Raw genomic sequence first — 129,571 nt, 5'->3', positions numbered from 1 at the left:
GTCCACTGACCAGCAAGTGTGAGTCCCGGTGTCAGTCAGCACAGTCCAGTGTCCATCTGCATTTGCTCATGCAGAGGGGGTGAGTTGGGCACTCCCTGTTCTTGGTTTTCCTTTTGCAGCGCACTGGGCAGTCTCCCTATAAAACAAAAACCCCACCTTCTGTGCCTTCTGCTTTAGAGCAGAGCTCCCCCTCCCATTTCTTCAGTTTTCCCTGCAAAATCTGTCCACCGGGGAAGGCAGCAGGAACCCTGGGCAGCGGGTGTTCTGGGAAGGCTAGTGACAGCAGATGTCATCCAGGAACAGCCACACACGGTTCTCCAGGCCGCCGTCAGCAGCTTGAGGTGGGGTATGAGTGAGAAGCTGAGGATCTCGCAGCTTGTTGCTGAGCAAGGTGCAACCGGGCTCATGCTGTCATCAGTACAAGACGGGATGGCAAGGGCCTTCAGACGCATTTCCAAGAGTCCAGCAAGCCAGGGAGAAGATGATCCCTTTGCCGAAGTGTTCCCTCTAGCCAACTTTTGGGAGTGCTTCTGTTTGCAAAGCGCTGGGGATGTGCCTGTCTCTGTGTGACCCACGAACGGGAAGGGAGAGCACTGGGGTAATGACACTTCTGCTGCTGCTTTGGTTCTCAAGGCTGATCTTTAAAACCCTCGCCTTGCTGACAGGAGCTTTAAAGGCAGTCTGCATCTTTTCTTCCCTTGGTGTGGGAGAGGTGAACACTTTGATTTGCGGAAAGCTGTATGGAGTATATTTGAACAGCTAGTAGTTAGCTTTGAAAGTGGAAGTGTGAACAGACACTACCTGTGTCACTTTGGGTCCTTCACTTTACCCCCACAGAAGTCTAGAGGCGTCTGTTATAAAGCGTTACGGGGCGCCTGCATGCAGGAGGAAGGACCTGTATTAGCTGGAAATCATCAGGAACCCAGCTTGCCTCCATCTCTCTGAGATGTGCTGGGTACAGCCTGCCCCTCCTAGTTCTGTCCACCAGGAAGAGCCGGCTGGCAGCAGATCCCCAGGGGCAGAGCCCCTGCTGGATCCTGGGAGCTCATCTTTACCTGTGCCGGAGTAGGAACTGTGATTCCAGCCGGGCAGGTCAGAGTGGAGCAGTGCTAAGAGGCTGTTGCAGGAGAACTAGACGGGTGGGGCCTGCTGCATCTGGATCATGTTTCTGTGCTCTGCCCCGCGCTAGGGACTCAGGGTCTGGGCTTCTGCCAGGTGAGGAGCAGAGAGACTGTTCCCTTGGGTGGAGAGGTGTGGGCATGAGAGCCACCCACTGCCAAGCAGCAAGAATGTTCGTGCTTTTTTCCAGAGAGGGGAACGCCACTGGTTTTTGTGGAAACAGTGGAAACTTACAGATGCCTGCCTGGGATGATGAGGCACATTCAGAACAAATGCTTTTTTTTGAGACAGAGTCTCGCTCTGATGCCCAGGCTGGAGTGCAGTGGCGCGATCTCGGCTCACTGCAACCTTTGCCTCCCGGGTTCAAGTGATTCTCCTACCTCAGCCTCCTGAGTAGCTGGGATTACACCACCATGCCCAGCAAATGTTTGTGTTTTTAGTAGAGACGGAGTTTCACCATGTTGGCCAGGCTGCTCTCAAACTCCTGACCTCAGGTGATCCGTCCGCCTCGGCCTCCCAAAGTGCTGGGATTACAGGCGGGAGCCACCATGCCTGGCCAGAACAAATGCCTTTTTAAACCTTTTAAGAACATTTTTAAAATGTCTTTTTCTATGTCAAATGTAACGTTTATTTTTTTAAACAATAAAATTGATTTGCCAAAATCTGGGCTTTAATTCTTTATTTGGGGCATGAGGTATAGGGGTTTGTGGGCCCCAGCGTCATGCTGTGTGTGTTCTTGGAGGAGGGGAGGGCTGCCATGAGTGAGGGCCCTGAACCGAGGACAGCCGCGTGCCCGTTGCGAGCGTAAGTGTGTCTGACTGAGCAAGCCAGTGCATTCCGTTTGCAAGAGGGTCTGTGGGCCTCATGGGAGAGAGAGCGGTGGACTGGATGATCGCATTTCATAGACTCCCAAGCAGTCTAGGAAGAGTCCCCCAACCTTCCCTGCAGCCCACTGGAGGGGAAGGAGCTCACCCCTGAGTGGGAGATATCAGGAGGGGAGGGTCTTTGAGGACACCAGAGCCTGATGCCTTCATTTGTCTTCTCTCCTGTCCCCTGCCTGAGTCCTACCTCCAAGCTGTGTCACACTCCCAGGAATATAAGTGTTTTGGGGAAGTCAAATAGGATTTCAGGACCACTTGAGGTACAGGAGTTAGAGATTTGCAGGTTGTCACCAACAGCATGCAGGACCCACACAGGCTTGGTGACATCACAAGGTGGCAAAAGGAGCAGCGCACACATTCGAAATACGTGAGCTCTGGGCAGGGACCCCATGGCAGAGGGGACAGAGACGGGTGAGACATGCCCAGAGCCTGCAAGGGAAGATGTCACGAAGGCCAGAAACCAGAGCTGCAGTGACCGTCCCCGCCTGTCCCTCAGATGGGAGGCGCGCGGGGGATCTGCTGCTTCCCGGGGGGTAGCCCAGGGCGTCCCCTCCCTGCTTCTCTGTGGTGATGGCTGCTGGTTCCGCAGTCCTCACAGAAACATGGCGGGGCAGGACTGTGGGACCCAGCCAGCGTCTGTGAGGGCCGCACTGGAGGGTCACCTGGTGTCCAGCCCCCGTTTGGGGACCCTCCCATACATGTGTTCTGGGGAGTTCCAATGGCAGGCATGGGGCGTGTGACCCAGTGCTAGCCGATCAGGACATCCAATGCCCACAGCCGCAGCAATGGGATCTGGGAGGGCTCAGGGCCCAAACTGGTCAAATCAGAGTGACCCCAAGGACTCAGGCTGAAGCGGCACCATTTCTCTGGACTCAGGCCTTGGTGAGCTGCAGCAGCCATCTCAGCACCACGGAGGCCTAAGGACAAGGCTGGCATGGAGGAGAGGAGAGCCCCAGGATCCCATTTCGGGGGCTGTCTCTGGGACCTGATTCCAGTCTCCTGAAGTCAGCCTGCGGGCCTCATTTCTGGGTGCCTAAACTACCTTGTAGCAGCAGAACTTAATAGATACTGGAGCTAGGAGCTTTGTTACGTATTTCTGGAAGCCCAGCAGAAACCCCACACTGACCTAAGTAAGAAGGTGATTCTCATGAACCAAGAGGACAGATCCTTCTGTTTGGGGTCAGGGTTCCAGCAGTCCAGTGTGGCAACACCAGTTGGGTGGCCCCTGCTGTGCAGCATCAGTTTCTTCTTGCTTAATTGGAACTGTTTTCCTGATAGACCATAGTTTTGGAGATGCAGGGACAGATGGAAGGACAGGAGGGGAAGAGCTGCGCAAATCATAAAAGAAGCCGTGGTGAAGACAAGCTCAGGAGCTGCCAGCCTGAGTCCACCTTCTCCAGGGTCTCTTACAAGCTCTTTACAGACAGCCAGAGCCCGGGTGGGGTCAGCCAGCTGCCCCTCGCCACCCAGCTCTCAGCAGAAGGGGAGGGGATGCGGCTCCACCCATGCCCTCTGTTACCCCCATCTTCCCACTCACCTGTCGGGCTGAGGACCACGAAGGCAGAGACTCCACACGTTCTGCTCCTTTTCGTGTTTCTGGCACTTTACACGCCGCCCTGCAGTGAATGTGTGAGTGAATGAATGAGTGAATGGCAATAATGAAAGAGAGTGGTCAGCAGGGCTGCTGGAGGGGTGGAGGCCTGAGCGGGTGTGGGGCCAGCGGTGAGCCTGGCATGTGTCATCCTCTCTAGGGAGGGAGGGTCTAAGCACATGGGCCTCCTGTGCCCAGAGTGGGCCAGGGCCTAGGGGTGCAGTGGATGTGGTCCAGCCATGGCAGGCCACCACGCTTGTTGGCACCGTGGGATAGGAGGGCCACGCAGAAGCAGGGCAAGGTCTGACCCCGACTCCTGACAGCTCCCACTGGCTGCTGATGGAGAGCAAAGCCAGGGTCAGCGCCCGCTGCTGGACGCTGCAGCAGGGATGGCAGCCAGGGGGGCCCCCAACAGCTTAGGGCTGCTCTGCCCCCCGGGAGAGGTCTCACTACAGCCCTTTCCTTTCCCCCGTCCCCACTCACTGGCTGCGGAAACCCAGCCTCATGAGTTCTGTTTGTCTGAAGAAGCATCGTTGGGAGGAAAAATTATCAAACTAAGTTCATGCTATCAGTCAGGCCCTCCTCCTACTCCGTATGTCTTTATTTTTTTACTGAAAAAAATAAAATATAGTAAGCACTCGGATGAGAATATTAATCCATGGAGATTGCCCCCTTCAGCATTCACTGTATGAGGCCTTTTTATATTTGCTTTTTTTTTTTTTTTTTAATTGATCATTCTTGGGTGTTTCTCGCAGAGGGGGATTTGGCAGGGTTACAGGACAATAGTGGAGGGAAGGTCAGCAGATAAGCAAGTGAACAAAGTTCTCTGGTTTTCCTAGGCAGAGGACCCTGCGGCCTTCCGCAGTGTTTGTGTCCCTGGGTACTTGAGATTAGGGAGTGGTGATGGCTCTTAACGAGCATGCTGCCTTCAAGCATCTGTTTAACAAAGCACATCTTGCACCGCCCTTAATCCATTCAACCCTGAGTGGATACAGCACATGTTTCAGAGAGCACAGGGTTGGGGGTAAGGTCACAGATCAACAGGATCCCAAGGCAGAAGAATTTTTTCTTAGTACAGAACAAAATGAAAAGTCTCCCATGTCTACCTCTTTCTACACAGACACGGCAACCATCCGATTTCTCAATCTTTTCCCCACCTTTCCCCCCTTTCCATTCCACAAAACCGCCATTGTCATCATGGCCCGTTCTCAATGAGCTGTACACCTCCAAGACAGGGTGGTGGCCGGGCAGAGGGGCTCCTCACTTCCCAGTAGGGGCGGCCGGGCAGAGGTGCCCCTCACCTCCCGGACCGGGCGGCTGGCCGGGCAGGGGGCTGACCCCCCCCACCTCCCTCCTGGACGGGGCGGCTGGCCGGGCAGAGGGGCTCCTCACTTCCCAGTAGGGGCGGCCGGGCAGAGGCGCCCCTCACCTCCCGGATGGGGCGGCTGGCCAGGCGGGGGGCCAAACCCCCACCTCCCTCCCGGACAGGGCGGCAGGCTGGGCGGTGGGCTGACCCCCCCACCTCCCTCCCGGACGGGGCGGCTGGCCAGGCGGGGGGCTGACCCCCCACCTCCCTCCCGGACAGGGCGGCAGGCTGGGAGGTGGGCTGACCCCCCCACCTCCCTCCCGGACGGGGCGGCTGGCCGGGCTGAGGGGCTCCTCACTTCCCAGTAGGGGCGGCCTGGCAGAGGCGCCCCTCACCTCCCAGACGGGGCGGCTGGCCAGGCGGGGGGCTGACCCCCCCACCTCCCTCCCGGATGGGGCGGCTGGCCGGGCGGGGGGCTGGCCCCCCCACCTCCCTCCCGGACGAGGTGGCTGCCGGGCGGAGATGCTCCTCACTTCCCAGACGGGGTGGCTGCTGGGCGGAGGGGCTCCTCACTTCTCGGGCGGGGCGGCTGCCGGGCGGAGGGGCTCCTCACTTCTCAGACGGGGCGGTTGCCAGGCAGAGGGTCTCCTCATTTGTTAGACGGGGCGGCCGCCAGGCAGAGGGTCTCCTCACTTCTCAGACGGGGCGGCCAGGCAGAGACGCTCCTCACATCCCGGACGGGACGGCAGGGCAGAGGTGCTCCCCACATCTCAGACGATGGGCGGCCGGGCAGAGACGCTTCTCACTTCCCAGATGTGATGGCGGCCAGGAAGAGGCACTCCTTGTTTCCTAGATGGGATGGCGGCCGGGCAGAGACGCTCCTCACTTTCCAGACTGGGCAGCCAGGCAGAGGAGCTCCTCACATCCCGGACGATGGGCGGCCAGGCGGAGACGCTCCTCACTTCCCAGACGGCAGCCGGGCAGAGGCTGCAATCTCGGCACTTTGGGAGGCCAAGGCAGGCGGCTGGGAGGTGGTTGTAGCGAGCCGAGATCACGCCACTGCACTCCAGCCTGGGCGCCATTGAGCACCGAGTGAACGAGACTCCGTCTGCAATCCCGGCACCTCGGGAGGCCGAGGCTGGCCGATCACTCGCGGTTAGGAGCTGGGGACCAGCCCGGCCAACACAGCGAAACCCCGTCTCCACCAAAAAAATACGAAAACCAGTCAGGCGGGGCGGCGCGCGCCTGCAATCGCAGGCACTCGGCAGGCTGAGGCAGGAGAATCAGGCAGGGAGGTTGCAGTGAGCTGAGATGGCAGCAGTACCGTCCAGCTTCGGCTCGGCATCAGAGGGAGACCGTGGAAAGAGGTAGAGGTAGAGGTAGAAGTAGAGGTAGAGAGGTAGAGAGGTAGAGAGAGGTAGAGAGGTAGAGCTATATTTGCTTTTTTAAAAGAAAAAAAAGTATATATTTTTTGACGGCAAAAACCTGGACACACATATTTTTGTAAAAATCACACATGCTTGTTACAAATGCATTCAAACAGTGCAGAAAAGTACACAAATGTGTGTAAAGAAAATCACTGTCGTCCAGCCCTCCAGAAACGAACAACAGTAACAACAGGTGCACATCCTTCAAGACACGGATGCAAATAGAAGATTCAAAATATTTCGTAAAAATGGGATCCTCCTCTTGATGCTAATTTTAATCTTAATACTTAATAAATAATAGTGCATTAATAATTTTACTAGAAACTGAAGGAATTTCATTCCATTCAGAAATATATTTTGTCACACAATATCATTTCCCAAAAGGTCTCTTTAACATTAGAAGTGTATGAAAAGCCAGGTGCGGTGGCTCACACCTGTAATCCCAGCACTTTGGGAGACCGAGGCGGGCAGATTATCTGAGGTCAGGAGTTCGACATTAGCCTGACCAACATGGCGAAACCTCGTCTCTACTAAAAATACAAAAATTAGCTGGGCGTGGTGGCAGGTGCCTGTAATCCCAGCTGCTGGGGAGGCTGAGGCAGGAGAATCGCTTGAACCCAGGAGGTGGGGGTTGCAATGAGCTCTAATCATGCCACTGCACTCCAGCCTGGGGGGGACAGAGCGAGACTCTGTCTCAAAAAAAAAAAAAGTAGTTTATGGAAAAACATCAAGTCTGAAGTCCTTAATGAATTTTAATGTGATTTTTAACTCCCTGAATCAGTTTTGATTGGGGGTGTCTACTGACTTTGACAAATACAGACATTGATTCTCCGTCACTTCCCATTTCCTGGCTTCCAACTCTGGATTTTTTTTTTTTTTTTTTTTTTTTTTTTTTTTGAGATTACTCACTCTGTCACCTAGGCGGGAGAGCAGTGGCACGATCTCGGTTCACTGCAACCTCTGCCTCCTGGGTTCAAGTGATTCTCCTGCCTCAGCCTCCCAAGTAGCTGGGACTACAGATGTGCACCACCATACTTGGCTAAGTTTTGTTTTGTATTTTTAGTAGAGATGGGGTTTAGCCATATTGGCCAGGCTGGTCTCGCAGTCCTGACCTCAAGTGATCCACCCATCTTGGCCTCCCAAAGTGCTGGAATTAACAGGCGTGAGCCACTGCTCCCGGCCCCAACTCTGGATTTTTGTAGGCAAATTATTTTTTCTCGCTATTCTCCAGGGTCCTTCATTGTTCCTTCCTTGTCGGCTCTGTCCGATTTGCCTCCTGTGGGCTCCCACCTGGCTGCCTCCCACTTCTAATGCCCAAACTCCAGGCACCGTCTGCTGTCCGGGAGGATGGAGGTATGACCATGTCTCATTTGTCTTCCTGCCTGTGGAGCACCCTTCTTCTCTGTGTCCTTCTCTTGCTGGGGCCAGGGCTGCCCCATATTCTGGCTGTGTCCATCTGTCCCTCACGCATGTGGACAGGCAGGCTGACCACACAGCCTTGCACCGCCCAGCACGCGGGGCTCAGGTCCTAACAACTGCTGACTGCTGGCTCAGGGCTGGGCACTGTTCCAGGGGATACCAAGGAACCAAGACCCCGTCATCCTGGGCCGTATGCTTTTTGTTCTCTTGAGTCTTGCATTGCTCCCTTATTTGGGGTTCACCCATCCATCTTCAAAAGAGTCTTCCTTAACCTCTGCTGCCCCTGCCAGCTCTCACCATTTTAACCCAAAGACTTTAAGGACGATAAAGGCACTATCTCGAAGGCCACCACTGCCCTCCTGCAGGACAAATGCACAGCTTGGAGGTTGCCACCGCAAGAGGGTAAGAGGCCACCACCCCCACAACAGCTGACTCACAGCTCGGGTAAGAGGCTCCCAGTTTGCAGATGCAAAACCAAGGCTTGAAGTCACCTATCTTGCCCGAGATGACAGCTGCCAAGTGGCAACGCTGCTAGAGTCTGCCCGAGCCCTTAGTGCACTCCCGTAACCAGCAGGTCACACTAGGAGCAGCTGCTCCAGGGAGAGGAAGAGCTGACACTGGGCAAACCCGCAGCTCCAGCCACCAGCAGCCGACCCATTGCCAGACACTGTGTTACATCTCCAGTCTGTATCAGGCCCCCAGGGCCCCCAGGGCCCCCAGGTCAGGACTCCAACCAAGATTGGGATCCAGTTTGCTCAGCTCTGGCTTCTCCCTGGGGAAGTGTCTTCCTACTGAGCCACAGCAGAGAACATCATTCACTTGGGGCAGGAGTTGTCACCAAGGCCTGCTGGCTGCCACCAAATCTAGGAGGCTAGAACAATGTCTCCCAATCCTGAGAGCAGGTCCAGAGGGGTAACTTTTATCTTTATTGCCTGGGCTGCTCTATCGTCCTCTTCCTTTATTCTCTTTGTGAATTTAATTATGGGGGGCACATAGCCGAGGTTTGTCTACCTTCTCACTTCTACCCCAAAGGGAAGGCAGTTTGTTAAGGGTGAATTTTCTCTCCTTGGATTTCTATTTATGTATAAAAACTACCTTGGGCCGGGTGCAGTGGCTCACGCCTGTAATCCCAGCACTTTGGGAGGCCGAGGCAGGAGGATCACTTGAGGTCAGGAGTTTGAGACCAACCTGACTAACATGGTGAAACCCCATCTCTACTAAAAATACAAAACATTAGCTGGGCATGGTAGTGCATGCCTGTAATCCCAGCTACTTGGGAAGCTGAGGTGGGAGAATTGCTTGAATCCCGGAGGCGGGGGTTGCAGTGAGCCAAGATTGCGCCACTGCACTCCAACCTAGGTGACAGAGTGAGACTCTGTCTCAAACAAACAAAAAAATTCATCATGTAATGAAAAACCACTTGTTGGCTATTGAAATAAAATATATATGTATATATAACATTCTAGTGAAAAAATACAAAAATAAAATGACCCAGTAAGTACAAATTTCTTTGTAATGGAAGACAAATGCTGATATAATTTAAATCACAGTAACAGCCAATGGCCTAAAAAAGAAAGGAAGGGAGGGTTTAGAAGACTCTCGAGATAGCCCAGGCACAGGTGGAGGCCCAGAAAAGCTTTAGGTCAGGAGAAAGGCGTAAACCCCAGGTCACTTGCTATGCAGGCAGCTGCAGGGATGCAGGGCACCCACAGTGAGAGAGAGAGAAAAGGCTGCCCTGGGCTGGAGGCCACAACACCAGACCCCGAAATCCTCTTTTAAGAGATCTTGAGCCCCTGTGTATTAGTCTGTTTTCACGCTGCTGATAAAGACATACCCGAGATTGGGTATTTTATTTTGTTTTGTTTTATTTTATTTTATTTTATTTTATTGAGATGGAGTCTCGCTCTGTCACACAAGCTGGAGCGCAGGGTACGATCTTGGCTCACTGCAACCTGTGCCTCCAGGGTTCAAGCAATTCTCCTGTCTCAGCCTCCCCAGTAGAGTAGCTGGGACTACAGGTGTGCACCACCATGCCCAGCTAATTTTTTTTTTTTTTTTTTGAGATGGAATCTCGGTCTGCCACCCAGGCTGGAGTGCAGTGGCACAATCTCGGCTCACTGCAAGCTCCACCTCCTGGGTTCATGCCATTATCCTGCCTCAGCCTCCCCAGTAGCTGGGACCACAGGCGCCCACCACCACGCCCCGCTAATTTTTTTTTGTGTTTTTGTAGAGACAGGGTTTCACCGTGTTAGCCAGGATGGTCTCGATCTCACCTCGTGATCCGCCTGCCTCGGCCTCCCAAAGAGCTGGGATTACAGGCATGAGCCATCACGCCCAGCCTAATTTTTGTATTTTTAGTAAAGACAGGGTTTCACCATGTTGGTCAGCCTGGTCTCAAACTCCTGACCTCAAGTGATCGGCCCGCCTCGGCCTCCCAAAGTGCTGGGATTACAGGTGTGAGCCACCCCACCCGGCCCAGACTGAGTAATTTATAAAGCAAAAAAGGTTTAATGAACTCACAGTTCTACGTGGCCGGGGAGGCCTCACAATCATGGCAGAAGGTGAAAGGCACATCTTACATGGTGGCAGGCAAGCAGAGAATGAAAGCCAAGTGAAAGGGGAAACCCCTTATAAAATCGTCAGATCTCGTGAGACTTATTCACTACCGGGAGAACAGTACTGGGAAAACCGCGCCCATGATTCAATGACTTCCCACCGGGTCTGTCCCACAACACTTGGGAATTCTGGGAGCTACAATGCAAGATGAGATTTGGGTGGGGACAGAGCCAAACTGTATGAGCCTGGTTCTAAACTCTCTCTCTCCAAGCCACTAGATTTCCATGCCACACCTCACTTTGATCCTGAATTTGGGCCATCACTTGCTATATTTCCCAGGACTCCTTTGGTTGCAAGGGACAGCAACCCAACTCGAACTAAATTTAAAAATTAAAAAATAAAAATAAAAGGAAATGTCCTGGCCCTTCTGCTTGGAAGGCCCCAGGGGTGGAAACAGCTTCAGCAGAGCTGGGTCCAGGGACGTTAAGCAACGTCGCCAGGAAACTGTGAGTTCAGCTCCCTTTGCATTCGCGTTGCCAGATTGAGCAAGTCAATCTTCAAGATGCCTAGTTAAGTTTGAATTTCAGATAAAGAACAAATACAGTTTTAATATAAGTATGTCCCTTGCAACATTTGCGACATACTTATACTAAAAGTTATCTGCTGTTTATTTGAAATCCAAATGTGCCTAGGTGTCCTCTGTTTTATCTGGCAGCTCCACCGTATGTATCGGCCATTTTCTTGCCTCCTGCATTTGGCTTTTCTTGTAAGGGAAAACGGCTCCAAGTAGCTCTCAGCGTCTTGATGGCCCAAGATGCCAGAGGAAGAGAGGCCATCGAGCTGCATGGCTGCACCTTGTACATCCTAGGGAGACCCTGGCTGGGTCTGTCGTGGATGCCGTGGCTGCAACATTGGGAAGCCCCTGGGGTGCCTTCTCACTTCCCCCAACACCAGCAGCCTCCTCCCTCCTCCACCAATTCTTGGGTAGGACTGGTTGAGAGTTTCTCAGTCTTTGTCAAGGGCTGTGCCAAGGCAGTTTCAAGCCTGGCTGTGCTCTCTCTTCCAATCGGATTCTGCCCAGAGCCCCTCCCCATGGGGATTCTGGTAGGGTTCACGTCTGAATCGATCACTTGCTGGATTGGGATGGGGGCCGGTTGTCCATCTCTGGGGTGTTGCACAGCCCTGGGTGGGATGCTCCCAGAAGGAAATGCTGAGCACAGAACCACACAGATCTGTGCAGGGGCTGGAGGTGAAAGTTCCAAGGGATCCCGGAACTTGTCACTAAGTGTCTACCAGGCCATAGAAATCAGGACGGCCTAGTGAACAGAAAAAACAACTTTAGCAGTTGTGATTCCATGTTCCAGGGAAGGGAACATCCACCCAAAAGTTTTTCTAATCATAAAGTTATTTCAGAAGCAAGTCATGCCCCAAGAAAACCACACCGAGGGGTGTGTTTATAACCAGAGCTTTACAGGCAGTCGGCTCCAACGCCCACCTGCATTGGAGAGCAAAGTTCACAGGAGACTGAGGTGGGAGGGGAAGAAGCCTCTTCCTGCTCTCGAGAATCAGCATGGGTCGCAGTGCTTCCCTTCCTCAGCTCCCCCACCGCAGGCTGCTAAAATGACCCCGAGTGCCTCAGAAATCTCAGGGCCACCGCAGCCTCTCCCTTCTCAGCCATGGTTCGATTCCTCATAAATATTAAGACTTCATGTGCTCCTGGGTGGATTTTCACCAAGTCCTAAAATGCAGTGTAGACGCTCCAGGGAAGAGGAAGCAAGTGACATTCCTGACCCACTCGTACGCCACGAGCTCTGTCGAAAGGTTGCTCACAAGAGGTGGAAAGGGCCAGGGGTTGGGCCTGAGGTCATGCAGAGGCCAACTGTGGGCCGGGGTCCCAGCGGCAGCCTCCCCACCGAGGGCTGTGTTGAACCCTGGAGAGAGAGGGCGAGAGAGAGAGAGAGAGAGAGAGAGAGAGAGAGAGAGAGAGAGAGAGACAAAGCGAGAGAGAGAGAGAGCTAGCATGAAGGCTTGTCGGAGGCCTGACTCCCCAAGGCCAGACCCTAAGGCCTTGAAGGTCAGCCAAGAAGTTGACCAAGCCAAGAAGTCCTGCAACTTGGAGCCACAGGGCCAGTGGGGCACCATCTCCCCAAAACAAAAACTGTACCCCAAGAATTGAAGGGAAATATTATTTTTACTCTGAAACGTTCTGGAGCAGAATGCAAAATTCCATCCCTTTCAAATAGAAAACACAAGCTATTCCCACTTGAGGTGGGTGAGGGTGCTTTTGGGGAAAAGTTTGAGAGTCGCGTCCTGGGCACTGGGCAATCATCAGAGGGTGTCTCCCTCGGGAGGGGTCCAGTCAGGCCTGGCTTCACGGGGATGGTCATTGAGGTAGGGCTGGGCGATGGGCGCCGGCTCCTCCTGGAGTCAACCTTTCATTCATTCATTCAGCAAATGGCAGCCGTGGGGGAGGCAGCCATGCACATGGCAGTCAAGGCCCTCCCTTTCCATTCCGGACTGTGATTGATCCGTGCTCCCCGCCCCGCCCCGCCCCCACTCCCCGCCCCGCCCCGCCCCCACTCCCCGCCCCGCCGCTGGCAGCGGGCAAGGACCCACGACTCATCCCATGGCCTCCCTCTGGGTAAGTGCTTGTCGACTGAGTCAACGACTGAATCAGCCGCGGTTGTCAGGGCTCAGCTGGACTGAGCGCTGCTGCCTGTGGGCGTTTCCTCCTCATGTGTTTTTTATCAGCAGCAGCGGCTGCAGGGTCCCCGTGCCCAGGGGTTGCCTCTGCGTGCTCACTCTGCCCCGCGCTCTGCCCACAACCCTGCTCCATCCAACTCGCAGATGGAGCGGTTTCCTTTGAGCCCCAGTCCTGTCCAAACACACATGGGTGCTGGGCTTTCCCTGTGGCACATTTTGTACCCTCTGTAGGCGGGAAAGAGCAAGCACATGGAGGCAGCCCTGTTGTCCTTGGCCTTTCCAGGACACCTGGGAGGAGACAGCACCCTGTGAGGCTAAGAGCTGGACTCTGGAGTCAGAAAGGTCTGAGTTCAAATCCCACCCCTGCTGCTGAGAGAGTGGCACAGGGCAGTTTCACCACTGTGAGCTTGTTCCTCCTCTGTGAACTGGATAATAAACCCTGCTTTCCAGAAAAGAGGCACACAGAGAGGACTTTATCATAGGGCCCACGATGAGCTCCTGGGGTCCGAGCAAGAGACCTGCAGCACCACTTGGTGGGGGCAGGGCCGTGTGTCTGCATGTGCACCTGTTCATCTGCCCCCCCGCAGGCTCTCACATACCAGGGCTTTGTCTTCTGCAAGGATGACCAAGACATGGCCCTGCACTCAGGAAATGACAGGCAAGGAGCGTTCTCAGGGGTGGCAGATGTAGCGAGAGCACTTGGGTCGGAGCCACAGGGCTCTGGGCAGAGACTGCGGTTCTGTGTTGGGGGAAGGAGGTTAGGGAGTCAGGAAAGATCTCCATCATGTGGGGGCCTTGAATTAGAAGTTCAGCAAGTGCCACAGACTGATTTCACATCCCACCACAAGTATTTATTGAGCACCTATTGTGTAATAGGCACTGTGCCTGGTGCTGGGATACACGGGGTGGTAGCACAAAGGAAGACACTGCCCAGGGCTCCTGGCCTGGCAGGGACACAGACAAGGGCCCAAGGGATGGCAGCCCCAAGGGGCAGGGCCAAGCTGGGCCATGCGGAGGGTGCTGTGGGACTGCCTGGCAGGGGCATCTGTCCACCCTGGGGATCAGCGCAGAACGTGATTCCATCCTGATGGAAAAGACGTTTCGGCTGGGAGCAGAAAGATGAGGAAAGCGCTGCTGTGTGGCATGGGGCCAGCTGCTTCCCCTCTGTGAGCCTCGGTCTCCTCACCCACAAGCAGAGGGACTTGGAGCTCTGCTCTCTCAGGTTCTGGTGGCTCTGATGGGATGTGACACCCATGACATTCCCAGGAGCCGAGAGGATCTCCTGCTACTTGATAACCTGGAAGGCCCGTGAAAGCTTAGGGCTCTGTCAATGTAGGAATCAAGGCTGTGGAGGCAGATTAGCAGCAGTCCAGCCCCAGGCTGGGGCCTGCTCAGTACGCCTCCTCTGCACTGGCATTGCCTGCATGCCCGGGTCCTGCCACAACTGCACACTCCACCTCCCAGCTCGAGCCCCAGGGCCCTCTGAGAGGAGGCAGAGCTTCTCTCTTGGCCTTTGCTGCAGCTCCGCACCCTCCCCAGCCGGCCCAGGAGCCAGATGGGGCCCGGCCGAGCTGCAGATCACCGTGCACCTTCCTGCAGTCCCCAGCCTGGGACCCGAGGAGCACAGGCTGATGGCCTGATGCGGCTTCCAGACAGAGCTCAGCCCACTCTTGGGAGGTGCCAGCTGCCTGGGTGGTCTGGTATCGGAATGAAATCCAGAGGCCAGAAGGAGCCCAGGGTTCAAATTGCCACCAATTTCCTGAAAGTTCCTCTAGAGCTCCGGGCAAACTCACCAGTTGATTGCGGAAAATAACAGACCCCTCACTTAAAACCAGATGTCAGCATCTGTCTTGAACCAGCCCAGGGAGACAGAGGCCCCTGCTCCCTCCTTTTCCTCCTCCTCCTCCTCCCCCTCTTTTTCCTCCTCTTCCTCCTCTTCCTCCCCCTCCTCCCCCCCTCCTTGTCTCCTCCTCCCTCTCCCCCTTCCCCCTCCCCCCTCCCCATTCCCCCTCCCCCTTCCCCTTCCCCCTCCCCCTCCTTGTCCTCCTCCCCCTCCTCTTCCCCCTCCTCCCCTCCTCTTCCCCCTCCTCCCCTCCTCTTCCCCCTCCTCCCCCTCCTCCTCCCCCTTCCCCCTCCTCCTTCCCCCTCCCCCTCCTTGTCCTCCTCCTCTCCCCCTTCCAACTCTGCAACCAGGTCAACCACGACCTCTGACCACACAACAGACCCTCTGCAAAGGAAACAACTTAGCTGGCACCTAAAAATATTGACTTGTGTTTTTCTTTAAATAGAAAGGAAACTCAGCTCACTCCACCCCAGTGCTCCTCTTTCTGGATTCGAGTGGGCACCCTGGGACCTCACCCAGACTCAGCCGCCCCCTCACTGAGCCACCTCGGTTCGGAGGGATGGAGCCATTCAGGATGGAGGAGGGAGTGGGGCTTGCCTGCTCCTGAGAAAGGTCTCCTGGGGCAGGGTGGGAGTGGGGCTGACCAGATATCTCAAAGCCCCATTCATCCAGAGAGGGATGGCCTTTGATCAAGGAATGGGGTGTCTCTGTGGCACACATAAATCAGAGGATGAGGTGGTCACAGTTACCAGATGATCCATAAAGCAAGAAGAGTGACAGGGGCCAGGCACAGTGGCTCATGCCTGGAATCCCAACACCTTGGTAGGCCAAGGCTGAAGGATCACTTGAGGCCAGGAGTTTGAAACCAGCCTGGGCAACATAGAAAGACCCTGTCTCTACAGAAAAAAAAAAAAAAAAAAGCTAGCTGGGCATTGTGGCATGTTCCTGTAGTCTACAGGCACTAATTGGGAGGCTGAGATGGGACGATCACTTGAGGCTGCAGTGAGCTAGGATCATACCACTGCACTGTAGCCTGACTCTAAAAAAAAAAAAAAAGAAAAGAAAAGGAAGGGGGTGACAGGGAGGCTCTGATGCCTCAAGCAGCCAGGCCTCACCCAGATCTCCTGGGCTTACTGAGCTTACCCCGCCCCAGATCCCCACTTGGGCCTGTCTGAAAAGCAAGTTGGTGGACAGTGGCCAGGGCAGGAGCATCTCCTTCTGGGTTGGGTGCCAAGGCTGTGAGCTCTGCCTGAGAGTAGAGGCCCCTGGGCCCGGTGGCTCCACTCCTGCATCTGTGGCTGGCCTCATGAGGGCCCTTGAGCTCACACAGGCCCCTGCAGCTGGGAGCCCCTGCTTGATAATGAGGCACAGCCATGCGATGGGAACTAGGGAGAGACCCTGACGTGCTGATGGAAGCCATCTCCAAGTAAGGCTGTTGGGGGAAAGAGGAAAGAGGGAGCCCCGTGTGTGGTGTGCGGTACCCACCTTGGAGAGCACAGATGGGTCTGAAAGCTCTGGGCGACGCCCAGGAAGCTGACCAGTGGGTGACCACTGGAGAGGGGAATGGGGATTCCTTTTACTGTCGGAATCCCCTTTTCTCAATTTGGTTTGCGTTTTCATCCAATAATGCATGCTGCTCAGTTCTGAATGTTTGTGTTCCCCCCAACCCCCAAATTCCTCTGCTGAAATCCTAACCCCCAAGGTGGTGGTATTAGGAGGTAGGAGCTTTGGGAGGTGATGAGGTCATGACGGTGGAGCCCTTAGGATGAGATTTAGTGCTCTTGCGAACGTGGCCCCAGGGAGCTCCCTTACTCCTCTACCACGCGGGGTCACACAAAAAGAAGCCAGCCCTCAGGGAACACCAAATCTGCCAGCACCTTCATCTTGGACTTCCCAGCCTCCAGAACTGTGAGAAATAAAATTTCTGTTGTATATTTCTCTTTTGCTTATAAGCTACCCAGTTTACAGTACTTTGTTGCAGCAGCCTGGATGGACTAAGACACATGCAAATAGTTTTTAAAATGTCAGAGTGCTACAAGTAAAACAAACAAAAAAAAAACCCAACCACTTCCTACCCCACCCCTTCCCACGCCCAACTGCTACACCCAAGAGGTAACAACTTACTATTCTTTTTAGGTGTTCTGATATTTACTGCCATATTTCTCAATAGCCTGCTTATGCTTCTGTTTTATAATCTTTTCATTTTTGGCATTACCTGGGTTCAATTCCAGGTGCTGCCACTTACTAGCTGCGCAACCCTGAACAAGTCACTAATCTGTGCCTCAGTTTCCTTATCTATGACATGGGATCATAGTACCTACACCATAGGGCTCATGTGAGGATTAAAGGAGTTTACACATGTAAGTATTTATTCTGTGCTTGGAACATAATAAGTTCTCAATTAAGTGTTGGTGCTATTATTATTATTACTATTAACTTCCAGGTATGAGAGATGAGGAGTCACACTCTTCTTCCAACTTCATGGTATGGTTGTATTACAACTTTTGATTAATCAATATTCATCATATTATTATCGGTATATAAATATTGTTTACAGCTGAGCCATGTAGTGTACTATGATTAAATTTCCTTTATAGTTTATTTTTTGCTCTATTTTTCCTGTATGTAATTATCGCCTTGTCTTTTAGTTTCCTAACATGAGATTTTCCCTCCAAATCACTGACAGAATTGTGACTTTTCTGTCAATATAACCAATATGTAAGGTCACCCATTGATTCCACTTCTGGAGCCTGTTGGCCTCCTCCTCCTCACTGCAACCTCCGTCTCCAGGGTTCAAGTGATTCTCCTGCCTCGGCCTCCTGAGTAGCTGGGACTACAGGCATGTGCCACCTAATGTTTGTATTTTTAGTAGAGACAGGGTTTCACCATGTTGGTCAGGCTGGTCTTCAACTCCTGACCTCGTGATCCGCCTGCTTTGGCCTCCCAAAGTGCTGGGATTACAGGCGTGAGCCACCGCGCCCGGCCTAACATATTTTTGTAAATGAGATAGACATTAAACAAATCAGTAAAAGAAATAAGTATTAACAACTGTGGTAAGTGCAATATAGGAAAAGCAAGAGTGTTTGACAGGGAACCTATTCTTACTACGGCAAATGGCAGATCAGCAAAGGTTACTTGAAGAAGTGATATTTAAGCTGTGACCTCAGTGAGTAGAAATTATCCAGGTTAGAAGGTGGTACAGAGTCTAAATACAGAGGAAAAAGAAAGCAATATATGAAAGCAGTATGGTATGAAGGATCAACCGGGGATCAGAGGGTACAATGGTAGAAAGGTGTGTGACTCAGTGTGATCAGAGGGGGGCCCATGGGAGCCATGAGAAAACTAAGCAGCAGAGGGTCCTGTCCCAGAGTCCTCTTCTGTGGCCATGGCAGGGCCAGCATGTGTCACCCCATGGTGAAGGTGGGCAGGTATGCGTATGTCCTTCCACAGGAGCCTAATGCTAACCTTGGCAGGGTCCCCTGGAGAAGGTTTCCTGAAGGCCACCTCAAGAGGTGGGGGCTGTATCCCGTTAGACCTACAGACTCCCAAGGTCCTCTTTCGGTTCTTTTGCTGTCTCTTTGTTTCCACTTGACTCAGTTTTGCTCAAGCAAATGTCTCCATTTGTTCAACAAACATTGTTTGAAGACAGTAGAAGATTACAGTAGTGTTCAGATGTTTACTGTCCCCCCACCCAGTGAAGCAGCATCCTTTTCCGCCCCATGGCCTGGGGCTCGACCATAGGACTTGTTTTGCAAAGCCACTGGAAGTGAGTGGATGGGACTGAAGCCGAATTGAAATGCACTCATTCTGACAGGCTTTCCTTCTCCTCCTCTACCATCGCCAGGAGAACTTCCAGGCCTCCCACTGCCCTTCAGCCCAAACCCCAGGACGAACACGTGCAGAGCTGCTCTGTGGGCCAAGCCCAGGCAGCCTACATGCCAAAGCAGTCACCCAGTCAAGCCCAGGGGGACCCGCTGAGCCCCCTCCAGCCACCCTGCAGAAATGAGAATGAGAACAAATAGTTTGAAGCCACTGAGTTTGGGGGTGGTTTGTTCCACAGCAATGGATGACTGATACAAGGGACTACCACGGCTCAAGGTCCCACCCACATAAGCCTTGGGAGTTCAGTGGGAAGCAAAGGCAGACCCTCATGAAATGAACAGTCTGGCGAGATGTAGATTAGAATCAGACAAGTAAGTGTGAAAATCGCCCCCGTGACAAGTGCAATGAGGGGTTTCATGGGAGCGTGTGCCATAGGAGCAGTGAGCAAGTCAGACCACAGAGAGTCTGTGGCCACATAAGGTTTTTGGACTCTATTTTAAAAGCAGTGAGTGGGGGTCTGAAATGTGCACTTTGCAAAGATCATTTCTGCTGTTGAGTGGGAAACAGATTGGGAGGGGCTACGAATGCCAGGAGGTGGGTGAGGAGGCTCGGCAGTCAACCAGGTGAGAAGCGATGGTGGCATGTGGCTGTCAAGGTCACGATCAAGGTGTGGGCAAGGCTGTGCTCTCTCTGAAGGCTCTGGGTGAGGATCCTTCCTTGCCACTTTCAGCTTCTGATGGTTGTGGGCAATCATTGGCATTCTTTGGCTTGTAACGCATCACTCCAATCTCTGCTTCTCTTCTCTGTGTTTCTGTGTTCAAATCTGCCTCCTCTTATGAAAAGGACACCTGTCATTAGATTAAGGCCTGTCCTAATCCAGTATGGCCTCATCTTAACTTGGTTATGTCTGCAAATACCCTATTTCCAAATAAGGTCATATTCACAGGTTCCAGGTGGACATGAATTTTGGGGGCACACTCTTTAACCCAGTACAGAGTGTCATGGGGTGGGGGCAGAGGATGTGACAGAGTGGACAGTGTTGGGGGTTACTTGGGAGGGGGGGAATGAATGGAATGTGGGAGGGGGCCACCGGTGGGCCATCTGGTGCCCTATTGTTTTCTTGACCACCTTCTGACCCTTCTGTCTGGCCACGGAGCCACTCCTTAGAGCCGACGTCTGCTCATTTCTTTGTCATGTGGTCAGGCTTGTCCCTGACTTGCACAGATCCTTTATGTGGCTATTGTTCTGCTTACGATCCTTACTGGGGCTGCGAAGGCAGCACCTACCCTTTTCTTTGCCACTTGGTACTCCCAGTGCTCTGGGTTCAGAAGAGTCACTGTCAATCTGACCTGGGCCAACGTGCAGCTTGGCTTTTGAGTTCAGGGGTTCAAGTCCTGGCCCTACCACTTACTGGCTTGGCGACTCTGGGAGATCTATGTAACCACTTTGTATCTCAGCTTCCCCACCATAGAGCAGAGATAATCGTAGAACCCACCTCCTAGGAGGGTCACATGAGATGCTCCCTGTACCATACAGAGCACGGTGCCTGGCACATAGCACTCAATAAATTTTAGCTTTGAAAACATCTATTGTCATTCTATGCATTTGGGTCCCTTAATTATTTCTTCTTCCAACCTGATATCTCCTGAAGAGAAAGATCCAGGACATCCCAACTGAAACAGCCCTCCCAGAGCCGGCATCACTGAGTTTTTCAGCTGGAATGTGCCAAGCTCTGTGCAGAAGGGTGGCAGGACAGACTGGGCGTGGTGGCTCACACCCGTAATCCCAACACTTTGGGAGGCTGAGGCAGGCAGATCACTTGAGCTCAGGAGTTCGAGACCAGCCTGGCCAACATGGTGAAACCCCATCTCTACTAAAAAATACAAAAATTAGCCAGGCATGGTGACGGGTGCCTGTAGCTCCAGCTACTAGGGATGCTGAGGGAGGCAGGAGAATCCCTTGAACCTGGGAGGTGGAGGTTGCAGTGAGCCAAGATCATGCCACTACACTCTAGCCTGGGCAACAGAGTGAGACTCCCTCTGAGAAAAAAGAAGGGTGGCAGGACCGACGCTCCAAGCTCCTGGGCGTATTTTTCCAGGAATGAGGCAGAATGGGAGCTGATTCACTCTCATTCTCCAATCTGGTCCCTCATGGGATCAACACTAACTTTAAAACCTCCCAGCACAGAGCAAGGCATACAACTTATATCTAATAAATGCTTGCTGAATGAATGAGGCAGTTGATCCTCTGGCTGGGGACAGGGGCATCCTGAGATGAGGATGGAGCAGAGAAGCTGGACCTGTCGGTTTGGACTCTTTGTCAGGGTGTTGACCAAACACAGCAAGCCCTGTGGTGGGGAACAGGAGGGTGAGATGTGTCCCTGACTATTGGAAGTCTCTGATCTGTTATTTGAGAGAGAAAGGTGACCTTTTCTAGAATATTTATATAGAGTCTTAAAATTTGAACTGAAGCCACTGAATACAGGTCTTTCTCCCTCTCTAAGTTTAAAAAAAAAGATCACAGAGCAAACTTATATAAAATGATTATTTGTTAACACTGTTACCATCTGGAATGATCTCATTTATTGTTTACTATTGGTCTCTCCCACTGAAATGGAAATTCTCTAAGGCCCAGAGCCTGGTCCATGTTGTTTATCACTCTCCAGCATGCAGAACAGCACTGTTCCATATTTATTCATTAGGTTCCTAAATTTTTAATAAAAATAAATACTGAGGGGCCAAATAATAAATACTTGGAGGGGGTTTCACTTTGATTGTTTAATGGAGTTTTACTACATTAATACTACTAAAATTAATTAATTATATTATAATGTATATTCAAGATGTCCCATGGATAGAAATAAACTGAAATACTGTTAAAAGCAACTGGTGAAGATTTAAGATAGGCACCAATATCACAGTCTGCTGTTACTTCACTGTGTTTTTGAAGAACTTTGCAATAGTTATTGTCCCAAACCCAATATCATCTCTTTATTATTTTTTTTCTCAGAGTCATAGGAACTCTTTCCAAGCCTGTTTATCATCTAATGTCTCATTTAAATCTCCCCAAAACTTTGCTCTTAGTCTTTTCCTTTATTCGTGATTAACAAAGTCTGATAGAGCTATAGTGCAATATCATGCTTTGCCAGCAGGCGTCGCTGTCTGACAAGATGTGATCCAGTGTGAGCACTACAGTAATTTATGACCAAATGATCTACAAAATGAATCAATGTACTAAATTAGGGAATATTATGAGATCAAAATTCTGTAAGAAGTCAGCTGTGATGGCTCATGCCTATAATCCCAGTACTTCGGGAGGCCAAGGCAGGAAGATCACTTGAGCCCAGAAGTTCAAGACCAGCCTGGGCAACATGGTAAGACCCTGCCTCTATTTTTTTTTTTTTTTAATTAACATATAAACACTCTACTTCTGTTTTGCATCATGAGATAAGTACACATCTTATGCTAAGGATGCATAATAGATGTAGATTTTATTAATATGCTTCAGTGTTCTTCATGTTCTGGTGGATCTTGCTACAATTCTGTGTTGTGGATACCAAGCTTTTCTTTAAAAAAAACCTATTATCTTGAAAATTCTCAAAATCCTTGATTTCATTCTAGCACAATTAATTGTGCTCAGTTAATGTTGGTCGAATGATTGCACCACCTCCCCAATTTCTGGGGAAATGTGTAGAGCAGTTCTACAGATGAGAACAGGAAATCTCAGAAAGGTTAAGTAACTTGCTCAAGGTCACACAGCTGATGAATGGCAGAGCTGGGGGTTGCATTGGGTTTGTCTATTAGCAAATCCTTTGCACATTTGCTCCAATTAGCAAAAGGGACTCAGAGAAGATGGCAGCCCTTAACACTTGTGAGGGCAGCAGGATTCTGTGCTAAGAGCTCAAGGCTCAGAACCATCATCAGAAAGAGCAGCTGATGCTAATTCACCATCTAACAGTTTCTCTTCACCATTTCCCGGAGACAGATTAAAGACATGAGCAAATTGTGCTGATGCAAGTGATAAAATGTGTGTGGGGGTGGGGTGGAGTTGGGGAGGGGGTTGGGGATGACACCACTGGGAGCCCAGAGCCACCTCCCTCCCGACTCACCCCTGCAGTACACAGATCCTTGTATAAGTCCTGAGTCACCCTTCAAATTTTTGGATAGTATCTATCAGCTTATGTCACAATGTTGCAAGATTATGTATCTTTTTTTAACAAACAATAGTATCAGCATGCTAGGGTGATTCTGAGCCCTTCTGACACATAAACTGGCTTCCACGATTGCTCAACATTGCCCCACGCTGCAGCAGTCACTGCCGGCTGACCAGCTTTCCATCATCCGGCCAACCTGCCCAGCGTCCTGGAGGAGAGGAGGCCCACTCCCCAGGGGTTCTTCTGGGAAATTTAGGTCAGCAGGGTCTAATTATTCAACTGGATCAAGAGCTGAGATTTCCAGATTAACGCCGAAGGTGGGTGGGGTGGGGATGCTGAAGACTTTTCATCAGGAACTGTCTTTCAGGGCCTTAAACATCAAAGCTGGGTCTCTAGCTCCAAAGTGCCCCAGTCTGCCCTGGAAGCTTCCCAGATGTTAAGAGGTGAGGCTTGGTGGAGTTCCTCTTAGGAAAGCTGACAACACCATGGCCCCAGGCCACGTGGCCGTAGCACCAGCCCCATGAGATGACAGTGTCTGGTAGATGCCACACACACAGTGAATAACCCACCAAACAGGGCTACTCTCCCAAGGAGAAATGAACCCATCAGAGGCAGCTGTGATTTTCAGCAATGACTGACGTGGGCTGCACCCCATGGGCCTGTCCCAGAGGCTCTCACCAGTCTCCCAAGTAAACAACAGTTCTCAAACTGCAGAGTGGCTGGAGGGGGTCATATGCTCTTTTAAAATTATTATTACCTTTTTTTTTTTTTTTTGAGATGGAGTCTCGCTCTGTTGCCCAGGCTGGAGTGCAGTGGTGCGATGTCGGCTCACTGCAACCTCCGCCTCCTGGGTTCAAGAGATTCTCCTGCCTCAGCCTCCCGAGTAGCTGGGATCGCAGGCACGTACCACCACACCCAGCTAATTTTTGCATTTTCAGTAGAGATGGAATGTTGCCATGTTGGCCAGGCTGGTCCTGAACTTCTTTTTTTTTTTTTTTTGTGAGACGGAGTCTCGCTCTGTCACCTGGGCTGGAGTGCAGTGGCGCAATCTCGGCTCACTGCAATCTCTGCCTCCTGGGTTCACGCCATTCTCCTGCCTCAGCCTCCCAAGTAGCTGGGACTTACAGGTGCCCGCCACCACGCCTGGCTAATTTTTTATATTTGTATTAGTGACGGGGTTTCATCGTGTTAGCCAGGATGGTCTCCATCTCCTGACCTCGTGATCCGCCCGCCTCGACCTCCCAAAGTGCTGGGATTACAGGCATGAGTCACCAAGCCCGGCCTGGTCCTGAACTTCTGACCTCAGGTGATCCACCTGCCTCAGCCTCCCAAAACGCTGGGATTACAGGTGTGAGCCATCATGCCCGGCCAATTATTATTATTATTATTTAATTTTTGTGCAGAGTCTGTGTCTTGCTCTGTTGCCCGGGCTGGTCTTGAACTCCTGGGCTTAAGTGATCTGCCTGCCTCAGCCACCCAAAGTGTGGGGATTAAGGGCGTGAGAGCCACCACCTCCAGCCTCAAGTGATCTTTTAAATGGGAAGCACCCCTAAGCTGCTGGCCATGGCTGCCCACCTGACTAGTCTGGGTTCAACATTCCTAAACCGCTGGCACCTGGAAAGTCAGAATGCCCACTCAGGCCCGCCCAGCCCAGGGCAGTTGGTTGAGTCTCCGTAATCCTATTCTGAGTTCAAACAAAGCTAAACCAAACTGATTTTCAGCACCGTAAAATGAGAGACATCAAACTTTGTAATGTCACAGTTCAATTGGGTTCCAAGCTCTGGACAGCTGGCCTCGGGCCAGGCACTGTTTCCTCGCCTTTACAGTGAGTGTGTCATTAGTCCCACCCTCACTGTACTGGGTTATGGTAAAGACACAGTAACTACGGAAGCCCCGCTATTTGTTTCGGCTGCCCAGAAAGGCTAACTCTTCACCGTTTTCAATGGACACTACACAGCGAGGGGTGGGGAATGCCAGGAGATTTTGCTCTCAAAACAGCAAAGTCTTTAAAATCTTCCCAGTCCCAAGTGACTGCTCTGTTCGGGGAAGGGGGAGGAAAATTCCTTGAACGAGCTAAAGCCACAGGACAAGTCCCCAGAGGCTGGGACCTGTTCAGGGAGCGGCCCTGCGGATGCCAGGTGCCCGCGCCCTCAGGGTCTCGAGGTCCGAGGCCCCCGTCCCCGTGGGCACCGAAACGTGAGCGGCCGAAACAGCGCTGCAGGAGGCTCCCTGGACACCCGGCGGCTGCCCACTCGTCCCCGCTGGGCACTTCAGAGGAGGCCGGCGAGGCCTTGCTCGGGGTTCCTGGGACAACCCCACTCTCCGCGAAGATTTCTCCTTCTCGTAAGACCCCCGCCCCCACTCCAGCCTCCCACCGCTGCAACCCAGGCCCTGCGCCACGCGTTTCCCAAAGACGCCTCCGGAGGGACCGGAGCTTCGGGCCGGCAACACGAGGGCGGCGGCTCGGGAGAGGGCTGCGGACTAAGGGGACGGAGGGGGCGGCCGAACCAGTGCCGGGCTGACGCGCCCCGCGCCCCGCGCCCCCGGCCTTCCCTGCAGTGCTGAGTGGTCCGTGCGCCCGAGGTCGGGGGCGGGGCGGAGCGGGGCGGGGCAGGGACGGCCCCGCCCACCGGCGCTTTTCTCTTTTTTTTTCACTTTAAAGCCGTCGGTTGCTTTTTCTCCCCCGCACAGAAGTCGCGCTCGGGCAGCCTGCGCGCTCGCAGCAGGAACCAGGCTCCAGGCGCCGGCGCCGGGGCCGCGGGGAGGAGGCGACTTCGCTCCCTGCGGCGGGCGCGGCCCGGGCGCCCGAGCCTCCTCGGCCTTGGAGAGCAGCGGCGGCGGCGGCACCCCGGGCGCGGTAGGCGGCGCGGGGCACCTGGGACCCGATGGGTGGGCGTCCGGCCCGGGAGGGGGAGGCGCGGGGGGCCGGGCGGGGGCGGACGCGGGGATCGCGCCGCTGGGGGACCGAGTGGGTGGCGCGGGGCCGGGCGCGGGGGAGCGGGTGGAGTACGGGATGGGGACTCGGGGCGCGGCCCCTCCCGCGGTGGCTCCGGGGGCGCCTCCCTCGCCGCGGCTCCTGGGAGAGGGGCCCAGGCCCGCCCCGCGCTGCCGCCGCTGCAGGGCAGGGGGTCCCGGGGCGAGGCGCGGCGGGGGTCTCGGGGCGCGGGGACCGTCGCAACGAGTTGCGGTCCCGAGGAGGGGCTGGGGCGCTCCGGGGCCGCCGACCCGTCCCCCCTTAGCCCGGGGAAAGCGGGACCCCTCTCGGCTGAGTTAGTTTCGCTTTTCCCGCCAGTCCGAGTCGGGATTGGCGGCGCGGCCCGGTCCCCCGTCGGGGCGCCCCCACCCTCCCGCAGCGCCTCCCCCAGGGAGCCTGCCGGGGACACCCGAGCGCCGCCCTCCCTGCCGCCCCGGGGCCGCCGCGGCTTCTCCCAGCAGCGGAGGGAGAGCCGGAGGGTTGTCAGGAAATCGATTAAATCAGAAAAACAAGGGCGGCCTGGGCCCGCGGGAGGAACCGCGGATGGGTCACCGTCCCCGGGCGTGTACTGGGCTCGGTGGCGTCCAGGTTCCGGTGAGGACGGGACGGGACGGCCCCGAGGGGAGGGTGCGGGTCTGCAGGAAGAGCGGGTGTCTCTGAGAGTGCATCTGCGTGTGTGTGCGTGTCCTTGTGAATATGTACCTGCGTATGAGTGTGTCTGTGTGTTCATGTGGGTGTGTGTGTGTGTCTCTAAGTGCATCTGTGTATTTATGTGCCTCTGAGTGTGTGTGTGAGTGAGTCTGTGTGTCTGTCAATGTGTGCCTGAGACTCTAAGTGACTGTGTGTGTGTGTGTCTCTGAGTGCGTCTTTGTGTATTTGTGTGTGCCTCTCTGTGTATGTCTGTGTGTGTCTTTGTGAGTGTGTGTCTGTGTGTGAGTGTGTATATGTCTTTGGGTGTGTGTCTCTGCAAGTTTGTGTCTCTGAGTGTCTGTCTCTGCAAATGTGTGTCTCTGTGTCTTTGTGTCTGTGTGTGTCTTTGTGTGCGTGTGTGTGTCTTTGTGTCTCTGTCTTTGTGTGTCCACACGTGTGTCTCTGTGAGTGTCTGTCTGTGTGTCTGTCTCTGAGTGCATCTGTGTATGTGTGGGTGTTTGTGTGTCTCCAAGTGTGTGTCTGTGTGTCTTTGTGTGTGTTTCTCTCTGAGTGTGTGTGGGGACCATCCAGGGGGCCCTCTGGTTCCTAGGTACTGCTCCTCATGGTGATTTCTTTGTTTGGTTCTGGATAGCCGGGCATGCTGGGCCACAGACACCCCACTAGGCAAGCCCTGCTGGTGCCCCCGAGGAGAGCACAGGCTCTTCCTCTCTCCATTTCTCTGAAAATGAACTACACAGTTTGGGGGTGAGTTGGCAGGGGCTGCTTCCTGAGTGAGTAATATTTAATTAAACACTCCAGTCTGTAGCATCAGAAACTGGTCATGAGTTGAGTTTTAACAGGTGTTCATGGTAAAAGCGCCATCCCTGGTGACTAAGGTTTGGTGTCCTTGGAAGAATTTTCTCGTTGGGGGGGGCTGGGCCCACGATTTCATTTCTCATCATGGGGTGTGAGGAGAACAGCAAGCAAGGAAGGGGATGGGGGCCTCTCCCTTCTGCCCTGTCCACCTCCTCAGACCCCCCTCCCAGTGGTGGAAAGCCCTGGGCTAAGCATGAGCAGCACAGGTGGTCTCTCCCCACTGAGGAATTTTGGAGTCAGGGAAGTCCTGTCTTACTGTCTAGGCCAGCCTGTCCTAGAGAGGCCCAGAGAGGGTGGTTCACTTACCCAGACTGCACAGCCAGGGCTGTGGACCAAGACTCCCCAGTCATGAAACTGTTGCTGTTGGTTACTGTCCCCAGCACTGAGGTCATGGGCCAGGCACTTTGTGTCTCCCCAGCTGTGAAGTGATGGGCTGGATTAGATCATTTAAAGCACTCCTGCTCTCTTACAGCTGCTTTTCTTCTGCAGGGAGCACTTTACCCAGTAGATGGAGTGTGTGTGTGTGTGTGTGTGTGTGTGAGAGAGAGAGTGTGTGTGTGTGTGTGTGTGCGGTTGGGGAGGTGTGGAGTGGACTAAGGCAATCACTTTACAAGTCTTCCTTTTCCAGTCTGGCTACCACCCTAGCAGCAGAGAAAACAAAAGCAGTAGCACGTTGGCCCCAGTGGCTCAGACAGCCCCGAGCAGGGAGCAAGGCGGGTGCCATGCCGGCTTCAGAGAGGCCTGGCCCTGGGAAGAATCAGTGGGTTTCAGGGCTCTTAGGAAGGAGTGGTCCTGCCTGGGGCCCTGGTGATGTCACTTTGGAGCTGGGTGAGGCCGTTTCTTGGGCTGCTGTAGTAAGGCTGGATCCGCCCTTCAGTGGGTTCCTCTGGGCTGCTGCAAAATCTCACCCCCTTGGAATCATCACAGATGTTTAATTTCTTCACCAGAGCTGGGGAATGGGGTGGGGGCCTAGCCGGTGGAAGCCAGCGCTGCCCTCCCACCCCCATGGTATGTGCCGTGCTCCCTTCCTGCACCTGCCCCTCCTCCTGGGTGGATGGAAACTTGCCTGCAGACGCATTTTCAAATTTAGCGAAACCTCTGATTCTTATGGTGTTCATGAGTTCGTCTGGGCATTTTGTATCAATTCTTCTTGAGAAATAGGTTGTAGCTGGTGTGCATGACTCAGTATATCTTTTTGTTCTGAAAAATTTTATCAGACGAAAGCACAAGGTCAGGTACAGGTGTGCCTCAGTCTGCCCAGGGGTGTGTTATCCTCTCCCCAGCCCTCAACACTAGATCAGTGAAATCCAGACTCTAAGGGACTTTGATTTTGGACTTTTCAGTGAGTGCTCTCCCCTCCCCCAGTTACCTGATAACATCTCCCCCAGTCTAAAGTTCCACTGGCAGCCAGGTGCCCGGCTCTGTGCTACAGAGTGCTTTATGGACGTGACTTTGTTTGAATCCTAAGCATAATAATAGCGGGAAATGGTTTCATGGTTTCACGGTGTGTGCGAGTACTGGCTCTGATCCGAGTCCTTGACGCATTGACTCGTGGGCTTCCTGAGGACCCTGAGAAGTGGGTTTTGCCTCCATGTCCATTCTGCTGAGGATTGCAGGTAACTTGGCTAAGGTCTCGCGGCAAGGGAATGGTGGAGCCAAAACTCGAATCCAGATTTGGCACCCAAGCCCTTCACCAGTAAGTTTGTCACCTCCACCACCTGAGCCTTTTCTTCAAGAAGCATGGGCTCATTTTTTTAGTGAAATTTTTTGTTATTATGGAAAATGTCAAACACACCAAAGCTAGAAGCAGAGTATAATGAGCGATCAGGTTTCCTCACCTCGCACGCACACACATACATATACTCACATGTGCACATGCGTACTTATGCTCACAGAAGACGTGCACATGTGTACACGCACATATAGAAACGTGTGCATGCACACATACATATGCACACACATATATGCACACATACACACACACGCTGGATTATTTTGAAGCAAATACAAGATGTCAGGTCATCTGTAGCTTCTTCCTAAGAAGCATTTAAAGGAAGCATCACGTCTCAAAGAGGTTGACTGTTACTCTATGCGGGGCAAGAGTCGGGAGATGTACGTCCTTTCTGACTTGGGCTTGAGGCTCCTTCCTTGCTTGGACAAAGGGAGGATGGCAAAACCCAACAGCACATTGGGGGATCTGTCCTGCTGCCAACCCCCTGAAACCTTTGGGAAGCTGCCTGTTTGCTTTGTGTTTTAAAAGTTCTGTTCATTGCCCAACGTTAAAAATAAATGAGTCCAGTGGTCATGAGACAGACCACATCAACAACAGGCTTAGGCTCTCGGGGCCTTTCTTGGAGATGGGGAAGAGAATCCGCCAAGGCACAGCCCAGCCTTGCCTGCCATTGAGGTCCAGACCTTGTGCAATGCAGGCATGGGATTTGTGGCAGGGCTGGGTGTCAGGAGATGTGACTGTGAGAATGGTTTGTCAACAAGCTCTGAATCTGACCTGAAGCTTAGCCTGACCCTCTTGAGTTTACTGCGTAGGCGATGGGTGGAGGAATCCAAGAACCTCTGCCACCCTTGGGTGTCTCTTGGAAAACTAGGGAGGCATTGGGTGATTTGAGCACAAGACGAAGAAAGTATCAGGATGCAAACTCCACACTTGAGAAGTGACTGCTGAGTAGGAATATAGGATTCCAGGGTTGGAAAAACCTACCTGTGACAAGGGCTTGACAGGTGCCCCAGTTGTGAACACACCTTGCCAGATAGTCAGAGTGTGGCCGATCTGGTCACACCCTTTCCAAGGTCAGAGTGAGGAGCTGCACTCCACGCCAAGAGAACCACTTGAGTTTTCTAATTTATACAAGCAGACACCAAGGGAGCATGTGTGGGAGTGGATATTAGGATGTGGAATGAACATGAAGTTGGATCCGGCCGAATTTATGGATATGGGCCCACTAAGCGGAGATTCTGCACTTGATGTTGTAGCTCAGGGGGTTAAGAAGAGATCTGTTTGATTGGCTGACTGGAACATGGATCAAAGGATGACCCACTGTGAGTGAGTTGGAGTTTCTGGGTCTCCTTTGGTTTAATGTAGAGTTAGGGATTCATAGGCTTAGGTTTCATGTAGAGTTAGGGATTCAAAGGCTTAGGGACATGGGAATGCTGGAGTGGATTTGTCTCTTAAAAGCTACTCACCCACACTGAGAAGATTCAGAAGACAGATCTTTCACCGATACGTTGAGAAATAGATTTGTGAGGGGGCCCCAGCATCCCTGAAGAGCTCCGTGATCCAGCCCTTACAGTGGGAGCCGCAGTCACTCAAATGGAAAACTTAAATGCAACGGGAGTAATTGCATTTGGAGTGCAGGGGCCAAGTGGCAGTACTCAGCCATCCAAGGCAAGGTGAGTGTGGTTACCTAATGGACAGCAGAGGCAAAGCTGCCGTCAGAATAGTCTGACTTGTGTGGATCTGTGGCATTGGATAGTTAATCATGGTGTTCCTAGAAGTGAAATAGACAGGAAACCTGTGAAATTCTTACTTGATCTTATAAGTTACTTGATTCTTTTAAGTTTTCTGTATAAGCAGAAACTTACAGGTCAAATGAAAAAAAGTCTAACTTGAATAATTAAAACAGAAAATCACAGCCCTCAATCAACTTCCCAGACTTAAGCCAGTTTACACAACTAAGCCCCCATGAATGAATGAATGAATGAATGAGTGAATGAATGAATGAATAAGTGAATGAATGAGTGAATGAATGAATGAATGAATTGGAGGCTGGATCCCTTTGAAGAAGGACCTCTGTACACTAGAGAAAGTTTATGCTATTAATTTTTCTCCTAGCCTTCCCCAAAGGGAACTATGACCTTTTACCAGAGTGAATATGTATTGAGGAAAGGGAAATAATTAGACTGTTCAGGGATAACTGGACACTGAACTGATACTGATTCCAGGAAACCAAAAATATCACTCACTGTGGCCCACTAGTCAGAGAAGGGGCATATGGAGGTCAGGTGATCAATGGAGTTTTAGCTTAGGTTTGACTCCTGGTGGCTCCCGTGGATCCCTGAACCCATCCTGGGGTTATTTCCTGGTTCCAGATTCGAAGTTGACATACTTAGCACCTAGCAGAATCCACACACTGGTTCCCTACCTTGTGCGGTGGGGCTGTTATGGTGGGAAAGGCCAAGTGGAAACCATTAGCGTTGCCTCTGCCTAGGAAAATAGTACATCAAAAGCAACATTGCATCCCTGGGGTGGGGCTGCCGAGATTAGCACCACCATCAAGGACTTGGAGGAGGCGGGGGTGGTGACCCCCACCACATCCCCATTCAACTCTCCGATTTGGCCTGTGCAGAAGACAGATGGACTTTGGAAACTGATAGTGGATTGTTGTAAACTTAACCAAGGACCCCAAAATTCACACATCTCTGGTCCCTGCCATGCAGCTGTTGATCTGACAAATGCCCTTCTCTTTATACCTGTCCATAAGGCCCAGCAGAAGCAGTTTGCATCCAGCTGGTAAGGCCGGCAATGCCCCTTGGCGGTCTGGGCTGATGGGTATATCAGCTCTCCAGCCCTATGTCACAGTTTAGTTCACAGTCATCTTGATCACCTTTCCCTTCCACAGATATCATGCTGGGGCTGGGCGCGGTGGCTCACTCCTGTAATCCTAGCACTTCAGGAGGCCGAGGCAGGAGGATCGCTTGAGCTCAGGAGTTTGAGACCAGCCTGGGCAACATAGTGAGACATCATCTCTACAATTTTTTAATTAAAAAAAAATTTTTTTTAGGCAGAGTCTCACTTGATCTTGGTTCACTGCATCTTCTGCCTCCTGGACTTAAGTGATTCTCGTGCTTCAGCCTCCCGAGTAGCTGGGCTACAAGTGCGCACCACCACGCCCAGCCAATTTTTTTTTTTTTTTTTTTTTAGTAGAGATGGGGTTTCACCATTATCGTCTCTACAAAAACCTTTTTAAAAAATTAGCCAGATATGATGGTGCGTTCCTGTGGTCCCAGCTACTTGGGTGGCTGAGGTGGGAGGATCGCTTGAGCCTAGGAGGTCAAGACTTGCAGTGAGCAGTGATTGTGTTACTTTACTCCAACCTGGGCAACAGAGCAAGACCCTGTCTCAAAAAAAAAAAAAAAAAAGGGTCTCATGCCGGCCCATTCCATTGATGTCATTATGCTTCATTGGACCTAGTGAGCAAGAAGTCGCAACCACTGTAGCCTTATTGGTAGGACATTTACATGTCAAGCGATGGGAAACAAATTCTACTGAAATTCGGGGACCTTCTCCCTTAGTGAAATTTCTCGGGGTCCAGTAGTGTCAGGTCTGTGAAGGTATCCCCTCTAAGGTGAAGAATAAGTTGTTACAGCTTTCCTCCTGCAACCAAGAAAGAGGCACAATGCCTCGTGGGCCTGTTTGGACTTTGGAGGCAACACATTCCTCATTTGGGTGTGTTACTCCAGCCCATTTGCTAAGTCACCCTAACGCTTCTAGTTTTGAGTGGGGCCCGTAGCAGAAGACTGCAACAGGTCCAGGCTGCTGTGCAACCTGCTTTGCCACTTGGGCCACCAGCAGATCCAGTGGTGGTTGAGGTCAGCGGCAGACAAGGAGGCTGCTTAAAGCCTTTGGCAGGCCCCTGTAGATGAATCGCAGTACAGGCCTTGGGATTTTGGAGCAAGGCCCTGCCATCATCCACAAATAACTTCATTCGTTTTGAGAGACAGCTCTTGGCCTAATACTGGGCCCTAGTAGAAACTTAACGTTTGACCATCAGCCACGAAGTTGCCGTGTGACCTGAGCTGCCCATCATGAAGTGGGTGTTATCTATGATCTGACCGACCAAACCAGACATTGGGCATGTGTGGCAGAACGCTGCCGTCGAGAGGAAGTGGTATATATGGGATCAGGTCTGAGCAGGTCCTGAAGGCACAAGTAAGTGACATGAGGAAGTGGTCCAAAGGCCCATGGTTCTTACTTTGCCCACTGCCTTCTCTCTCCAGCCTGTACCTATGGTCTCCTGGGGAGTTCTCTCTGATCGGTTGACAGTGGAAGAGAGGACTCAGCCTGGTTTGCAGATGGCTACAGATGGCTGTGCACTATATGCAGGCACAACCCAAAAGTGGACAGCTGCAGCACTATAGCCCCTTGCTGGGACATCTCTGAAGGATGGGGGTGAAGGGAAATCCTCCCTGGCAGAGCTTTGGGCAGTGCACCTGGTTGTGCACCTTGCTTCGAAGGAGAGATGGCCAGATGAGTGATTATATACTGATTCATGGGCTGTGCCTGATGATTTGGCTGGATGGTCAGGGACTTGGGGACTTGGAAAGAATATGATTGGAATATTGGTGACAAAGAAATCTGGGGGCCTGGCATAGTGGCTCACACCTGTAATCCCAGCACTTTGAGAGGCCAAGGTGGGAGGATTGCTTGAGCCCAAGGAGTTCGAGACCAGCCCGAGCAACATAGTGAGACTCCCCGCCCCCGCCATCTCTACAAAAATAAAAAATTAGCTGGGCGTGGTAGCTCATGCCTGCAGTCCCAGCTGCTTGGGAGGCTGAGGTGGGAGGATCACTTGAGCCTAGGAGGTTGAGGCTGCAGTGAGCTGTGATTGCTCCAGCCTGGACAACAGAATGAGACCCTGTATCAAAAAACCCAACCAAACAAAAAAGCAGTTGGGGGAAGATGTATGTGGATAGACCTCCTGAGTGCGCACAGGACATGGATAGACCTCCCGAGTGCGCACAGGACATGAGGTATGTGGGTAGGATGACCTAGGTGGATTCTCTTCAGCCTCTTTCCCTGGCCACCCCTGTCATCGCCTGGTGGGCTCAGGAACAAAGTGGTCATGGTGGCAGAGATGGAGGTGATGCGTGGGCTCAGCAACATGGACTGCCACTCACCAAAGCCGACCTGGCTATGGCTACCACTGGGTGCTAGTCTGCCAGAAGCGGAGACTAACGCTGAGCTCCAGTATGGCCCCATTCCCCAGGATGATCACTGCACCTGCTGGAAGGCACATTGGACCACTTCTGTTTTGGAAGGGGCAGCATTTTGTCCTTACTGGAGCAGGCACTTATTCTGGATACAGATTCGTCTTCCCTGCACGCAGTGCTTCTGCCAAAGTCACCATCCATTGATTGACAGAACACCTTTCCCACTGTCATGCTGTCCGTGTAGCACTGCTTCCAGGGAGCTCACTTCACAACCAAGGAAGTGTGGCGCTGGGATCATGTGCAGGGAATTGGCCGGTGAGCACGAGCCCACTGGTTTCGCCTATCATGCTAAGTGGAAATACGGTCTTGTTATTGCCTTTATTTGGAAATTAAGTATGGTTTAAGAAGATGCCAGTGGTGGGTGCCTATGGGTGCCAGTTGGTAAGGGGTGGACCTGTGATGATTGATTTTGGATGTCAACTTGACTAGATTAAGGAATACCCAGGTAGATGGTAAAGCACTGATTATTCTCTATGCTTCAGTACACACTGAGCCTGTCCCTTTTCTGCTGACAGGGAAGCCCAGTGGTTTGACATTGTGTAGAATGATCGGGCTGCCCTAGATGTGTCTGTGAGGGTGTTCTTGGAGGACACTGGCAATTGAGTCACTCAACTGGGTGGGGAGGATCTGCCCTCCATGTGGGCAGGCACCATCCAGTCAGCCGGGGGCCTGGATGAAACAAAAAGCTGGAAGAAGGGTGAATCCTGGCTCTCTGTCCCGGAGCTGGGATGCTTTTCTCCTGCGCTTGGATGTCAGAACTCCAGGTTCTCTGGCCTTTAGACTCTGGGACTCGTACGAGTGGTCTCTGGGGTCTTTGACCTCGTTCCCCACCACGTTCCCCACCATCCTGAAGCAGCTGACTTGAAAGAAGGGCAGTAGAGTCTTTTGAAGTTGCAATTACAACGCCAGCTAGGTGACAATACTTTGTAGGGCTGGGACAGGGGTCTTCAAAAGGCTCTATGTACTCTGTATCAGCATCCAATATATGGTGCTGGTTTCTCCCGTAGCCAGGATTCACGGGTCCAGGAATCAAGGGGAGGAAATGGGAGTGGCACTGCGCATCATATCCCCTAGGGACCCACTAGCGAAATTGTTGCTTCCTGTTCCTGTGACTTTATGCTCTGCTGGCCTGGAGGTCTTGGTTCCAGAGAGAGGAATGCTCCTACCAGGAGACACAACAGTGATTCCATTGAACGGGGGGTAAGGCTGCCACCTGGCCACTTTGGGCTCCCTGTGCCTCTGGGTCAGCAGGCTGAGAGGGGAGTGATGGTGTTGGCTGTGGAGATTGATCTGGACTACCAAGGGGAAATTGATCTGGACTGCTCCACAATGAGGCAAGGAAGAGTGTGTCTGGAGTACAGGATGCTCCTTAGGGCATCTGTTAGTATTACCATGCCCTGTGATTAAGTCAATGGGAAATTACAAGAATACAATCCAGGCAGGACTGTGAATGACTCAGACCCTTCAGGAATGAATGTTTGGGTCACTCTGCCACTTAAAGAACCACAGCCAGCTGAGGTGCTTGTTGCAGACGAAAGGAACACAGAACAGGACAGAGGGAGGTAGTTATAATAAATACCAGCTCCAACCATGTGACCAGTTACAGAAACAAGGGCCAGAATTACTGGGAGTATTTCCTCCCTATTTTGTTCAGAATACGGTTGTATGCATTTACATGTATATTAGGCAAATATCTGTTTTCTTTCCTCTCTTACTCCTTATTCTTAGAACATGTGTTGAGTCTATAGCAGTATTTAAGTATTAATTTTACATCATAGTATTTAAGTTATTGAGTATCAGAGGAGAGAGGAGTGAATAGCACTCAAGGACTGTACCTCCTCTCTGGAGAAGGGATTAATGTGTCTTTGGTATGCAGGATAGTAGTGTCATGATAGGTGGAACTATGACCTTGATACTGTCCTTGGAGATTAAGTATGGTTTAAGGAGATGCCAGTGGGTGCCTCTGGGTGCCAGTTGATAAGGGGCGAACCTGTGATGATTGATTTCAGATGTCAACTTGACTAGACTAAGGAATACCCGGATAGATGGTAAAGCACTGATTATTCTCAATGCTTCAGCACACACTGAGCCCATCCCTTTTCTGCTGACAGGGAAACCCAGTGGTCTGGCATTTGTGTAGAATGATTGGGCTGCCCCAGGTGTGTCTGTGAGGGTGTTTTTGGCATTGGAGTCACTCGACTGGGCAGGGAGGATCTGCCCTCCATGGGGGCAGCCACCGTCCAATCAGCTGGTGGCCTGGATAGAACGAAAAGCTGGAAGAAGGGCGAATCCTGGCTCTCTGTCCCGGAGCTGGGACATCCTCCTTCTCCTGTGCTCGGATGTCACAACTCCAGATTCTCTGGCATTTAGACTCTGGGACTCATACCATTGGTCCCCGGGGTCTTTGTCCCGGGGCTGAGAATGACCCCATTGGTCTCCCTGGTTCTGAGGCCTTCAGACTTGGCTGAGCCACACTCCTGGCTCCCCTGGGTCTCCAGCTTGCAGATGGCCTGTAGTGGGACTCAGCCTCCATAACCGATGAGCCAGTTCCCCTAACCCATCCTTTCTCATCTGTCTCTCCCTCTCGATCCTATGGGTTTTGCGTCTCTGGAGAATCCTGGCTAATGCAGTTATGGTCGCCTTGAGAATCTGGTGGAGAGGAAGCTGGAGCTGGAAGGCCAGGGAGATGGCGGTTCATATCCCTGACCTGCCAGTTGGGATGGAAGCTTGTGGCATCTCCAAGGTGGCATGGGTAGGCTTCGGTAACTAGTTGAATGTGGGGTGTAGAGAAGGGTGAAGAATTGCAGGTGCCTCGGGTTCCCAGCTAGTTTGGGGGTCATCGTGAATAATGACCTACAGGCTGGGGGACTAGGTCCATGGAGGTGCTTTGAACCTGTCCCAAGTGGAAATGGTCCAAGTGGACGTGTCCAGATGGCAACTGGGCTCAACGCTCAAGCAATCCTCCCACCTCAGCCCCCCAGTAGCTGGGACTATCGGCGCACACAACCACCCCCAGCTAATTTTTAAATTTCTCACAAAGACGGTGTCTCCCTATGTTGCCCAGGCTGGTCTCGAACTCCTGGGTTCAAGCAATCCTCCCAAAGTGCTAGGATTATGGGCATGAGCCACAGCGCTCACCCTCTGCTGCTTGGGTGCCGTTGCCCCATCCTGGCTTAGAAAGCTCTGGCCATTCCCTGGGCTTCACCTGCCTCCTGCTCCCAGACCCATCTGGCATTGCCTTCCCTACAGGGGACTCTCCCACTTCTCCTTCTCGCCCTTGTGGCCCATCTGCCCCCTCAGGAGAGTCCCTCTCCTCCCTTATAGCCTCAGCCACTGTCACCTATATTCTGCTGACCCCGTCTCACACTCTTCATGCTGCCTGGTCCCGCCTCGGCTGGCCCGTTCCCACCGGCTGGCCCATACCCTCTCGCTTCACTTTCCAAAACCGGATCCCCTCACTCCTCCCCTCTTCCCAGGGATGTCCCCTTCAGCAGGTAGCCCTGCCATCCACGGTCCACCCTGTCACCCAGACACATGCACCCTCAGCCATGCCAGGGACAGCTGCTGTTGTGGGCAGCCCAGTGACCTGTGGGCTCCAGGAGGGCAGGACCCGGCCGGCCACATGGCTGTTGTTCACGGCTGAGTCCCCAGTAGTTAGGTCCACAGTAGGTTCTTGGACACCTGTCGGATGAAGGAGTAACGGTAAGACCGGTGCGTAGTGGATCCTAGCAGGGTCTGGGAGAGCTTGATGTGGGTCCAGGGTGTGAGTGCTGGGGGTGGCGACTCCCCGTCACGGAACTAAACTGCCAGGTGTTCCGTTCTCAGACCAGACTTCCTTCCATGCCCCCTGGGAGGTCAGGAACTCCGAACAAGCCTCCGTTCTCAGGAGCTGTTAGTGGACCACTTGTCATTCATGCTTTTATTCAAACACTTGCTGAGCACCTACTGTATGCAGCCAGTCTGCTGGGGCCGAGGATACAAAGAATGAGGAAGCTTTCTCTGTCTAGTGGGTGAGACAGGCCCGTCTCTGCTGATGATAGCGCTCAGGGTATCAGAGGACACTGGTGGCAGGGGTGGCCAGGTTGGAAAGGTGGGAAGGGTGCCCATGTGTGGCCGAAATGAGCGCAGAGAGGCAGGAGGGCCCACAGACCTGGGGACATTTGTGCAATTGCGAGTAACGTGGGAGAGGGGTTCGTGCTTTAGGGAACGAAGGCGTGTTGGGGACAGAGCAGTGGTTTTTGAGAATCAGCCAGCAGGCTGAGTCCCAGCCATGCTCCTGCAGCGGGAGGAACCGAGACATGGGGGTTGCTAGAGGGCGAGCCTCACCCTTGACCCCACAGGGCAGGGACTGAGGGCACCTCAGGCGATCGCCTGTTGCCATCAACCGCCTACATCCTTTCGGGTGTGCCGAGGGATGGCCGAGCGCTGGGCCTTCCTAGCCGCGTCCGGCAGCGGTCGGCTTTTCTGCTCTGTGGTTTCCACCACGGAGAGCATTTGGAGCACAGCAGAGCTGGGGTGGGAGGGATAACCAGTTTTCCTTTGTGATGCCCAGCCTGGAGGAGGTGGAAGATGGATGGAGTGGAGGGGGCTGTGGGAGGTGCATGGACTGGGGTCTGTCTATAGTGGGGTCAGTGACAATAGCCATCAATGATGTGGCATATGTGAGCATACTTCCAGGTGCCATGCATGCATCAAGTCATTCAGTCGTCATAATGTCAGTGATACCTATAGGGTAGGTACTACCCATTTTACAGATGAGAAAAACTAGGACAACTCTGGGCCTCCCTGCCACCCAGGGGAAGAGCTGGGAGCTGAGCCCCAGCAGCCAGGCTCTCAGTCTTACTCTTCAGCACCATTTGCCACAAAAGAGGAGCGAGGAAGAAATGAGCGATCCGAGAGATAGGTCAGCAGAGTGAATGTCACTGTGGCTGGGTAAATAGGCTGCAGGGGGCTGATGAGAGTCAGAAGTGGTCCCAGGTACATGGGGTTTGGTGTCTGAGCTAAGGAGAGAAAGTAAAGTCAGCTCCAAGATGTCCTGGATATGCACTGTGACATTGGCTAATTAGGGTGTCTTTTTTCTTTTACTTTTCTTCTTCTTTTTTTTTTTTTTTTTTTTTGAGGTGGAATCTCCCTCTGTCATTCAGGCTAGGGTGCAGTGGCACAGTCTCAGCTCACTGCAGCCTCCGCCTCCCAGGTTCCAGTGATTTTCCCACCCTAGCCTCCTGGGTAGCTGGGATTACAGGCACGTGCCACCACGCCTGGCTAATTTTTGTATTTTTAGTAGAGACGGGGTTTCACCATGTTGGCCAGGCCGGTCTCGAACTCCTGACCTCAGGTGATCTGCCTGCTTTGGCCTCCCAAAGTGCTGGGATTACAGGCATGAGCTACTGTGCTTGGCCGTCTTTTCTCAGTTGAGGTGAAATTCACATAATGTAAAATGAGCCATTTTAAAGTGAACAGGTCAGTGGCATTTAGTACATTCACAGTGTTGTACAACTATCCCCTCTGTCTAGTTCCAAAACATCTTCATCCCCCCGGAAGGAAACCCCATCCACATTAGGCATCACCTCCCATCCTCCCTCCCCAGCCCCTGGGAACCAATCTGTATTCTGATTTGACGGATTTGCCTGTGCTGGACAGTTCATATAAATGGAACCATACGTTGCATGGCCTTCTGCATCTGACTTCTGGCTAATTAAATTTTGCATGGAAGATTGAAGCATTTCCTAAGTGGAAGCTGGATTTCCCGTCCTGGCTCAGTTGTAGAGGCCACGTGAAGATGGGATGGAAGAGTCCGATCCAAACAGCTTGTCTAAGAGGTTGGCTGGGAAATAGGAACACCTGTCTTTCTTTCCATATCCCTCATCACCAGAGACTCAGCCACCATCCTCTTGCAGCCAGCGATCTTGTTACTTATTTATATCTTTTCCCGTTGATCTATTAAAAATGACACCTGTTGTCAGCTCCCTTCTCGAGCCCATCAACAGTTCCCATTGCTATTACGGTGAATTTGCAAATCCGTGATGTGGTCTTTGGGGTGCGCGTGGTCCCTCCCAGGCTTACCCTGTGCCACTCCCTCCTCGCCATGGTCCCCCTCAACTGTGATGCCAGAGGTGCCCCATGGGGACCGACCCTGAGGCTGGGGGTCTGTAACTCATGGTGCTCCTCCTCCTGGGGGGCAGGAGCTGTTTACAGGATTGGTTGCTGACAGTATTGCAATTTGGTGCCCCTTCCAAATCCTGTTAACCCGTCTGGGACCAGAACTTCAGCTTTAGCAAGTTGCTTTCTTAATTCCGTTCCTTCCAGTGTTTTCCAAGACATATCAGGCCCGAAGGGGGTAGACTGCCTCTCATTTGACAGAGAGGATGACAGAAGTGTGCTTAGGAGCTTCTTGCCGGTGCTATTGGGGCAGTGCTGCAGTTGCCCTGACTGGTGGCACCTAGGAAGGGGGCCGTTTGCCCTGGGCCCATCCTTGGTGGGGTCATCGATACCCAGGTCCTGCATACCCAGCAGTAGGTCCTGCATACCCAGGGCCCCCCGGAGCCGCGGTGTCCTAACTGTGGGTCGGGGGACAGTTCCTAGAAAGCAGATGGGTGGGGTTGCCTCAGGCACGAGAGAAAACCTAAGCTGTCATCAACTGGGGGACCACTGGCCCCTTCCTTGTTGGAGCTCCTGACAACTTGTTCCTGCCTTTTCCCTCCCATGCTGGGGCCGGCATTTAGTTTAGGGTGTCTCAGATCCCATCTGCTGTGAGTGTGATTCTGCCTGAAATAGTCTTCACATGTATTGATTGAATGTGTGCCATGAGCCAGGCGCTGTGCTTGCCACTGTAGATGGGTTTTTAACCCCTTAAACAGTCCTGTGAGTTAGATGTTACCTCCGGTTTACAGATGAGAAAGGAGGACTTTTTTTTTAGAGAGGTTTTCTGCGTTGCAGGAAGTGGCATGACTCCCTGGATGCTGGAAGGTGGGCCTGACCCCACAGCCTGTGTTTTTTTCTGCTGCGACAGTGGAGCGTGCCAGTCCTGTTGATTGGGCACCTGCTATTGCCAAGCACAGCTTGGGAGGCGTGTGATGCACCTCCAGGCCCCTGAGAGCCTGTGGCCCAGCAGGTGTATGCAGGAAACATGAGCTCCCTGCCAGGGGCTGGGCGGGCACCAGGCCTGCGTGGGTACAGAGGGCCTCCTGAGACTGTCAGGAGGGTTTGTTCTAGGCTGGGGGGTTTCATGGTAGGGGGCCAGGAGATTGACTGCCATGAGGAGGACCGGGAGAAGGCTGCAGAGCTGTGTAGCAGGGAGGGCATCAAATGCCAGGCCCAGGGGTCATCGGTGGGCATGGGGTGTCCTTGCACTTCCACGCCATTCACCTCCAAAGTTGTTCCTGAGATGTGCAGATAAGCTAGACTCCCCCCTCAATTCCTGTGTGCTCCCCTGCAGAGAGAGAGAGAGAGTGTGAGTGTGTGTGTGTGTGTGTGTGTGTGTGTGTGAGTGTGACAGATTCTCTGTCACCCAGGCTGGAGTGCAGTGGTGCGGTCACAGCTCACTGCAGCCTCGAACTCCTGGGCTCAAGTGATCTTCCCACCTCAGCGTCCTGAGTAGCGGGGATTATAGGTATGTGTCACCATACCTGGCTAATTTTTAAAAGTTTTTGTAGAGATGGGGTCTCGCCATGTTGCCCAGGCTCTCCCTTGCATTTAAGATGTGGTAATCAGGCCAGGCACAGTGGCTCACGCCTGTAATCCCAGCACTTTGGGAGGTCGAGACGGGTGGATCACCCGAGGTCAGGAGTTCGAGACCAGCCTGACCAACATAGTGAAACCCCATCTCTACTAAAAATACAAAAATTAGCCGGGGATGGTGGTGCATGCCCGTAATCCCACTACTTGGGAGGCTGAGGCAGGAGAATCACTTGAACCCAGGAGGCAGAGGTTGCAGTGAGCCAAGACTGCACCATTGCACTCCAGCCTGGGCAATAGTGTGTGTCTCTGTCTCAAATAAATACAGTACAGTAGAGCAGAGTAGAGTAGAATAAAATAGTGGTAACTGGGGGCCCTGACCAGTCTCCCTTGGGAGACCCAATTCAACTTCCTGGTCCTTTTGTTTGGCTGTGCCTGGAGCTCTTATCTGTCTCCTTGGGGGTTTGGCTGTGGGTCTGCCCGAGGTCCTGGGCTTCTGGCTGGGGTAGTGTTGCCTGTTGCCCTGAAGCTATCCTCAGGTGGGGGATGGTGAGGGGCCTGTGATGATGCCTCTGCACCTGCCGTGGGAAGGCCACAGAGTCTAGGGGCCATCTGTGATGATGCTCCTGCACCTGCCGTGGGAAGGCCGCAGAGTCTAGACGCCATATGTGATGATGCTCCTGCACCTGCCGTGGGAAGGCCACAGAGTCTAGGGCCCGTGCTGGTGGGACTTGCCTCTTGGGTTGATCCCAGGAAGCTTCAAGCAAACTCAAGATTCACAGGATTCAGACAACGATAATTTCTGTGAGGGGAAAGGCATCTCATGTGAGGTTCTTGGGGCGCCTTCCTGGATTTCTAAGGGATGAGCTCCTGGATAGATCAAGAAGACCTAAAGGGCCGGGCACAGTAGCTCATGCCTGTAATCCCAGCACTTTGGGAGGCCGAGGCAGGCAGATCAGTTGAGGCCTGGAGTTCATGACCAGCCTGGACAACATGGTGAAACCCCGTCTCTACTAAAAATACAGAAAAATTAGCTGGATATGATGGTGCATGCCTGTGATCCCAGCTACTCTGGAGGCTGAGGCGGGAGGATCACTTGAGTTTGGGAGGTCGAGGCTGCAGTGAGTTGTGATTGCATCACTGCACTACAGCCTGAGCAATGGGAGTTAGACCTTGTCTTAAAAAAAAAAAAGAGAGACCTGGGCAGCAGGACCTTGTCACCTCATTCCTCTGCAGATGGGGGTTGGGGGAGATTCTCAAGTTTCTCCTGTCTGAGGGTCTTCTCATTTGGAGATTTGAAGAAAGTGCTAATGAGAAAGGTTGCCTTGCATTTGTGAAGCTTGGGGAAGTCATCCTAAGGGGGCCACAGCGTGCTTAATTTATTCCAGTTCCGTAATATATAAATTATACGTACATGTCAGGGTTCTTCTAAAAACACTTCGCCATCTTTGGAAAAATGGAATGTTCAAAAAGATAAATATTTTCCCCCCTTCTTCTAGTTGCATCCTATCGGGCCAATTTTGAGCTGGTCAGTGTGACCAGATCCTTTCTTCTCCCGCCTCTAGCCTCCCAGGCTCCCTGAAAGCCAAGTCCTCACCCCCACGCCACTCTCAGGGGTGTCTAGACAGCACGGGATAAAGGGTTTTTTTTTTTTTTTTAATGCCTTCATCATGCAGCCAGTATTCCCTGAATGCCCGCTCTGTCCTGGCTGTCACAGTGCCTATGCTGAGAGAGCCATGCCCAGACAGGGCCGACCCAGGAGGCTGCGTCTGAGCCGAGTCCTGACCCATGACTGGGGTTTCTTTCTTCCCCCTGATGGGTCTCGGCGTGGCTGAGGTTTTGCTTTGCTGTCTGCATTTATGGAGATTTTTATAATGGAAAATTTCAAACACAGGGCAGAGTAGAGAGACTGGTGTCCTGAACCCCATACCCACACCACCCAGCACCAACAAATATTCACTGGTCTCTTCACCATGCATGGGACATGTTCTTTTCTGGAACGACCGATCGGGCTTAGAAATAGCATCAAAGTCCTGGAAAAGGATCAGGCTTGAACCAACGCTTGAGCCAGAGCAGTCTCACTCTTATCTCTAGGCTTTTTTTTTGCGGGGCAGGGGAGCATTCTGTAGAAGATTTAACTCCGCTGCTTCTGGCAAACAGCAGGAATAGATAAGGGTCAGCACCCAGGATGTTTCTACCGGGGTTGCCGAGTGGTAGACGTGAAACGTGGCTTTATCCACCATGTTTTGTGTGTTTGAGATGGGACCTCTGTTTTCTTCCTGAAAAGGTGGGTTTGGTGCATCCCTGGGGGGTATGAATTTTCTTGGTGGCACTGAGTCCTGTTTCATCCTCTGCCAGATGAAATAGCTATGCTCAGACAAAGCAGGAAAATGGGACTGGTTTTCTCTCCTTAAGCCGGTGGCTAAGTATTGAGATACAGGAGACCTCATGCAGATGACGTTTTTGTCTTGGTGTAGCCGTTGGCCCTGCCTGTCTCTGTCACCCAGGCTGGAGTGCAGTGGCGTGATCATAGCTCACTGCACCTCACACTCCTCAAGTGATCCTCCCTCCTCAGCCTCCTGAGTAGCTGGGACCACAGACACATGCCACCACGCTTGGCTAATTTTTATTTTATTTTAATTTTTTAATTTTTAAATTTTTTTCGAGGAAGAATCTCGCTCTGTCACCCAGGCTGCAGTGCTGTGTTGCTCAGGTTGGTCTCGAACCCGTCCTGGGCTCAAGCAGTCTTCCCAACTTGCCCTCCCAAAGCTCTGGGATTACAGGCACGAGCCACTGTGCCCAATCTGTCTGGTTTTTTATGAGACAAAGCAGGGAGTCCCTGACCTTCCTGAATATTGTAGGCAGTGAGCGCTAACACAGGGTTCTTTTGTAACAGCCCTGTGGAGGTATTATGCACACGCCACGCAGTTCGCCTATTGTAAATGTACACATTGATGATTATTAGTGCACACATGTGGTCAGGCAGCCGTGGACACCGTCCTAGAATTCATTTTTTCTCCCTACCTCAGCATGCTGTGCGGTGGGGACTGGGGGAGGGCCGCGTTCTCCCAGGTTTCCTGAGTGCCGATGGTAACACAGTCAGGTGCCAGCACGGAGTTTTGTTGGACGAGCAGCTCATGAGCTGAATTTTGCAATGATTGGATGATTGTGCATGGACTCATCTCATTAAATTGGCGTGGTTTTGGTTTTCTTTGGGTTTTATTATTATTATTATTTGATTTTTTCGACCTGGTCAGTCTTATTGCAAGTGGCGCAGTTTTGGAAGGCGCCCAGGGAAGGCTACTTGGTTGGCATTTGGAACTGTGTGGAAGGAGTGGAGGTGAGGTGGCCAGAGGCAGTGCGTGCCGATTGTCCAAAGCCAGGCCCAAGAACATGTGTCCCCTGCAGACACACCTTTTCCCTCTGGCTTTAGAACAAGACCAGTTTGCTTGATGTTTACTGAGTGCTTGCTCTGTGCCTGGCACTGTTCTGGGCACTTTCCACACATTAACTTACTGACTGCTGCACAGAACCCTGTGGAATGGGGATTACCCATTTTACAGATAGGAAAACTAAAGTTTAAAAAAAGTCAAGGCCGGGCACGGTGGCTCACGCCTGTAATCCCAGCACTTTGGGAGGCTGAGGCGGGTGGATCACCCAAGGTTTGAAGTTTGAGACCAGCCTGACCAACATGATGAAACCCTGTCTCTACTAAAAAAATACAAAAAATTAGCCAGACGTGGTGCCGGGCACCTATAATCCCAGCTACTTGGGAGGCTGAGGCAGGAAAATCGCTTGGACCTGGGAGGCAGAGGCTGCAGTGAGCCAAGATTGCACCACTGCACTCCAGCCTGGGCAACAAGAGTGAAACACCGTCTCTAAAATAAAATGAAATAAAATAAAATAAAATAACTTGCCCAGGGCTGCACAGCCAAGAACTCAAGCTGGACGCAGACCCAGGCAGTCTGTGCTCCGAACTGCTGCCCACATGACCTCTGAGTGGGAACAGGCTCCTGATCTGGGGTGGGAGGATTCTGGGATGTGAATTCTGGGAGGGGTGGGCCCGGGCTGCTGGGGGAGAAATTTCTGATGGAGAGAAGCCTTAGCCAGGCAAAGGAGAGGGCATGGGAGGGTGCTCCCGGGGAGGGGTCGAGTGAGCACAGGCAGGAAGGTAAGATTGAACATTCCCAGGAAGCTGCAGCAGGGGCCAAGGCCTGGCCAGTCCAGCCTGCCCGCTGTGCTTCAGTAGCTGGCCCTTAGCAGGTGCTCAGTGAAGGCTGAGTGAATGGAGGAGTGTTATTGGAGAGGCGAGATGGCTGGGGATCTCGAATCTCCTGCTTTTCCCTGTAGGAGTGAACAAGACAACTGGCCAGGCGCTGTGGCTCACGCCTGTAATCCCAACATTTTGGAAGGCCTAGGCGGGCGGATCACTTGAGGTCAGGAGCTTGAGACCAGCCTGGCCAACATGGTGAAATCCCTTTTCCACTAAAAATACAAAAATTAGCCAGGTGTGGTGGCAGGCACTTGTTATTCCAGCTACCTGGGAGGCTGAGGCAGGAGAATTGCTTGAACCCAGGAGGCAGAGGTTGCAGTGAGCTGAGATCGCACTACTGCACTCCAGCCTGGGCAACAGATTGAGACTCCATCTCAAAAAAAAAAAAAAAAAAAAAAAACAGTGAACGGGACAACTGGAAAATACCCCCAAATATCCACCTGACATTTTCAGTGTCTCTGCTGGGCCGGGAGCAGATCTGGCCATGCCCCACTGAATCCTTCCTCCCTCCCACTCCTAAATATACAAGGCAGCTGTCTGGCTTGGAAAGCTAGAGGGCTCCCTGTTCTGCGAGCAGCTATTCTGGTACCTTCCTGATGGGAAGACGGGCACCGGGCTGCCCGCTTGTGAGCATCTAGACCCTGACTGCCAACCCACCTTCTGCGGACCCAGAGGGCTGAGATCTACACAGCGAGGCCGTTCATCACCAAATGGAGAGAGAGGCAGGTTAGCGAAAGGGAGAGCAAGACCCCAGATATTTGCCTCTGCTCTTCATCTAGTAAATCACACAAAGAGTTGCAGAAAGTGGCAGCCTCATCCCTGAGTTTCCCTCAGCCGGACTGGGGCATAGGTCTTCCTACATCGTCTTGTTTTTCTCCGGGAAGAATCAGCCTTGAGTGTCAGACTTGAATTACCTTATTCCCAGGGGACACTTCCTGTGGCCATTTCTAGTGGCAAGTGGCTGAGGTTGTACCCCTAAATAAAAGTAGGGTTTTAAACTGGGTCACAAACTCACATGCCCCCAGGGGTCAGGAAGGAGGCACAAATGAGGGAGGCAGCCAGTGGGAGGCTCCAGGGCAGGGAGAGGACTGCGGCAAAGGAGAACAGCATGTCCTGCCCACGGGAGTGGCCTCTCTTACCTGAGGGAGTGGAGTCCTTGGCAGTGTAGTATTCCTTTTGAAGTCAAGAATCCAGACTTTTTAAAATGTTGGCAAATAATTCAGTGGGATTTTTGTTTGTTTGTTTTTAAAGACACAGCATTGCACTGGTTTAAAATACTACATCTTGGGGGATGAATCTCCCCTCTCTGTAGAGGTGAGGAGGGCAAGGCTGAGAAGCTCAGCGGGGCTGGGACGAGAGCTGCACCTGCCGGCACCCAGCCTGGCCCTCTGCCTGCCTCCCCATGCCGCATCACGGACAAAGCAGTAGGGCTGGGAACCAGCTCAGCAGATTCCACTGCGACAAAAGACCCCGTACTGGCTCCAAGGGACACAGCCCCGTGCCAGTGTTGCCCACCCACGTTAGCTCTCCCGCAGGAAGGCATCGCAGCAGCACTCAGGACTTTGTGGCTGCCTTTTGGGTACCAGGCACAAAGCATCTTGTGTCGTTGTCTCATGCAAGTCTTTACAATACAACACACACACCTTGTGGTTTCTGCTCTCCCCGTTTTACAGATGAGGAAACCGAGACCTGGAGAGGCTCGAGTCACATGACGGGGTGGGAGTTGAATGTGAATGTGACTCCTGAGCTGCAGCTTCTAACCATCGAGTGATGCACACTCTGAGGCCCACAGTGACATGTGCATGGCACCCTTGGCCTGACGCCAGTGACCTTGCCCTCCACCTGTGGGATGCAGCCTGGTTTCGACCCTCTACCAGGGCATCACGTGCAGCAAAGAACACTGAGTGGGGAGTTGGTGGGGGGCCTCAGGAGCACAGGCAGCCCCACCTACGGAGGGACCGCACTGCTCACAAGGTTGCTGACTAATTCTCTTTGCAAACGGTTCAGTTTCACATGCTTGAGTTTCCAGTAACTATGTGGGTGGATTTGTTTCATTTAAGGGGAAAACAAAACAAAACAAAACAAAACATGGAGTTTTCTTTCCCAAGAAGAGGGCTCGCCAATTACGGGTTTCACGCGTGCGGCTCCGGGCATCCTGGTGCAGTTCTGCAGCCAGCGGGGCCTCTTGGCAGATGGGTTCAGAGGTGGAAATTGCTTAGTCATTTGCAAGCTGGGACCAGGTGCCCAAGGTCAGGGAGGTGGTGGGGCCGCAGCGGCACAGTGGTCTCCAGGTCCTGCTGAGGGAACCACGGTGGTCCTGTGTTCTTCCTGACTCAGCCTTGCCCTGGCCTGGCAGGGGGTGGGGACCTGGGTGAAGAGGAAGGTGCCAGGTCAGACAGCCGGCCTCCCTGACCCTGGGGCTCCAGCACCCCCAGGAGACCTGGCCTGGGAAGGAGACCCTCCCTGTGGGTGAGTCACCTGCTTCGGGTGAGTTGGAGATGGGGGTGTCCCTTGGCATGCTAGACTGTGCTAGGGCAGAGGTGAGAGACAGCCCCTGGGGGACAAGGGAGGGGCATGCGTGCACGTGTATTTATGTGTGTGCATATGTGCTGGTGTGTGTGTCTGTGTGTGTGTCCCCACACGGGCTCAACCAGGTGATACTGGTACTCAGCAAGCAGAGCAGACTTTGATGGGCACGTAGGGCAGGGTCCTAGGGGGCTGCTGCTGGGCCAGGCATCACGCCTTGAGGTGCTGGATGGCGAGGAGGTGGGGGCTGATCGAAGCGGGTTCAGGGGCTGCCATTTACGAAAGGCTGGGAGCGTTTTGCTACCTTAGAGCCCACCTGTTCCCGCCATCTTGGGGCACAGGCGCAGGTGGTCAGCCGTGACTCCCGGATTCCTGTGGCGCGGTGCGGGCCTTCGTCAGGACCATGGCCGCTTCTCCAGAGGAGACCGCCCTGGAAGCGGCATTGGGTCTGGGTCTGGGGGCGGCAGCAGCTTCGAGCCCAGCTTGGGAGGTGGCTGGCTTTCCACCTCGGTTCTCCCTGCTCCTATTACCTGGCCGGACCTTGTGACCTCTCTGAGCTTCAGTTTCCATCTGTGAAATGGGGGTATAAGAGTGCCCCCGGGTGGAGGGAGCTGCCTCGTGCTCTCCTTCTGATCGCAGAGATCCCAGGCCCGTAGCAGGGCCAGGCCTCACCTCGGATGCACCTTCCTGCTTCCAAGTGGAAACACACTGTGGAATTTAGAATCCTTAACCTGGCCTGTGAGGGTTTGCTTCCGGTGCTCTCGCGAAGGAAAGAGAGAACTCACAAATAATATATTATACTAGGCAGAGGGTGAGAAAGGTGCTTAGAGGCCAGCAAGGTTCTGGCCTTGGGGATCAGGGTTTACTCTCAGCAGGTGAATCTGGGAAGGCTTCCTGGAGGAGGTGATGCTGAAACTGGGCCTTGGGATGTGTAAGCATTGGAGAGGGAGGAGGGAGGGAAGAAGGGAATAAATGTCACTGGCGGAAGGTGGCATGTGTGTGCAAAACCACTGGGAGCTTTGATGATACCCGGTATATAGTAAGTGCTTGATAAAAGTCATCACCAAAATCAATCTGACTCCAGGATTTGGTTTAGGTATCTGGGAGAAGGGGTGTGGGGGCATGTGGTAGAGACTTTCAGACCACCAGGTGAGAACAGACAGGTTTTTTGTCGTTTGTTTTTGAGACAGAGTCTTGCTTTGTCACCCAGGCTGGGGACAAAGCTCACTGTGCTGTGGCTTCTGCCTCCCAGGCTCGGGGATCCTCACACCTCAGCCTCTTGAGTAGCTGGGACCACAGGTATGCACTACCACGCCCAGATATATATATATTTTTGTATTTTGTATTTTTTGTAGAGTTGGGGTTTCACCCTATTGCCAGGCTGGTCTCAAACTCCTGAGCTGAAGCAGTCCACACTCCTTGGCCTCCCAGAGTGTTGGGATTACAGGCGTGAGTCACCGTGCCTGGCCAGAAAAGACAGTTTCAGAGCCTTATATAGGTGACTTCCGGTGGCGAGGGAACCAATTTTTTTTTTTTTTTTTTTTTGAGCCCCTGCAGATTGGCGGGTCGCTTTGGTGGGAGTTTCTCGCTTCCTTGGCCCACCATTTGCTCCGCGAGTTTGTCAAGGGCCCCTGTGTGCCAGGCTCGGCCCGAGCATCTGTGGAACCAGAGGAAGCTGGGTGGACAGTCGCAGGTTTGGTGACGTGCCAGGTGGGGAGAGGAAGCAGCTGCACTCATTCCCCTTTCCGGGCAGGTTGGGGAAACGCAGCGATTGTTCTGGGAAGCTGCAGCTTGGGGAGAGATGACGTTCCCTGTGGCCCAGTGAGGGTGGGGCCCTGGGGTCTGGGCTGACAGCAGGCAGTGAGGGAAGGTGGGTGTGGGCACCCGGAGGCCCATGATGCCCCCAGATCCTCCACCACGAATGCAGCCGGCAGCAGAACAGTGACGGGTCCTCCGCCCGCTTGGGTCTCTGCCCACCCACGCCTCCCTTGCTGGTTGTCCTCTCCGGCCTCTGCCTCCTTGCTTTCTTGGCTGACAGTGTAGGACCCTGCCTGAGGCACAGCATTTCCAGGCTGCCTTGGGGACAGACAGGGAATGGGGACAGCATCCTGTCCTATCGCCCACGAAGCCCTCCTGCCATGTTCCTCTTTGTCCCCAAGACCACCCTCCTTCCTCCACTCCCAGGTTTCCAACATCCAAGGAAGACCCTGAGTTTGGAATCTGGCTTCCAACCTGGATCCTGGACAAGTTACTCAGCCTCTTTGAGCCTTGGTTTCCACATCTGTAAGAATGGGTGTGAGACTTACCTTGCGGAATCGTGCAGGATTGACCAAAGCCAGACCGTGTGGCTGGTGCCTCGGAGGCAGCTGTTTCCACCATTCAGAGGGTTGTTCTTCTGTCCATCCAGCAATTCGGGCAGCTCACTCAGATCAGGGCCTCTGTCAGGCTCTGGATGTACAGCAGGACAGGGTCCCTGTCTCCAAGGACTCACTGCATATAGTGGGGGACAGTCACATGAGCTGGTGATTGTAACACAGGGTGACAAAAGAGGAGTCCAGCCTGCGGTGTCCTGCAGTGAGTCCTAAAGACGTGGTAGGGCTGGGCGCAGTGGCTCACACCTGTAATCCCAGTACTTTGGGAGGCTGAGGCGGGCACATCACCTGAGGTCATGAGTTCAAGACCAGCCTGGGCAACATGGCGAAACCTGTCTCTACTAAAAATACAAAAAAATTAGCCGGGCATGGTGGCGTACCCCTGTAATCCCAGCTGCTCCAGAGGCTGAGGTGGGAGAATTGCTTGAACCTGGGAGGAGGCAGAGGTTGCAGTGAGCCGAGATCACACCACTGCACTCTAGCCTGGGCAACAGAGTGAGACTCCATCTCAAAAAGACAAAACAACAGTAACAACAACAAAAGAGGAGGTAGGACCTGGGAAGTGGGGGGACTGGGGGTGGCACAGGGAGGGCACCAAGGCAGGCAGCACTGTGGGCTGCGGGTCAGCGTGTAGACATGTGTGCGCTGCCCTGGCCGTGGCATGTTGCTCACCAAGGCGGGGAACACACCCAGCCCCCACAGGTCAGGTGCTTTGTTTCTCCTCCCTCCTCCCTCCTCCTTCCTCCCTCCTCTTCCTCCTCCTCCTCCCTCTAGGATCTCAAAGTACAGGGGTGGGAGGAGAGGCTCCGAGGCCCTGCTGTCCCCATGCCTTCCTTGTGGGACTCCTGGGCCACTGTGCTCCCCGCTGAAGTCGAGTGGAGGAGGTGCGGAGCGCTTGGGTCAGGCCCTCTGGCCTGCGCATGCCGTGTCTCACGGTGGCTGATGTTCCGTACCGGGCTGGTATTCCGTTCCGGCTGGTGCAGAGGATGCTGCGGGAGGCCAAGCCTGCTCATCTGGCCCGGCCAGATCTGCAGTGCAGAGCAGCCCCCAAAGGTCCGCTGTAGTGAAGGGAGGGTACTACAGGGAAGTTGGGCTGGGGTGGTGGGGTGACTGGTTCCATGAGCCTTTGAGTGAGCCCTCACATCCACACCCGCTGTTTCTGTGGCCACTGGAGCTGCTGGCCCAGCCAGTCTCCACCTGGCTTCAGGTGGGAAGCAGCCTCCCCGCCTATCTAGCCCCAGACCTCCTGGGAGGACCATAGCTGGCCCCTGAGCTGGCCACCTGCAGGCCTGGTCCCTGGGGTCAGAGGCAGGACCCTCGACTTCTCAGAGGGGTGGAGGGGAGTCTGTGCTTCGAACCCCCTGGGCCAGGTGACTCTTGCTGTGTGTGCAGCTAGACTCACCTGCTCAGGGCAGGCCGCCAGGGACCCCAGGTGTCCAGGCGTCTGCTTCTCACCGGCCCCACCCTCCACTATAGTTTCTCTTTGCCTTCCTCCTAAATTTGCATGGCAGAAACTTCCTTCTACAGATATTTGCGGAGCACCCACTGTGTGCCAAGCATTGTTCTAGGCAGGGGGTTGCAGCTCGACCAAGACAGACTGCAGGGCAGTCATCAACCATTATTGCCTCTTGGGCCAGGACTGTCCTTTGTGTCTGTGTCGCCTCCTCCATCCCAGCCAGATGGCTGAAAGCTCCCGGGGACTTTGCCTCCTTTCACCTTTCCTCCCCCTGCCCTGCCCCACGTGTGTGCAGATATGGGGTGGCACCATCTCCGCCATTTGATTGGGAGGCCTCTCGAGGGCTGGGAGAAGCCGTTTCCCTTGGCGTTCCATAGCACGCTGCTGCTGAGATGTTTTGTGTATAGTGGCCTCGCTCCGTGCATCTAAGTTGTTCCTTGATACACAGAGGAAGCATGCAGCCCTCTCTTCCATTTTGCAAGTATTTGGAGCAATGGAGCAGGAGAAACTGACTTGCCCCAAATCTCTGATCATTTTCTAGACATTGCCCTACCCTGGTGACTTAGGGTCGTGACTGCACCCCGGGCTCGCCTCTCTCGGCTCTGGCTGGCCACGACCTTCCTTTTGAAGGTGTCTGGAGGGTGACTCCGTGTTTCTTGTTTCCTCGTGGGGGATTTTAAATTTATGTCACTGGTGGTTTGGAAGCCACAACGTCCTGCGCCGGGTTTAGCAGGATGGAGTTAGAGTGAGCTCTGGCCACGAAAGGCTGGCCTGATGGGGAGGGGCCAAACCCCCCCCACCCCCCAGGCTCCAGTGGAAGATCCCCCTCCCCTGCTTAAAATGCTCCTGAGTCCGTGGCTGCCACTCTCCAGGCCAAGGCAGTGGGAGTTGCTGTGCGGGGGATTCTGGCTGGAAAAGGCAGCCGTGTAATTACAGGTACTGGAAATAGTCCTGTTTCCCTTTCAGCCTTTTCCTTCTACCCCTCCCCCGAAAAGAAAACAACAACCAAAAAATCCCCCAAAAACACAAAGCTGGAAAAAGCTCTTAAACATTCTTAGTGTAGTCTGCAGAGGCGTCTCAGGCGGTGGGCCTTAAACATTTACATTCTTGGGGCTTAGCTGACTCCTTCGAGCGTCGAGTTTCTGGGTTGATGGCACATCCAGGGTGAAGGAAGAACTCCTTACAGAGAAAGCCCGTGTGTGTGGTGGAGCTCTGGACAGCCCGATGGCAGGGGGTGGGCTCCGAGCTCCAGGGCCCATTCTTGGGAGAGAGCGGATCCTGTGTGGTTTTACGAAACTTGTCCTGACGCGTTATTCGTCACCTTGGTGCCCGATAGAGAAGTGTCTCAGCAGTTCTGTTCTCCAGACCTTTACCGAACACTTACTGTGTACCAAGGATTCAGCTCGGAACGGGGAAGAGGGTGTTTGAGAGACTGATGAGTCAGTGAGGGAGACGGATGCATAGGCAGCTCGCTAATGCTGTATTTCATCACATCTGAGCCCTGTCGACCGTGAGCTTCACCTTTAAAAAAAAAAAAATGCTGCTGATTGTCACTGTAATGTGCCCTTGACTCCAGGACCAGCCTGATGGCAGAGATCTTAAGATGTGAATCACATGACTCTGAGTCGGTGGAGGAGGAGGACTCTGAGAGGCTGGGAGACTGGCCAGGGGCACCGCAGAGACCACGGGAGAGGCTCTTCAGTGGCAGAAGTATCTTGGGTGGTGTTTTATGGGCAGAGTGGGGTGGGGAATATGACAGCAGCAAGATTAATACCCGTAGGTGCCATTGATGAGTGATCCTGCTCTGGGCTCTCCAGTCACCTCTAACCCTGTGGGGGACAACCACAATGTCTGTTTTATAGATGGGCCACAACCATCCCCAGGTGATGTGTACCTGGGAATCACACTGGGCAGGTGATGTAAATATGTGCACTCCCCGAGCACCCATCCCGCAAGGGGCTTGAATGGCTCTTTATTAACGACCCACCTTCCCGGGACTTAGCTCCTGGTGGTCGAGGCTGGCTCTGTCTTTGTCTTGGACTCATCTCTGTGGCTTCTCTTTAATCAGCACTTAAAAATGCAGCAGTCTGAGTAGGGTACCAGCATCGTCTCCTCTAGTCCCCACATCATCCCAGTGAGACAGGGCTATTAGCCTCGGTTTGCAGGTGGGGAAACTGAGGTTCGGAAAGTCTCTCAGGTTATAGCCGGTAAGGGCAGAGCTGGGATTAGAACGCAGGGTTGTCAGCTCCAAAGTCCGTGCCTCGCTCTCATTTTTGCACGTTTTCAGCAGATTCTCTTTTGTTATTCCTGTCCCAAAAGGCGCCTGCTCACCTGCACGATCTGTCACCTACTGGGCCCTTGGCCGGAGGCATTTAAAGCCCTAATCTGATGGTTAATTGAGGAGGGATGGCAATCATGATGAGGGCTCAGGGTTCGTAGCTGATGAGTTTTCTTTCAAGCCCCTGAGAAGTGGCATCGTTGCGGACAGAGGTGGGAGGTGGGGTGGGGAGAATCTTGGGCCAGATTCTGGGGAGGCCAGGACCACCTGCAGGTTCCACTGTGGCTGGAATATTCTGGAGGCTGAGGAGAGCCAGCACACAAGGTGGCAGGTGTCAGAGAGGGATGGTGACTTGGAGCTTGGGTCTTGTTCTGGCCAGTCTGGTGGTCAGCGGGGGCAGGCAGCCCTGACGTGTAGGGAAGCGCTGCGTTAGGTCACCAGGCACCTCCAGCCCGCACCCACCCCACCCGCCCGGACGCTCTTCTCAGCCCCTTTTTTTGTTGTCTGGCTGCGTCAGACGTCTGGGCTCGCGAGGAGGTTCCTGAATGGGCCTTGGAAATAGATCACTCCCTTCCCGTGCCGCCAGCACTGACCCAGATGTGACCTTCCCCACGGTGACAGTGTCTGGCTGTCACTCTTTGATGCTGGTGGTGGACGGGCCAGGCGGCCGCCCCTCCCCAGCTCCGGCCTTCGAGGACTTTGCGGCCTCTGCAGCCACCTGCCGGACATTCCTTCCTGCTGCCATGTTGGAGGGGGGTATCCACGGGGCCTCTGTCCCAGCACTCAGCCTTTTCGCTCTCACGAAGTGCCCTGGCTGGGCTGGCGGCTTTGAGCGTCTGGATGAAACGTTCTAGTTCCCGCCGAGCCGAGGGGGGCTGTGGCTCCACGGGGCCCCTCTCTGGCCCCAGCCCCTTGGCGGGGCGCTCAGCAGTGGATGTGCCCTCTGTGGAGTCACTGGGGACTTTCCACGTCTCCCCCTGGCTGGCTGTGGAGCCTCCCTCGCGGCCCGTTGGCAGAGATCTCAGGGGATGTCAGAGGGTGCTCAGCCTGGCGCTGGGTACCAAGGCTGACCTTGAAGGTCAGAAGTCAGTGGTGGACTGTGCTGCCCTCATGGGGGTCTGGAGCCCTGTCCACAAGCAGGGGCTTCATTGGAGCTCAATGTTTAGTCTTCGTGGAATCCAGATGTAAACAAAGCGGAGAAGGGAGAATGGCAGACGCGCCTCCCTGCATGGAGATGGTCTCGCACACATGGCTGCCCGCGCGTCTTCAGGCACCGAGAGCCCATGTTGGGCAGATTCTGGGGATTCAGCCTTTGGAGGTCCTCAAGGTGGCTGGTCCTACAGGCCTCAGTGAGACAGTGCTATGTCATTTTGCTGCTAGTTTCCAGGGTGATGAGGAATACATTTCTTCTGCTGTTGCCCACGGACGGCAGGGGCTGTGCCATGTGGGACCTTGGAACCAGAGCCTTCTCCCATCCCCTCCTCTTATATCTGCCCTCTCTGTGGCCCATGGGAAATTCAGGGGGTCTTTTCCTGCAGGAAGGAGAGCCAGGGTGCAGACCCGGAGGAGGTGGGCCACTTGCAGGTGACTACCCACAGCTGTCCTTGATGGCCCAAACTCGGGCTGCAGAACCCCTCCTCAGGCCAGCCTGGTTGCTCTGAGCCTGGTTGCTCCGTCATGGCCCCACCTTTTTTCCTAGGTTTTTCAGTCCGTATCTTTTTTTGTGTGCCAGAGTGGGGAACCATATTTCTGGTAGATAATCACTGGTTTTCCTCATCCGGCAAGTGGACACCTCTGACGCAGCTGGAATGGGCCTAGGTGGGAGGGACTTCGTCTTTACTACCACGTGGAGCCGGCACATAGTAGGACTCACAGCTCTTCGTGGCATCGATGAATCGTGTCCCGATTAGCTGTTGGTGGTGTGCCATCTGCGGCTCTGCTCCGGTGAGTTCTGCTGCGATCCTGTGGCTCAGCACGTGGTAGGTCCTCAGTGAGGCTGTGATGAGCGTGGGGGCGTCTGGTGCCTGGGTGCACGTCCCTGGCTGTCCTCCATGGTGTCTCTCTGTGCCCAGCCTCTGGAGGGTCGGCTCGGAGGGCTGTGGGCCCGGGACTCGGTGTGTCCGATGAGGAAACCAGCTTGGGTGGGGAGGGGGAGTCAAGACAAAAGCCTGGTTGTGCCCTGGGAGAAAACCCAAACCTGGGTTTCCCTGAGGCTGAAACTGCCAGTGGCCAGCCTGTCTTGTTCCTATAAAGGGCACTTTGTGTGTGGCTCCTGGCAGGAGGCAGCGGCCAGCCAGCATCTCCCGGAGCCCAGACTCTCTCTGGGAATGAGCGCAGCCACCTCCGAGCCACAGCTCGCTCTGACAAAAACGCTTGTGGCCCTGGACTTCTTAGAGCCGACACTGGGCGAGACAGTCGTGTTTGGGACAAGTCTGTTCGCCTGGCCGTGGAGCCAGCACGGTCTTGTCGGATCCAGACCAGACAAATGCTTTCTTGGAAAAGCGAGTGGGGTGGGGGAGCAGGGACACCCGGCCTGGCGGGCTGGTGGATCGGAGGCGCCTGCGAGCGGATCTGTACTGGGTAGGCAGCCCCATTGGGAGGCACAGCCACTCGCTGGCTGCTGCCTCCTGAATGGGCAGCCGGTGTGGATGCAGTGGCTGCACTCGCTGGAAGCTGGGACTCCAGAGCTCAGCACGTGGAGTTGGATGAAGCTTCCTGTGCTCTCACTGTAGACTGGGCTTCCCCCAGCCGGGGCGCTGGGCATCCAAGAAGACCTGTACTCCGCCCTCCGGCCTGAGCCAATGCCTCCCACCACCCCCCGCCTCCACCGGTGCAGATGGAGAGCTGTCCCCGCTTCTTGGGTCCTCACCAGCCCTGCACACTAGGGACAGTCTGGGCTGTGTGGGATTGAGCTCTTGTCACCTTTGGGGAGTGAGTTCTCAATGAATGAAGGGCCTGGAGGGCAGACCTGGGGCAGGAGAGCTTTGGATCCAGTGGGGAAGGTTCCATAGCAGGTCTGGGACAGAGAGATGGATGCCTGCCCACCTCTTCAGGAAGGTGGTGTGGGAGACCCTAGGCCCTGCTTCTGTGGGAGCGGCATTTCTGCAGAGCATGGTGGTGTGAGCAGGTGGCACCGTGGAACAGACAGTCACTCAGCAGGCATGTATTGAGCACTTACTGTGTGCCAGGCACTGTGCCAGCCCCTGAGGCACAGTGTGAACAAGACTGAGTTCCAGCCCCTGTGTTCTCACAGGGAACGGGTCTTAAGCAGATAACCAAGTGAACGTCACTGTGAAGTTCCATGGGGAAGCTCAGAGCATGGCACAGGGGCAAAGGACGTTTGCCATTTGGGCAGGATGGCTGAGAAAGGCCTCAGTGACGTGGTGACCTCAGAGCAGAGCACTGAGGGAAGTGGGGGAACAGCCACCTGGGGCCTCAGGCCCGGTGTGCCCAGAGCCAGGCAGAGGACTTGGGAAGTACAGAGATCCTGAGGCAGGAGCTTGGCAGGTACCAGGAACAGCCAGAAGACCAGTGGGGCAGTCAGGAGAGAATGGGGGAAGGAGGTGACAGAGTGTCCTGGGTCCTGGCCAGGAGGTGTGTGGGCTCCATGAGGTCAGAGTGACCTGTCCCACTCCACCCCTGCATGTCCCTTAGTTCATCTGTCCCCAGGAGGGTGGCTGGGCTGCCGACACGTGGGGAGGTCAGGTGGAATGCTCTTGGTGGGGCTGAATTTAGTCTTCCCTCCCTTTCATTGGTTGAGGTTTTGGTGCTCATGAGAAGACTTCTTCAATAACAAAGAACCATCCCCTGGGACCCTTTCCGATCTGCATTTATTCCCAGCACCACCCCAAGGGCTGGGCAGGTTGCTTTTCTGATCCTCAGTCTCCCTGCGCACTGGAGGTAGAGACACCCAGGGGCCACTCAGACTGGGCCCCGTGGAAGCTCTTGGAGTCTCTGAAGGGGCCACAGAAAAGTCAGTGGGTGGTGTCGGAGGAGTCACCTCACACTGCCTGGGCACAGTGGCCAAAGGCATGACCAGAGGGAACAGGGAGGCAGGAGGTTCACCTCAAGACCACCAGAGTCACTGTCTGCATGTGGCTGAATGTTCTCCCTGGTGGACTGGTGGGGGAGGGCTGGGTGGGCTCTGAGTGGGACGTGGGGTGTGAGTCTGAGAGCCCCAAGAAGTTAGGGGACCAGAGGCCTTGCTGAGGCTCCTGTGCCCCCTCCCAGAAGGAAGCCACTGAGGCTAAGCCACCCTTGGTCAGCTGCTTCCAGAGAAAAACAGCAGCCTGATCATCAGCCGTCTTCCCTCCCACTGGCGGAGCAGAAATGGTAAGCCCGCTGCTTCTGAGGGGCCTTCCTCATTCCTGCAGTTTAGTCTGTGTTGGTTTAATCAGAAAGGCTTATTGCCTCTGAGTCAAAACACAAAAATCCCCGTGGATGCAGCAGGGTGTTTGCTGCCAAGGGAGCAGCTGGCGCCTTTTTTAGGTGGAGGCGGGGACCCTAACCCCTTCTTTCCTGCTTGCTGCCCTTTTCCAGACTTCCAGATTGGAGAGGCACCTGGATCCCGAGAACCCCAGCCTCCTTGCACCTGGGGGTCTTGGCTTAGGGGCAGGTGCTCAGGGCAGGGCACTGGGATGGTTCCTCATTCTTAGATGCATCTGCCGTCGTTTCCTGGGGAAGAGACTAGCACAACCCCCGGTGCCCACTTGCAGCGCTTCCGGGGGTCCCAGGATGGTCCTCGAAGCCCACGGCCTCCAGAGTGGCCACTCATACGATGATCCCCCTGAGTATGGGCAGACATTGGTAGCTATTTTTATCTCATCCAGTTTCATTTCTATTTTTGGGATGTGTGTTTCATAACGTATATAATCTCTTGATACAGAAGCATGTGAGTAGCACGTATGCATGGATATGTATGTCTTTGGCAGGTACATGCTTAAAAGTCGATCGCCAGGCAAGTGCATAACTAAAACAGGATAGTAGCTGCTGGAAATGAGGTTCTGGGGTGTAAAGGGAAGGGGGTGTCATCGGGGGTCCAGGAAAGGCTGTGCCATGGGGAATGCACCTTACGAGGCAGAGCAGGCAGACTGGGAGTGTAGGGTTGGGCACGAGCTGGGCAGACAGCAGGATCTGAGCACTTGTCTGTGCTTGGGGAGCAGCTAGCCACTCCAGTGCATCAGGATGCAAGCACCTGAGGCAGTAGGACAGAGTCTTGGGGGAGTGTGGGGGAGAAATTTGACCCCTGTTTCTTCACCATTTCCTAAGGTCTCAACCAAGGGTCAGCAAACTTTAAGGGCCTGATGGTAATGATTTAGGCTTTGTAGACCATGTGGTGTCTGCCGCAACTACTCGACTCTGTAGCGTGAAAGCAGCCACAGACAACATGTAAACTGGTGAGCCTCGCTGTGTGCCAATCAAGCTTCACTTCCAGAAGTAGATAGTGGGCCACATTTGGCCCCTGGGCATAATTTGCCCAACTCTCATCTAGATTTAAGAGGACGGACCCTAACGGGGCCCAGGACCAGCCTCAGTTTCTCACCAAAGTGCAAGCCGCTGACCTTGGATGGTGAAAGGAGTGCTGCAATCACACTTACGCTTTAGGAGGATTTCGAGGGCCATGGTGTGGACTTTTCAGAGAGTTTGCTTAGCTGGAGCAGGTGATGAACAGCCCCTTACCTCACACAGTAAACAGCTCTGCCGCACACCTTTACACCCCTCCTATAGAGCCAGACGAACGTGGCTGTGTGGAGGATTCAGTACAGGGGCTGAGGGAGGAGGCAGGGCCTGGCCCATCAATGGAATCTTGAAACAGCTGAGCCCAAAGACATTCGGAGGTCCTCCAAACTGTCATCCCTCATGATGCTGTGCAAAGATGCACTCCAGGAAGAATGTCCCTTTTCTTCAAGTTTGGGAACTGCTAGAGTTCAGCAGAACCTTGCGTTTCTGTCCTGCGGGACTTCTCAGAGCCTTTAAGATGCTGATGCGTTTGTGACTCTCTAGGAGGGGATATGATGTTTCCTAGCCCAGCTCAGACACGATTTCAAATGCCTTAAGAATCCGTCGAGGCCACTTTGGGGGAAGAGCTGATTTCTTTCAATGCTTCGTTTTATAAACAGGGACTCTAAGGCCCAGAGAGGTAAACATCTCGTTCGGGGTAACCCAGAGGCTGATGAGTGTGTTGGGGTGAGCACCAAGCCCCCACCCACTACCTCCCTCTGGCCTGGGAGAGCCATGGAGTTGACACAGGGTCACAGGTGTTGGGTCCTAGGTGGTGCTTCTGGGCACGTGAAGATGGTTTTGTCCCAGGAATACCCTGCATCTTTTCACCTGAAGCTCACTCTGCGCTGGGGCTTCCCAACATGGCACTGGTGACATAGGGCAGGGGAATTGTCGATGTGAGGCTTGTGTCGGTCATGGCTGGGCGTTTAGCAACATCCCTGGCCCCCACCCACCAGACACCACCCCAACTTGTGAGCCCCACATGTGTCTCCAGACATTGCCAAATCTCCCAGGGTACACTGGGGTGAAGGAGGGAGGGTAGTAAAATCACCTGGGTTGAAAACCGCTGCTCTGTCCTACTAGGGGCGGGCCCTGCATTTGCTGGAATTTGCCAGTAAAGGGCAGAAAGACTTGCTGGAGCTCTGGCAGATGTGTAGGAGTTCGCTTGGGGGACAGGGTGGCAGGGACGGCCTCCCAAGGGGGAGAATTGAAGACACCTAAGGGCAGTTGTATGAAGCAGTGTGAGGGGCACTGCAGTGGTTCAGTCTGCATGGGGCCCGAGCACAGCCGGTTGAGGGTTTGTGGGTGGGGGGAAATGCAGCTGGAGATGGAGGAAAGGTGAGATCCCGGACGGGTGGATGGGTGGATAGGTGGACGGGTGGATGGGTGGACGTGTGTGAGTGTCTCAGTTCAGGAACTTCATGCAAGGGCTGGAGGGCAGTGATAGAGAGGTCAGGGGAGGTGACACCCGGTGGTGGGTAGGTCAGGTGAGAGGATCCGAGGAAGGGAGTAGGGAAGAGAGCCTTTGGGAAGATGGGCGTGGCCACCCATCAGAAGGTAGTGCTGGACAGCCTGGCCAACACAGTGAAACCCCGTCTCTACAAAAAATGTAAAAATTAGGCACAGTGGCATGTGCTTGTAGTCCCAGCTACTCAGGAGGCTGAAGCAGGAGAATCCCTTGAACCAGGATGGGGAGGTTGCAGTGAGCCGAGATCGCACCACTGCACTCCAGCCTGGGTGACAGAGTGAGACCTCGTTTCAAAAACAACAACAACAACCAAAAAAAAGGAGAAAAGAAAGAAAGAAGTTAGTGCTGGAGTCCAGGAGACTTCCCAGATCTCGGCATCGGACAAATGGCGGTGGGGCCGTGGGGATGGTAGGCTTGGGTGTGGAGGTAGAAGAGAGCGTTCTGTGGGTAACGTGACTCTGCAGACATTTCTTCTCAAAACTTGGATACTATGGGGCCTTTGGAATCTTTTCTGGGACAGATTCCTAGAGTCCAGGGAGAAAAAATTGCTGTGGATGACAGGACAGCGGGTTCAGAGTGGCCCGGGAGCAGGTGACTGCACATTTTTGCAAAGAGGAAAAGGGAAACCTGACCATCTGCATGGGTCTCTTACCTCCATTCTGAGGACACAAGGCGTCTCTTCTCACTGTAGTTTGTCAGAGATCAGTGGCGTAAATAATTGCTAGGTGCTTGCTCATCGAGAAGAATCTGAATGACACCTGATATGTACACATAAAGATGTACCAGGCTGGGCACAGTGGCTCACGCCTGTAATCCCAGCACTTTGGGAGACTGAGGCGGGCGGATCACCTGACGTCAGGAGTTTGAGACCAGCCTGGGCAACACGGTGAAACCCCGTCTCTACTAAAAATACAAAATACAGAATTAGTCGGGCGTGGTGGTGCATCTCTACTACTCAGGAGGCTGAGGCAGGAGAATCGCTTGAACCCGGGAGGCGGAGGTTGCAGTGAGCCAAGATTGTGTCATTGTGCTCCAGCCTGGGCAACAAGAGCTAAATTCCGTCTCAAAATAATAATAATAATAGTAATAGTAATGATAGTAATAATAAATATTTGCCAGTCTCCTCACTCCTACTACCCCAAGGGAACCACAGTAACATCCTGCCAGCTGACCTTGTGGTGTGGACACATGTATCCCTAACTTCACCCGACACGTTTGGGGGAGTATTTTGGGTTTGCCTGTCCTCTTCCTTTCCTCCCCTCGTTTTTCTCTCCCTTCCCAAACTGATGTTGGACTGGAGCATGTTCTTCTGAACTTTTTTTTTTAATCGTGGTAAAACATACAAAAACCTAAAATTTACCATCTTAACCATTTAAGACGTGCAGTTCAGTAGCGTTGAGTACATCACTGGATCGTACGATCATTTTGAGTTTGAGGAACCACCCTACTGTGTCCAGTGGCTGCGCCATTTTGCATTTCCATCAGTGATACCCAAGGGTTCCAGTTTCTCCACATCCTTGCCAACACTTGTAATTTTCTGCGTCTTTTTTTTTTTTACATACTTAAAAAAAATCCTAAATCTTTTATTGAAGGATGATATACCCAGAGTAGTTCCATACCTCCCTGCCTGCACTGACCTGTATGTCTGCATCTTTGGGGATGCCATTATTTTACTAGAATGGGCTCTCCTTTCATATTCTGTCATGCTCTCCCCACTGAATGCTTGTGGAAGTGTCTCCAGGCTCACTGATGTGGTTCTGCCTCGTCTTTTTAATTGCTGTGTAACAACGGTTCATGGTGCAAACATATCAGAGCGGTCTGCCTAAGTGACCTTTGTCAGTGACTGTGCACTTGATTTGGAGTGGCAGGAAGTGGCCGCACCTCTGTCATAAATACCCGTTTATGGATCTTCTTCTGCTACTGGTGCTCTTGTTTTTTTTTTGTTTTTTTTTTTTTTTTTTTTGAGGTGGAGTTTCACTCTTGTTGCCCAGGCTGGAGTACAGTGGTATGATCTTGGCTCACTGTAACCTCTGCCTCCTGGGTTCAAGCGATTCTCCTGCTTCTGCCTCCCGAGTAGCTGGGATTACAGGCATGCGCCACCATGCCCGACACATTTTTTGTATTTTTAGTAGAAATAGAAACGGGGTTTCATCATGTTGGCCAGGCTGGTCTTGAACTCCTGACCTCAGTTGATCCAATCCTCCCACCTTGGCCTCCCAAACTGCTGGGATTACAGGCGTGAGTCACCGTGCCCAGCCGGCACTCATTCTTATGGGCTCACGCACCAGGGGGGGAATTGTTGGATCAGTTGCCATTCATTTCCCCGAAGCTGCCGGATTCAGATCCCACCAGCCACGTTGGTACTTGCTCTCCGCTTCCTGTATGTAGACAAGAGGCACCATCTCTGTATTGACTCTGTAGCAATCTGGAGGGTGCAACGTGCGATCTCATTACTGCTTTTCTTTTATGTCCTTTTGTCTCCTTGGGAGGTTGAGCTTCTTTTCCTACAAGTTTACTTACTGTTTGCATTTACTTTTTCTTTGCATTGTCTGTTCCAATCCTCTGGCTGTTTGACTGTTGTGTAATAAAAGGACCAAAAACAAATGTGCCAAACTGTTGACAGTTTGAGTGTTGAAAATATGTGACTCTTTTGTACATGTTTGAATTACAGATTTTCAAAATTTAAAAAAGCCTTGGCCAGACGAGGTGGCTGATGCCTATAAATCCCAGCACTTTGGGAGGCCAAGGTGGGAGGATTGCTTGAGGCCAGAAGTTTGAGAATAGCCTGGGCAACGTAGTGAGACCCCATCTCTACCAAAAAAAAAAAAAATCTCAATGAGAGCGTTTTAGGAAGATTTCTTTGAGTGGGCTGAGATCTAAGGGACTTGGAGACTCTTGCAGTGGCCTTGCAAGTGATGACTTAAACAGTGAGAGTGAAGGTGGGATTCGGCAACTATGGGGGCAGCAATTTACAATGTGTGGCGCTAATGTGGGAAGCCCAGAAGAGGAGGAATTGAGGGAGATGAGGGGTTTGAATCTGGGTGAACTAGAGGTTGATGATAGAAATTGGCAGCGTTGTAGAGGCCAGGAGGGGGCCATTTGAGTCTACAAGGGATGTGTGAGTGGGGGCAGGGTCACCGCTGAGGAGATGCTATTTGGTGGACACGTCAGGTTCACAGGCAGACACTCCCTGGAGCCATGAGAGCAAAGGATCCCACGGAGGGAGGTCCTGTGGAGGGAGAGACCCTCAAAAACATCTGTGTGTAAGGAGCAGGAAGAACAGGCGGAGGAGCTGGGACAGAACCTTAGAGAGAGAGTCAGATACTGTCACAAAACTAGGAGCGTTTCAGGTCAAGGGCATGGTGGTATTTTCAGATACAGTTGAGAGGTAGAGGGAGGATGCTTGTTTTTTGGGCCCGTTCAATTTATCGATTAGGAGGTCATGATCTTGGAAGAGCATTTTCCCTGCAGGGTCTAGGCCTGAGGTCAGCTTGCTGCTTCTGTAGCCTGAGTGCGTGGAGGGTGACGGAGACCACAGGAAGTGTGGTGGCAGCAGGAGAGGGCATCGGCCGCGGGTGGTTCTGGCCTGGGCCCCATCCTGGGCTCCGTGGCTGAGACTTGGTTTCAGTGCTCTCCACCAGCAAGTGCTGACTGAGCTCCTGCCCTCATGGGCTGCATCAGGCACCCAGCAAACCCCCAGGGTCCAAGAATCAGCCTCCCAGGTGCACACTCCACGGGAAAATGGCCAGAAACATGGAACCCACCTTCGGTGAGAACCTTGGTCTGCCCCGTTCAGTGTCTGCTCCCAGAGGGACCAGCACAGCCATATGTCACTTCCTGGACAGCAGCCTGTCCCTAATTCTTAGCCATTTAGGGCCTGGTCTTATATGCATTTATCTCCTTTTTCAAGTCCACTTCTACTTCCTGTCAGTTCTGTCTTCTTGTCAGCTTCTTTTTTCTTTCTTTTTTTTTTTTTTTTTAAGGCAGAGTCTCACTCTGTTGCCCAGGCTGGAGTACAATGGTGTGATCTCGGCTCATTGCAACCTCCGCCTCCCAGGTTCAGGCGATTCTTCTCCCTCAGCTTCCCGAGTAGGTGGGACTACAGGCGCGTGCCACTATGCCCGGCTAATTTTTGTATTTTTAGTAGAGACGGGGTTTCACCATGTTGGGCAGGCTGGTCTTGAACTCTTGACCTCAGGTGATCCGCCCACCTCGGCCTCCCAAAGTGCTGGGATTACAAGCGTGAGCCACCATGCCCAGCCCTCCTTGTCAGCTTCCTGAAGCGCCTGCGGTGTGAGCCTGCTGTGAACAGCCTCATCCAGTGTAGGCTGACCCCAGAGCGGCCGGGGGAAGAGCACAGTCATTTTTTTATTCCAACGGAAAGGAAAGGAGGTTGCCAAAGAGGCCCAAGGAGCCCACGGGCCAAATAAATAGCAACATTCTCCCTCTGCCCAGCTGGCTTTCCTCTCCAGTGCGGCTCCGGGGAAAACAGCTCAAGGTAGAGAGGACCTGGCTGTTGGCTGGCTTAGAGGCAGGTGGGGCCTGGCCAGGGATGCTCTGCCACATTCCTTCTCATTTTTTCGCTTTTGTCCCAGTAGCATCAGGACAGAGGGACTCCATTCATCACCTAATCTCCATGCCTCAGGTTTCTGTTTATTTTTATATAAACCAAAGCATTTTTCAATTGTAGCAAATACATATAACATAAAATTAAGATTTTATTTTATTTATTCTTTGAGGCAGAGTCTTGCTCTGTTGCCCAGGCTGGAGTGCGGTGGTGCGATCTCGGCTCGTTGCAACTTCCGCCTCCCGGGCTCAAGCAATTCTCCTGCCTCAGCCTCCTGAGTAGCTGGGATTACAGGCGCCCACCACCACACCTGGCTAATTTTTGTATTTTTAGTAGAGACGGGATTTCACCATGTTGGCCAGGCTGCTCTCGAACTCTTGACCTCAGGTGATCCGCCCACCTCAACCTGTCAAAGTGCTGGGATTACAGGCATGAGCCACTGTGCCTGGTCAATTTTTGTATTTTTAGTAGAGACAGGGTTTCGCCATGTTGACCAGGCTGGTTTCGAACTTCTGGCCTCAAGTGATGCACCTGCCTTCGCCTCCCAAAGTGCTGGAATTACAGGCATGAGCCACCGTGCCTGGCCAAATTAACCATTTTAAAACCATTTTTAAGAGTTCAGTGGCATTAGGTACCTTCATATTGTTGTACAACCATCACCGTTGTCCATCTCCAGAACTTTCTTATCTTCCCCAACGGAAACTCTGTGCCCATTAGTCACTGACCCCCCATTCCTGCTCCCCGGAGCTCCTGGCACTGACCCCCCATTCCTGCTCCCCGGAGCTCCTGGCACTGACCCCCCTTTCCTGCTCCCCGGAGCTCCTGGCAACCACCATTCAACTTTCTGTCTCTATGGATCCGATTGTCTTAGGTACCTCATGTAAGTGCAATCATATAGTATTTGTCTTTTTGTTACTGGCTTATTTCACTTCATATAACGTGTTCAAGATTCACTCATATAGCATGTATCAAAATGTCCTTCTGTGTTAAGGCTGAGTAATATTTCATCGTGGGGATGGGCCCCATTTTGCTTCTTTGTTCATCTGTCCGTGGACATGGGTTGCTTGCACCTTTTGGCCATTGTGAACAATGCTGCTATGAACATGGGTGTACAAATATCTGTTCAAGGCCCTGCTTTGCATTTATTTGAGTGAACACCCAGAAGTGGATTTTCTAGGTCATATGGTAATTCTATTTTGAGTTTTTTGAGGAATTGCCATATTGTTTTCTACAGGGCCTGTAAAATGCACCATTTTGTAAAATGGTGCATTTTCACTGGGTGATCTTTAAGGTATCTTTGTGCTTTAAAAGAATGTTTTGGGGTTAGGCACAGTGGCTCACGCCTGTAATTCTTGCACTTTGGGAGGCTGAGGTAGGCAGATCACCTGAGGTCAGGAGTTCGAGACCAGCCTGGCCAACATGGCGAAACCCCATCTCTACTAAAAATACAAAAATTAACCAGGTGTGGTGGTGAGCACCTGTAATCCCAGTTACTCAGGAGGCTTAGACAGGAGAATCACTTGAACCCAGGAGGTGAAGCTTGCAGTGAGCTGAGATCACACCACTGCACTCCAGCGTGGGTGACAGAGCGAGTCTCTGTCTCAAAAAAAAAAAAAAGATCGTTGTGGGGTCGGGTGCAGTGGCTCACGCCTGTAATCCCAGCACTTCGGGATTCCAAGGTGGGAGGGTTACTTTAGCCCAGGAGTTCAACACCAGCCTGGGGGAGATCCCATCTCCACAAAAACTAAAAAACTAGCTGAGCATGGTGGTGCATGCCTGTAGTCCCAGGTACTTGGGAGGCTGAGGCAGGAAGATCACTTGAGCACTTGAGCCCAGAAGGTTGAGGCTGCAGTGAGCCATGATCGTGCCACTGCACTCCAGCCTGGGCGACAGGGCAGGACCCTGTCTGTGAAAAAAAGAAAGAAAGAATGTTGTGGTTCTCTGGTCCCTTGGTCAGTGGCTGGATGATGATCTTTGGAGTTTTTACCCTCCGAATGTCATGTGCACAGTAATAATGATAGCTGCCACCTAATGCATTCATACATATCAAGTACAAGGTACTCAGAGATGCCCCATGCAGAGCTGTGTAAGCATCCAGCACTGTTTGAGGACCTAGTGTGTGCTGGGAACCGTAAGACTCTTCATGTCTGTCCATTTTCTTCTCTGAGGCTCTCTGCAGGCTTCCAGGGTAGGCATTTATTGTTCTCGTCTCTGTAGGTGGAAAGCGAGCAGTGCTCTCTCATGTTGTTGGTTTGAAATGTTATTTCTCGGGTTGGTAACTCACTTTGAATTTTCTGTTTACTTAAAACAAATTTTCTAATTTTTCCTCCTGGTTCTTTTTTTTTTTTGAGATGGAGTTTCGCTCTTGTTCCCCAGGCTGGAGTGCAATGGTGTGATCTCGGCTCACTGCAACCTCCGCCTCCCGAGTTCAAGTGATTCTCCTCCCTCAGCCTCCTGAGTAGCTCGGAGTACAGGCACGCACCACCACGCCCGGCTAATTTTGTATTTTTAGTAGAGACGGGGTTTCTCCACGTTGGTCAAGCTGGTCTCGAACTCCTGACCTCAGGTGATCCACCTGCCTCGGCCTCCCAAAGTGCTGGGATTACAGGCGTGAGCCACCACGTCTGGCTCCTCCTCCTGGTTCTTTACTGCTTCCCCCAAAGCAAAAGGAAGAAAGAGGAGTGGGGGATCCTCTGCCCGCGTGCATTCAAGGAAGAGTCTGGGGCAGAGGTAGGGGCAGGAGGCCGCTGCCTGAGTTCACCCGTGGTGCTGGGCTAGTGAGGATACAACTCCTGGCCGGCTCGGGCAGGTCCCTCACTCTGAGACAATAAAAGGGCATAGTTGCTGTGTTCAGGGAGCCACTGCCCTTTGCTGCCTTTTCATTCGGTGATGAAACTGCACTGCTCCCTGGAAAGAGGGGGACACTAGCCCTCCATCTCCATTTATAGTTCTTTCTATAGTCCCTGTCCAGAGACCCAGGCGGGTACAGGTGAGTTTGGGGAAGGAGCCTTCTGACCTGCCACCTCCCCTTCTGGTGCCTGCTGGTCCCCACTGAGGGGCCGCTTCACAGCGCTGGGGCCTGACTCCCTATCGTGGCATTCAAGGCCCTTGGCGTCTGGCTGCAGACCATGTTTCTAGCTCTCTCTGGCATCATTGCCCCAAATGCTCCTGGCATTCTGAGAGACTCCTCCATCAGTTCTGCTTGTCCCAATGGGAAGAGATGACGAGGGGCCTACATGAGAGGGGAAGGGGTGCTTTCTGGTCGTTTCCATCTGGTTGTCCTAGAAACGGTCCATTTATGTTACCAGCACATCAGAGTCAGGATCTGAGCCTCTAACCCCCGGGATTAACTCCAGCTCAATGGCCTTCCCCCTCTGAGGCAGAGTGGAGGACAAGAGTTGGCCCTGAAGTCCCTCTAAGAGGCCAAGGACGGGGGCTCAGTGGGGGAAAGAGGAGAGGGCTCCTGACACTCAGGGGAGGAGTGTGGCCAGGGCAGGCACCTCACACCTGGCCAGCCACCTGCCCACCTAGCCAGTGAGATTGTTCACTCGTTTTAACTTTAAGGCCTCCATGGTTTGGGGACAGGAAGCCGTCTTTGGGGGGATGGGAGAACAGGGCGAGGCTGGGGGTAGGGGAGGGGTGCACCCTAACCTCACACCCCAGCCCTCTGCGGGCTTTTCTCCCCTTCAACTGTGAGTGCAGGGCCTCCAGCCTTGCTGAGGTGGGGTCCCCAGTTAGGTGCCTCTCTGGGGGTGGCGCCCGCTCACAGCCTCAGGCCACCCTCCTGATGGGGACTCCCTGGCCACCGGGGCCCTGAGCCAATATCCGTGGAGGCTGCAGAGCCACTGGTAAGGATGAACCTCCCTCCTCCCTGCCTCCGTTCATTCTCCTCTTGCTCCCTCACTCTGTCTCTGTCTCTCTCCTGGGAGGCCCCATGAAGCCAGGGCAGCTGCTCTAGCCGAAGACCAGCATGGGGAAAAACAGACCCAAGAGCACCTTTAGGGGCGGGAGGGGTAACTTAAGAGAGTGACCCGGTGGCTCTTCCGGTGAGGAAGGGATGTGGGCCTGCTGCCAACACTCTGGCCAAGGTCAGCGACCTGTCTCTGGAAAAAGGCAGAGATGGAGATGTCCCCACCTCCGCAGCTGGGCTGCAGGGAAGAGACAGCAGGCTTGAATTGGTTCCTGGAAGACATTGAGTGCTCAGATGGGGGAGGGGCCAACATCTCTCCCTGCAGGTCCCCTGTCCCCTCCCTCGTCCCCCCAGACCTGGAGACATGGAGGTTGGTGGTTGGGGGGTGCCACTCAGCTCTCCCCTACCCCATTTCTTCAGGCTTCTGCTCATGGAGACTTGGGACACAGCCAAGGCCCTGGCTGTGGGCTCCCCAGGACCCCTTTGTGGGGTGCCCCTGCCCAGGGGAGACCCTGTCCCCAGGGAGGAGGTTCGTGACTGTCTGGGGGCTCCGGGTGTGCTGTGACAGGAGGCAGTTGGGGATCCATGCCTAGGCTATCCTGGCTGCGCTTAAGGCCCCTCCAGGACAGCACTTGTGGGGGTCAGTGTACCTAAGGCCACCCAGGACAGCACTTACTGGGGAGGGCAGGGGGCACAGCCAGATGCTGCCCTGGCCACTCTCTTCCCAGCTCCGGCCTCGCCCAGGAGGAAGTATACTTTCTCCTTTGCTGGTGAGTTTCTGTTCATTTCAGGACAAGTTGCCTGGGAACCAGAGAGTTGGTCACGGCTGGAAAAGGATCTGGGAAGGGAATCGTGCTGGCTTCACCTTTGAGTCTGGCCTTGCAGGCAGGGCTGGGGTCTTCAGTGCCGCCTTTTGAGGTCTGAGGGGGCGTCACCTGCCCCATGTGACTTCGTGGCTGTGAAACATGGGTGGCGTGGGCCACGATTCTGCCTTCGCCCCAGCTTCCTGGGGGCGCTCCCGCCTTGCTCTGCTGTGCTTTCCTGAATGGGATGAGGGGATCTGTGGGTCTTGGGGAGGGTGCAGCAGCCGCAGAACAGGAGCGTGGACACCCTGGCCCCATTCTGGAGGACTCTGGAAAACCCGGCCGATTACCTTGTAATTGTTCCCAGCAGTGAGGAGCGAGTCTGGGACCGGGAGCGGCCTCCAGTGTTTGTTTTGCCTTCTGGTTCTCCAGGCCAGTGGTAACCAAGGGCCGCTTCCCCTTGGAGACGGTGGAGCTTGCTCCGGCCAGGGCTGATCCAGCCCAGGCAAGGCAGGCCTGGGGACCCGGCAGGGAGGCCCCTCCTACTGCAGGGGCTCCGGAGGTGCTGCCCTCACCCCTCTTCTGTCATTCTCCCCCCAGCGGTGAGGACCTGTGGGGCTTTTCTCCTGGGTCTTTTCCCAGGCACTTGCCTAGAATATTCGAGAACTCCAGATCCCCCGGTAGGTATCTGGGACACCCTGAGAATGCTTACTGGCCAGCCACATGTGGGTGGTCTCGGGTGGGGCGTGGACTTCAGCTGGGACTCAGGGCTGTGACTCGCCGCCAGGCCAGGTTCTGGCAGGCTCCAGGGTCCTAAGGTAATTCCGGGGCGAGTTTGGAGGCGAAGGAGAGGTGCTCTGAGACGGCTGCAGCAGAGGCCAACCAGGGAAGGCTCCGTGGAGGAGGGGCCCCTGGAAGATCCCACACAGATGGGATTCCTGTCAGATGGGGTTGTTTGAAGTGAAAAGAACATCGTTATAACTCATGTGGTTCTTAAGGACTAGCAGGGCTGGTGTGGCCACTGGTGTCTAAGGGACCTTTGGAGAAGCTGAGAGGGCCTGTCTGGGGCTTGGAGGGTGGGGAGCAGGGACCCTGTGAGGAGGGGAGGGGCCTCCAGCAGGGTCGCCCTGACCTCTGTCTTCCCAGACCCCGAGTGACTGATGGCTTCTACAGGGTCTGGGCAAGGGGATCGGCAGCCTGTTTATGTGCCCTGCCCCCCATTCTTGTGGACCTGGTGGCAGGACAGGGGAAGCTGCCTGCTCCTTCCGTGGCACAGGTCGGCCTCTAGATGTGGCTGGTTCAGGTCAGTTGTATTTTAGGATTGGCTTGGAGAGGGATGGGAGCCCCTCCACCTTTTCCTTCTGATGTGTGTTTCCTCCAGCCCCCCACCTCGGGAGGACCCCCACCGACAGCCCTGAACCACCTGGGCGTGCAGGTCACCCGGAGGTCTGGGGCTAGTGCCATTCAGGGGCAGTAGCCCAAGACTCTGCATTTCCAGCAAGCTCCCGGGTGATGGTCTGTGGGCCGCCCTAGGGTCACCGGGTGCAGGGCACGCAGGGTGACCAGTTCCCTCGCCCCTGTAAGAACTGTTCTCAAGAAAGGAGACAGACTCTCCTTGGGCAGGCTTTCTCTCCTGTCTGGTTTTCCATTTGGGGGCCTAGAGAAGGGGTGCTGTCAATCAGCAGAGGAGGGGCCTGGGGGGGAAGGCAGGGACCCTGGTGTTTGGGGACTGGCCGGAGCCCCGTGGTCTGACTTTCACACGGATTCCTGCCACCAGCCCAGCTGCCGATACAATTAAACCTCAGTGATTCACTGTAGTGCATGTCAAGGCAAGGCGTTGTGTTATGAAAACGTGGGTCCCAGAGGTTTGTTTTGTTGGCAGGTCTTGCTGCCTCAGCAGAAAAGAGGCGCTTTTGATATGGGAACGGAAACTTGGGACCGTGTTAGAAATAGTGTGTTCGGCAGAGAGGACCTTGGTCCTCCTCCAGCTGTGGAAACTCCACGCCTGGCGGGAAGACGGCAGCCTGTGGGGCTGGGGAGGGTCCCCGCAGCACCTGGGTCTGTGGTCTGAGCCGCCTGTGCTGTGATGTGGCCGGCCTTCCCTGCCACCGAGGGGCGTGGGATGCACCCGTCCCCTGCTCGCCCCTCTGCCTGCAAAGGTAACATGCTGCTGTTTTTTATTTTATGGAAAGTCCAGCTTGCAGAGGAAATACCTTTCTCAACGCAGCCTGTCTGATGTCGCAGAGCAGCTCTGCCCAGCAAGGCGAGCACATGAAACGCACATTTGTAGTCCTCCTGTGTACCTGGCTGCGGTGCGGCCAGGCAGAGTGGGAAGGGGAGAAGACTGGTCTAGCTCAAAAGGCCAGTCCTGGGCTTCAATTTCCAACACTGGGCTGACTCTGCTGGGACAAGCAACTGCCTCTGTTCTTGTCTCTTCCTCCTCGGGCCCTGATTGCTGTCCTGGACTAGCCCATTCAATGGATATTGGGCCAATTTCCCTTTTCTCCACTTCCCCTTTTTTCCCCTTGTGTTCTCAAAATGTGGTAAATGGAATAGGCACACCCCAGATCCAAGTTGCTTTTCTGAGAAACTTCCCACAGTACTTAGGTCCTGGCCCCCCAGCCTCAGAACAGAGAAGCACGGTACACACACCTCTCCCCACCAGGGCACTGCAGACCTATGCCCAAGCTGCCACCCCTTCTGAAGGGCATGGGGGAGGCAGTGGGGGAGAGTTCGGAGATGCAGGCAGAACCTCCACCAGCAGCCCCTTCCCCTGAAGCTTGCGCTCATTGTTCAAATGATTGGGTGTTGCCTGCCTCCCCCCACTAGACTGTGAGCTCCCTGAGGGCAGCAAGTTCTGCCTGTTCTGTGTATCCAGTAGGTGCTTAATACTTTTGGAATGAATTCCAGCCCTGAGGCACATTATTTGGACTTGGGTGTTTTCCCACTGTTCACCAGCTGAACATTGCCAGACCATCTCTCTGGTTGGGTCACTTCTGCCGGTGACATCTTGTCCATGTTGTTTGTTCTTTCCAGTTTCCTCTTGGGAAAGATGTTTTCTAGCAGTTCAGGGGAAGGCCTGTTCTCCCTTCCTGAACGGTGACCACGCTGGCCTGTGTTTTTGTTTGTTTTTTTGAAACGGGGTTTCGCTCTTGTTGCCCAGGCTGGAGTGCAATAGCGCGATCTCGTCTCACCGCAATCTCCACCTCCCGGGTTCAAGCGATTCTCCTGCCTCAGCCTCCTGAGTAGCTGGAATTACAGGCATGCACCACCATGCCCAGCTAATTTTGTATTTTTAGTAGAGATGGGGTTTCTCCATGTTGGTCAGGCTGGTCTCGAACTCCCGACCTCAGGTGATCCACCCGCCTCAGGGTCCCAAAGTGCTGGGATTACAGGTGTGAGCCACCACGCCCAGCCTAGTTGGCCTGTGTTTTGAATTGGCCACCTTGTTGAGGCACTCAGGGACTGAGAAACAAAGCAAGGTCTTGAGAAGCTCATTCTAACCTGTCTTAGGGGCTTAGCAGATACTTGTGGGGTCGGTGAGCCAGCAACTCAGAGCACAGGCCTCAAATGGTCGAGTTCTCGGCCAACTTCCCATGTTCCGTGTGAGTGAGGCTGGCCAGGAGAGGATCCGTGGGCAGTGGCAGCACCCGGCATGAGACACCTGGGCTGTGCCAGGCCTGTGAGTGACGATCCCTCCACGAGAATGAAGAAATGCAACCCATGAGAAGAGGTTTGCATAGTGACAAGTCCAGAAACCGTGTGCATCAGCCTGGGGCACCCCTAGCTGTGGGCAGAAGCTCCATGGTGCAGCTCATAGTGGCAGTCAGGCCCCAGCGTCAACCGTGGGAGAGCATGGAGGATCCCAGTGGCTGGGCAATTTGCTGATAGCAGAAGGTAGGGCCTTTGCCAGTTTGGAGCTGCCTCAGGGTGTTGACCTGCTCAGTGAGAAAGTAGGCGCCTAGGAATCCAAACGTCCCTCTCCCTCCCGCCTCATCCTGCCTCGTTCCCAGTGTAGGGATCGCTCTGACATCGGTTCTCCCATGTCCTCATCCCCCGTCAGCCCACGGGGTCATCCCCTCCCCAGACCACAGTTTGGGCCCAGGGGTGGAGATGCAGGCACACATCCCGGACTCCTCCAGAGAAACTCCATCTACAGGTGCTGTCTCGGGGCAGCAAGGGCTGCCAAACCACAGCCCTGCACTTTTTCCTTTGGAGAACAGAAAGGGGAGGGGGCAGAGGCCTGGACTGCAGCAATTCTGCTCTCGAAGGCTCTTCACTCCCCACATCTGAGCATCAGTGGTGTCCATTTGTGTAACCCTGGCTAGTAAGCCCAGTTGAAACAGCCAGGTCTCTGTAAGCTCTGTGCCTCTCTCTGCCCTGCACCCCCATCCACACCCACCCCCTGTCCATGTGGATCTTGGAGAGATAGAGATAGATCTTGGAGAGGTAGACATCTTTCATCCATTTATGTGTTTTGTTTTTATTGAGGTGAAATTCACATAACATTCACCTTTTTAAGAGTACAATTCGATGGCATTGAGTACATTCACAATATAGTATACTACCACCTCTGTCTTGTTCCAAAACAGTTTCATCACCCCTAAAAGAGGCTCGAGTCCCAAAACAGTTTCATCACCCCTAAAAGAGACCTCTGTCACTTCCCATCCCCCTGCTTCCTGGCCCCAGGCAAGTGCCAGTCTGCTTTCTGTTTCTATGGATTTGCCTATCCTGGTCATTTCATCAAAAGGGAATCGTACAGTGTGTGACCTTTTATATCTGGCTTCCTTCACATTAATATAAAGTTTTGGGGGTTCATTCACATTGTATCATGCACTAGTACTTTATGCCTTTTTATGGCTGAATAATATTCCACTGAATGTGCATACCACAATTTGTTTATCCATGCATCCATTGATGGACATTTGGGCTCATCCATTTATGTTTTTGCAACAATAACAAGACAACAGTAAAGAAGTTTAAAAGGGATGGAATTCATAAGCTCATCACTCTAAACACAGCGACATTTTCATTTCTCCGGGCTCCTTTCTACCTCTTTCCTGAGTAGGCCGATACAGTTTTTTCTAGGTTTTAGTCTCAGGGCAGATGCAGTTGTGACCTTTTTTTCACTTGACATGGGAAACCTTTTCCCTTGTGCTCTTGTACAGAGATCCTTCCCATTAGCAGGTTTTTTGTTTTTTATTTTTTTGAGACAGAGTCTCACTCTGTTGCCTAGGCTGGAGTGCAGTGGCGCAATCTTGGCTCACTGCAGCCTCAACCTTCTGGACTCAAGCAATCCTCCCACCTCAGCCTCCCAAGTAGCTGAGACTATAGGCATGTACCACTACACCTAGCTAATTTTTGTATTTTTTGTAGAGACGAGGTTTCCCTGTGTTATCCAGGCTGGTCTTGAACTCCTGGTCTCAAGAGATCTGCTCACCCCAGCCTCCCAAAGTGCCCAGCGCCCAGCCCCCATTAGCATTTTTGGTGGGTAATACTCCACTGATATGCTAGCTTGGGAGTCATTTCCACACTCTTTGCCTTATCCTATATGTGCCGAGCTGGTGCCGTGCCATTCTGGCCCCCAGGCCCTTCTGCTTACCTGGGAAGTTTAGGATGAATTTATTCACTGCCTTTGAACTTGCTGGGACCCTCCCTCCCCTCTTGAGCGTTGACCCGTGTGTTCCAGGTTGATGGAATTGGAGGAAGGAGGCCACTGGCATATAAGAGGAAGTGCCCGAAGGTTACTGTGACCTGAAAAGTATGTTGAAGTCCTTTTTTATTCACCACCTGCCTGGGAGGCCCCGGGATTTACCCCTGCCTTGGCATCCTGCTCAGTTCCGTGAAATCTCACACGGGGAATGGCGATTGGGTTGCACAAGGAGGTACACAGCCTAATTCCTTTTAGAATCCTCTCAGGTTCATTGGCCGAGATCCAGTCGAGGTCCAGTTGAGAAACCTCCAGTCCGGCTATCTCTGCAGACACTCCCCACCACCCTGGGCTTGCCTCAGTCAGTTGCAAAGATCAGGAACCTGGAGGTGGGTGACTTGGACACTTGATTTTCTTCTACTAAAAGTGGATAGTGGGGTGGATGGTCCTGAGATTTTGAGAGTGGTAAGTAGAGAGGTGGCCGTGAACTGAATTAAAAGAAGCTGCTCTAAGGCCATCCTGTTATGGAGAAATAATTAACTCCCCACACATGACCGTGATTACATCAAACAGCCTAGATGTCCATCTAGGAGGGAATGTCACCAAAATTATGATAATAGCACACAATGGGATATTACGCAGCCACTAACATAAAATTGATGGAGGAGCTAATATATTGTGATGGAAAAAGCAAGCTGTGGATTCGTATCTGCGGTGTGATCTTTTGATGTAAATAGACTATTCTCATATGCACCAGAATGTTCTAGAAGGACACACCTCTGTGCTTCCCTGGGCAGTGGGTGAGAGGAAACACTTTATACTTTTTACATTTCTGTAATCGAGATTATGAGAATGCCTAACATTTGAAATATCTCATATCAAGATAAGTTTTCCTTTGTTTGTTTGTTTGTTTGTTTTTTGAGACAGTGCCTCGCTCTGTCGCCCAGGCTGGAGTGCAGTGGCACGATCTCGGCTCACTGAAAGCTCAGCCTCCCGGGTTCACGCCATTCTCCTGCCTCAGCCTCCCGAGTAGCTGGGACTACAGGCGCCCGCCACCACGCCTGGCTAATTTTTTGTATTTTTAGTAGAGATGGGGTTTCACCGTGTTAGTTAGGATGGTCTCGATCTCCTGACCTTGTGATCCGCCCACCTCGGCCCCCCAAAGTGCTGGGATTACAGGCGTGAGCCACCACACCTGGCCAAGATAAGTTTTTTAAAATTATGGTACAAGTGTAATCCTGATGGTTTTCACTTACTAGGGATCTGAGATTCTAAACTGTTGAGCCGTAATTCCCTGAAACCAGTGGTTCTCAATCTCTGGCCTCATCCTAGTTCCCTGGAGGGCTCGTTAGAATGCAGGCTGCCCCGTGGAGTTTCTGATTCAGAAAGTCTAACGGGATCAGGAATTTGCATCTCTGAGTTCCCAGGTGACGCTGACTGATGTTGCTGGTTGGGACCCCACTTTGAGAACCACTCCTGTAAAACAGGGCCTTTCCATCTGCCTCTCCTCACCGCCAGATAGAGGGAGGCCTGTGGGTCTCGTGACGGGACCGAGCAACTTGGGTCACCCCTGTGAGCTGTAGGGCCAGCACCTGCCATGGCATTCCCCGGCTGAGCGCTCTCCTGCACTTGGCATTCACGATTCCAAGCTATCAGGTGTCCCCTGATAGCCTCAGGTGTTGAGAGGCGGCAGGAGGAGGGCAGGGAGCAGCATGTATGAAGCTCCTACTTTATGCCTGGAGCTTTAGTTAGGCAATTCTATGGTGAAATCATGAACGCTGCCCTTCTTATTCCCCCAGGTGGTTTGAGGGCAGCCACCTGGGCCTCAGGGGGCGGATGAGTGGATGCCCGGCCCCCTGACTGTCACGGAGGCTGGGTGATGGCCCCTGAAATCTCTCTGGGTTGATGCTTCCTGAGTCCTCAGATCCCTTCCCCGGTCCTTTCCTGGTCAGCCTGCTGCTCATTATCCCTGGAGGGACATGAGGGTGACCCAAGGACCACTCCCAGAGGTGACCTTTGCCAGCTGGCACATCCCATGGAGAGAGGTCAGAGTGTCACTGGCTCCCGTTCAGGCCTTGGCACCCTGAAAGCCTGGGTTTGGTCGGATCCCCTGTGTCCAAGAGACTGCCTTGTTGGGGGAAAGTGGCAGACTTTGGATGCACTCCAGCCTTTTCCTCTCAGGCCAGGCAGCCCTGAACTCTGGAGTCCCACAGGAGGCTAGGCTGGAGTGAGGCCCTTCCAGAGAACCAGCTTGTCTGCAGAGCCTCCTCCTGGGAGTCACTGGGCCCACCTGATCCACCCTGCCTCAAGCCCCCGTCTCCTGCCTTCTGGGGAGCTGCTGGGGGTCGGAGGGCAAAGAGCACCAGCGTCTCTGAGCCTGTCCCCGTGGGTACCCTGTTGGTGGCTCTTTTCTTGGAGATGGCCGTGGGGCTGCTTTTGGGCCTGCCTTTCTGCTTCCACTCTTTGGAGGCGCCTCACCTCCTGTGTGAACCAGATGGGCCCAGTGTCTTACCCCCCGAGGCTAGGCAGTGTCGGTGGTCCATAGTCCATGTTTTATTCCTCTTGCCGTGGGAGGGCATGTCTGCTGCTGTCTGGGTCACCTTTTGGGAAGGTTGCTGTGTGTCCCTGGGGTCCCTCAAGAACTGGCTTCTCGTCTGCATCAGGCACAGTCCGTTGTCCTCGCCACCCTGACTAAGCTACAGCTGCGATTTATTGTAATTTTCAGTCTGTTTGAATATCATGCTGGTTTCTCAGGCCGTGGCTCCACTGATTCGAGCCCTCTGAAAGTGCTGTGAGTCATCTGGGCCCTTCCATAGGTGTTTACAGCAGGTGCATTTTGGGTCTTTTGAGGTCAGGGACTAGAGCTCTGGACCGTGTGGAATTTTCTCTCCCAAATCACTTGTCAGAACTTTCCAGAATGATCCTGTTCTTTTTTGTTGATTCTACGGGCACAGACTTATTTTTATATCCCTGCTTGAGGGGTCCCTCCTCAAGTTGGCAGTTGGTAGGGTGAGGGGTGGAGGGTGGTAACCATGTGTCACAAGCCCTGCTGGTGGTGGCCCCTTTGCCAGGGGCTCCATGGCCCAGCCAGCACAGAGCATGCCCTGAGCCCTTCCACCACCAAGAGTGTCCCTGCCACTCATGCTCAGGATGCTGGAGGGAGCACAGAACCCCAGTGAGCGGGCAGAGCCCAGGCAGCGGCTGAGCCAGGCTGCAGAGGTTGATTCTGATGAAATAGCAGATTGCTCGGGGCATGTTTCTCTTGCAAAATCCTGGGCTGCCACCACTGATGTGTGAGATGGGGCGGCAGAGGGAGGGAACTTGCGTGATCTTCAGGTGAAAGAAGGCTTTATAAATAGGTCACCTTGTTCCACATCCTGAATTTCATTCTTTCCCCATCTTGGGGCAAAACAATGGTTTTACTGTTCTGGGGTCAGTCGGACACACTGTGGAGGAACTGGGTGTAAGGAGGTGGGTGAGTGTCTGCCACTCACTGGTGACAGACCCACCTCTGTGCATCCCTTACCTGCCCTTTCTGTCTGTCCCCAGTCGCCTTGGCTACATCCCCAAAAGAGGGTGTAGCCGCTCCTTCAACAGACCTCTTCCTAAACACCACCACAAACAGGTAATGTTTCGTGGAAGCAAGGCTCGGGAACAACTGATCTGAAAGCATTCTGGGGGAAGGTGGGGTCTGCAGGGTTGTGGCTTTAATTGAAACACCATCAGGGGGTTGCAGGCAGGTGCTGTGCAGTCTGGCCTGTCTCAGCCTCCCCCGGGGTCTGCTCTCAGTGCCTCATTCCTCCTCACCTCCTCCTCTTCCCTGGAGTTGGGCTGTCAGGGGTGGAACAGCCACCGGTGTTTCTGATGGGGCCACCTCACCTGGCCTTTGCCACATGCAGAGCTGCTGTGCAGCTGCCGCCTGGCTGGGTATGGGGACGGACCAGCTGTTCTCTTCTTGTGTTCTGGGTCAGTAGAGAGAGACAGCCGCCCCATTTTTACGGGGCTAATTAAAATCTGTAATTTTGAAACAGTATAATCGGAAGTCTTGGGATGGATCACTGTAGAAATAATGTCCCTCTTCGGGATGGCCCCAAAGCTTCCCCAGGATTCTCATCCTTTATTTAAATACCCTTCTACCAGGCTGGGCATGGTGGCTCACACCTGTTATCCGAGCGCTTTGGGTGGCCAAGACAGGAGAATTGCTTGAGCCTCGTAGTTAAGAGAGCAGCCTGGGCAACATAGTGAGACCCTGTCTCTTTAAAAGAAAAAAAAGCGTTTTAAACGCCCTTCTGCCAGTTATGGATCCTTAACACGTACCTTCATGGATAAAGCATTCAGGACAATAGTGCTTACGCATTACACTGTGCTTGCTTTATAAAAGCAACACAGGTGCAGAACCTGTAGGAATTGCTTTGGGAATAACTTGTTCTTGCAAACATAGTGTGTGAAATCATTGTTTCTCAGCCTTCGATTCTCTTTTGTGTGCTTAAAAATCATTTTAGTTTGAAAAGGAATACATGCATTTTAAAAAATTCAATTCAAAAAGCGCTTTTTCCCTCCCACCCACAATCATTAACCGTTGTGAAAGGTTTGATGTTTATCCTTCTAGACCTTTCTCTGTACCTACAAACATAAATAGGCACAGAGAGAATCTTTTTAAATTCTGTTCTTTCAGAAACGGCATCATGATCTGCATATTGTTCTGCGATTTGCTTTACAAATGCGACAGCATCGCGTTACATTTTCTGTTGCGTCACCACTTTGGAGGGGCTGCATGGAGCTCCATGGTGTAGATGAGGTGGGACTCATGCTGTCCCCAGCATCTTCATCCTCATGTCCCTGTGCAGGCCTATAGGGTTTGGTAGACAAGAGTCCTGGAAGGGCTGTTGCTGGGTGATTGTTGGGCGTTTTGCACATGGACAGGGACTGCCTCGTTGTACCTGCACACCTAGGAGGCTGCCCCAGTTCAGGGTCTGTCCCCCTTCAACACACACCCACAGTGTGTAGGAGTGTCCTTTCCCCACATTCTTTGCAGTTTCCCTGCAACTTTTTTTTTTTTTTTTTAAACAGAATCTTGCTCTGTTGCCCAGGTTCGAGTGCAGTGGTGCGATCTCGGCTCACTGCAACCTCTGCCTCCTGGGTTCAAGTGATTATCCTGCCTCAGCCTCCCGAGTAGCTGGGATTACAGGTGCTCACCACCATGCCCAGCTTATTTTTGTATTTTTAGTAGAGATGGGGTTTCACTATGTTGGCCAGACTGGTCTCAAACTCCTGACCTCAGGTGATCTGCCCACCTCGGCCTCTCAAAGTGCTGGGATTACAGGCGTGAGCCACCGCGGCAACTTTTTTTAACCCTGGGCATCCCACAGCACTGTCTCGCTCCTGTCTTGGCGGTAGTGCTGTGTCTAGCATCACATTCCTCTGTGCCTTGCATAATGAAAGCAAACCGTGGCTGTATCCAGAAGGCGCTCTCTGACCACAGGGACCTGCCTTGCCTCTCCTGCCCCTCCAGGCTCCCTCAGCCTTCAGAGAGAATGGCTGCCCTAGATCATTAAAGGCTGAAGACAGGTGCCCTTCACCTGTCCTGGGTCTAGGACTCCGAAACAGTGCACTTTGGGGATGCTTTTGATTCCTCCCCATCCCCTGGGATCAGCATTCATTTCCAGGCTTCCTTCCCTCTGTATCTGCAGACCTGGCTGCCCCCACCTGGAGGAGCCCACGAAACTGGAGGGATTTGCGAGGTTCTTTTCTTCCTTCCTACTAAGATCTGGGGCCCCCAGCAAATCCAAAGATGGCCTTTTCCCTGGACCCAGACAACCTTAAATGGCTGTTCGAAGCTGGCTGGCCGAGGGAGTACGGGGCTTTCAGAAGCTCATCTGCTTAGAGCCCAGGCTGCCACCGAGAAATCCAGTAGGGACACGCGGCTCTGATGGGTGTTTGGAACCCCAACCCACCCCCGTCCCATGGCTGCTCTGGAAACACTGGGTTGAGGGCTTTTGCCATCAAAGGATGTAAGGGACATCCCCTTTCACTCGTGCAAGAATGTGTGTGTGTGTGTGTATATGTGCATGTGTGTGTGTAGTGGTGGGATATTCCTCCCGCTGGGGGAAGAAGTTCACTGAAGCCAAACCCCAGGGCTTCGTGTCATCTGGTGTCCTCGCAGGTAGCCCCTCCCCCTCCTCCAGAGCTTTTAATGGCCTTCACTGTGTTGTAGTAAAGGCAGAATCTCCTCCAGGGTGTGTATCCCTCTGCAGGGGAAGCCAAGGTGACTCCAGGGCCCGTGGCTGCTCTCCGGCTCTGAGGGTCCGGGCGGTGGTTCCTGCCTGCATCCCGTTTTTCGCTCCTCTCTGCTTCCCCGAGCCCAGCCCTCCCATGCGTGAGACAGACGCTCCCGCCACGTGCTCGACTTTGATATTGGTGACGTGTCCTCTCCCTTTATCCCCTACCTGCTTGTGGCACGATGGGGCCAGAGCTGTGCCGGGCCAGGACTGGGGGTAGGTGAGTGTGGGGTCAGGGGGCTGTCCCAGCTGAGCTCAACCAGAGAGGCCAAGGGACGTGGAGCATGAGAGGCTGAGGCCTTGGCGCCAGCGCCGTAGATGCGTGTCAAATTTGACAGCTGATCTCTGACACAAGGCGTGCAGGAGCGTGGGTGGGTGGACGGCTTGCCTGCCTTCCTCAGGAGGAAGCTCTCCACGGGACATGTCCTGAGCGAGTGTCAGGGAACTCGTGCCACACACAATCCGCCACCAGCATCGACTCTTCGATCCAGATAAGATGCAGCTGTCTTCCGTGACTCACGGCCTCTGGGCCAGTTGTGTGAGGAAGGTCCTTTCGGGAGTTCCCAACCCACCGTTTTATGGCTGTTTTTCTCTCTTGACCCTTCTTGATCTTTACTTTAATCTGATCTTACTTGTGGGAAAATGTTGCTAGGAGTTCCCAACCCAGAGTGACTGGTGAGCTCCCTGTCACCCACGAGGAGGAGGGTCCTGCAGTTAGAGCTCCTGTACATACATATGCATACACACACACAGACACACGCCACACACGCAGACACAGGCAGACACATGACACACGTGTACCTACATGCACAAACATATACATACGTGCTTGCACACACAGCACATATATACACACATGAAGACACACCACACATATACACACATCCAGACACACCACACACACAGATACATACACGCCTCACATATCTACACACACACACACACCCCTACCACCCGCACAGGTACACACACACATTCTTTCTCCTGGTTGAAATACCCTCACGGCATTTATGCCTGTGATGAGATTACAACCTGGTCTTCAGGAAGCACCAGACACTGGACCCCTGCATGTGACAGCTGAGCCTTGCAGCCTGAGGGCTGCGGACAGGAGAACTGTCATTATTTAGAGTGAGTAGAGTTTGGTGGGGCAGGAGAGGGGTACAGGCCAGGCATTGGTTTGTTGTGGGGCTTGGCTGAGACAGCTGTGCAGAGGAGGAGGCAGGCGCGGTCCTGGGGACGTGGTGACTAATGCAAGAGTGTGCTTTTGGGGATGAAAACTTTCACTAAGGGAATGGAGAGCAGGCGCCGCCAGCCAGGGCACTGCCTGGACTATGACGCCTCTGTCCTGCTTGTTAGTCTCAGCTGCTGCCCTTGCTCTCACTGTGTAGGCACACAGTGTACACGTGTGTGTATGGGTGTGTGCATGTGTGTGCATGTAGGCATGCGTGCATGCGTGTGTGTGGTGGGTGGCGGTGGCAGCAGCAGGGCCACATCTGTCCTCTGCTCTCCCGTTCCAGCCCTGCAGGGCAGTACGAGCCACGCCCTTTGTGTCTGCTCCTCCTGGGTGGGGGTGAAGGCTGAGTCCTCCCACCTCCTGGAAACTCACCAACTGCTTAGCAGTCCCAGGCCCTGATGCTTCTGTGGCACTGCTGGGCCCCACAAGGCCTAGGCATCTGCATTTGCTTCTCAGAGCAGCAGTAAGTGGGGGTGGTCCCAGAGCTGTACTGTTCTCCCAGCTCCTGCCTGAAGTGTAGTGCCCGGTGCTGGATGCCCTCCTGGCCCAGGGATGTCTGTCTTGGTCCAGTGTTAAAAGGAGCCATCCAGGCACCTGTGAATGTTACTCGGTACCTGTGGGTAGTACACACCCCCTGTCCTGAGCTCCATGTCCAGGAATTGTGATGATGGTATTAGCAGTTTTGCATGGGGTCGGCAAACTACAGCTCCTGGGCCAAATCTGGCCCACTGTCTATTTTTGTAAATAAAGTTTTATTGAAACACATCCATGCCCATTGATTTACATATTGTCCGGAGAGCCTTAAGTAGTTACTATCTGGCCCCGATGGAAGAAGTTTGCTGACCCCTGGTTTAGAAGGGACCTTAAACTTGATCTGCCCTAGCCCAGACTTCCAAGTCCTTGGGTCTTGGCCCAAAGGCAGCGTCCCTCTGTAGGGCCAGATGTGGTGACCAGGAAGACGGGAGAACAGTGATCTTTGATCAGTGAATGGAGCACAGGCTAGGAAATAAATGAAAGTGGAAATGCAATAACGCCAGCCCTCTCTGGAACACTGTCTCCACTGAGTTTTAGGTAAGTGTGTTACAGACAAACGAGCAGAAGCTTGGAGAAGCTCAGGGTGGATCTTGGTGGCCGGAGCTACTGTCTCGGCGCATGAGCTTGGAAGCTTCAGGAAGCAGGGCTGGGGAAGCACCCTCCAGACTGCAGTTCCAGGGGAGGTGGCGAGTCCAGCTCCTGGGGACCCGCAGAAAGTGTGGATCTGTGCGGCCACATTTTAAAATAGAAGGAAGAGGACAGATGGATGGCTTCAGTGTTCCTGCACAGCAAGGAGGTGGCTAGGTGTGAACAAAAGGAAGTTGGGAAGGCACTGTCATCTTTAACCATAGCCTGGACACAGGGTGGGTGACAGATGAGTCAAGAGTAGCCCTAGGGCCACCACAGTGATTGACCACCTGGGAGGTGACTCAGATGGCAGAAGTGGCCGGGTGTGTGGGCCACATTCCCTGGCTAGGCCCCGGGGTGCCCTTGTGAAGGAATCACCCCACAGTGCTGCAGTCCCCTTTACCTGCCTGCCCTGCCCGGGGAAAACGCCCCACCCTCTTTCCCCAGCCTCCCTCCTCCCAGGCCCTCCCTCCCACAGACTCCCATCCCTCACAGCCATGTGGTCCAAGGCCTGGGCTGGGGTGAGGGGGTGGGGGGAAGGTGGGTGGAGGTGGAGGGGTTGTGGTTCAGGTTAGGTTTAGGGAGCTCAGCCCAGCATTGGTGTTAAGGACTTGCTGGGCCACCTGAGGTGCTGGCATCTCAGAACTAGGAGAGCTTGTGGAGCCGACCTGGACAGACAGACAGTGGATGTCCCACATCAGGGTGAAGCCGTCCTTTCTGGTGGCTTTCTGGGACGGGGCTGGCCCAGCCTCTGGGGATCCCCCTCTCCCCACCATCCGGCTAATGCCTGCTGCAGCCCCACAAGGCTGTGTCTTAAGTGGAGACGATGCAGGGCCCTGTCTAAGCTCTGGCTGGCGGACCCCAGGCCAGCCTGTCCTTATAAATAAAGTTTTCTGGAACTCAGCCACGCGCGTTTATTTATGTCCCGTCTGTGGCTGCTTTTGTGCGACAACAGCAGAGACTGTCTGGCCCTCAAAGCCAGGCATTTACTATCTCGCCCATTTCAGAAAAAGCTGATCTCCGGTCTCGCTGAGACGGGTGTTCTGTGTGTTCAGGCCTGGGTTTATTAGCCTGAGAGCTCCCTCCTCCTCCCTCCTCTGCCTCCCCCTCCTTCCCCGTCCCTCCCTGTCTCACCCCACTTCACCCTTTCTCCCCCTCTGAGGTGTTGCTCTCCTCGCCTCTTCCCCCCTCAACCTCCCTGTTATGGTCCCTTCTAGCATTTTCAATTACCTGCTAGAGGACCGACCCCTCCCTGCCACCTGTCTCTCCCACCCTCCCCTCCCTCCCCCAGCCTCCTCCTCACTCTTCCCACCTGCTCCCACACGTGGAGAGAGGGTGAATCTTCCATGACAGACGAGATCCCGGGAGAAAGGTCCTCCCTGCTGCGACAGTTGAGCGGCAGGGGGGTTGTGGAGGGGCTACACTGCAGGAAGCGTGACATGAATTACTTAGAAAGTAATTCCCGCCCCGTCCTCCCAGGGAGCTGACCTCTGTGCCCACAGGACCCTGCAAAATTGAGAATATGGAGAGGTTCTGAGCACCAAGCTGGAGGGGGTGTCCACAGATGGGAGGGCGGTACTCTGCACCCCCGCTCCATGCAGCTCTGACCTCGAGAGCCGCCTCAGCCCGCCCGGCCCCTCGAGAGCCGCCTCGGCCCTCCCAGCCTTCCTACAGCTCAGAAAATGCTCCAGTGGAGGTTGGGGAAGAGGGGAATTCAGGGAAGGCCACACCCGCACCACACCAGACCCAGCTCTCTCCCCCTTCCCTCCCGCAGCTTGAGGCGCAGGCCCCAAAGCCACAGGGTGTCCCTCTGCAGCGCCATAGAGGGAGTCCTAGAGGTTTCAGTGGCTCCCAGGAGAGGAGATGGAACTAAAAGCTTGAAAATGGGATTTTCCTGGGAGATCATGGATGTGAGGTCACAGTATTCACAGAACTCTCTGGAACCAGGGCGGCCCTCTAGGCTGCAGAGGGGACACCTCAGCTCTGTAATGGCTTTGCAGACACTGGACACAAGGAGTCCTGCCCTGCTCTGAAGAGATGACCGTGCCCCTGAGATCAGAACCCTCTGTCTATGGCTGGGCGCAGTGGTTCACACCTGTAATCCCAGCACTTTGGCAGGCCGAGGTGGGTGAATCACCTGAGGTCAGGAGTTTGAGACCAGCCTGGACAACATGGTGAAACCCGGCCTCTACTAAATAGAAAAAATTAGCTGGGCGTGGTGGTGGGCACCTGTAATCCCAGCTACTTGGGAGGCATAGGCAGGAGAATCGCTTGAACCCAGGAAGTGGAGGTTGCAGTGAGACGAGATAGCGCCATTGCACTCCAGCCTGGGCAACAAGAGCAAAACTCCATCTCAAAAAAAAAAAAAAGGAACCCTCTATCTCACATCAGAAAGGGGAGGGCGAGAAGCATGACCTGGCCCCTGAGATAAGGGGGTCGGGGCACCAAGTGTTCCCACATGGGAAGGTTCTGCCAGGACCAAACTTCCTGGAGACCTGGCCGCCCCGGGAACAGGGTCTCGTGGGGCCTCTTCCCAGCTGAGAGGGAGCTCTAGGCCAGCCCCACTGCAGAGCCTGGCCCTGGCTGGCCCCATACTGAAGGGGGAGGCCAGCCCTCTGAGGTCCGTGGATTTCCGTGTGTCTGGGAGCCTGCAGCCTCCCCTACCCCGGGTTCCTTTGGATTCTCTTTGTCTCCTTTACTCGGGCACCCTAGTAACAAGCGACCCAGCATGACTCTCTCCCGGCAGCCAAGGCTCCAACGGCCTCCCGCCCAGGCGCCCCCACAGGCTCCTTTACTTCCATTTCTTCAACAGGAGCCTGCCTTGCCCCTGGCCTGGTTGATCCTAGGAGCCTGACCCCAAACCAGGCTGCTCTCCTTGGCCCCTCTGGTCCCTTCCAGAGGCCAAGGAGGTTCTTGATGGCAGAAAGAAACTTCTCTCTTGAACGAGGTTCAAATCTTCTGCTGCCTTATCCTTCTCCTTGAATAGAACTCTTCCTGGCCAGCACTTTGGGAGGCCAAGCCGGGTGGATCACCTGAGGTCAGGAGTTCAAGACCAGCCTGGCCAACATGGTGAAACTCCGTCTCTACTAAAAATACAAAAATTAGCCAGGCATGGTGGTGGGTGCCTGTAATCGTAGCTACTCGGGAGGCTGAGGCAGGAGAATCACCTGAACCCAGGAGGTGGAGGTTGCAGTGAGCCAAGATCACGCCACTGCACTCCAGCCTGGGCGACAGAGCAAGACTGCGTCTCAAAAAAAAAGAATTCTTCCTGGGCTGCCAGTGGAGAGGGATCAGGTAGATGATGCAGTGAGATCTCTCCCCCAACCCAGAGTCCCTGTTCTCCCTCCTGAAGGACCCAGGGGATGGTGAGGCCAGAGAGGGAACGAGGCATCCTAGAGTCTGACTTTCCTCCCCAGATGTGCTGTTGAGACCCAGAGGGCGAAACCCTGGCTTCTAGTTGAAGGGTGTGGGCAGGAAAAAGGTGGTTGGTCATGTAAGAAATCCCGGGGGTTGGAGGATGAGCCCCCCTTGCTGTCTGAATCGAGGCCTTCCCTTGAGAAGAATGTAGCTGGCGGAGGAGGTTCCTGGTGCCTTTCGTGCCAAGCGCACACAGACCCCCGAGTTGAGCTGTCCAGCTGCACCAGAAGGCCCTTTTCTGCAGTGAATTGGTGGTGCGTCTGCTGGAGGTAGCTGTGCCAGAGACAGGGAGGAGGAGCTGGGATTGGCATCCTCAGCAGCCTCTGCTGCTACCAGGGGCTCCACTTCCCCTCTGAACCGCAAGGCAAGGGCCATGCACCTCCCTCTGTTTTGACCAAGCAAATGCCCACTGTCGTGGCTGAGTCCTGGTTCTGTGGCACCATGGCCTTCCGCCCTGTGGAACCCTGATGAGGTATTTGGTGGGCATCAGCCATGTGTGTGTACCCAACACAGATGAGGGTGATGCCCAGCCCCCAAGCCCACCTCTCCACACAGTCGGCTGCATGGACAGACAGACCCTTTCCTTTGTGACAGCTAGCCAGGGAACGGGGGATTTCATTCTGCGCCAAGGCTCCAGCCTGCGCGTGTCAGGCATGACGGAGCCCAGGTGCAGGCTGCCGGGACATGCTGATGTGGTCGCCTTGCCCTCCGGGTTAACTTTCCCCTTCATCCCACAGTCCTGCTCACCGGTTGTTTGTCTTTCCGTCCATTAGGCAATACTGAACACTGCGCAGCTTGCAGAGGTCTCCTGGCAGCCCTCCTTAGGAATTCTGTCTGGTCCCGATCAGAATACTGGAGACGAGACCACGAGATTGATGAGTTTGCCTTGGGAGTCGGTAAGAAGGTGAAACCAGGGGCGAACATGGGTCAGAAGGTCACTGGAGGGATCAAGACTGTGGACATGAGGGACCCCACGTACAGGCCCCTGAAGCAGGAGCTCCAGGGTCTGGATTACTGCAAGCCCACCCGGCTGGATCTGCTACTGGACATGCCCCCCGTGTCCTATGATGTCCAGCTGCTGCATTCGTGGAACAACAACGACCGATCACTCAACGTCTTCGTGAAGGAGGACGACAAGCTCATCTTTCACCGGCATCCGGTGGCCCAGAGCACGGACGCTATCAGGGGCAAAGTCGGGTATACCCGTGGGCTGCACGTGTGGCAGATCACATGGGCCATGAGACAGCGGGGCACACACGCCGTGGTGGGGGTGGCGACGGCAGACGCCCCCCTGCACTCTGTTGGGTACACAACCCTCGTGGGGAATAACCATGAGTCCTGGGGCTGGGACTTGGGGCGCAACCGGCTCTACCACGATGGCAAGAACCAGCCAAGCAAAACATACCCAGCCTTTCTGGAACCAGATGAGACATTCATTGTCCCTGACTCCTTCCTGGTAGCCCTGGACATGGACGACGGGACTCTGAGCTTCATTGTGGATGGACAGTACATGGGAGTGGCTTTTCGGGGACTCAAGGGCAAAAAACTGTATCCTGTAGTGAGTGCCGTCTGGGGCCACTGTGAGATCCGAATGCGCTACTTGAACGGACTCGATCGTAAGTGTCTCCTCTGCTGTCAGAGGCAATGCCCTCCCTCAGTCCCCATGGTCCTGGCTGGGCTCAGGCCAAAAGTTGATACAGTCATTGGAACTAGAGTGTTTTGAAGACGATATTCCAGTGTATTCAGACCCTCATAGGCAACTTTTGCATCTGGTTAAGTGAGGAATTCTACCCAGAGTCTGCTAGATTACCTAACGGTGCCTCATGAATGACTGGACAGATGGATGGATGATGGATGATGAATGAATAGATGGATGAATGATTGGTTGGATGGATGGATGATGAATAGATGGATAGATGAGTGAATAATGGATGGATGCATGTATAATGAATTGATGGATGAATGTTTGGATTGATAGATAAGTGGTTGAACAAACGGATGGATGTGGGTGGATGGGTGGGTAGGGGGTGGATGAGTGTTTAGATTGATGGATGGATGAGTGGATGAATGAGTGGATGGATAAATGAACAGATGGATGGATGGGTGGGTGGGTGGATGGATGGATGGATGAGTGGATGGATGGATGGATGAGTGAATGGATGGATGGATGGATGGATGGATGGATGGATGGATGAGTGAATGGATGGATGGATGGATGGATGGATGGATGGATGGATGGATGGGTGGATGGATGGATGGGTGGATGGATGAGTGGATGGATGGATGGGTGGATGGATCAGTGAATGAATGGATGGATGGATGGATGGATAAATGAACAGGTGGATGAGTGGGTAGATGGATCAGTGAATGGATGGATGAGTGGATAGATAAGCAGATAGACTAATGAATTGATGGATAAATGGATAGATGGATGAATTAATAAGTAGGTGGTCTTTGTTTCTCTGGGTGATCTGCCTCCAGGTTTGATCCTCAGTTGACCAAATTCTAGCCCAGTTGCCAGCATATCATCGAGCTGGGGTTTGTAACCTTGGGGATACTAGGGCCTCTCCAGTAAATGAATGCTAGTGACCTCTCTCACTCATTAGACAGGCTTAGAGTCTTTCTCTTCTGCCAGAGGCTTCTGAGTGGGCTCCTTTGAGATACAGTCCTGAGGGACTTCTTCAGTCATGAAGCTGGGGAGGAGCATGCGGATCAGAAACAGGCTGAGTCAACAGCGAACTCCACCTGTCCCTTTGGGAAGGGGAGTGGCCTTTCTCAGACTGTGAATGCAGCCCATGTGTAGGGGCACCGTGCTGGTGTGGGAGGTGAAGGCTCCATGGCTGCCCAGCTGGGAGTCCGTGGTAGCAGGAGGGCCTGGCATTGCAGAACGGCTCACCCCGTGTACGGCCCTCTCTCAGAGTTCCTTGCCTGCATGAGTCCCTTCTACCGCCTGCAAGTCCCACGTCGGGAAGCAAGTGGGCTGGAAAGCTCCATCCACCCATGGGCTGACTGTCCTTAAAGGGCAGGTTCGGCTTAGCACCCTGAGCTCTAACCCCACCCTGCAGGCCAGGCAAGAAGCAGAGGAGGGTGAGGCCCCCCACCAGAGGTCAGGAATACAGATGCTGACTCTGTCTTGAAGTCTCCAAGCCTGCAGCTTCTCCTCCTGGAGAAGGAGTTCCTCCTCCTGCTCCTCCTCCCCCACGTCAGCCTTTGAAAGATACTGGGGAAAGTGTCGGGGTGGTTAGGCATGTGCAAACGCTTACACATTTCTCTTTGGAAGCCTCCCGCCCCTCTTTCTCTTGGTCCTCTGCTGTGACTTTGATTGTGATGGCAGTGAGTTGACAGCCACACACGATGTCTGTGGTGCAGGCTCCCAGGGCTGCTTTGTCCTCATCTGTGCAACCTGGCGCCCCCAGGTCATGCGACTCCTGGAAGAGGTGGGTGACCAGGCCTGCAGCCAGCAGGTAACCTCCCCGGGGAAGTCACCTCGGAAATGGATGAGGGAACCAGCAGAGTGAGTTCTGTGTCTGTCTCCCCAGGTGTCAGAAATGAGTGGCACCACGTCCACAGCCAAATTTGCCTCAAACTGGGGTGGCTGCAGATTGGGAGCCCTGGGCATATCCTGCCTAGGACCTAGAATCTTGAGGAGCCCTGACCCTCAGACCTGCCTCCCTCCTCCCAGCCAAGGGGTGGTCACGGAGCCAGGGAGGTTAATGTCCATTCTTTGCAGACAGACAGATGAGGGGACTGCCAGACCTGCTCTTGTTGCCTGCCCACTGAGACTGTGGGGCCCCATGAAGATTTCCAGCCCTGTGCCCTCCGGGAACGTGCCCCCTGATGCTGTCATGAGCTCTGGGTTTGCACAGCTTCACGGTTGTGTATCATAGCTCCAATACAGCACACAGACCCCTGGAGTGGCTGGGAGGGGACTGGAGCCTATTCGAACAGAGGGTTCCGCCCACCCAGTCCTGGAGGTGCAGACACATATCCTGTGAATAGGCAATTTCCTGCTTAGTTAGCTCTGCGTGAGATGGGAGGTTGGATGCTTTCATAATTTTCCTTGTTTGGAAAATCCTGAAGGTGTTGGGTGAGTGGGGGATACGAGTATGGGAATCAGGATTCGGGAACCGCATCTGTGAGCTGGAATCTAGATGGCCACTCACAGCGTCACAGCCGGGTGCTATTAGTCAGTGACGAGGATGCTTTTTCCTCTCCACCAGCATCAGATGCCCGGGAAGTCCTGGTCAGACATGAATGGGCCCTGGGCCACGTGGTCAGTTGACTTTAGAGGTTCCAGATTGGAAAATAGATGTGGTCGTTCTTGGGACACTGAGCAAAACATTGGAGGGTGGGGCACTGTCACAGCTCCGCTGCAGCGTGGTGATAGGGTGAGGCGCGGGTGTTAGCGCTGCCAGCCTCAACCCGCTTAACCCGACACCTCCGGACGCTTATTGAGGCAGCATGTTGTGTCTTAGGAGTGTCGTTCTGCGGCTGGGCGCGGTGGCTCATGCCTGTAATCCCAGCACTTTGGGAGGCTGAGGCAGGTGGATCATGAGGTCAGTAGTTGGAGACCAGCCTGGCCAACATGGTGAAACCCCATTTCTATTAAAAATGCAAAAATTAGCCAGGCGTGGTGGCATGTACCTGTAATCCCAGCTACTCGGGAGGCTGAGGCAGGAGAATTGCTTGAACCCAGAAGGTGGAGGTTGCAGTGAGCTGAGATTGCACCACTGTACTCTAGCCTGGGCAACAGAGCAAGACTCCGTCTCTGGGAAAAAAAAAAAAAGAAAGTATCATTCTGCCTGTTCTATAGAAATGGATGGCAGAGGCAAGAGTGGCCTCTGAGAGTCCAGGCCAGGGACAAGCCAGGCTTGTCCTGGTGAGAGGTGATGGGAGCTTCGGCCAGGATGGAAGCCGGGGGGTGGGTGGGGTGGGGGGCGGCCCGGTTCCGGGACTCTTTGGAATGGGCTCATCCATGGACCGGATGTGACGAGAAAGGGAAGCAGCAAGGTGACTCGCAGTGTTTGGGTTGAGCAGGTGAAGGCGGGGGCTGCTGACCCGAGATGGGAAAGCCCAAAGGAGGAGCAGGTGTTAAATTTGAGACGCTTCTTCGACACACCCAGGGGGCCCTGCAAGCCTAGTCTCGGACAGCGGTCAGTGGGGGAGTTGTCTGCACATAGGCGACTTCAGAGCTGCCACCCTGGGCAAGGTCACCAGAAGTAGGGGCTAGAGAGCGAGGAGAAGAGGGCTGAGGCTGAGCCCTGCTTAGAAGCCAGGAGGGTGGGGGCTGAAGGGACCCAGTAGATTTTGGTGTCCTGGATGCCAAGTGAGGAAGGGGCTTTCAGAAGGGCAAAGTAGCAGCAGGTCAAGTACATGGACGGCTGAGAACCGTCCATCAGCTTTGGCAACAAGGAATTGGCAGTTGACCTTGAGGAGAGTCACTTGGGTCAGGGGGCACGGGAGGAGCCTGATGGAGTGGCTGGAGGAAGACGGACGGGGTATTCGTCTCCTGGGGCTGCTGAACACATTACCACAAGCAGGACAGCTGAAAACAGCAGAAGCGCTCAGGAGGCCAGGTGTCTGCGATCAGGATGGTAGCGGGCTCGACTGCCTCCGAGCTCTGAGGGGGAGCCCGCCCCAGGCCTCCCCTCGCCCCTGGGGGCTGCCGGGAATCCTTGGTGTCCCTTGGTCTGTAGATGCCTCCCTGAGTCCCTGCCTCTGTTTCCCCAGGGTGCTCCACCTGTGTATTTGTCTCTCTGTGGCCCCTCCTCTTCTTAGAGGGACACCAGCCATTGGATTCAGGGCCCACCCCAATCCACTATGCCCTCGTCATAATGAAGTACATCCACAAGGCCCTGTTTCCAGATAAGGCTCCACTCTGAAGTTCTGGGCAAACATGAATTGGAGGACACTGGTCAACCCGCTGCAGATGTGGAGGCAGCCAGTGTAGACCATCTCCATGAGGCCTTCCTCTCCCTTTGCTGCCACCTGTGGGGGGTGAAAGATGAGCCCGGAGCTCCCTCCCCTCACGTCACCCCTACCGATGCTGGGGTGCCCATAGTGAGGTCAGAGACCACCCAAGTCCCCCGTCCCGGGAGAGTTGGCTTTGCCTTCCAATACAACTAAAGAAGGGGGGTGTCCTGGTGAGATCGAATCCCAGGGTCTGCCTGGGAGCAGAGCATGACAGGTGGAGGCTCTGGCCAGGCCTGGCTGGATCTGTCATCTTCCTTTTTTTTTTTTTTTTTTTTTTTTTTAGAGATGGGGTCTCACTATGTTGCCTAGGCTGGTCTCAAACTCCTGGCCTCCTAAGTGGTCCTCCTGCCTCGGTCTTCCAAAGTGCTAGGATTATAGGCGTGAGCCACCATGCCCAGCCTGATCTGTTTTCTTGGTGGCAGACCTGATCTGGGGCTTTGCTGTCTCTGTCTTGGAGGTGGAGGTAGTTCCACTCCCTGGGATATCTGGAGAATCATCAGTGTCCCCACTACCCCTGGGTTCGACTTCCGCGAGGGGCAGCTGTTTGTAGGGCAGCTCCAGCAGTTTCCCTGCGTGTGTGCCTTCCCGGGGGTCTCCCAGCCCACTGTCCCCTGTGGCCTCTTTCCTGCATGCCAGGCAGAACCCCCCTGCAGCAGAGTCCCGGCTTCTACACTGGGGCCGTGGCCGGGCAGAAGTAGGGGTACTGAGTTCTCGACGTTTCCCTGTGCGGCCTCCCCACTGTCCAGCCAGCTGGGGCCACAGGCCCCGTGCTCTGATTCCTCCTCAAGGCTCGAGGCACAAGGCCTTGTGCTGAGGATGCAGCCAGAGAGGCTGCTGTGTCACTCTCCCTCTCTCTCCTGGAGGGCAGGAGTGGAGATGGCCATTGCTGAGTGGGGAGACACAGGGCCTGGCCTGACCCTGGGCCTGCCCGCCACCCTCCCTGGAGATGTGGAAAGGCCTGTTTGCAAGCAGCAGGCTGGCAGGCTGTCCAGGGAGAGCCCCTGATCTTGTGGGTCCTCTGGCTCTACCCCCACTGCTTTAAAGACATCTCCCACTGAGGAGGCATCTTCCATGCAGTTCAGCATTTTCGAATTTTCTTTAACGGCTCCCAGATGGGTTTGGTGTGGTTTGTCGTGGTTGAAGGTTCAGGGAAGGTCAGCTCGTCTCGTCAAGATCAGAGCCTCCTCCCGGGTGCCTCCTTCCTGCACTCCACGCCAGCTGGACTCTGCCGGGAGCTACTCATCAGGAGACTGATACCCCTGCCACCAGGGCCACCCACCCTGCCTCCCTCCCTTCCTTCCTTCCTTCCATGTCGGGGAGGGGTTGTTCCAGACCCTATTCCCCACCCCCTCCAGAAGGTCTGGTCATATGAGGACCGCAGGCTCTCAGAGTTTGGGGGGGATAGGGGACCAAGGGTGTCTGATCACCTAGGTGGATCTCAGGCATCCTTCCCCAGTTGACAAGGACAAAGGCTCCACGTTGTGTTTGGCTGTGCTCTTTCGTAAGAACTGCTTAGTGTAGAGGAGAACACACACACATCCTATGATGGCCACCCGACCCGTGACATTCTAGAATCCATGTCCTGGAGCATGGTCCCCACAAGCTGCTTGCAGGGCCAGCCACAGGAGCCATGACAGCTATCGGCGAGGACATTGCGGAAGCTGGGGCATTCTCTGATGCGGAACATTTTTCCTTGACCTCACCGTTCTGCAGCTCATTCATTCAGCCCGTGAACTGGGCACAGCACCACACTCTTGAGGCTTGAGTTGGGTTGAAATCTCTCAGGGAACAGCGAGACAGTTGTGGGTTGGGGCTCTGGGGCTGTGCATGTTCACGTGGGCCACCAGGTAGCCATTTCTCACAGAAATGTGGAAGCTGGTGCGCTGTCTCTTCCAGTTCCTCAGCCTTCTGCTCCCAGAAATAGCGCCTGATTGACTTCCTGATTTCTTTGCTGCTCATTCAGCATTGCACTCTCATTCACAGAAATTATTTAAATGAATGAGCGCCTAAGCTTCCCGGGGATGGGCATAGCAGCCAGAGGCCCCAGGCCACAGGGCAGGTGCCCACCCCCTGGGTAGATTTCAGCAGGCACCTGGGTTTGTGGCTGGAGCTGAGTGCAAAGCTGGCAGCCCCCAGTCAAGAGTGTGGAGGTTGGGGAGAACTCCCTGGTCCTGGTAGTGACCAGCTGAAAGGGGGGCTGGGCATTTTTTCACGGCACGAAGCCCACGTCTGTTTCCGTGGCCATGCATTCTTGGTCTCTGCCCAGCCTTTGGAAAGCAGTTAGACCGGGCCCTGTGCGCCATCAGTTTCCTCCTGCAAGATCAAGGAGGCGTGACCTGTTTATGTACTTGAGGACCCAGAGAAGAGACCCATTCACAGGATGCCTGGGTGACTCTGGTCCTATTTTCAGCTCATAACACCTCACTGCAGCCATTCACTGCCACTTCTGTAGCCCGTCTTGGTGGATCTCATGACCCATCCCTAACTGGTTTATTCAGTGAGATCCAGAGATGGCCAGGCTGTGGCAAGTCCTCTACCCCACACAGCTGCGTTCACAGGGGATGGATTGTGGCAGCTGGAGGGCCTCATCCCTTTGGAGTCCATGGCTCTCAGACCTTGGACCTGTAACTCTCACCTCCCCAAGCCCATTTCCCTATCTGTAGGTTGGGGTCACAGTCCCCATCAGGCACACGACTGGTGCCCCACAGGCCATGGCTGGGGCTGGGGCTGCGGTGTCAGCCACTCAAAATAAGGCGCTGGATGGAGCTGGGGGCTCATGTGGGCCTCTGCAGTTTTAGAAATTTTTTTTTTTTTTTTGGAGATGGAGTCTCATTCTGTCACCCAGGCTGTAGTGCAGTGGCGCAATCTCAGCTCACTGCAAACCTCTGCCTCCCAGGTTCAAGCAATCCTCAAACTCCCAAGTAGCTGGGACTACAGGCATGCACGACCACACCTGGCTAATTTTTGTATTTTTAATAGAGACGAGGTTTTGCCACATTGGCCAGGCTGGTCTCAAACTCCTGACCTCAGGTGATCACCCACCTCGGCCTCCCAAAGTGCTGGGATTACAGGCATAAGCCACCGCGTCCAGCCTAGAAACATTTCTTCATGGGTTGATCGGAAACCCATTACACCAAGAGGGTAGTGACGGAACTCCCTCTCAGCCCTCACTGCTGCAGCCTGGCAGGGCTCTTGGGCCACATTCGGTGGCTCTTGGAGCTTTCTCAGGTGCTTTCCAGCCACGAGGGAGAGCCCCTCCACCTTCCGGCGGGGGCTGAGCCACATTCTCCCGGGAGGGAGCTCAGGGCAGCCCAGGCCCCTTGGCCCTGATGAAGGCCAGATGCAGGCGCGCTCCCAAGCAGAGAAGAGAACACACCTGCAAATTCCCCACTCCTCTGTGCCCAAGACCCAGTCCCGACAGCCAGGCCAGGCCGCAGGCTGCGATAAGCACTTCTGGCCTTCAGGATCTTGGCTGCATGGGACTTTGGGGAGAATCTGGTCTGGATTCCATGTCTTACAGATGGGGAAACAAGTCCGGGCAGACGGAGGGATCTGCTCCAGGTCAGGCTGTGGGGCAGGGTCTGGAGTCACCAGGCTGGGTGTTTTACCCGAGGGAAACCCAACCCTGTGAGGAGCCGGGTGGGTGGAACCCAGTCCCACCCCATCACGAGGGGTCTGTGGGATCCTTGACCTTGAAGAACCCAAGGTTATTTCATTCCTCCATTCGTCTCCAATCAGAGCTCCTCTTAATCATCCTAAGCTGGCCCCAAAAGGCCCCCTTTCAAAATCCTCCATTAAAAATACAGAACATTTCAGTTCCTTGTCAGGAGCTGTGGCTGTGACCGTCCACGGGGGATGAAGAGCAGTGGTCCCTCTTCTTTTGTTTATTTATTTGTTCAGTTTGGGGGTTGTTTTTGTTGTTTTGTTGTTGTTGTTGTCGTTGTTGTTGTTGTTGTTGGTTTTTCTGAGACAGAGTCTTGCTCCGTCACCCCAGGCTGGAGTGCGATGGTGTGATCTCGGGTCACTGCAACTTCCACCTCCCAGGTTCAAGCGATTCTCCTGCCTTAGCCTCCCGAGTAGCCGGGACTACAGGCCCATGCCACCATGCCTGGCTCACTTTTGTATACTAATTTTAGTAGAGATGAGGGTTCACCATGTTAGCCAGGCTGGTCTTGAACTCCTGCCCTCAGGTAATGCGCCCGCCTCGGCCTCCCGAAGTGCTGGGATTACAGGCGTGAGCCACCACACCTGGCCTTTTTTCATTTTTGAGACAAGGTCTCTGTTACCCAGGCTGGAATACAGTGGCACGATCACAGCTTACTGCAGCCTTGACCTCCTGGGCCCAACCGATCCTCTCGCCTCAGTCTCCCAAGTCCTGGCTGATTTTTATTTTTTGTAGCGATGAGGTCTCCCTGTGTTGCTCAGGCTGGTCTCAAACTCCTGGGCTCAAGCAGTCTTCTGTCCTTGGCCTCCCAAAGTGCTGGGATTACAGGTATGAGCCACTGTGCCTGACCTGGTCCCTCTTCTTTTAAAGCTTGGGGTTTAGTAAATGCATTATCAAGCCTAAGGTCCATTCTTTTATTTTGTAACAGCTTTACTGAGCTATAATTCACATACCATACAATTCACCCATGAAGGTATCCAATTCAGTGGCCTCTTGCATGGTGAGATCTAGGAAACAATTTTAGAACATTTTCATCACCCCAAAAAGAAACCCTATACCCATAAGCAGCCTCTCTCCATTCTGCCATGCCCCACCCGTAGTGTTTGGTCTTCAGTAATTGATTTTCGTATATTTGAGACACATTGGTGAATATTAAAGAACTTTAATCCACTTTTTACTGGTAGGATGGAGTTTTGCGGGTTCCTTTTAGTTTTGGGGGCTGACTATTTTGCTCACAAAGGAGTCTCAAAGTCAAGGGGAGACCGTGGATGAAGCCTCAGATCCATTAGTTTCAGGGCTTTCCATCTGCAGAACAGCGTGGGCGGCCTCACAAAGGTCCAGGTGTGCTCACTCCTACCTGGTTTCAGGAAAGAGAGCAGAGAGGGGTCTGCTCTGGCGAAGCAGGTGAGCAGGGCCGCGCAGCCTTCCAGCGCTCAGAAGCCTGGGAAGGCATGAGTTTCAGACTCCTGAGATCTGAAGCTGACGGCTCATCTGAGATGCAGCTGAATGAACTCAGCCTCCTTTGTAGGAAGGCAAGGCTGGGCGCTCTGGGAACACAGGATGGAGGTGCCCGGGAGGCTGCAGCTGGAAGCGCTCTGTAACCCTGGGGGCTGAGGCAGCTCTGCCCAAGTTCCCCTGGCTGTGAGAGAGCCCCATGTGCCTGGGGCAGTTGCGGGGAGAAGGCCCAGGCCGCTCTGGGGGATCAGCTGAAACTGGGCTGGCATTTCCAGTTTCCCGGGGCCTGAGCTTGGCCTGGGCCTTCAGCCTGCCTGTCAGACAGAAGCACAGACACCTGGGGTTTCTCTGTCTCCATGTGGCACAGAAATGACACCTTCAGGCCGTGGGGCCAGCCAGGCCTGTCACGTATGATACAGGACAGGGTTTGCCATGTCTTCCTTTGCAGCATGGTTAGTGGCTAAGGACATGGACGCTGAGCCCAGGCTGCCTGGATTCAGATCCCAGCCCTGAACCTTGGCACACTGGGTGTCCCCTCTGTGCCTGTGTGTCCTCAGTTCTTTTTTTTTTTTTTTGGACAGAGTCTTGCTCTGTCGCCCAGCTAGAGTGCAGTGGTGTGATCTCAGCCCACTGCAACCTCCATCTCCCAGGTTCAAGCGATTCTGCTGCCTCAGACTCCTGAGTAGCTGGGATTACAGGCACACGCCACCACGCCCAACTAATTTTTGTATTTTTAGTAGAGACGGGGTTTCACCATGTTGGCCAGGCTGGTCTTGAACTCCTGGCCTCAAATGATCCACCCACCTCGGCCTCCCAAAGTGCTGGGATTACTGGCGTGAGCCACCCTGCCCAGCTAGTCTTCAGCTTTAAAACAGAGGTGAGAATGGTATCTGAGAGCAGCTGGTAACAGAAAATTATTCCCTTCCTGAAGCCAGTGCTGGGGGTGCGTGCCGGGAAGAGCTGGCTCCCATGTGCTCCGACCGACAGGCCCCAATGGCAGCTGCTTGCCTGGACAGGCAGAGTCACCAGTGGGGAAGAGCAGGGGTCGCCTGGGTTCGAATCCTAGCTGCATCTCCTGCCAGCAGGGCGACCCCTGGCAAGTCATTTAGACTCTGTCCCTCAGTTTCCTCATCTGTAAAATGGGGATGAAGGTAATGGTGTCTCTGTGACTATTAAGTCATTCATAAGAAACCACTGTGAGGATTAAATGAGTGTTAGCAGAGGGCTCGCCCAGGTGCCCAGCCCAGGGTGGGCTCCTGGTGGCAGCTATTCACATGCTAAATTTAAAATGAAAAAGCATGGCATTTTTCATTGTTTCTTTACTGATTTGAATGAATACTAATCAGTGATAATATTGCTGCTGTGGTTAGCGCTGTTTGCTGAACACCCACCCAAGCTGCGCTGACCTGCAGTTTCTCTGTCTCCCCAGCCGAGCCGCTGCCGCTCATGGATTTGTGCCGTCGCTCGGTGCGCCTGGCCCTGGGGAAGGAGCGCCTGGGGGAGATCCACACGCTGCCGCTGCCGGCTTCCCTCAAGGCCTACCTCCTCTACCAGTGACGTTCACCATCAACCGCCAGCGCGACAGCCACCTGGTGCCAACTCACTGAGCCGCCTGCCACTGGGGCCGCCGCACCCTGCACCTTGGACTGGCATCCATAGCCATGGACAGAGGTCCCTGGTCTTCCCTCATCCTCCGTGGCTGCCTCCATGGGACAAGGACCGATTCCAACACAGGCTCCTCTTTCCCCCTTCCCGACATCAGCAGAAGGCAGCATCCCTGCATGCCGTTCATATACAACCCCTCTTTGAAAAAAGACACAGAGAATAAACTCCTACGAAAGCCCTACATTGAGCTCCAATCTGCTCTCGGGGTGGGACGGGTGCTTCCCACATCTCCGGGAGAAGGCTGCAGCCACCTGGGGGTCCCAGGGTGGTGGGGGTGGCAGGTGGTACCACAGCTCTGAGAGCAGATACCAGGGGTGCTAAGAGGTGCTTAGACAAGGGCTGGTGCCCGGCCCAGGGTGCCCAGTGGGGCCATGCCATGGCAGATAAAGCTCAGGACGTCAAAAACTCACCATGGACACCAAGGCAGAAACCAAGAACTGTCTGCAGGCAAATAAGCACCCAGCACCCATCCCGGCTGCCAGTGCCCCGTACCCTATATTTATTCTTTTAACAATAACAAAAGCCATTTATTTATTCCATCTAGAAAGGAAACCCTGTTTCAGTCCCCTCTCTCTGGCTGTTCTGTTACTTTCCTTCCACCTGTGCCCTCCCTGGGATATGTTTGCCTCGCACGCCCTCCCTGGGCACATGTGCACACGTGCCCAGGCACAAGTATGTCTTTGGGTCCCTTGCCCTGCAGTTTCCAGGGGGCTCTGCTCCAAGTTCCCTAGCGGGCCCCTCAGGGAGAAATAGCCTCACGTGCAATCTGGGTGTCTTCGGGGGCCCGTCTGGAAGGGCTGCAGCAATTCCCCTGTGTCTCCTGGTAACCAGCTAACTCTTGGGCTCAGGCACCCTTGCACAGGGTTGCATTTCTTTAGTCTTGTGTGGGTCTTTTGGTGTGGGTTTGATTTTGCTTTTGCTTTTCTAGCTGAGATTTCCCAAGTGCATCCTCAGAAGCTCTGGGTGTGCCAGAGGACCCCCAGAACTAAGATGGGAGGGCGAGTGGGTCTCCATTCCCTGAGAAGCCAGGGGCAGGGTGGGATGGGGAAGACCAGGAGCAGAGTCGAGCCTCACAGAAGCCAGCGCGGGTCTCTGCTCAGCACCCCAGCCGGGGCTCCGGACCCAGGGTAACAGCCCCAGTTCATCCCAACCCCTCTCAGAGCCGCAAGAGGGGTAGCTCGGCTGCCGGAAGAGAGGGGTGCCCTATCCCTGGCAACCCCTCCACGTAGCATACCCCAGCACCTGCCACTGCCTTTGCCATTTCTTTGAGCTTGAAGTTAACTCTCTTAGAGTCTAACTTTGGTTCATTTCTGCACAGGTACAATAGATGACTTTATTTGTTTAAAATGTTTAATATATATACATATATATATATTTGTAAGAATTATGTTTTAAACAGCTGCTGTAGAGTACCTTTTTTTAAGTAAATCTTACAGTGGAGTATATTTTTTAAAGCACAAAATTGGTGCCAAGACTGGGTGAGAAATGTACATTACCCCCTTATTATTTTGAGGGTTTTTTTTTCGGGGCAGGGGACCTTACCTGTAAGACTGTTAAAGATTTTCCTCCCTCCTGTTTCAGGTGGGTCACATTCTGATGAATGTTTCCCTTGTACAGATCCCAGCTTATGGCCTTGACCCAGCCGTCCTCACAGATGCCGGGTGACCCTCTAGCTCTCTCTGCATCTCCCACCCCCCGACGCCCTGGGACCCTCGACCCCACCCTTCTTTCCTACCAGCCCAGAGCCTTGTGGCTTGTACAGTTTTGAAACTCCCGTTCTATTTTATGATGGTTGGTAATAGTCAGTAACCTAATAAAGGAACGTTTGTTAAAATATCAAACCATTTTTGAGTTCCTCGTTTGTGCCTCGGGGGAGGGGAAAGAGACATAGCTGACCCCTCCTGGGTCCAGCCAGCTCCACGGCCCACATTTTCAGCAGATGATGGACTGACTCCCTACCACCCCTTGGCAGAGGGTGGGATGCCAGGCAAAGCCCCAGACAGAGAAGGAGAAGGAGAGTCCTGGAGGGAGGATCCCAGAACAGCCTCATCCCCATTTCAGAAGTTCCTCAGCCTGGCAGCCCAAGCTGCAGAAACTTGCCAAGTCTAACAGACAGTGATTCTGTGCCTTCGTGAGCGCATCAGGTTGGTTTGTGGGGTTGTAGAGCTTGAGTTGACTGTGGGCTTTTTAGGAGCAGAGTGTGAGCCATTGTGGGCGTCCTCAGAGTCCAGGCTCTAGGGGAAGGAGCAGGTCCTTCATTCGTCTTTGTGTCCCCTGGGGCTGAGTGCACGGTGATGTTTGCTGAACTGTTGCAGAGTGAACTTGTTCTGCTAGCCACGTGGGCAGAGCCCCCGACAGAAAGGACAGGAAACTCTGGCTTATTTAGGGGATCAATGGGTGATAAAATGACAGTCAAGAAATTTACTAAGATGTGATCACGTGTCACGGCTAGTTTCCAAAGAATTAGCAAGAGCACATTAAGCTTGCGGTGGGGACGCTTCATTCTGAAGGCGTGTTGGACCTGATAGTGCTGTGAAAAGTGCCTGGCCTGAGGGCCCAAGATCCCTGGGCCCAAAGACCCATGTTCCTTTCTCTAAGAGCCTCCTGACCAGCTATCCTCAGACCACACACATCAGCAGCATCTGGGAGGGGATTGTGAAAATGCAGATTCCAGGGTCCCACCTGAGATGTACCAAGTCAACACTTCTAGGGCCAGGCCCAGGAATATGCATTTCCTCAACTCCCTAGGTGACCTTGCCTAAGAGAGTTTGGACACCACTATTTGTGACAGTGTCAGCTGTTTTGCAAAGTTGCTGGGTAGAGGGAAATTATTCCATGGTGTCGGTGGGTTGGCCCAATGAGCGCATGCGCTCCTGAGTCAGACCTGGATTCAAATACTGGCTTTGTGGCCTTGGATGAGCCTCCGGAAAACAGCAGTCACTGTAGTGTAGTACCTATCTCACAGGAGGATAGCAAGGGTAAGATGAGGCTTTCCAAACAGGACCTGGAGTCTTAGCGAGTGTGCAAACAAATGCTTTAAAAGCTCCTGAATTTCTGGAAAATGGCAGTTTCTGGGTTGCGACTTTGTCTTTAAGAACGGACCAGATGCCCGGGCATGGTGGCTCACACCTGTAATCCCAGCACTTTGGGAGGCCGAGGCGGGCGGATCACAAGGTCAAGAGATCGAGACCATCCTGGCCAACATGGTGAAACCCCGTCTCTACTAAAAATACAAAAATTAGCTGGGCATGGTGGCGCGTGCCTGTAGTCCCAGCTGCTCAGGAGGCTAAGGCAGGAGAATGGCATGAACCTGAGAGGCGGAGGCTGCAGTGAGCCGAGATTGCACCACTGCACTCCAGCCTGGGCTACAGAGCGAGACTCTGTCCCCTCCAAAAAAAAATGGACCAGACATTCCTAAACCAACTTCCTGATAGTGATCTTCCTTCCCAGGTAAAGTCTCCGAAGGTCAAGGTGGGTATTGGGAAGAGGGTCCCCTAGATGCCTTTCCCAGGTGCGGCTGGATGAAAGTGGTAGTCTAAAATGATTTTCAGGTTGGAGTTCATGTCTGGGTTGCAGTTGGAACTCCGCTTCCTTTGAAGGGGGCAGCAGGGGAGGAGTGGGGTTGGGGTCAGGCGCTGGGGGCGGGGGGAAGCACAGGGAAAAATCAGGGCCCTTGTGCTGCCAGGAGACTTCTCGGGGAGTAGGGTTTTGTGCCGAAGGGAGTGGGATTAACAAAACCATCTGTGCAGACTTGGCCCGTGTGGTTGTAATTAATCCCCTGCCTTCAAGCAGGTAGCAGACTCTCAGGGCTTGGCCATAGATGGGAAGAGTCCTCCCGTCCCCACCCTTCAGCACGAAGCTTCCCTCCCGCCTTCTCCGCTCCTCGACGAGATGAGGAATGTGGAATTTACTGAACCATAAACTATGCCGGGGGAGCTGGGGAGGGGGCCGAAGACAGAGCAATTAGTTCATGCTGCAGTCCAGACACCCAAACATGGTTGGATTCCAGCTGCAAGGAATATTTGAAATAAATGAGCTGCCCAGGGCCAGGAGTTTGCTGTGTTTTCTGTATGGGGCCATGGCAACCAGGGAGGAAATCGTGAGCTAGGGACTGGGCTCTAGAGTCAACAAATGATGTCCTGGCCCAGCAAATGCAGAGGAAGCCGCTCATGGCTCTCCTCGGGTTTCTCGAGACTCAGCTGCTGGCAGACAGGACTCGGGCCGACCATCTCCCTGGTGCACTCAGACCGTGGTGTTCTCTTCTGGGTTCTGATTTTTTTTTTTTTTTTTTTTTTTTTTTTTTTTGGTAAGAAAAGAGAAAACTAACTCTTCTCTGGAACCTTTCTTCCTGGGCCAGAGAACAGCTGCTGCTGTTGCTGCCGGGCTGATAATGATTTTCCTGGGTAGAGGAATATTCTCCGTGGAAAAGCTCAGGCTGAGGGCAGCTAGCTAGACAGAGGTGGCACTGACCTTGTGCAGGGTTTGTCTTCCCGCCCCACCCCAATTGCAGCCTCTACTGGGTCTGCTTTATAGGCAGGAAAGGCAAAGGTCTCCTCCAGCTCCCTTCCCTGGTGGCGTTTGGGGGTGAACCTTACAGCTGTCCCCAAAGATGTGTCTTACAAGTGCATGTGAGTACCAGGACCTAATTGGGGATGTCACCCTGAAGTTCACAGATGCTCCCTGCATCTGAATCGCCCGGAGGAACCTAGGTGGGGAAAGCAAAATCCTGGTAAGCTTGATATGCAATAGGATGGGCCTGCGAATAGGCATCTTTGAACACCCATAGATGACTCAAATAACATTGTCCTGAAGGTTGCTGGGGTCCCAGCGTTACACACAGAGTTGCATCCATGCAGAGTTGCATGCAGTTACATGCAGAGCTGCACCTATGCAGACCTCTCTGCTGTGTCTCCATGGTCCTTCAGAGTCCTGCCAGGGGCTGAGACCCACAGAAGCTTGGAGACCACGGGTATAGAAGATTCTGTTCGTGTGGCCCTCCCAGCTCGCTCTGCTCTGTGTCTCAGAGCACAGGCACTCCCCGAGCTGCCGATCAATGCATCAATGCCAGGCACAAAAACTTCTCACCCAGGCACAAAAGTGCTCATCTTAGGAATGAACAAAGTCGGTCCAAGGGAGAAATACTGGAGTCCAGGCAGGGAAACCTTGAGGGCTATCCTTCAGCCTCAGTTTCCCCAACGAAATTAGACCCTGGAAAGCTGAACCAGGAGCTTGGAGACAACATTCAGGTCTACAAGCCACGGCCCATGCAAGACCCTTCCAGCAGGGCTATCCCCATGGGAGCTGCTCATGGGTATTTCCCACAACCTCAGCACAGCATGTAGGGACAAGGGCCTCATCAACCCAGGACTGTGCCTCTCAGAGCATGTCTTCCTCTCTCTTTACAGCCTAAGAAGCAAACATTTTAATCCGCCTCCCACCTACATCCCTGGGCCCTACCTTTCAAAAGATGTTCAGCTTTGCCAGTGATTTCTGTTCAGCAAAGTGGGGCCGCCAGGGTTTCTGATGTCCACAGGTGGAATCAACTCCAGTGGAAAAGGAACCTCACCTTCCAGGCTGGCCGTGAGTGGAGGCTGAGTGACTGGGGAGAAGGGGCCTGGCTTCAGGACTGACGCCTGGCTTCCCACTTCCTGTTCAGGATGGTAGCTTTAAAGCCTGGAGCCTTGGCGTCTCCATCTGTGAAATGGGAACAGCACTTGCCTCCCAGCGGGGCCACTGAGACCCACATGCTTAGGGCTGGGCACATCAGGGCCTGAGCCCAGGGTACTCCTATCTCACCCTTTTATTTGTAATTAAGGTGAAATTCACATAACATCAAATTCACTGTTCTAAAGTATGCACATCAGTGTGGCGTGTAGTACATTCGCAATGTTGTACAACTGTCACCTCTGTCTAGTTCAAAACATTATCATCACCCCCAATGGGGACCTCACACCCATTAGGCAGCCACTACCCATTCCCCTCCCCCAGCCCCTGGCAACCACTAATCTACTTTCTGTCTCGATTTGCCTATTCTGGACATTTCTTATCAATGGTATCAAACAATAGGTGACCCTCTGTGTCTGGCGTCTTTCATTTCCAATTGGCTTTTTAAGGAGCTACTCCCTGGCCCCTCCCCCATGACTTCCCTGTGTCTTTGTTTCCTTATTTCATCAAATGGGAGAACATTTCCTCTTCTTAGGGTTATTGTGAGAATTAAGTGAGCCATGTCTGTAAAGTGCTTAGAAGCTGGTCGCTGGTCGCAGGAAGCAATCAATAAACATAGCTAGTATAATTACTCCTCCACCCCCCAGGGCACCCAGAGACCCTTGTTTATGCTCCTAAACTCACCGAAGTCACCTAGTCCATGAATGACCCTTTCCTAGAGGACACCTTGCAGGGAAATTGCCTGAGCCCAGGGGCCTCAGTTTATCAGATCCAGTTTTCTAAAAATCAGTCTGGTCACCAGGGCTAACAGAGAGTTGGGTGGTTAAGAGCTCTGTGGCCTCGTGCAGCTCCTCTGATCCCTAGTTTCAAAATTATATTTGTTTCCTGGGGCTGCTATAACCAAGTACCACACACTGGGTGACTTAAAACAATGCACGTTCATTCTGTCCCAGCTGTGGAGGCTGGAAGTCCAAAATCAAGGCGTGGGCAGGGCTGCACTCCCTCCAGAAGTTCTAGAAAAAGATCTGGCCTATGGCCAGGCGCAGTGGCTCACACCTGTAATCCCAGCACTTTGGGAGGCCGAGTTGGGTGGATCACTTGAGGCTGGGAGCTCGAGACCAACCTGGCCAACATGGCGAAACCTCGTCTCTGTTAAAAATACAAAAACTTAGCTAAAAATACAAAAAATTAGCCAGGTGTGGTGGCGTGCGCCTGTAATCCCAGCCATTCGGGAGGCTGAGGCACAAGAATCACTTGAACCTGGGAGGCAGAGGTTTCAGTGAGCCGAGACTGCACCACTGCACTCCAGCCCGGGCAACAGAGACTCTGTCTCAAAATAATAATAATAATAACAATAAATGTGATTAAAAAAGAAAAAAGAAGATCCATCCTGGCCTCTTCCAGCTTCCGGCAGCTTCTGACTGCATGGTTTGTGGCTTGTGGCTGCATGGCTCCAATCTCTGCCTCTGTCTTCTCATGGCCTCCTCCCCTCTGTGCCTCTGTCTGTCTTGTAAGAACACGTGTCATTGGATTTAGGGCCCACCCAGATAATCCGGGATGATCTCATCTCAAGATTCTTAAATCAGTGACATCTGCTAAAACCCTTTCCCCAAATAAGGTCACATTCACAGTTTTCAGGATTAGGACAAGACATACCTGTGGAGTCCTAATTAGGGAAAAGGAGTCAGGCTGGCGGGACCAAGGGGAAGCAAGATGAGAAAGCTGATAAGCTGTAAATCTGCCTTTCTTCATGGTCCAGGACACAGCGCCCTCCTGCACAAATAACTCTCAATCTTCCCATGCCCAACTATCACCAGACCCTCAGCTGATAGGAAAACACAGGTTAGCTCACTGCAACCTTGGCATATAAGTACTTCACCAAGCCCTCTTCAGCACATGGCACAAGCACCATCCTGTAAAATCCCAGCAAGCCTTTGTCTCATTGCAATCAACTCCTCTCTTGCTGATCTGCACCCTTGCAGCGTATTTCCATATTTTCTCTAATAAATTTGCCTTTCTTTACCTACAATTGTCTTGGTAAATTCTTCTTACCCCCATGCCACTGACTTGGGGAGCCACCATGCAACCCTCCACACACACCTTCAGGGCAGAGTGCGTAATAGTACCCAATCCTGGAGTGGCCATGAAGACCCATGAAACCAAGCAGGTAGAAAAGAGCTCAGCACCAGGCCGATGGTGGGTGCTGCCCAACAGGCCATGACTCCCATCCTTATTCGTGACATGCCATCTGCCTCCTGTCCTGGCCTCTTGCAGCCAGTCCCCTGAGACCAGATTTGCTCTAGAATTAATTGGTCGATGTTCTAAGAGATGAGTACCAAGGGCCAGAAGAAGCCACAGGACCAGGCTCAGACCAGAAACTTGTTGGATAGAGGACTTGGACTCTCTTGATCTCTCCTCTGACAGGCTACAGTGAGTGGGTCCTGGGCCCTGCGAAGGGTGGGCATTGCCCAGGAGTCATTGGAAATAGGGGCTGAGCTCAAGACATCATGCCCCAAGTGCCAAGCATCGCCTCCCCCCATCTTTCACTGAGACAGACGGATGAAGCTTGCATCCCTGCAGCTTCTGCGGCCAGGCCTGCTCTGAATTCATCGTACAAGGAAATGGAATGTGAACCCCAGGCTATTTAAAGAGCCAGGGAGACTGGGGGCTCGGCAGGGGCCCAGCCAAGCCAGGGTGCCTCGGATCGGCACAGGTCTCCTCTGTGCACACGGTTTGATTTACAGGAGGGCTGTAAGCGACTCCAACTTCAGACAGAGAACTATTTGAAGCAGCTGCCAGATGTTGTGTCTGAATTGGTTTTTTACAACTTGCTTACTGGTTAGCAGCCTGCCTCCCGCCAGAGTTCAGCTTGCCCCGGCGGGTTCAGGGTCCTGGCACTGGCCCACAGGCGTTTGCTCGGCAGCCTGATCCCTCCTGCTCAGCCCAAGCCTATTCTGCCTCGAGTGCTGCGGAGGCGGGGTGCCTGGTTTCCGAAGCATCCCACCTTCCTGGGGTGGTGTTGGGGCCCTGATTTCAGTACCTCCTTCAGGCACCCTAAGAATGCTCTGGAATGTTCTGTCTGAGCTCCCTGCAGGACCCTCTGGGAGAGGCAGAAATTTCACAAACAGCTTTGCAATGAGGCACCCCTTGGAGCAGATCCTCCATAGCAGGACCGTCCCCAACCCCTTGAGCGTGGCCTGGGAGGTGTGGCACAGACTGGCAGGTTCTTCCATCCTGGTCCCTCCCACTCGTTTCACTTTGGCTGATGCCAGCCTCTTTAATTGGACCATGGAAGGTCACAGGGGACCAGGGCTGGGAACTCAGTCCCAGTTCAACTAGGGACTTCTGGAAGTATCCCAATCTTCTGGAAATCCCGGTGAACCAAGGAAGCTCCAGGCAGGCACCAGTGGAACCAACCTGTGGATGGAGGCCACTGTGTCCAGGCCAGACCCACCCTGTCAGGGTTGGTGGGATTTCTCCGAGAGAGACTACAGGGGTTCACTTGGAGTTGGAGGGTGTTTCTCAGCCCCTCCTCACTCTGGGGAGGTCTGTGGCGAGAGGCACATGACTCAGTGTTCACTTCCTGAGGCCACTTGGAATGGACGTCTCAGAAGATTTGCTCGGGAGCAAAGCGGGTAACCAGGGAAGGGGGTGGGGCGGGAGGTGGGGCGGGCAAGGCCCAGGAGGGAGGAGGTTGTGTCATTAATCTTGTTGCATGTGAAAGCACACTTGTGTCCGTCCAGGAATCCCGAACTCGCCAAAGTGGACAGAGTGTTCAGTCCCCTCCCGAAAGCGCCAGAAATGTTTTGTCCACTAGGAAGGAAAACAGCCTCTGCTTATGTGCTCAAATTTGGCTCTCCCTCGCAGGAGACACCTCAGAGGGTCCCGATCTGAGCAGCGAGCCAGTGGCTGCAGGACGGGGTGTAGGGGGCGTGCACCCTGCCTCCCTTTGGGGCCAAAGAAGACCCCTCCAGCCTGTGTTTTTGGCAGCCCTAAGGAACTCTTTCTGCACTACCCAGCCCCAGCCCCGGCTCCCTTTTTTTGCTTCTGAATCCTTCTGAGAATCAGAAAGAGAGGAGATCATGAGCAGGACGCCCTCTCCGAAGAGCCCAGAAATGGTGGTGGAACTTAGCAAGCTCCCAGGCTGGCCTGCTGCAGGGGTGAAGGCTGCAGGAGTGCACAGAAATGCAGGTCAGGGCCCAGGTGATCTGGGGTTTGGACTCAGAACACCAGCCACTGCTGGTCCCAGGACCCTGGACCAGGGAGCCTCAATTTCCTCTGCCTTCAAGTGGGAATAATGACACCTTCCAGCCAAGCTTGTGGCGTTGTAAAGATCAAATGAGGTCTGTGTATGGGGCAATGCCTTGGGAGGCTTCAAAGCCCACACTGCCCAAGGATTTTTTTGTTTTTTGGAGGGGACACAATTTCACTCTGTTGCCCAGGCTGGAGTGCAGTGGCGCAATCTCAGCTCACTGCAAACTCTGCCTCCCGGGTTCAAGTGATTCTCGTGCCGCGTCCTCCTGAGTAGCTGGAATTACAGGTGCCCACCACAACGCCCGGCTAGTATTTGTATTATTAGTAGAGATGGGGTTTTGCCATGTTGGCTAGGCTGGTCTCGAACTCCTGACCTCAAGCAATCCGCCTGCCTTGGCCTCCCAAAGTGCTGGGATTACAGGTGTGAGCCACCGCACCTGGCCCCAAGGTCTTAATCTAATAAAATTTGTTTATGGGAAAGAGGGGAAGATAAGCATCCCGAGGCATGTCTGTGCCTTCTGGAGAGACCCCTCCTTGCGGCCCAGCAGCTTCTCCTCCTGGGTCTCCTGCAGCCGTCCCTGGACACTGGGGGCCCTTCTGAGCAACCCCACCCCCAGCTTGCTGGAAGGATGAGCTGGGGATGCCGTTTCCCCCAAGGGAAGCCCCCAGGCCGAGGCAGAAGCCCAGCCCAGACACCACTTTGGAGGATGGCCCTTGAGGACGTCCTGGCCACTTACGAGCCAGCAAGCACCTTTCCCTTTCGGGGCCTAGCCCCCAAGTCTGAGAGGTCCTGTCAGGGTGGGGCATACAGGTGCTGCCGCAGACCCACAGTCTCCATCGTCCCATTTGGCAAACATATCATGACCCTTTTTTCTGTGCCAGATACATGTGGACATCAGGATTCAGACTCAGGGCTGGGCGCGGTGGCTCATGCCTATAATCCCAGCATTTTGGGAGGCTGAGGCGGGCAGATCACCTGAGGCTGGGAGTTCAAGACCAGCCTGACCAACATGGCAAAACCCCGTCTATCCTAAAAATAGAAAAATTAGCCAGGCCTGATGGCATGTGCCTGTGATCCCAGCTACTTGGGAGGCTGAGGCCGGAGAATCGCTTGAACCCAGGAGGCGGAGGTTGCAGTGAGCTGAGATAGCACCACTGCACTCCAGCCTAGGCCACAGAGCAAGACTCTGTCTCAAAAAATATATATAAAACATAAATAAGTAAAAAATAAAAGATTCAGACTCGGAAAACCAGGCTTCTGAGCAAGGAGTCCAGCGTGGGGCACAGACCAGGAAACATGGGAGAAGGGGTCTCAAGTGATGCAGAGGAGGGAGCAATAAACTTTGCCAGGCAATCAGGACAGGGATGTGCTAGCAAGGTTTTGAAGGATGAGTAGGAGTTTGCCAGGGGAGGAAAGTGAGCTGATTTGTTTAGGTTCCTCTGTAAAGTGGGGACCTTGCTGGATGGCCTTTTGTAAAGTACTGAGAACAGGGCCTGGCACGTGGTGCCATTTAAGATGATGATAGCAGTAATAACACACTGTCTAAGCCCACAGCCTCTCTGCCTCCTATGGGCAGCACCTTGAAGGTGCCTGAAACCCAGAACTTCAGATCTCCAGGGTCATTTATTCTGTTTAAGTTCAGAGGTTCTTCTGCCTCCAGGCAGCTCCTGGTCTGGGCCCTGACTCTGAATTCCCACTGGGTGCTCCAGTTGTGAAACCCACTAGCAGTCTATATCCCAAGTGTTTTCCCTGGAGAGGCCAGCCCCAGCTCCTCATAGGAAGAACCTGAGTTGGGCGTGGTGGCTCACGCCTGTAATCCCAGCACTTTGGGAGGCCAAGGCATGCGAATCTCTTGAGCTCAGGAGTTGGAGGCCAGCCTGAGCACCATGGCGAAACCCTGTCTCTACCAAAAAACAAAAACTTTTCCGGGTGTGGTGGTGCATGCCTGTGGTCCCAGCTACTCAGGAGGCTGAGGCAGGAGGATCGCTTGAGTCTGGGAGGAGGAGGTTGCAGTGAACCAAGATTGTGCCATTGCACTCCAGCCTGAGCAACAGAGCGAGACCCTGTCTCAAAAAGGAAAGAAAGGAAGGAAGGAAGGAAGGAAGGAAGGAAGGAGGGAGGGAAGGAAGGAAGGAGGGAAGGAAATAAAGAAAGAAAGAAAGACAGACAGAAAGAAGGAAAGAAAGACAGAAAGTGGGAGTTCTTGGAGGCATGCTGACCAAGACAGGTTAAAACCTTTCTCTTTTTAAAATAAATAAATAAATAAAATGTAAAAAAAGAAGAAGCCAGGCATGTTGGCTCACACCTGTAATCCCAGCATTTTGGGAGACCAAGGCAAGTCGAGACCAGCCTGGCCAACAGCATAGTGAAACCCCGTCTCTACTAAAATATGAAAATTAGCTGGGCGTAGTGGCGGGTGCCTATAATCCCGCTACTGGGAAGGCTGAGGTAGAAGAATCGCTTGAACCCGGGAGGCAGAGGTTGCAGTGAGCGGAGACTGCGCCACTGCACTCCAGCCTGGGCGACAGGGCAAGACTACATCTCAAAAAAAAAAAAAGAAGAAGAAGAAGAACGCGGGCCTCTCTGGGTGGCTCCCTTTGGTTTTTCATTTTTCTGGGAGTAGCCACAGTGGCTGCTTGGAGCCCACTCAATGTCATGTGGGGCGGCTAGCCCCAGAGTGTCCTGGATCCCAGACCTCGTGCGTGCCTGGAGATGAGCCCCTCAGGCACTCTGAGCGTGCAGTGGGCCAGCCCGGAGATGCTGTACAATGGAGTATTGCAGTGGATGGGAGCAGGACTCAGCACCTCCCAGGCTCCCGAATGGCCAAGAGCAAACCCAGACTGCCATCCTCCTGAATTCATTTCCTGGGAAGGATCCCAGGAGGAGCTGGAGTTTGCTCCTCCCAAGGGTAGTAAGTTCAGAAAAAGAGATCCAGGTAGAAGACCTAGGACACGGGTAGAAGACAGGGCTATAGTTCTGCCACTCATTTGTGGGCCTAGGAAAATGACCTCACCTCTCTGAGCCTCCGAACCTGCCCTCCCAAACAGGCATGATTATAATATTCACATCTTGCCAATGACATAATTCTGAGAACTCACCCTGTCTAGCAAAAGCACTTTGCATGCATTAATGCATGTAATCCCCTACCAGCTCTCCGTGGCAGGTGCTGCTGTGACCCCACAGGCTCAGAAAGGTTCATTCGCTTGCTCAAGGTCACACAGATGGAACTGAAAACCAGGCTTCACTGGCATCAAACCCTGAGGTCTTGACCCTATGCTACGCCACCTTCCTCAGCAGATCCCAGGCAGCTTGCAGGCAGTCAAGGGCTTCCTGAGACCCAGAAATCTTGCTCTTAGTCCTTCAGCACTCACTCACCCTTGCTCTGTGCAGGACAGTGTATTGGGTTCTGAATGTGGCCCCTAGGGACAGAGTGAACTCTGCCCTGGGGCTTTCCTGCCACAGGAATGGGAGGGGTGGTGCTGTGTCCTCTGGTCCCTTGCTTGATCCCGGCACATAGTAGGCGTTCAATAAATGCACATGGGCTGGGCTCCGTGGCTCACGCCTATAATCCCAGCAGTTTGGGAGGCCAAGGCAGGCAGATCACTTGAGGTCAGGAGTTTGAGACCAGCCTGGCCAACATAGCAAAACCCTGTCTCTGCTGAAAATACAAAAAAATTCGCTGGCCCTGGTGGCAAACACCTGTAGTCCCAGCTACTCAGGAGGCTGGGGTGGGAGAATCGCTTGAACCTGGGAAGCAGAGGTTGCAGTGAGCTGAGATCACACCACTGCACTCCAGCCTGGGCAACAGAGCAAGACTCCGACTCAAAAAAAAAAGCATGTTGGATAAATAAGAAAAGAGGATGGGACAGGAGCAGCTCAGCTGAATGGAGGAAGGCAGGGCTGCAAACTCGCTCTAGAGGACCTCAGAAAAGAACCCTGGGCTTTGGGCCGGGCGCAGTGGCTCACGCCTGTAATCCCAATACTTTGGGAGACTGAGGTGGGTGGATCACCTGAGCTCAGGAGTTCAAGACCAGCCTGGCCAACATGGTGAAACACCATCTCTACTAAAATTACAAAAAATTAGCCAGGCGTGGTGGCAGGCGCCTGTAATCCCAGCTACTCGGGAGGCTGAAGCAGGAGAATCACTTGAACTGGGGAGATGGAGGTTGCAGTGAGCCGACATCGCACTATTGTACTCTAGCCTGGGCAACAAGAGCAAAACTCCGTCTCAAAAAACCCTGGTCTTTGCCAAAGATGAAGACTGAGGAGGCCCAGGCCAAGGGAGGAGGCCAGGGGGAAGGTTAGGATGGAGGACTCCACACTGAAAGCCACGGCCGCCTTCAGGGCGATGCAGAATGAACTGGCACCTCCAGCCAGGGCCAGGGTGAGGATGGGGACAGGACATGCACCAGGTACCAGGAAGGACCACATTCCTCTCTCCCTTGGCGCAAAGGAGAGGCTGTCTTTGAGTGCTGGGCTCGCCATGCCTGCAGAGTTCACCCAGCATGGGCTCTGCTGCTGGCCTGTCTTCTTGTTCTCAGGAGAAGCCAGGACAGGACTCAGGCATTCAGACCGCAGCCGGCGCTCCCTGGACACTAGGCACACTCCACCCTAGGCAAGCCTTGGGACCTTTCAGGGGAGCTGCTGCTGTACCTGTTTCTCAGAAGCAGAAACAGAGGCTCAGAGGGGCGCCGTGACTTTCTGCTAAAGGACAGAGCTGCAGCCCAGCGCTCCCCTTCTGCTGTGCTGGTTCCCAGGGGGAGCGCTGTCTCCCGACCAGACCTGGGTCCCTCTTCGTGCTGGCCAGGCAGTGTCCACACAGAAGCCTTCACTGCAGCTGCTTGGCCCCTTGGGAAGGGCTAGGTCAAGGCCATCCTTGCTGCCTTCTCTTCCTTTTCTTTCCCAGGAATTGACTTTTCTGTTTGGAGCTGAGAAACGGGTCCCCTGAGGATGCCAGAAGCAAGGGGATCTTCCCAGCCGACCTCCTCTTCTCGCGTTGCTCATGCAGGCAGTGAACAGTTTCGCTCGTTCCCCGTGGGTCACCCTCGGAGCCAGGCTCTGAAGGTAGGAGACAGCGTGATGGAGGGAAAGGCAGGGTCACACTGGCTGGCATCAGTGACGCCCTTGTGTGTGCTGGCACTGCCTAACCTCCTTTAGCCCCTCATCCCTGCAGTCCTCACCCTGAGACGGAGGGTCTGTGCTCATCTCCACTTTACAGATGAAGACACCGGGGCTCAGGGCAGCTAAATGCACACTGAGGCCACAGGTCAAGCCCAAGTCCACTGGGCTCCCACACGTGCTGCGCTCAGCCCCACAGCCCCTGCCTCCCGGGAATTCCAGGAAAGGGAGGGAGACATAGAGTGGCCACAGCCCATGGGCTTCCAGGACCCCGGCCTGGGGTGCCAGCTGCCAGGGCTTCCCCAAGGGGGGACTCTGGGATGGATTTCCCAGGGGGGACCTGCGGGGACCTTGTACAGAGCAGATGGAGCGGGGGCTCCAAGGAGGGGAAGATGGGCCCTGGGGAGGGAGGAAAGCCACCTCCAGGCTCGGGGCTGCAGACCAGAGGGGTGGGAACTGGCAAGGGGAAGGCTGACAGCAAGGAAGCCTGGGCCCAGGGGTCCCCCCTTCTCTCACAGGCATCGGGCAGCTCTTTCACTAAGAGAGTGTAGCCTAGGCAATGTGGGGAGACCCTGTCTCTACAAAAAAATGAAAAATCAGGCTGAGCGCAGTGGCTCACACCTATAATCCCAGCACTTTGGGAGGCCAAGGCAGGAGGATCGCTTGAGCCGAGGGGTTCAAGACCAGCCTGAGCAACATAGTGAAACCCCATGTCTACTAAAAATACAAAAATTAGGTGGGCATGGTGGTGCATGCCTGTAGTCCCAGCTACTTGAGAAGCTGAGGCTCACTTGAGCCTGGGAGGCAGAGGTTGCAGTGAGCCAAGATCGTGCCACTCCACTCCAACCTGAGCGACAGAGTGAGGCTTTGTCTCCAAAACAATAAAGCTAAAAGAAAAAAAAAGAACTAAAAGAGTGACGCCCACTGGGCATCTCCAGTATTTCTCACTGGGACTCCCCCGCCCTTTTTTTTTTTTTTTTTTTTTGGAGACAGGGTCTCACTCTGTCTCCAGGCTGGAGTGCAGTGGTACAATTGTGGCTCACTGCAGCCTTTCAGCCTCTGCTTCCCAGGCTCAAGCAATCCTCCCGCTCAGCCTCCCAAAGGGCTGGGGTCACAGGTGTGAGCCACCACACCAGGCCAGTCTGTGTTTTCATGTCCCTCTTCCCCATGTCTGTCTGGAAGCCTCTGCCTGGCACCTCGTAAGTAAGCACTCATTACACATTTGTAGATTGATTGGGCCAAAAAATGAGCAAGTGGATGGATAAGTGAACAAAGTGGTAAGTTGACTAGGACACGGGGCTCCTCGATCAATCCCCAGGGTCCAGCTCCCCCATGGAGCCCAGATAACTGGGGTAGCCAGCAATAGCCCCTGTGCCAAGAGCAGGAAGCCAGGGAGAGGGTGGCAGCTGCTCGTCCTGGCTTCCAGGCCAGGGGAGATGGAGCTTCCCATCAAGTCTAAGCAGTTCTGGATGGTCTGTCCCAGGCAAGGTGGCCCCTCCATCCCACCCTCCTCCTCCTCTCCCATGCCAAGCAGATCCGCGATGGGGAGGGGCCATCCCGCCAGTCCCCGGCTCAGGACAGGGCTCTTCAGATGGAGGGGTGCCTTCAGGCCTTCACGAAAGGGGCTATACACACCAGAGGCTTCTCTCCTTCCCCTCGCTCTCTCCCCTTACACCAACAATGTCTCTGCTGAGGGGGCATCAGCAGGACTGTGACCAGCAGGACTGTGATGGCTTTCCCAGGGCCACATCTCTCCTTGTTTTCTCTGAAAACATTCCCGTGTCCAAAACGAATGAGGACAATTGACCTAGCCAATGTTACCTTGGTCTTCCTGGCCCAGTGTCGGTTCCCAGCTTATTTTTACGAGCTGTTTAATCTGCACACTGTCCTCTGTTCTCAATAAATGGGGCTGCACATTCCAGGATGGCCTCGAATGATAACACCAGCCGTCTAGACGGAGGCCAGCACACTGACACTATCATAAATAAAAATAGCTTTGTATTCCAGTCTCTTGCCAGAGCCTGGGAGGGGCCGGCACATTCCCTGCAGGCTGGCTGTGCCAGAGCTCACCCAGTCTCCCTGCCCGGCTCTGCCCCGCACCCCATGCCCGGGGGAGCCCGGCAGAGCCCGCACCACCTGTGGGCAGGAGGGAGGAGTGCGGTGTTCCTGGAATGGCCCACCGGGGCCGCGTTGGTGAAGCATCTGTCAGATCTCTCCTTGAAGCTCCCCACTCCACATGGCCTGAGGAAGCTGCTTGGGCAATGGATACCCAGGCAGTCATCTGGGGCTTTACTTTGTTTTTCTTTTTGTTTTTTTAAGGCAGAGTCTCACTCTGTTGCCCAGGCTGGAGTGCTGAGGCGTGATCTCAGCTCACTGCAGCCTCTGCCTCCCAGGTGCAAGCAATTCTCATGCCTCAGTCTCCCACGTAGCTGGGACTACAGGCGTGCACAACCATGCCCAGCTAATTTTTTATATTTTTAGTAGAGATGGGGTTTTACCATGTTGCCCAGGCTGGTCTCGAACCCCTGGCCTCAAGTGATCCACCTGCTTCAGACTCCCAAAGTGCTGGGATTACAGACATGAGCCACCGTGCCCGGCCTTGGGGCTTTAACTTTGAACTCCAAAGTCAGGGCGCTACCCACTGTTCCCTGGGCCCCGCCTGCCCTGGGACAGGCTGCAGGACCCAGACCCGGGACTGCCTGGGATTACACCCAAGACAAAAGGTGCTCAGCCCAAGAAATGAAGGCTCACAGTGGAGATTATCAGTTGCTCGCCCCTCCTCTCATGGTCCTCGCTCCCTCCATTGCTCATTCACTGACTGTTCCTTTATTTGCTCCTTGAACGCTGAATGCCTGCCCTTGAGGAGCTGCATAGGGTGGGCTCAGGTCTCAGGGCAGCAGACAGGCGGAGGGAGTGGGGTGTCCCCTGAGCTCAGTGGCCACAGTGCTGCTACACACGTTATGTGGGTGTGCCAGGGAGTGCAGGGTGTGCTGGCATCTCCCTGTGTGTCCAGGCCAGTGTGGAGCTTCCTGCTCCAGGCCCCAGGCACAGGCCCAAGTCTCCACACTCACCCACATGCTCTCAATCGATTAGTTTACATCTACACCGAGAATGGCGCCCTGGTGGGTGAGATACCCTCGTGCAGTACACAACCTGAATACCTGTTCAAGGCAGCCCTGCACCACCTTCCCTCCCTTCCCCTTTCGGATGGAGTCTCATGAACAAAAGTCCTGGCTGCTCTTTGGGTCAGTAGAGTCTTCATTTCGGCCTCTCATATGGGTGCGGGGAGCCACAGGGGACAGTGGGTGAGCAGAAGAAGGAGAGTTACACAGAACGAAGAGGATTCTGTAAGATGGAACAGGCTGAAGGTGGGGAACAGGGCCGTGGGGTGGATATGACTCAGCGCACCGTATGTGCCCTATAGATGGGGTGGAGCTTCTGTTTTCATTACGACTGACCAGGGGACCAGGTCCCTGCCATGCAGGCCTCTAATCCAGTGCTCCGGCCCATCCTGGAAGGGAGGCTTCCCGACTGGGACCTGGTAACACCACGCTGACTCCCTGATCCGCAGCCCTGAGGCTCTCCAAACCCTGCCCCCCATGTCACAGAGAGCAGGGGCCTCGAGAGCCGAGCCAGAGGAAAACGGGGGCCACGGGCTGACCCTCGGAGGGCCAACGCCAGCACATCCCGAGAAGCCCCTGAGCCCCTCCCCTGCTCAACAACAGCCAGGAAGACGCAGGCGTCCTTCTGTCGGGATCTCTGCTGACCTTCTTTATCTAAATGGCTTATTTATTTGTTATTTATTTTGAGACAGAGTCTCGCTCTGTTGCCCAGACTGTAGTGGTGCAATCTCAGCTCACTGCAACCTCTACCTCCTGGGTTCAAGCGACTGTCCCATCTCAGCCTCCCGAGTAGCTGGGACTACAGGGGTGTGCCACCACACCTAGCTAATTTTTGTATTTTTAGTAGAGTCAAGGTTTTGCCACGTTGGCCAGGCTTGTCTTGAACTCCTAACCTCAGGTGATCCACCCACCTCAGCCTCCCAAAGTGCTGGGATTACACGTATGAGCCACTGCACCCAGCCTAAATGGAATCTTTAGATCCGAATATTCGGTAAGGAATTCCCAAAATCACACCAAGCAGATCTGCAATGGGGAGGGGCCATCCCGCCAGTCCCCAGCTCAGGACAGGGGTCTTCAGATGGAGGGGTGCCTGCAGGCCTTCATGAAAGGGGCTATCCACACTGGAGGCTTTTCTCCTTCCCTTCACTCTCTCCCCTTACACCAACAGTGCACAAAGCAAGAAGAAAATGCCTCTCTGCCCAAGTATTCGATAGTACTGATGTTAGAAGAGGAGCGAGTGAAAGCCTCCTGTGGCCCCAGCTTCTACCCACGTCATGACACAGAGACTGATCACCAGGCCAGGTGTCCCCTCACCTGTGGGGGCCGTGGAACCAGCTTTGCTGCGCCCCCAACTTCCTGCCCCACCAAATGTCTCCCCGTTCCAGCTGCGAGGAGGGGAGTCGGAGAAAATACTGGGAGACGCAAGTGGGTTACGAAACAAGGAAGGGCGAAGAAAAGAAGGGAAGACCAGCCGTTCATCCCTCCTCCCCAGGGACAGGAATGGAGGGAAGCATGGGGGTGAAGATGGCCCCTCTAGAAAGGACCAGGACCAGGGCAGGACCAAACCGGCAGGCCTCTTGACTTGTCACCAACCCTCCCTTCCCCAACACACGGGAAGAGCTAAAACAGAAGCAGAAGGGAAGAATGAAGAAGAGACCAGAGCATTTCAATACACAGGCCTGAGCATTTTACATTTGAAAATGATGGGGGCCGGGCGCAGTGGCTCACGCCTGTAATCCCAGAACTTTGGGAGGCCGAGGCGAGTGGATCACTTAAGGTCAAGGGTTCGAGACCAGCCTGGCCAACATGGGGAAACTCCGTCTCTACTAAAAATACAAAAAAAAATTAGCCGGGCGTGGTGGCACACACCTGTAATCCCAGTTACTTGGGAGGCTGAGGCACAAGAATCTCTTGAACCCAAGAGACAGAGGTTACAGTGAGCCGAGATTGCACCACTGCACTCCAGCCTGGGTGACAAAGTGAGACTCTGTCTCAAAAAAAAAAAGAAAAGAAAATGAAAATGATAGGAAAATCTGTGAGTCAAAGAACAGGGAGAGTAGTTTGACCTTGCACAGCTGGCAGGCAGGGACTGGAGGAAAAATCAAAAGACTCCAGGCTATTCCATAAACCAGCTCCGAAAGCCCCACACAGAGCCTCCCAGAACACTCCACCTCATTTAATGCTGACAGCACTCCTACGAGGTTGCAGTTCTGTCCTCTTTTTTATAGAGGGGGAAACTGAGGCACAAAAGCAGAAAGGTTTGACCAAAGCGTGACTCACAGCTGTCAGGAGGCAGGGCCAGGCTTCAGACAGAGACTGTTCTGACTCCGAGCCGCGCCTTGTCCCCTCAGCCTCTCTGTGCCCCGCACTGCCTGGCACTGTGTTAGCTCAAGACGTGTTTATTCAATGCACGATCTGGAATAAACAAAGCCCTCCCAGCTCGCACATCAGCCACTCAAACAAGCATTTGTTGAGGATGTTGAGGGTGACAAAGGGAGCATTTGGCCAGCCGCTCTGACTTCCTGGGCCTCCAGGCCGGCCAGGCACAAGCTGATCTGAGAGGAGACAAAAGGGAGACGTCCACAGACAGGATAAGTGTCGAGTGCCCCACTCCGCCGCACCCCTGGGGAAGCTCAGAGGCTGGGGTTTTTGATTTGGGCGTGGCACTTGCTGAATATCTCCTAAGGCCTGGGTAATCTGCTCACATCCGAAGTCCCACTAGAGCCTCTCAAAAAAGGGGAGCAAGTCCCCTTTTTACAGCAGGAGAAGCTGAGGCCCGGAGGGTTCAAGGGCGGTCCAGGGTCACATAGCCTGATTATGGTAGGCAGGGTTCCTCCAGAGCCTCTGTGGGGAGCATCTGGGCCCACAGTGCCTGAAGCTGGAAGGGCACACTTTGAAGCAGCAGCTTGGCCAGCCAGGGTGGAGCTGAGTCATCCATCCCTGGGGAAGGTTTATGGTGCTGAAGTCTTTGGGACCAGGTCGGGGGTGAGGACTAAATTCTGACCTTTTTTCTCTCTTGCCCAAATTCCTACCTAAGAGGCCTAGGGAGTGTGAAAGGAAAATAAATCTTGGGATCCCAAAATCACTAAGCTAAAGGGAAAAGTCAAGCTGGGAACTGCTTAGGGCAAACCTGCCTCCCACTCTATTCCTTAAAAAAACAGCTACTAAGATTAAAAAAAAAAAAAAAATTAAATGGCCGGGCACGGCGGCTCACGCCTGTAATCCCAGCACTTCAGGAGGCTGAGGTGGGTGGATCACAAAGTCAGGAGATCGAGACCATCCTGGCTAACATGGTGGAACCCCATCTCTACTAAAAATACAAAAAATTAGCCGGGCGTGGTGGCGGGCACCTGTAGTCCCAGCTACTCGGGAGGCTGAGGCAGGAAAATGGTGTGAACCCAGGAGGCGGAGCTTGCAGTGAGCCGAGATCGCGCCACTGCACTCCAGCCTGGGTGACAGAGTGAGACTCCGCCTCAAAAAAAAAAAAAAAAAAAAAGGCTACATACCTCCCTCACAATTTGTCCACAAGGAAATTCCTTGTGGACAAAGGACAGACCGAACTCAGTCATCCTCTGCTCACTGAGATCAATGCATATCTGATTGCTTCCTTTGGAAAGGCTCATCAGAAACTCAAAAGAATGCAACCATTTGTCTGTTAATCTACCTGTGACCTGCAAGCCCCTTCACCACTTCGAATTGTCCCACCTTTCCAGACCAAACCAATGTACATCTTACATATATTGACTGATGTCTCATGTCTCCCTAAAGTGTATAAAACCAAGCTGTGCCCTGATCCCCTTGTATAATAAACATGTCATCAGGACCTCCTGAAGCTGTGTCACAGGCGTGTCCTAACCTTGGCAAAAGAAACTTCCTATATTAAGACTTGTCTCAGATACCCTTTGGTTTACAGGAGTCACACCCTAGAAACCGTAGAATCTCATCAGATAGGTTTTAGTTAACCTGATATAATGTGGCTTACTTTTCAACCTGACTCCAACATAACATCACATGACAGATAAAGAAACAGATAAAGAAGGAAATCCGTCAAGCGCGATGACTCATGTCTGTAATCTCAGTACTTTGGGAGGCTGAGGCAAGAGGATCGCTTGAGCCCAGGAGTTCAAGACCAACCTGGGCAGCATGGTGAAACCCTGTCTCTACAAAAAAAAAAAAATAAATAGCCAACATGGTGGTCCCAGCATGTCTGTAATCCCAGCTACTCGGGGAGGCTGAGGTAGGAGGATGGCTTGAGCCTGGGAGGTGGAGGCTGCAGTGAGCCCTAATCACCCCCTGCCCTCCAGCCTGAGTGGGGAAATTTGCATCTGTAAAGAATCTCTATTAACATAACTAAATTTTTACCTCCTTCTAGGCCCTCCCAATCCTGAAGAGATTAACTGAGTGTCTTGCACATTTTAAGGGTCTGAGTAGGAAACACTTGCCATCTACTGTCTCTAAGGGCACTCACCCAGGAGACTTTATTAGAAGCTTGGTCTCCACAAGCAGCTTCTGACTGTCCCCTTACCCCTCCTCAGCATGGGAGGACCCCTGCTGAAACCGCCTTTGCAAAATTATGACTGAGACAGTGCAAGAGATCTAACTTAACCAACTCCATCTTGCTTCTAGCCTCCAAGCTGTCCTTGTTCATTCCTGGGCGTAGGCTGAACTAACGTTGAGATAAATTTAGTTTATAGTTTAAACAAAGATGGTAACAGCCCTTTCCCAAAGCAGACCTCCTTCTTGCCTGGGGACTAGATTGCCTTTGCAGGACTAACATTAGCCACAAGATTAGAAATGATGATTTAGGAGTCATGCACCTGGAGTCTACAAGATTCTGTCCCTTCCTAAACTGCTCCTAAGATCAGCGCTTGAACCCAGGCACGGTAGCTCATGCCTGTAATCCCAGTACTTTGGGAGGCTGAGACAGTTGGATCACCTGAAGTCAAGACCAGCCTGGCCAACACGGCGAAACCCCGTCTCTACTAAATATACAAAAATTAGCCCAGCATGGTGGCAGGCACTTGTAATCCCAGCTATTTGGGAGGCCGAGGCAGGAGAATCGCTTGAACCTGGGAGTTGGAGTTTGCAGTGAGCAAAGATCTTGCCACTGCACTCCAGCCTGGGCAACAGAGCAAGACTCTGTCCCAAAAAAAAAAAAAAAAATCATCAATGCTTGAAATATTTTGCACACCCTGCACTTGATGAATTAGCTGGCACCAGCCAGATCAATAAGCTGGCTCATCTGATCTTGTGGCCCCCACCCAGGAACTGACTCAGCGTAAGAGGACAGCCTTAACTCCCTGTGATTTCATCTCTGGCCAACCAACACTCCTGGCTCACTGGCTTCCCGCACCCACCAAGTTATCCTTAAAAACTCTGTTCCCTGAATGCTCAGGGAGACTGATCAGAGTAATAACAAAACTCTGGTCAGCACAACCGGCTCTGCGTGAATTACCCTTTCTCTATTGCAATCCCCTGTCTTGATGAATCGGCTCTGTCTAGGCAGCGGGCGAGGTGAACCCCTTGGACAGTTACACTGTGACATGGAAGAAGAAGCCCCATTCCCACGTCCACTCTCTCTCTTCCCCTCAGTTGACCAATTAAAGCTCTGTCTGCCTTCCCTGGCACACTAGAGCTTTGGAGCCCAGGCTGCACCTGTTCTTCCCAGAAGTCTCGGAGGTACCCTGATGGTCCTCTGGGAAACCACCTTTCAGGCGTGTGACCCAGTCCACCAGTGTCTTCCCTGAGACCTTCACAGGCACTGTGGGGAAAGCAACTCTCTTTCTGCTGAGACTCTGGAGCTGGTAGCATGAGGGTCTGGAGACACCGGGAGGCATCATAGCCCCACTGCTGCAAAAGGAAACAGCTCCTGGGGGAGACAGGGCATTGAGACGGGGGATGCGCCTATTCCAGGCCGGCACGTGCACACCTGAATCCAGAGGTGCCTCAGGCCAGGCCACCCCCAGGACCTTGAGGCACAGGAGCCAATACATTCTCTCTTTTGCTGAAGCGAGTTAAAGCTGGGTTTCTCTCACCTGCAGCAACCAAGCAGTCAGACCCCCCTCCTCCTGAAGGACCCGAAGGACCCCTCCCAGAGGCAGAACTGGCTTTCCTGGGACCCTGAGAGAGGGAGGACATTGCCCATGGCACTGAAGCCCCGTGGCCAAGAGCACAACTCTTGAGGCCAACTGTGGCCCCATCTCAGCTGCAAGGCCTCGGGCAAGCACCTTGGCCTCCTGGGGCCTGTGTCCCTTCCTTTCGAGTGGGAATGACAGTAATTGTGAGGATGGAAGGAGATGGAGTCGGTGCTCCATGCCGGTCACTGTACCCATCAGTGTCCCAACAGGAAATGACAGCACCTTCAGGATAATTCTAGGAGGGCTTATTTATAAGATGGGGCCCTAGGGGAGCCCCAAAAGAGAAGTGGCACATGAAGGAACCCAGGGCTGGCGATAGCAGCACTGTCTCCACTCCTAGGCCCAAAAGAACGATGGTGGGGAGCAATTAACCAAACCAGAATGCAAGCCGGGCACAGCAGGACACCCTCAGGGGAGCGGTGCCCTTCAGTCAAGGGACACGGCCAGGCCAAGGGGCCCTTGCATCAGGTTGATGCATATCCCCAAAGATTCACACCCACCCAGAACCTCAGAATGGGACCTTATTTGAAAATAGGTTCTTTGCTGATGTAACCAGTTAAGGATCTAGAGATGAAGTCATCTCGGTTTTAGGGCAGTTCCCTAAATCCAATGGCAGGTGTCCCTATAAGAAGAGGAGAGGGCCAGGTGCAGTGGCTCATGTCTGAGCACTTTGGGAGGTCGAGGTGGGCGGATCACTTGAGGTCAGCAGTTGGAGACCAGCCTGGCCAACATGGGGAAACCCCGTCTCTACTAACAATACAAAAATTAGTCAGGCGTGGTGGTGCATGCCTTTAGTCCCAGCTTTGGGAGGCTGAGGCATGAGAATAGCTTGGACCTGGGAGGCAGAGGTTGTAGTGAGTAGTGAGCCAAGACTGCACCACTGCACTCCAGCCTGAGTGACAGAGTGAAACTGTCTAAAAAAAGAAGAGGAAAGGACACAGAGAGAGAGGCGGGAAGGTAGAGCCGGGATCCGGAGGGACAAGAGAAAGGTAAAAGAGAAGAGTTACTGTTGCAGTGACATCCCACCCAGATGTCTACAGGAGTTCTGTGGCTCTTCTGTTCCTACTGCATCCACAGAGACCCTGATGGCCCCTTGTCTGGCTACCTGGCTGTCATGCTGCTGCTGCTGAGAACGTGGGCATCTTGGTCTATTTCCTCCCTGCTGGTTATCACATGTGCAGCCACGAGATTTCTCCAGAGACCCACCCTTGCTTTCTTCTCCCATGCCCACATGCTGTTCTAGACCATCTTGGAACAAAACATCAGAAAACAGGGTCTCCATTGGCAGGAGAGAGAACTGAGGTAGGTGTTCACCAGGAAGGGGCAAAGCGAGGAGAGTTGCAACAGTTTTGCTTCAATCATCTTTTCCTAGCTCCTTCACCAAATACCAAACCCCGAGCCCCTCAGCCACCCCCTGCCAGTGTCCAGGAGAGCAGTGAACACGCCCCCAATTGGTTTCATGATCGCCAGCTCCAGTGGCTCCCGCTGAGTGCCAGGAACTGAGTTCTGCACACGTTTCCTGATTACAAATTGCCAGGAAAAGGCTAAACGTGTCCACCAACTCTCTGGCCTCCAAAATTGCAGTTCTCCATTTTTTCCCATGCAATAGACATGTTAGATGGAAGACTTTCATGCAGGAAGTACACCCCAATTTTAACGGAAGTTCCCAAAATAAAATTGTTCAGAGAGCAGTAGAGTAATTCATAATTACCCCCACAAACACTAAATGGCAGTGACTGACATAAAGGTGGGCCGAGGGTCCCACACAGCTGGCCAGAACTCCACCCTCTCTCCCACCTGAGAATAGGAATGGATGGAAGTGACATTCAGGTAGGGCTTTTGGGGTTGCAAGTAACAGAATCCTACCTCAAACGGGGTTAAGCAAAACAGGGGCGTTAGCGTTTTGCGTATCAGAAAAGCTCAAGATCAGTTTGATTGAAGCTCGACCAGGGTGGCCAGGGAGCACCCACCCTGTCATCTCTCTTGGCTCGGGGCCCCTGGTTTCCCTGCGTGGGGTCCGTCTAGAGGTGGGCTCTCCCACCACAGTGCTCAGGCAGCTGCTAGCCCCTCCAGGCTTACACTGATCCTCAGCCAGCTCTGAGGGAGGAGTGATTTTCTCTTCCCCATGGTGTCTGTCTGCAAATGTCCCTGAACAGAGCCCTGTCGACTCATGGCCACCTGCACTGTGACCAGAAAGATGCCCTCTTCTGATTAATTTTCTGTCACATGCACCGAGGAGCCGGGGCATGATGGGCCAGCTCTACCCAAACCCAGGACTGAGAGTAGGGAATGGAGGTTCTCAAAAGAAGGTCCAGGAGCTGTCACCAGGAGAGGAGAAACCAATACCCAGCAGGGCAGGCAGGACCACAGGCGGCCCCTGTGAGGTTTTTGCAGCTGCTGTAGCAAACAGACACATATCAATGCTTAAAACAACACAAATGTATTAACGTACAGTTCTGGACTCCAGAAGTGCTGGAAGCAGTGCGTCAGCTGGGCTGATCCCTTCTGGAAGCTCTAAGGGAGAATCTGTTTCCTTCCACTTTCCAGCTTCTAAAGGCCACCTGCATTCCTTGGCTCTTGGCCCCATCCTCCCTCTTCAAAGCCAGCAGAGCATAACATCTTCTGGTCTCTATTCCTTTCTGTCCCTGTCTCTCTCTGACCCTGTTTCTATATGCGCGTGTGTGTCTCTCTCATCTGTCTCTCCCCTTCTCTCCCTCTCTCTTTCTGATCCTCCTGCCTCTAGCTTTTAAGGACCCTTGGCATTACGTTAGGACCACTTGGGTAATCCCATCTCAAGGTCTTTAATTGAATCATGACTGCAAAGTCCCTTTTGCTGTGTAAACATCTTCACAGGGCCATTATTCTATCTATCATGTCCTAGTGAGAATTAGCCTCACCTCCATCTGCATATACTTATGGTGAAGCCCTAACTCTCACCCACAGCAGTTATTCATCCCTGCCTCAGAGGGCTGTCTGTTAGGTCAGACCCCTGCAGTGGAGAAGCCTACCCCTGACCTTTGACCTATGCACACAGGGTCCAGCACTTGGTCCGGTGGCAGACAGAGAACCTTCCCCAGAAAGCACCAGGTGTTGCAGGGTCAGAGGCCCAGTGGCCAGACCCAAGAGGAACTATGTCCTTTCAGGTCACTGTCCTAGCTCTCCAGGAAGTCACAGGAAGGTAAAATCATGGAGAAGAATCCCTGGGCAGAGGAGAGAACTCCACTGGCCTGCTCACCTCCGCTTGCATTGGGGTCTTGGGCCAGAATTCCAGGTCCAATACAGAGCCTTAAGATTTATTTTTAGGCCAGGCGCGGTGGCTCACACCGGTAATCTCAACACTTTGGGAGGCCAAGGCAGGCAGATCATTTGAGGTCAGGAGTTCAAGACCAGCCTGACCAACGTGGTGAAACCCCATCTCTACTAAAAATACAAAAATTAGCCAGGCATGGTGGCACGCACCTGTAATACCAGCTACTCAGGAGGCTGAGGCAGGAGAATCACTTGAACCCGGGAGGCAGAGTTTGTAGTGAGCTGAGATCGTGCCATTGCACTCTAGCCTGGGCAACAGAGCAAGACTCTGACTCAAGAAAATAAACAAACACACATTTATTTTTTGGTTGGTTGTGGTGGCTCACACCTGTAAT

The 129,571-nt window shown here is 53.6% G+C and overlaps 1 protein-coding gene across 1 annotated transcript; it reads left to right on the top strand.

Annotated features, from left to right (window-relative positions):
* The first annotated feature begins 25,470 nt into the window (after nucleotides 1-25,470).
* SPSB1 (splA/ryanodine receptor domain and SOCS box containing 1) lies at nucleotides 25,471-103,472 on the top strand. Its single transcript, XM_055384052.2, has 3 exons — nucleotides 25,471-25,677; nucleotides 89,648-90,490; nucleotides 101,396-103,472. The coding sequence occupies exons 2-3, from the start codon at nucleotides 89,797-89,799 to the stop codon at nucleotides 101,521-101,523; spliced, it is 822 nt and encodes a 273-aa protein (XP_055240027.1). The 5' UTR covers nucleotides 25,471-25,677; nucleotides 89,648-89,796; the 3' UTR covers nucleotides 101,524-103,472.
* The last annotated feature ends 26,099 nt before the right edge of the window (nucleotides 103,473-129,571 follow it).

Source organism: Gorilla gorilla, chromosome 1 (assembly GCF_029281585.2).
Source record: "Gorilla gorilla gorilla isolate KB3781 chromosome 1, NHGRI_mGorGor1-v2.1_pri, whole genome shotgun sequence".
In the NCBI taxonomy this organism is placed as follows: Eukaryota; Metazoa; Chordata; class Mammalia; order Primates; family Hominidae; genus Gorilla; species Gorilla gorilla.
This window is presented reverse-complemented; position numbering and strand designations above follow the sequence as displayed.

Excerpts from the sequence above, each read along its gene's own strand:
- SPSB1 (XM_055384052.2), top strand. The coding sequence starts at position 89,797 with ATGGGTCAGAAGGTCACTGGAGGGATCAAGACTGTGGACATGAGGGAC. Across the intron at positions 90,491-101,395 it reads CTACTTGAACGGACTCGATC|CCGAGCCGCTGCCGCTCATG; the intron begins GTAAGTGTCTCC and ends CTGTCTCCCCAG.